Source organism: Arachis hypogaea, chromosome 12 (assembly GCF_003086295.3).
Source record: "Arachis hypogaea cultivar Tifrunner chromosome 12, arahy.Tifrunner.gnm2.J5K5, whole genome shotgun sequence".
Classification (NCBI taxonomy): Eukaryota; Viridiplantae; Streptophyta; class Magnoliopsida; order Fabales; family Fabaceae; genus Arachis; species Arachis hypogaea.
The window spans coordinates 107130116-107274294 of NC_092047.1; the positions used below are offsets into that span (position 1 = coordinate 107130116).

A 144179-nucleotide genomic window follows, 5' to 3' on the forward strand; every position below is an offset into this window, starting at 1 on the left:
CAGCATGGTGGTCAGATCTTGTCTGCAATTGGACAAGATGCAAACAATCACATATATGTGATTGCATATGCAATTGTCCCTGTTGAAAATACTGAAAACTGGAGGTGGTTCTTGGAATTACTTCATCAAGACTTGGGAGATTATAAGCAAAACAAACTCTGTTTCATTTCAGATATGCAGAAGGTACGTTTTATCCATGTTTTTGTTGTTTTGTTGTTGTATAATTTGTATAGGCTGCTCTGATATTAGCATGAGTAATTGCATAATTTGTATAATTTGTATAGGCTACTCTGATATTTATTGTTTTGTTATTGTATAATTTCGTTTTATATATGCTGAATTGCTGAACTGCTGTGTATATAATGAACAACTGCTTTGCCTAAATAGATGGACTACTGCTCGATGAACTGGTATATATATATTGAACTGATATGTAATGCAACGAACAAGGACTAATTTGATGTCACTTATAAAACTGAAGGGACTAAGTTGATGTCACTTATAAAACTTAAGGGACTAAATTGACGTCACTTATATAACTAAATGGATCAGTTTGATGCTCGATAACTTGTATGTCACTGTTTTCTTTTTTAAATTCAGGGCCTAATCCATGCTGTTAAGGAGGTTTTTCCAGGTGTCCATCACATATTCTATGTGTGGCACTTATGGAAGAACTTCAATAAGCAGTGGAAAGATCTCTAGCTGAGAGGGTTGCTATGGGAGTGTGTAAGGTGCACCAGCCAAGATGGGTTCCTAGAGAGTATAAAAAAGATTGAGAAGGTTAACAAGGAAACTTGGGAGTATTTGAACAAGTGGCCTAGAGACTCTTGGAGCCGGGCTTTCTTCAGCAACGCACCTAAAATAGACAATATCTGCAACAATGCTTGTGAAGTCTTCAACTCAAGGATCAAAGAAGCTAGAGCTAAACCTATCATTACACTGTTAGAGGAAGTCAGACTGTATGCAATGAGGTCAATCGCTAGGAACAAAGTGAAGCTTAGTTCGAACACTGGTATTCTACCACTTATACAGCGCAGCAGATTGGAAAAATAAGGAAGGAGTCAAAGAGTTGGGTCCCGATGTGGTCTGGTGACTCTGAGTACGAGAAATTTGAGGTTCACAGGTGGCCGACTAACATGGTTGTTGATCTGGGAAAGAGGCTCTGCACATGTGGTTTTTGGCAATTGAGTGGTGATATACTTTTACTTGTTTCTTGCTTTGTTTTTTTTTCTTGACTGTTGGCTTAATATTGGTAATCTTTGGACTTGTGATAATGTTATTTAGGGATGCCGTGTGTGCATGCTTGTGCTGCATTGGCAAGGGTTGGTAGAAGACCAGATGAGTTTTGTCACCAGTGGTTGACAATGGAAGCATATAATAACACATATGCCTTCCATATCAACCCAATTCCAGGTCAAGTCCTATGGGAAAAGTCACCACATAACAGACCACAAGTACCTAAATTTAAAAAGAAACCAGGTCCACTTACAAAAAAAAGAAGAAATGATGCAGATGAGGAGCCAAGTGGGGGTAAAAAGCAGAGGAAGAAGATGAAAAGAATCTATCAAAAAGGTCACTGTCGTTATTGTGGTGAATCGGGATACACGAAGAGAAACTGTGGGAAGAGAGCTGCTGATGAGGTGGCTGCTGCTGCTGCAGAGGCTACTGCTGTCCAACCTCCAGCTGCTAATGGTGGTGAAGCCACCGTTGTCCCAGAACCCCCCACCAAAATTCAACTTGAAGCCAGTCAACCACCATTGTCACAAACCAATGACTCTCAAGAGGTTCACAAAATTAAATAACATGTCTTCTTATTTTGTGCATGTTCTTCTCCACTTTTAGTAACTATTATACATGTCTTCACTAATAGATCTTGCCTCCTCCTGTGAGGCCACCAAAAATGCCTCCCAAAAGGAAGTCATCCAAACAAGAAAAGGCAACTCCAGGAAGCAGCTTTCAAGCAGCAACCACCCCACCTGCTGCCACCCCACCAGCAACCAGTCAACCCACAACTCTTCCTCCGTCTCATCCTATGCAAGGTGCATCACAGGGGACCGTAACAAGACTTTTTAACTTCATGAAGTTTATTCCGAATCCTGGATTCAGACCACCAAGAAACAAAAAATGAAGACTAGGTTTATTATATTTAGGAGAACATTATTTTGTTTAACTATTTTGATGAAGCAGTGTGCTTTTTGCATTTAGAACCCAAGTGTTAGGGATTTTTTTTGTTCAAAACTTGTGTTCCCAATATGTTGAGAACTTCTGATATACTTGCAGAATATTGCCCTGGCTCTTCCTTGCCTATTTTGTATATGTTTTCTGCATTAATATATGATTATGGATTATGACCTCATTGAACTTGAGCTGTGCCATATTTTCTTTTTGTTGTTCTCTGATATGCCATTACGATTAAAAAAATTAGAGGATTCCATTAGTACTGCAGGAACAATTATTTACATATAACCTCTACTTTATTCAGATTCCAAATTACTCTTAGACAGTCATGTGAAACAGTTTAATCTGCATTCCTTTCAACCAAAATGACAAGTGCAATTACATGAACAGAACAACATATGCATATCACATGTCACTTAGTTTTTGGCTAAATACAATTGACTCTGCTGCCTATCCAACCTTAAGACAAGCACAACAACTGTAACCAGCAGCAGCAGCATACATGTAAACAAGAAAATCCCCCCCCCCATTTTCAGAACTCTAACTTCAGACTCTAGTCTTCCAAGTTTTCAAGCAATCTTCATCTTCCATTCTTCGTTGTCGTTTGAAGAGCTTGTTCTACCATCACATGTCACTGCATCTTCTTCCAGAATTTTATCCACCCAAATAAACAACCCACACCACCTCTTACCTGCAGTCTAAACCTAGAAAAGTGAATCAACCAACTTTACCTCCAGATATACAACAAAGAACAACATCAAGCACTTACATTGTAGTTTGGGCAACCCACGAACGGTCTCCCTGGATTAGAATTCGTCGCTGACCATCGCAGCACTGGTCTCGACCCACATGCACACCATTCTGGCAGACGCGCATCTCTGTTTCTATTCATTCTCCTCATGATACTTCCAAACGATCTTGGGTTGTTGGAGCTCCTAGCTGCGTTGCTTGCACTAGCCATAACGTCTGGTGTTCGAATATGAAGACAATGCTGAAGACTCACCTCTGGTGCGATGGAGATGAACGAATAGTAGACAAGAATAGCGTGTGCGATGGAGAAGAAAGGAGAACAGAGTTAAATTGGGAGTTAGGGTTTTTAAACTAAAATTAGGGACCAAATTGACTCTAAAGCGTTTACTAGGCTACGTCAGCTAGCCGTTGGGCTGCTAACGTGTCACCAACGACGCCAGGTCAGCTTTCCGGTTGCGCCAGCTGGACGAAATTCACCGAAAGGACCACTATGAGTACCGGAGATCAACTTTAGGGACGATCTAGACAAATTTTTAAGTTCAGAGATTACTTTGAGCCTCGAGGATAACTTCAGGGACCACTTTGATGCTTACCTCGACATTGTCATTTGTCGAGCAAAAAGAAAAAAGAAAAAAGAAAAGGAAAAGATACATTATATGCATAATAATCGAAAATATGGTGATTCACCAGCAATGTTTTTACAATCCACATGCTACTGTGCTAGACACCATTTTGTAACGAATATTAATGTCGTGGTTCAATTAATTAGATATGCTGGCAATGAACTGCAGTAGTATAGTCCTGCATATGTTAATTTGGAAAAATATTGCTTTCTTATAGATCACTGCAAAGTACTCCCAACGAACATTTGGGGACGTTTGTGAAGAGCACTCATTTTTATCAAATTAGAATATTATTATAACCTTAATTAATTGAAAAAGTTTTTTCTCTTTTTTTTTTCAAAATATATTGACAATTTTTATTTGATCATCTATAAGACTGTAATGGTGTCTATATGATCCTATGTGGTTGTGTCCGTGTTTTAACATAAAGAATGGTATGAGAAAAATAATAATGATTTGTTTATCAGTTGTACAAGCTCGATTGATAAAGGAGAGAAAATCCACTTATTCGTAATCTATCTCCTTTAGTATTGTCATAAAAAATAGAACACAAATCACAAATTTTTACCAATACAACATTCACTTTTTATATGACAAAAAAAAACATTAATTAATAATTATGTCGAATTTATCGGTAGAATAACAAAAATAATTCGACAATAATATGATTGTTATCGGATTTTGCGTCAGATTATATCCGATAGTATAAATTTTGTCGGTAATTAGTTATCGTCAGATTTTCTGTTCCAACAGTAATTTGTAACAGAATTAGTAGCGTGATATAATGGTTTAGAGACGAAAATTTGATGCACATGACTGTCAGAAAAATCTCACAGTTAACGTTGGCACCCCCAGAAAAACCTTCAAAAAATTTCTTAGCATCTTCATAATTAGCAAAAGATGCGATACTATCAAATCCAACCTTTGTTATCTCCCTCTCATCATGAAATTCCACCATATCCTTGTCAGTATCGCCAACATCATCATGAAAAGCCTCTTCTTCTTCTTCTTCTCCGTCATTGTCATTGGAACAAGAGCAGGTAGAATCATTGTCGATGTTGATGTCTTCAGGGGACAGTGTCTGATGAGTGTTCCATGCATGAAAGGCTTTCTCTAAGGAGGCAAGTCTCTCGGAAATGTGGTGCAGATGGTGGGGACTTGATGACAATGGTGATTGAGAATTGGAAGCAACTTTAGCAGATAACAATTTCCGAATGAAAGGAATCTTGTTCTTTATGTCTTTGGAGAGAGATTCATGGGACTGTGTCTGATCAGGGGCATGCAGCAACAGATCATCCAGTATGGATGAGAGTTTCTGGAGTTTTGAATGCAGCACTTAGGGATGGCAATACCACCCGAATCCGCGGGTATCCACCCCGCCCCTACCCGCTTGAGGCAGATTTTTAGCGGGGCAGGGCGGGGTCGGGTTTAGGTAATACCTGCCCCGCTATATATATAATATATATAATTTTAATATATAATATGTATAATATATGTAAAATAGTTAGTAAATGATTAATAATATTGTATCATATTTAAATTTTTATTTTAATTTATGTTATGTATGTGATGATAGTTATATAAATTTTGAAATTTAATTTTATTTATTGGATTTTAATAATTATAGGGGCGGGACGGGTAGGGGTGGAGCGGGTTAGGGGTCAACGTTTTACTACTCGCGGGTAGAAGCGGGGCGGATTCTATGCGAGTTGTTGTACGGCGGGACGGGGTCGGATAGAACAAAAACCCGCCCCTACCCGCCCTATTGCCACCCCTAGTAGCATTGAGCTTTTCTTTGTCATCCTTTCTCTCTTTTTTCTCTGATGTGTGCAGTTGAAAATAGTGGGTGTTTTGAGGTTGCAGTTACTAACTCTTGAGAAATGGAAACTGTGGGATTAGAAAGGAGGTACGTGGCATTTGTAATTGGACCCATCAAACCTGAATAATAAAAACAAGGAAGGCCCAATCTAATGCTAATTAACAAGAAGTTACAACATTTCATAAAAACCAATTCACATTGTAATTAAAAATGTTACATGTTTGTCAATTCACATACTCTCTCAGTTTTGATTAATTTATAAATAGTCCAAAGTTTATAAGAACAATACGACTATTACTATTCCAAATTAAAATATACTCTTCTTTTATTCTTAAGTTTTCTACATGCAAGTTTTAATTTATTTTTCAAACCAATTTTAGCCTGCATCAGTCACTAAAAAAATCGGCGGCATTTGAGAAGTGGCTGCGGGTTATTGAAAATGGTGTTGGAGAAGAAAATGAATAATGCAACATATTTTTTTTTTTGAAAAGATAAGAGAATGCATTCATTTAGGGAAGTAAATAAGTACAGAGGTCCTTATTAAGGAAAAAAAAGGGAGAAAACCCAAAGAAAACACTAAACAACAACATAAAGAAAAAATAAGAGAGAAATTAGGTCGCATTATATTTGGTAAGGAACTCTTCATTAAAGAATGTTGCATCATTCCAAATCATTCCAATGCAACATTTGTTTTTGTTTGATGTTTTGTGGAGATGAATTATTCCGGTGATGTGGGCTAATTCTTGATCTTTTGTTGGATTGAATTTGTTTGATACGGTGCTTGAAATAAATAAATAATTAATAAACCTATTTTTGAAATTAATTTTTATTATTCAAAATAGTAAAAAAATAATTGCAATAAAAGATTCAACAAAATTACTTATTAGCACGTAATAAGCAATCATCAAATATTCAAATGAGTGATGCCACATTTTTCTTTTTAATGGGCTCTTCTGTTATTCTTAGACAGAATGTGTCAATTGTTGTATGGAAATCTCAATACAAATTGTGACTTCAATCACATTGGACATTGGGTATGGTTAGAGTGCTTTGGTGTTCCTTTGCATACGTGGTCAGCAGAAACGTTCAAGATAATAGAAAGCTAATGGAGAGAAGTTATCGTGAGTGACAAAGCCACGGAATCATACCTCTCATTCAGTGTGGAACGGGTGTAAATTGATACCTGTATCATGGACATCATCAACGAGTGGATTCACGTCACAATTGGGACTAGCGAATTTGATGTCCTGGTTAAAGAGGTTGGTCATAAGAGTTATGGAATGGAGTGCAAGCTTGCAGAGGTAGGCTATATTTGTATCCCAAAAGCATGCGAGATGGTTGAAAGCAATTCAAGCACCATTGTACCGGTGGAAAGCAGAGATCCGGTGGTTGAGTTGGTGATGGCGATGCCAAGAGAGGAAGAAACAGAGAAGGGCAGAGTAGTAATTCCAGAGAATATTTTGAATGAATGGAGTAATTGCAATTCAATTCAAATTCGTGCAGCAAGAGAAACTGATGATTCTAATTTAGAGAAAAATGATAATTTTATGGGATATAATGATTTGATTATTAATGATACTAAATCAGAAAAAATAATTAGCTGTGATTATGAGAACGGTGGGTTGAAGAAAAGGCATTCTTGAAGAAAAAAAGAAACCCAAAACATGCTTCTTAGTAGGCCCAATAATGATTTTTGTAACAGTTGTGCCAAAGGAGAGAGCTTGGGCCTCATTTCCTTACTTGGAAGCCCAGCTCACGATGATGCTGCTGGAGGAGGTGGGCTGGTGAGTTCGGGTCAGGCAAGGGTGGACCGGGTTGTAGCCGCTCCAAATCATGTGTCATGCACTGCGGTTCAACAACAGTTTGAAGGGGAGATCTCTCTTCTGGACGGCGCACCTGATCCACGCAGCATGGGAAAGCTGAAGGCAGAGCTCCAAGCCGGCGAGCAGCGACGGGTTAGTGAAGGTGAGGATGCCGTCGGGCCTGCAATGGTGAATGCTTCTCACGAGTGACAACCGTTGGGACGCCCCTTATGGAACCAGTATCATCGCCTGGGTACCGCTCATCGCTGGCAATGACGGGGCTACGCTCTTCAATGGATGGTGGGCTTGACGAGGAAGCGGCGGTGAGGTGCTTCGTGCGTCGGAAAAGTGCCGCGAGCTCCCAAGATGGTCTGATTAGAGGTGGAGAAGACGCACTTGGAGGCTGCCCGACCTTGAATGATGCAGGGATTGATGGAGGCAGAATCGTGACTGGGATTGCAGTGGACATTGGTGTTGGAATGCCGGGAAATAGTGATGGAAACACGTTGGAATAAGAGGAGCAGATGCTGGAAAAAGGAGGACTTGGGAGTTGGCTATTGAATTAGGAGCCGTGCAGTACAACGACGAAGATGATATCATGGCAATTCTTCAAGAATAGAATGAAACATTTGCTCAAAAGAGGAGATTAGCGAAGCAGAAAGAAAAGGCACGAAGATGCAGACCCAAGAATCTCAAAAAGGTGTGTAAAATAATATTAAAATGATTTTTAGCTCTTAGAATATTAGGGAGTTACGGGGTGTTAGAAAATTAAGTATGGTGAAAGAATTAAAAAAGAAGCAAAAAGTGAATATGTTAGGTTTGGTTGAAACTAAGATGCAAGTTGTAACTAAGTTTGATATAGTACGTATTTGGGGGAGTGATACTGTGGGGTGGGAGTGAGTAGGGTCGGAAGGCACATCTGGGGGTCTGTTATTAATGTAGGATGACATCATGTTTAAAATGAATTAGTGTTACAAAAGGGACAGATGGTTATGTATTGAAGGAGTGCTTTTAAAAAATGAGTTCAATTGTGCATTTTGTTTAGTATATGATGCTCTTATTAGGATTGAGAAACTGGCTATGTGGGATGAATTGAGCTTTATAGCTGGGTTATGTCAAGGTCTGATGTGCTTCATAGGAGACTTTAATTAGGTTATACAGGTTGAAGAGAGGAAAAGTCAGGACAGGATAACAGTGTTGGCAGAAGAGTTCAAGGATTGGATTCAAGATATGTAGTTAGTAGACTTACCGTTGAATGATAAAAAATATACATGGTTTAGAGGCCGCTCCTGCAGTCGTATTGATAGAGTGGTCTATTGAGTGTAGATTGGCTTGAGAAGTTTCCGAAAACTCGATTAAAAGGTGGAATGAGAGGTTTGTCAGATCACTATCTGGTTAAAGTTGAGGACTCAAAATTCAGCGGTGGTGTGAATGATTATCCGACTTTGGGAGGCTTTGGTCTATTCCGAGTTCATTGAAATAACATTTTGAGAGTTTGACATGAGTCGTCAGGAGGAAGGAGGAGCGAAACAAGTGGCTCATATGTTTCTTTGCAGCTATTTGAAATGTTTAGCTAGAGAAGAACGGGCGGATCTTTAATAACAAGTAACTCGGAGTAGAAGAGGTGTTTCACAAAATCTTGACCAATTACAGAGAATGGTGTAGTTTGGATCCCTTTTGTTGTTGATGGCAATGCCAGAGATAACACTTGGGATTGTTTTCAGGTTTTTTTTGTTGGATATTAGTGTTTTAAACTCTGTTTGAGACTTTGTCGCTCCACTTTATTGTGTTGAGCTCGCAAATTCAAAAAAAAAAAAAGAAAAAAAAGATATCAAAACATTGATGTAGAGAAAGGAACAATTAATTATTTATTTTAGTTTAAAAATTTGAAAAACCAGCAAGTAATGCAAATCTACAAACCTCAATAGTTATTGTTTTTATTGACAAAGTGACCGTGTTTACATGCAAAAAACGAAAAAGGAAAAAAAAAAGAAAAAAATTGAGAGAGGAAGTCCAAAACTTTTTCTCTCATTCGTATAATCCAATTCCTCTTCCTCCTTTGCAGTTTGCAATCTGAGTCTGCATTTCTGCATTCAACTTCTTCAGAAGAGAAGAGGATGGTTCTGTCTCAGAAGATTCATGAAGCTTTCAAGGGCACAGTAGAGAGGATCACGAGCGCTCGAACCGTCTCAGCCTTCAAAGAGAAAGGAGTTCTCAGTGTCTCCGAGTTCGTCATCGCCGGCGACAATCTCGTTGCCAAATGCCCCACTTGGTCCTGGTAAATTTTTCCCCTTTCTTTTTTTTTTCATCCCAAAGATTTCATCTTTCTTAATTAGGGTCCATGTTACACGATGTTTTCGTTCCTCTAATGGCTATTCGTTATTTCCAAAATATATATTTTTTTAAATCTGCTTTCAAGCCTCAAAATTTTACCTCTCAGAAGGATTTCGATCAAGTTATATAGGTTCGGTTCCTGTAACAAAGGGTTTGGGGTCATATGGGACTTTCGGGGATGATTTGAATCATGTACATATATTAAGTACAAGCAAGCATTGAAAATTTTCATTCATTTGTGTTATGGCAATTGCTAAAGCTCAAAATTAAGAGGTCCTTCTTTTTGTGCCCTCATTAATTATTAATGTTCTATTTTTCCATTGCGTAATAGGAATCAAATGAGCCAAGCAAAAGGAAGCCATATTTGCCAGCGGATAAACAATTCTTAATTACTAGGAATGGTAAGAGTCGAGCTTGAGATGTATTTGTATGTCATACATCTTCTTTGTTCTTGTTATCTTCAATCTAGTTTGAACTGTGTTATGTTGTTCTTTCTGTCCTTAAAGTTAGAAAGTTATGATACCTGTATTTCCCTGAGGTTCTCCTGAATTTGTTATTGTGGTCTAAACAAGTAAACTATGGATGTCCTCATTAATGCTAGTTTATGAAGTTGCTTAACACTTGACAGTGCCTTGTTTGCGGAGAGTTGCATCTGTTGAAGAAGAATATGAAGTGGTTGGAGGAGAAGTTCTACTTGATGATGAAGAAAATGATGGATGGCTAGCAACTCATGGAAAACCTAAAGGTATGTATGTTGCTGGAGGCGTTATTCTAGGGTTGTGTTACATCGCCTTACACAAGCTTGGGGTTAGGTTAGTCCACTACTTAAAATAACCCCCACAATCTTAGTGCAATAATGGTTTTGTAGTATTTGCTTTTTACAAATATAGGCTTTTTCCAAATTTAGTTAGTATTATGTTCATTAAATGCAAGTGGTGAGGCAACAGCATTGTAGATCGGTGCCAACGTCAGACTCTCATGTCGAGCTTTTAGGCGTGCCACAACCCCCATCTAATCATAAACTCCCACCTTTCTTTCCCTAAAACAGACTCTTACCAATTTTGTCCACCCTCTCATCATCTATGCTTCGATCTGTGCTCATTGTTGTGACCAGATGTCGATTCTGTGTTCCGTTGAATTTCCTAATTCTGCTCCTCCTTTTGATGAAAAAGAGAATGAATGATTAAGTTGCTCCATTGGCATACTCACATAAGTATATTTGGTTGGCCAATCAAATCCTTTAATAATATGTTTTCCACTTTGGAACTGCTCCCCTCCCCCGCCCACCTTCCACCCACCCACCATAACCACAAAAAAAAAACCCCTTGACGGGCTTTCCATATTTAAATTAAGTTCTTACCACTTGTGAGCGAGATACAAGCAAATGTCCTGGTAGACAGGTATTAAGGTCTCGGCAACTGTTTTTCCCTTGAGTCCAATGTGGCTAGCTCACCTCCAGGGCTCTATCCCACAAAGACCTAAGGATTTATCTGCAAAATATTAAAATCTCCAAAATTTCAAATAAATTTTCAAGCTACTAACCAGAATTGAAATAATTACCATTGAAATTGAAATAAAATCCATCCTATGGTTGTGAGCATGAATTATGCATCTATTTATAATACTTTATACAGGACTAGCATAACTCCCAAACTTGTGAGAGTAACAAAACAAGAGCTTCTATTCTATATCAGTATATTGTGATTTGGTTCTAATCCCATTCCCTGATGCTCATACCTTACACCTTATACCTTACACCGCCCAATTAAGACTTAACAGTTCTCTGATCTTCATTGCCAAATCACCGTCCTAACAAAATGGCTGCTGAGAATCAAATTAAAACAACAAAGAAATATCTATGGAGTCGATTTTAATAATGACTGACTTGCATATACTCTCTCAAACAAGAACAAATCCCCTTCAAATAATAAAGAATTCATTCTAAAAAATATTCCAAATTAAAAGAGGGTCAAAACGATCCTTTATCCAAGAATCATTTTTTCGTTCAAAACACACGACCAAAACCGGTAAAATTATGGTTCTAGAAGATGATAGCGTCGCAATTAACTTTTACCATGTCCGTAAAAAAAGTAGTCTAAACAAGATCAACGTTTTGAGTATGATGAAGATGTCTAAACTTGTAAAAATCATGCACAAGTTTTATAGAATTAAAAGCAACCTTATAATCTGATCGAACATTTTGAATGTTAAAAATTTGTTAGTTACGGTGACGCCAAATTCATCAAAGCTCAATAAAAGAAAATGAAGTTTTCTTTCACTAATTTTGACCGAAGATAGTTAAAGATGATTATTAGTCCACTAGTAAAAACATCATTATCTAACCTTATTATTCTCAAGATAGCTATTAGCTCAAACACTTTGAGCCTTATCACAATTTAAAAAAGAATGGAAAATAGACTCTGTTCTCACTTCTCACATTAGAGTGTGGATACTGATTCTCTACTTTTAATTACAGGAAAGAGTCACATATAATTATTTTAATATAAAATTAAAATAAAAAAATTATTGCATAATTTTTAATTATTCATATAACGATTTTTAATTATTAACATATCACGTGAAGAATTTCCCCGTTTAGTTATACAATATGTGCTGCTACTGTTGTTCTATTTCTGCCACTGCCATTCGGATCCTGAGAAGTAGCTTCTGCACAAGTCAACACCAACGAAAATATTTTTCCACATGAGAAATAATTCGAAAAAAGAAGAATAAATTAAAAACAAAAAACAACAATTCTATACAAGTTCAACTTACTTTTCGTGCAGACCCCATCAATGGGAACCCACACAAGATCATTGATGCAAAAGCACCCCTTGATTCCACTCCCAGAGCTAGGATCTAGTCCACATGCCGACGTGGCAGAATCACAATCCTTCTGCAATGCGCAAACCGTTTCCCTGGGCAACAACCACTGGATCTCCAAACCGGGTTAGGGCCACCGGTTCACCGGAAGATCCGGGTTTAAGTTCACAAAACTCGAATAGGCACTGCAACCAACATCCCTAACCCGAATCTGGTAGGAGGTACTGGACCCGCCGGTATGGAACGTGCAACAAAGTAGTCCGTTATTACAAACGGAGGCGGAGGCGGTGGCATTGATGTAGCTATGGCAGAGGCAGGAGGAGGAGCAGTTAAGTGGCGACATAAGAAGCGCTTGGGTGCAATTGAGGTAAACAATGGTGTTGGAGCTTGTGATGTTAAAAGGGAGAGTGTTGTTGAGTTGGATCCCTTGGCATTAAATATCATTCATGAAAGTAAGGATCTTGAGCTAAGAATAATAGAAGAATGTCGACAAAGAAATGATTGGCCAAAATGGGAAGAAGCTTTGAAGGTTGAGTTAGGCTCACTTGTAAAATGTGAAGTCTTTGGACTTGTAGTCCGTACACCAGAAGATGTAAAACCTGTTGGATACAGATGGGTATTTGTGAGAAAACAAAATGAGAATAATGAAGTTGTACGCTACAAAGCTCGACTTGTGGCACAAGGTTTTTCACAAAGGCCCGGTATAGATTATGAAGAAACATATTCCCCTGTAGTGGATGCAATAAGTCAATAACATTGCGTTATTTGGTCAGTTTATCTGTATACCATAAACTACATATGCATTTAATGGATGTGGTAACAGCCTATGTATACGGATTAATAGATCGTGATATTTATATGAAAGTCCCTGAAGGACTAAAGATGTCTAAACCATCCAATGAATATTCGCAAGGGTTATACTCAGTTAAATTGCAAAGATCTTTATATGGTCTAAAGCAATCTGGACGAATGTGGTATAATCGTCTTACTGAGTATATGGCCAAAAACGGATTCAAGAATGATGACATCTGTCCATGTGTTTTCATAAAGAAATATGCATCTGGATTCATTATAATTGTTGTGTACGTTGATGATTTAAATATCATTGGAACCCCTGAAGAGATTCCAACAATTATAAAAGCTCTAAAAGAAGAGTTTGAGATGAAAGATCTTGGAAAGACTAAATTTTGTTTCGGCTTGCAGATCGAGCATACAAAAAATAGGATCTTTATTCGTCAAACAACATACACAGAAAAGATTTTGAAGAGATTTTATATGGATAAGTCATATGCATTAAGTACTCCAATAATCGTAAGGTCTTTGGATGTGGAGAATGATCAATTCCATCCTAAAGAAGAAAATAAAGATATCCTTGGTCCTAAAGCACCATATCTTAGTGCCATTGGAGCGCTAATGTATCTTGTTAATAACACACGACCCGATATATCATTTGTTGTGAACTTACTAACAAGGTATAGTTCCTCTCCAACCAGAAGACATTGGAGTGGAATCAAACAAATCTTTCGATATCTTCATGGAACAGTTGACATGGGATTGTTTTATCCATGTGGATCAAAGTCACAACTAGTTGGCTATGCAGATGCAGGATATTTGTCTGATCCACACAAAGAGAAATCTTAAACAGGATACCTGTTTACATATGGTGGTACATCTATATCATAGAGGTCCACGAAACAGATGATTGCAGCAACATCTTCTAATCATGCTGAAATACTAGCGATACATGAAGCTAGTCGCGAGTGTTTTTACAACAGATACAGATGTAATGAAAGAAGAAATGCAGATTAGTTCTGAAAAAAAAAGGAAGAAGACGAACTACAACTTATGTAGTAATGCCAGACAACACTACTGTCACAGATCCTACTACAAATCAACAAGCCAAAGACTATTACAAAGATAGGCTGATAGGTGATGGATTGGAGAAGCTCAATCCCAAGGAAATTGTTGAAATGGTGGCAGAGGATTACGTTTTGGATAACGAATTAATGGAAGCGGACTAGGAGATACAGGCTCTCTTCAATCCAAACCCAGTGATCGAAATCACGCTTGAAGAATACGATGAGTGGTGTAGACTAGGGGTGGCAAACGGGAAAAAACCAACCGAGCCGGCCCGCGTAACCCGCCAAAAAGGCGGGTTGGACTGAAATTTTGAGACTGTCAAACTTAAAAAGCCCACCTAACCCGCATCGCCAAATCTGTGGGATTTGGCGGGCTTCAGCAGGGCAGGGCGGGCTTCCCCAGTGGGCCATGCATTTTTTGTCAGAGCTTTTTTTACCAATTTATATAGTGTTATTGATTTACAAGAGGATGAAGATGATAATTGAAGACGTTCTAAGTTATATTTTGGATTCTATTTTATGTTTGATTGATTATAAACTTGAAGATGTTTAATTATATATTTTAGACAATGTTTGTTTTGCTTTGGACAATGTTGGTGTTATTATTTTGTTTCAAAAAACTTGGTTTATAATTATGTTTATTACATATTTATGATTATAAAGACTTTAATATTCGTGAATTTAGAAATTATAACTTTTTTATGTCTTTAAAAATTATAAATTTATTAAAATAGTTGTGAAATTATATATATTGTTTAATATTTAATGGTTTATAAAAAAAATTGACGGGCTGTTAGGCGGGGCGAGGCAGGACAGGCTTCCCCGTTTGCCACCCCTAGTGTAGACCATGGAAACAAACGTTGATTGTGAAGTCTATGGGAAAAAGAATCTCCTTATAGATAATGGAGAGGTGAATCAATAGAAGGTGGAAGAAAAAAGAGAGCATTCGGGTTATGGATTTGAAAGAAGAATTTTTCTTTGTCCATTTTTTCAGTTATGAAGAATATGCTTATGTCCTGTTTGAAGGTTCTTGGATGATTTCAGACCATTATCTCCTCATCTAATGATGGAAGCCTTTGTTTATACCTCAAGAGCTACAAGTCAAGAAAGTTGCTGTGTGGGTTAGAATTCCCAACCTGCTAGCAGAGCTCTATAATAAATATTTCTTATGGAAGGTTGGTGGAACTCTTAGTACTAAGCTAAGGGTAGATAAGTTAACATCAATCTAAAGAGGCAAGTTTGCATGCATATCCGTTGAGATTGATTTGAGGAACCAACTTATTCTGTCCTTCACAGCCTTGAAAAAGGAATTTAGGTGAGAGTATGTGGGCTTGCATCAAATTTGCTTTAGATGTAATAGGTATGGCCATAAGTTTGATTTGTGTCTGGAGATTTTTAGAGAAGGAGTTGAAGGAAGTGAGAAGATGTCTCCAACTAAAGATAACCAATGCCAGGAAGGGGATGGTAGCTCCTCCACCCACGGCTAGCAACAACCGAAAGAAAGGGAAAGGTCGAAAAGGGAAGATATGGTGATGGCGAAAAAGCAGAAAATCATCATTAATGATCAACAATTGTCTCATAATGTGGAAAATCAACATCACATTAATGCACCTACCAACAAAGAAGTCGTTACTACAAAAGAGAAAATCCCATTTGAGCCTTGGATAGTGGTTAAAAAATCCCAAAGAAGAAACAAGCAAAAATTTTTGGGGGAATAATCAAGCTAAAAAAATATGCTAACTACCATATATGAGATTCTGAATTAACAGGAATTAATTGAGGAGTAGCAAATCATTAATACGGATAAGACCAAATCGGGTAGGAGAATGGAAAGGGAAACTAGCTAGAACGGTTACTCTTAGCAAAACAAAAATGCAAACCAAGGACGAAATCAGAAGTGGGGCTAACCAAGAATTCCACCAGCAATACCACAATGAGGGAAACCCATAAAATAATAGAAAAAGGAATACAAAACAACCTCATACAAATAATGCAAGACAGAATAATGTTGAACACATATTAACTCCAAATAAGAATATGAAGATTGCAGCATCTACTAAGGAAAAAAAAGTTGCTCTTCAGAAATATTGGGATCAATTTAAAAGGGTTGGAAATCAGGTTTACCAAAGCCATCAAAATGAATATCTCATCTCTACTAATGCCGCCTTTGACCCCCCTCCCCCCATCTTGTTCTCTAATTTCTAAAATCATGGGAGACAGAACTAGAGATCAAAGTTCAGAACATGTCAAAGATAAACCTCCTGAATCAAGAACTAATAGTCAAAAAGTTGTCATGATGGAAAAAGTCAATTGTTTATTAGGAGAAACTCTTCCTAATGGGAGTGAGGGAGCTGCTGCTCCAAAAAACAACTCTATGAAAGCTTGAGGACTTTTCTTTCGAGTTTAGGGAGTTATTCTTACTCTTGCTAGTTACTTTACTTTTAAAAATAATTTTTATGATGAATATTATCATTTGGAACTATAGAGGAGCTGCTTTAAATGGGTTCAATTCTATTATTTCTGATTTAAGATACAAATATAATTTCAAGTTTTGTATCTTACTTGAAACTCACGTCTCAGGAACTAAGGTCGAAGGCATTGTTAAGCATTTGGGCTTTGACTCGTGATGCTTCAATGAAGTGGAAGGATTCTCTGGTGGTATTTGGTGTCTGTGGATAAAAGAGTTTTGGAACATTAAACTTATCAGTTGTCACAAACAATTTATCCATATGAAAAGTCAATTGAGAGAACACTCGCTGGTGGAATCTTACTACAATTTATGGCATCCCTCATGTGAGAAGTAGGAGTGCGTTATGGACAAATTTGAAAAATATTTCTTCTTCTATTACTGGTCCCTAGTGCTTAGGCGATGATTTTAACTCCATCATCTCCCTCAATAATACAGAGAATTCTTCTAATCTCTCTAATGATACTAATAGATTCATTTCTTGTATGAATAACTGCGGATTTCATGACCTAGGCTTTAAAGGGTCCCCTTTTACTTGGCAAAGAAATAATACTAAAAGACGTCTTAATCGGTTTATTAGTAATTATGCATTTGTCAATACTTTTTCGGATGTAGGAGTTAATCATTTACCTAAACTTAAATATAATCATTTGCCCATTCTTCTTGATTATCATATTCATGCCAGAGAGGATAGGGAAAGGCCTTTCTGATTTTTAGCACCTTAGATCCTACATAAAGAATATGATAATATGGTAAAAAGGTGTTGGAGCAATGATGTCAGTCTGGCTAGCAACATTAAAAGCTTTACTGACACTGTCAAACTTTAGAATAAGGATGTTTTTAGTTATATTTTCAGGAAAAAACAGTGCCTTATATCTAGACCTGAAGGAATCAGCAACAAAATGTCCTTTGCCAATAACCCTTTTCTAAGTTTCAAAAAGACCTCTGAAAAAAATATGAAAAAATAGCGATTCAAAAAGAGAGCTATTGGCAACAAATGTCAAGGTGCAACATCATCAGATTCGGTGACAAAAATACCAAGTATTCCATCAAAGAGCTAATGGCAAAAGGTGCAAAAATAAGGTTGCTGCTCTCAAGAATGATGTTGGGAATTGGATAGATGATGTGGAACAACTTAAAAAATGGGGTGTTAATTTTTTTAAAAGTCTTTATTCTTTGGAAGGTAGTCCGACTCCTTTTTCTCTCACTAGGAACTTAACTAGACTTCTTGACCAACAATATGCAAATATGGGTAGAGATATTTCTCCAAAAAAAAAAAAAAGATGCAGTTTTTTATATGGAAAGTTGGAGGCGCTAGGGAGTGATAGTCTCCCAGCAAAATTTCTCCAACATTCTTGGATGTCATTGCTTATTCCCTTATTGATTCGGTGAAATCTATTTTTAGAGATCCTAGTAATATTGTTATGGTAAACTAGACTCTAATAGTTATAATTCCTAAAGTTCACTCCCTAGAAAAATTTTAGAAATTCTAGACCTATTAGTTTATGTAATATTTGTTATGAAATTGTCACTAAGATTATTACTACTAGATTAAAAATTTATATGCCTAAGCTTATTTTTAACACACAAGCAAGCTCTGTTCTTGGTAGAATTTGTACAGAAAATATTTTAATAGCTCAAGAAGTGGTCTATACAATGCGCAATAAGTCCATAGCAAGGGCTTATAACTATCAAAATAAATCTTGAAAAGGCTTATGACATATTAAATTGGGTCTTTATTATGGATATGCTAAGAGACATCGGAGCCCCTGAGAATATTATTGAAGTGATAGGATATCTCTCTACTCCTATTATGAATCTTTAAGATGCATTTTCCATGATGATTTTGAGATTCCTCCTCTAGTAAATCCTCCATTAATCATGTGTATGTGTCGTTTAGGAGTTTGAGGTGGACATTCTTGCCATTCTCCTTCTTCATCTCTTTTTCTTTTTGTTTGGTCGTCCGACCTCTTTGCTAAGTATCTGTCTAACCGACCTTCTCTAGCTAGCTTTTCTATGACACTCTTTAAACCATAACAATCGTTGATAGAATGTCAATAAAGCTTGTGATATTCGCAGTATTCTGTCCGACTTCTTGCTTTTTTGTGTTTGATTGGGCGAGGAGGTGGAAGCTTCTCAATGTAGCATATCTCCTTGTAAACATCTACAAGAGAGACTCGAAGTGGAGTATAATTATGATATATTCGAGATTTTTTCGAGTTGTATTCTTCTTTTTTCTTGGCTTCTTTCTCCTTTTTCTGAGATAGATAGGGCAGCTGGGCCTCGAAAGAGGCTCTCTTAGTCGGAAATTTTCTTCCATATTGATGAATTTTTTCGTCTATTCTTGTACTTCGTACAAGGAAGCCGGGTGTCGCTTGGATATGGATTGAGAGAATGGCCCTTTTTTAAGGCCGTTAACTAACCCCATTATCACTGCTTCAGTAGGTAAGTTTTGTATTTCCAAGTATGCTGTGTTGAATCTTTCCATGTAATCCCGGAGTGGCTCTCTGACTTCTTGTTTAACCCCTAGCAAGCTTGGAGCTGCTTCACTTTATCCTTCTGAACTGAGAATCTAGTAAAAAAATTCCTTGTCAGGTCATCAAAACAAGTTACCGACTTGGGAGGTAAATTATCGAACCACTTCATCACGGCTTTGGTCAAAGTTGTCAGGAATTTTTTGCAACGAGCTGAGTCGGAGGCATCAGCTAGGTACATCCAACTTTTGAAGTTGTTGAGATGGTGTCTCGAGTCGGTCGTTTCGTCATAAAGATTCATGTCGAGTGTTTTAAAATTTCTTAGTACTCTGGCCCGCATGATCTCCTCAACAAACGGATCTTCACCTCCCAGAGGGCTTTCCTCTCGATCTGCTCGATTGTTCCGTCTTTGGAGGTCAGCCTCCAATCTTAAGAGCTTTCCTTCCAACTCTTTTCGTCGTCGTACCTCCTTTCGCAGTTCTCGTTCTTCTTTCCATTGTCGTTCTGCTTCCAGCTCGAGTTGCTCTAATCGTCCACGATGGCCATGGACTAAGCCTAATATCTCTGATGGATGAGGAGGTTCTTCATCTTCAGGCAGATGGACCTCTGATTGGATCCATCATGGCTGGGGATTCCCCGATGTTCCTTCTTCGTGGGGAACGTGCGTTCTTTCCTGAGGTGGAGGTATTGCGAGCGTGAGGTTATCATGGTGGGGCTCCGGTTCTGACTCAGATGCCGTATGACCATCATTGTATTGATTGTCCGCCATTATCAAAGGTTGAGCTCCAGGTCCCTGGCAACGACGCCAATGTTCCAAGGGTTACCTGAAATGGTGATTTGGGCCCGAACGTGAGGTCCAGACTTCTTGTGAGGTAGCGTCCAATTTGTTTTTGTACCGAGGTGCTGCTGTCCTAGTTCCTCATGAGGAGGTGGGGGGTGGTACCTGCAAGAGATTCTGATGCTTAAGTTAGTAAGGGTTTTAGGTAGATTTTTAGTAGATTAGAACTTGAATATACCTGAGGGGTGTCAGTGTATTTATAGTAGAGTCGATAACCACCTTTTGGAGTAGTTCTATCTTTGTTGGTGGATAATCGTTCCCTTTATCTTGGAAGTTTGTTAAAATCTATCTTTTAGCGGATATAGAAATAGTTGGAGAGATTTGCGGAGGCAGTTACTTATTTGGATAAGTAAAACTGAACCTTTTGTCGTGTCCGACCTCTTGAGAGGTTGGGTAAGTTGGGAGAGGCCATATTTTTGGATGAGCCTTTTTTTTATTGGGTCTGATCTGGAATAGGGTATGAACAACACCTTACATATTTAACTAGACGCTGAATAAATATGTTTATGAAAATCTACTAATTTAGTCGATTTTCTCAATTATATAAACCATAACCGTAATATAATCTAATGACACTAAATTGATAAATTTTTATAAATATATTTGTTCAGCGTCTAATTAAATATACTAGCTAAGTGTCATGTATGATGTGAGTTAACGTTTCATATCACCAATCGTTTACGAAAACTACTAATTAAGTAATTGAAGAACGAAAATGATTAATTTATAATTTTTTTAAGGACCAATTTGATTGAAAAGATATTTCAAAGACGGATTTGAAGAATAAGTCATCTTTTAAAAACTAATTTGACTATTAACTTTTAACATATTTCACTAAGAAGTGGTTCAATGAATCAATGAAGCTCGATCTTTTAGTAAAAAATAATAAGCAAATATTTCAATTAAGATTTTATAATTATTTTTATGAAAAGTATTTTATTTTAACTATTGAATAATAGATTATAAAATATAATTTTTATATATTATAAAAATATTATTTTTATTTAAAGTGTGATTATTTAAATAAAGATTATCACAAACATTTTTTTTTAGAGTAGTTGCCAAATAAATAATAGTAAAAATTAAGGTCCAATGAATTTTAACTTTACATGAAAGGAAAAGTATATGGAACCAAGAGGTTACCAACCAAAAACTAAACAAAACCACATTAATTTATATTAATAATTAATTTTAAATTTTTAAAATTCAAAATTTTAAAAATTTAAAATTAATTAAGTAAATCTAATTAAAACCTATAAAAACAACATTTCTCTTCTTTCTCACATTAACCTACCCACCTCCAACAATCTCACACACAGATCTCTCTTTTTCCGTCAGACCCTCTCCGCCTCCTCACCGCGACCCACTCCTCTTCTATCACCGCGACCCACACCCTCCTCTCCTCCCTTTCCTCCGCCCTCTACAACTTCGTCACCCTCCGCTACCTCTCCCTCGCCCCTGACTTCCACACCTTCCCTTTTGCGTTCAAGGCATGTTCCCTCCTCCCTTCTTCTTCTTCCATCTCCATCGCCCTCTCGCTACACTCCCAGGCCTTCAAATTCGGCTTTCTTGCCGATCCTTTCTCCCTCAACGCCTTCATATGCGTTTACTCCCTCCATCGCCGCATCCACGATGCCCACAAGCTGTTCAACGAGAGTTCTCATAGGGATGTTGTCTCTTATAATGCCATGGTTCATGGGTTCGTTAAAATTGGTGAGACTACGCGCCCGCAGAAACTGTTCGACGAAATGCCAGAACGAGATTCTGTGTCTTGGGGCACTATGATTGCCGATTATAGCAACGCGAAGCTGTGTTATGAAGCCATTGATTTGTTTAATGAAATGATTGGATTGAGGATTAGGCTAGATAATATAGCTCTGGCAAATGTTCTCTCAGCTTGTGCTCAAACGGGAGAGTTGGAACAGGGTAGGATAGTGCATGATTACATTACAAGGAATGGGATTCGGATTGATTCGTATTTGGCTACTGGGTTGGTGGACCTGTATGCAAAGTGCGACTGTCTTGAGAACGCAAGGGATGCACAATTAAAAGAGACTACAAACTACACAATTACAGAAATATAAAAAAAAAACATTCATTTAATATGAAAAAAAAAATCCTAATACTTAACAAAAGAAATATTCAGTTATATTTTAGCAAAAATAATTAAATATCTATAAAATTTAAAAAAAATATGAAATTCTTAAAGAAATAGAGACATTCACATTTGCAATACAAAAAAATTCGAAAAATATATAAAAGAACATCCATTTAGTATGAAAAAAAAAACATTCTGATACTTAGTAGAAGAAACATCCATATATATTAACTCGTAGAGATTTTGGATTCACCCAAAGGTATTTTGGCTGATTTTTTACTAATACTCTTTTGTTCTCTAGCATTGCTCTACATGAAATTAAGGATTTTCACCATAAATAATTCCTCATTACAACGCCAATAACCAAGAAGAATATCCTTTCAATTAACAATTTTCACCATGCATATGCATAAAGCATCATCACATACCACTTCCTACAGCATGCACGAAATAGAAAACAACTAAAAGAGATCAAACATCAACTACCACAAAAGGAAATAAATAAAAAGAAGGAAAAAGAAAGAACGATGAATCAATGAATTGAATCATGCATCTCATCAAGCCGACGAGCGTATTGTGCACGGTGGCATCCGTCGAGGACGGCGCTGAGATTGTAGGGGCTGACATCATCAGCGAGCCACTGGTCAATGTAGAAGAATGTCTGAGAGCATGATTTATGGGGGCCAGTGGTAGTAACCTCAACATAGTCGCAATACCAACCATGGTGGGAGCCAGAGCCGTCAGAGGTGAGGTTGAGGCGGCAGACCGGGGTGTCTATGCATGGGCCTCGGCCGGTGAAGGCATCAAGATTGCCGCGCTCCAGGTAGTTATAGCCTTGGCCCATGATCCCCCAGGCCCGGAGGTTCGGGACCCGAACCTCGCGGGCCTTTACGTCACTGAGAGTGACAGTTATGTTTGCGTCTGGTCCTCGCTTTATGATGGATCCGGTTTTCACTTACATCGTGTACCCACACTCCTGCTTATACGTACGTACATACATACATGTTGATTAGATGGATCGGAACATCAATAAGATTGTTCATGAAGAGAGTAAAATTAAATTAAAGTATATGAATAGATAAATTTAGAAGAGAGGCGTGTATGTGTGAAATTGAATACTTATATTGGAATCGCCACGGGCATCTGCAGAAAGGAAGAGAGATAGAAGAAGAAAAGAGAGGTATTGTTTCCTCATGGTCTTGTGTTAATTAGCTGTATTCAGCGACTGATCACTCTGCTGTTATGTTATTTTCTTTTTGATAGATTCAGATTGGAGAAGATGGACCATTTATAGCAATTATATACAGGGGAGACTCGTTTACCATTCTACACAATAAGCACTATATATGTCTATATCAATTTATCAATCATATATTTTCCTTTTTTCTTTTTAATATTATTGTTATATATCTTTTAGAAGCTACCATTTATATTCTAAAAAAATATATTTTTTAAGTTAAAAAAAAAACATTTTTCATATAATAAATAAATAAAATAGTATTTTTATATTATTGTATCCAAACATAAGGTAGAGATATTTTTACGTGAAAGATCTAAAATATAAAATTATTTTACTTTTTTAAATAATTTAAAAAAAAGATAATTCAAAAAAAAATATTTTATTATAAACTCACCTAAACAATTCTTTAATAATAGTTGTTATTTATGGCATATTTTTTGGTAAGGGATATTAGCAATTTCTACAGAATTTAATTTTGATTTAGTGTGAGTATAAGATAATTTTATTTTTATTTTTTACATGTACATTCAATTACGTAACGTTAGTAAATATAACAACCTTTTACATTATCCGCGTAAATGATTTAAAAATACTAATGTAATTAGATGACAGTATAAAGTGTAAAACTTAGTATAAAACTTTTTACACTGTAAGTGCATCAAAATTAAACTCTAAAATTCGTTAGTCCTATATTTGAAGATGATCTTTCACATAACTCAACTTGAATGTCATATAACTATCAAGCTATAAGTCCAAATCTAATCAACATTTCACTACAAAAACGTACATAATAGCTTAACAAGCTCAACATTAAAGAGGTAACTCGCTTTTAAAAACCATGTAAAGTGACACATTTTGATCTTCATTTAACACTCAATTTCCTATGCATAAAGTGCACAAGCAACTAAGCAAAATCATCTACAAGTTTCGCCGCACATTTTAAGTGTGATTTACACACAAGTAAGTAGTGACTTCTATTTGATTATCATTCTCTCTAAGTTAGTTTTTGTTGAAAAATCTCAATTCTTCTATTACTGTCAACTCAAGTGGTCCTAATTGTAACTCTTGTTATCTTAATGAAATCTATGATTTTTTTAAAATAGAAGTTAGGGGAAACGTAAAGATAAGCATTTGCTGCTATATATTTCATTATAGAGTGACATAGAGTTAGCTATATATGTACAAAGACAGTAACCAAACCACACTAACGTGGCTGTAATTTACATGACATGTACACTTGGCAACAACAGCAAGGTTTATTCGCAATTTGAATACATGCGCAACAAACCAACAAAACAAGATAAAAGGACGGAGTGTTTATGCATCGGATCCAATGGGAAATCAACAATGGAGTATGTTCCCCAGTTATACTTGAATATGCTGCTACCATTTGAAAAAAAAAAAATATAAGAATGAAAGAAAAAAACCATGGTATGATACTAAGGAAAATAAATAAAAATCACTTACCTTAGTCAGTTGTTGCTGGAGCTACCAAGATCAAAGTCCATTGTGTAATCATACTCAATAGTTGGAATTACAGAGGCCATAAACTTCAAGAATAAGAACAGGTACCTACACAAATACATTACTTATATTTAGTTATGCCACTCCAAGGAATAAAATGTGATTATACTAAGTCAGGCATTGCTAAGAGGGACCAAATCCAGAAGCGCCGTACCAAGTTCCAGTTGAAAGCTTACATAACTCACGAATTTGAATAAAAACAAGTCATTATTTATAGGAATTCAAATCGTACGGAGTGGTTGAAGTAAAATAAACAAGCATAAACATACATGTTAGAATTCAATATGGCATCTCAAGCATATACAGTTGCCCCTCTCTCGAGGAACATAATATAATTAACCACGGAAACTAAGAAAGGGATGAATGACTATTGAACAAAAAACAGATGCATGCTTGACTATATGCTACAAACAATCTTTAGGCAGATTGCATAATCAAATATTCCATCACCTGAAAGCCAGTAATTACATAAACAATAAATAAAAAATTGTGAAGCTAATGAGAAAACAATATTTGTATGGATGTTGTAAACAATTACAGACAATGTTGATTTAGATTTATTAAAAGAAAAATCCAATTTATATCACCATGTGGAAGATTTTATGAAAGTAATAATAATTACGTTTCTATGAAAGTAATAATATCTTGGACAGAAAGGGTTTACTTGTCAACTTCTGGCTCAACCCCACGTGACATCAAAACATCAATGATTTTCTTCATCACTGCTCCATGTCGACATGGATGAATAGATGCATGCTTACCAGGCAAGTGAGGGTGGTCCTCAATTGTTACCTGTAAATATTTCATGTTAGAACAATAACGTATTAACATAAGTTTAGCAAACTATAAATTGATAAATAGCGGGGTTAAAAACATAGGAAGTATTAAGCTTAATAATTTTACCCTTTAAGCATGTAACTATGATCTATACCTCAAAATGATTCATCCAACAATAAACATCGTATTGAATTCTGATAAAATATCTTTCACATAAACAATTCATGTCATATCTCACCGTTTTGCGAGCATGGTCCTGACTAACATCTTCAAGGACAAGTTCTTGTTGCAAAAGCATCCTTGACTGCAAGATGGAAAGATGAGATCATAAACCAGTAAACTAAGTTTCCAAGGTATAAAAATGAAAAAAGAATAAGGAACTGTTATCAACCCACCCACTAAGCCCCAGTTCGGGATATTCACATCATTTATATCCACTACTTAAAATAAGCAAACATTAGTTGTCCTAGTAGGTTCATCGTAGGCTTATAGACCGACAAAAGTGAATGAATATATATATTTAAAAAAAGATCTTGTGGAAAACAAACCTCATCATACCCGGTAAGCCATACTCGAGGTGTTTGATAATATTTATCATACCTGCAAACAAGTCAAATAGAACTATTCAAATTATTGTCTAAAGACCGTTTGTTTCAAATACAAAATAAGTAGTCCTTTCTATTTGACAGAAAGAACAAGATACAACAAAAAAAATAGGAGAAGTACAAATATGTCAGGAATAAATATCCTCCAACAGTTTGTTCAGGAAAATCTTAGCACTTGTGTGATATGTCAGAAAAAGATACACAGTCTTCTCTGATATCACAAGTAGCAGTTTGTTCAGGAACAAAATGGCAATCAAGAAAAGTTACACTGCAAGTTTGAAACTCATCTTACGTGATACTGATGTCGTAAGTTCGGGTTCGTAGAATATTATCATCATCAGGTTCATGAGCCACTAGATATGTAGACTGAAGAGTAAACAATGACAAAATCACATTTCTTAAATCAGTACTAAACAAGTAAACAATGAAAGTATAGTTAATAAAAAATAAGTAAACTAGTGGAGAATTATTTAAAATAATATATTACTATTATAAATTATGCAAATAAAAAATAAAAAGTATTAAAATGAAAAATTGAGTTAAAGCTCACATTCAGGTTGTAATTGCCTACAGCCTACCTATCATTTTAATTCCAACAAATATTGCAAGGACAGACCAGCTTGAAAAGACTCTTACAACAAGCATAGTATGAGAATACAGCAGTCGATACATATTTCTGTTCTCTTTCATGTGATTCAATAAAACTTCACTTTTCAGTCCAAATACAGATGTATAACAGTTAGGAAACAACAATCTAGCCTAGAAAGTGATACCCAACTTACAGGATCTGTAACAATGTTATCAGTTTCTTCAAACTCAGCCATATCCGGAATATCGTCTTCCTCATCACCTCCCATGTAGGATGAAATTTGCTTAACAGGTTCCTTTTTGCTGATTTCTAGGCTTTCCATGGAAGGTAAATCCTCTTCCTCGTCGGATTTGGTTTCTTGAAAAAAATAAATAAAAAGTAATAAAGGTGTAAGGTATGAGCATCAGAGAATGGGATTAGAACCAAATCACAATATACTGATATAGAATAGAAGCTCTTGTTTTGTTACTCCCACAAGTTTGGGAGTTATGCTAGTCCTGTATAAAAATGTATTATAAACAGATGCATAACTCATGCTCACAACCATAGGACGGATTTTATTTCAATTTCAGTGGTAATTATTTCAATTCTGGTTAGTAGCTTGAAAATTTATTTGAAATTTTGGAGATTTCAATATTTTGCAGAAAAATCCTTAGGTCTTTGTAGGTTGGAGGTGAGCTAGCTACACTGGACTCAAGGGAAAAAAAGTTACCTGTCTACCAGGACATTTGCTGGTATGCCACTCACAAGTGGGAAGAACTTAATTCAAGTATGGAAAGCCCGTCAAGGTTTTTTTTTTTTTAATTGTGGTTGTGGTGGGTGGGAGGAAGGGGAGCAGTTCCAAGGTAGAAAACAGATTATTAAAGGATTTGATTGGCCAACCCAATATGCTTATGTGAGTATGTCAATGGAGCAACTTGATCATTCATTCTCTTTTTCGTCAAAAGGAGGAGCAAAATTGGGGAATTTAACGAAACACAGAAACGACATCTGGTCACAACAATGAGCACAGATCGAAACATAGATGACGAGGGTGGAAAAAATTGGTAAGAGTTTATTTTAGGGAAAGAAAGGTGGAATTTTATGATTAGATGGGGGTTGTGGCACACCCAGAAGCTCGACATGAGAGTCTGACGTTGACAGCGATCTGCAATGTTGTTGCCTCACCGCTTGCATTTAATGAACATAATACTAACTAACTTTGGATAAAGCCTATATTTGTAAAAAGCCAATACTACAAAACCATTGTTGCACTAAGATTGTGGGGGTTATTTTAAGTAGTGGACTAACCTAACCCCAAGCTTGTGTAAGGCAATTTAACACAACCCTAGAATAATGCCTCCAGCAACATACATACCTTTAGGTTTTCCATGAGTTGCTAGCCATCCATCATTTTCTTCATCATCAAGTAGAACTTCTCCTCCAGCCGCTTCATATTCTTCTTCTACAGATACAGCTCTCCGCAAACACGGCACTGTCAAGTGTTAAGCAACTTCATAAACCAGCATTAATGAGGACAGCCATAGATAACAAATTCAGGAGAAACCTCAGGGAAATTCAGGTATTATAACTTTCTAGCTTTAAGGACAGAAAGAGCAACTTAATACAATTCAAACTAGACTGAAGATAACAAGTACAAAGAAGATGTATGACATACAAATACATCCCAAGCTCGACTCTTACCATTCCTAGTAATTAATAATTGTTTATCCGCTGGCAAATATGGCTTCCTTTTGCTTGGCTCACCTGATTCCCTATTATGCAATGGGAAAACAGAACATTAACAATTAATAAGGGCACAAAAAGAATGACCTCTTAATTTTGAGCTTTAGCAATTGCCATAACACAAATGAATGAAAATTTCCAATGCTTGCTATTAGTTAATATACGTACATGATTCAAATCATCCCAGAAAGTCCCATATGACCCCAAACCCTTTGTTACAGGGACCGAAGCTATATAACTTGATTGAAACCCTTCTGAGAAGTAAAATTTTGAGGCTTGAAAGCAGATTTAAAAAATATATATATTTTGGAAATAACGAATAGCCATTAGAGGAACAGAAACATCGTGTAACAGGGAGCCTACTTAAGAAAGATGAAATCTTTGAGATGGAAAAAAAAAGGGGGGGAAATTTACCAGGACCAAGTGGGGCATTTGGCAACGAGATTGTCGCCGGCAGTGACGAACTCAGAGACACTGAGAACTCCTTTCTCTTTGAAGGCTGAGACGGTTCGAGCGCTCGTGATCCTCTCTACTGTGCCCTTGAAAGCTTCGTGAATCTTCTGAGACAGAACCATCCTCTTCTCTTCTGAAGAAGTTGAATGCAGAAATGCAGACTCAGATTGCAAACTACAGAGGAGGAAGATGAATTGGATTATACAAATGAGAGAAAAAGTTTTGGACTTCCTCTCTCGTTTTTTTTCTTTTTTTTTCCTTTTTCGTTTTTTGCTTGTAAACACGGTCACCTTGTCTATAAAAACAATAACTATTGGGGTTTGTGGATTTGCATTACTTGGTTTTTCACATTTTTAAACTAAAATAAATACTTAATTATTCCTTTCTCTAAATCAATGTTTTCATATGTTTTTTCTAAATTATTACTTTATTAGTAAATAAAGCGAACGTAAGTTTTTTCCAACTGAGAGTGAGCTTTTTTTTGAAAGATTACGAGTAAATTGCAGTGATAATTTTATTTTACCCAAATCACACATTTTCACATGTTTTATTCATATTATTATGTGTAAATCATCACTTTAACATTAAGGCTTAATGCAGAGGGAAACAAGTCCAGATTTAAACTCCAATTTTTATCTTTTGTATAAATACATATTAATATGAAATTAATAATTTAATTAGTTAATCATATATAAATAATATTTAATATTATAAAATATGAAAAGATTATATGTCGTATTTAAGTAAAATAAATTTATTTTTACAAATCGGATTAGATAGAATGGAATTGATAAATTTATAATATGGATAGAATTCTAGTCAAAAGATCTAATAAATTTATATTTTATATTAAAATTTATTATTACTTTTTAAATCAACTAAATAATATATATATATACATATATATATATAAGGTTGTGAGAATCGAATTTGTCAATAAATCGATAAGGTGATTGGTTCAATAATTCAATGGTCCAATCAGAGTTGAACCGTGATTAAACTAATTTAATTAAATATACAATAAAATTATTAAAAATTTAATATACAATTTTAAATATTCAAATTCAATAATTTTTAAATTTTATAATTTTACATAATAACTTGTTTATATTTTATCACTAAAAATTCACAAAATAATTTCTAAATTCTAATCTAATAATTAGCAACAATACTCATGGTTTTTTTTATTTTAATAAATAAATTAATCAGCTTAGGTTCTATTTCAATTTGGTTCATCCTTTTGTTCGATATTTTGTCTATATCTAATTAAATATGAGGAATTTGAAGTCAACATTTCTTGGAAGTTCTATTACACCATCAAACTGGTGGTGGTTAAATGAAGAAAAGTAATAGATGGTTAAAGATCGTTTTGAAGATGAAGGTAGCATATTGAGGCTCTATGAAGAAACAAATTAATTTTAGATTTATTCATGTCTTGTTCTTCTGTGCAAATGTTGAGACTTGAATTTTGCTATGCTATCTGAGGCTAGATATATAGATTAAAGTCTTTAGTTGTTGCAAACTTGATACAATATATGCTAATATGTTAATCAACATTCATGTGAGGTTTAAGATAAAATTAGTAAAACTTTTGTTGCTTATGAGTAAATACAACATAACAAGTTGAACTTATTTTATAAATATTTTGGACAGCTCCATCAAATGGAATTTTCGTAGAGAGCTCCATCAAATATTTTGCCTAGTTTGTATGATTATTGATTAATTGTTCTGTTGTGTTTTGTGATTTTATAGTGATATGATGCTGTTTTATCCTTTTGTGATTCAATTGTGCTGTCTATCATTATGTTGTAAGGTGTTTATTTATAATTTATTTATTATTTTATTATAAAACGATTTTTCAGGTTGAACCGATTAGACCAGTAAACCAGTGAACTAGTAGTTAGATCGGTTCGATAATCGGTCCGATTTTCAGAACCTTAATTTTTTGTTGAGTGAATTTGTCTGAGCTAATTTTGCTGTGGGATTCTGAGTTAGAGTTGATGGTTGATTTGAATTATTGTTAATTTTGTATTCTGAGTTGGCTTGTTGCTGAAGTGATTCTGAATTTAGTTTGGATGTTGAGTTTGGATTTTTTGTTTAGTTTTTCTGATTTTGGATTTTTCAATTTTGGATATGTTTTTGGATTATGAATTTTCGTTGTTGAATACATGATGAGAAGTCTTTGTTGAAATGTTTTATGATTTTGAATTCTATTCTCAATAGTTTGAGTTTGTGTAATTTTGTGTATTCTATTGTTGTTGATTTTATATTTTTGTTACTAATGTAATGAGTATTGGGATTTTTTTATTTTAATAAATAAATTAATTATAATAATTATTGAAATAAATAATTTAAAAAATATTTACCAACATAAATACTTCTCTCTTATCTCGTTTACAGTGTAAACGAGATAATTTTACATATATCTCGTTTACAAATAAGACAGGTGGACACAACACGTGTATATCTCGTTTACAAATAAGACAGTGTAAACGAGATATAAATATAATACATTTTTATGTACTAATTGCATGCTAAAAGTTTGGATTATTGATATTAATAATATTTTTTATTATTTCAAATTTTTTTTAAAAAATGCATGTAATATTTATCTCGTTTATAGATATACACGTATCACATCCACCTGTTTTATCTCGTTTACATACGTACAAAATTATCTCGTTTACCAGAGATAAGAGAGAAGTATTTATTTTGGTAAATATTTTTTAAATTATTTATTTCAATAATTATTATAATTAATTTATTTATTAAAATAAAAAACCATGAGTATTGTTGCTAATTATTAGATTAGAACTTAGAAATTATTTAAAAAAAATTTATTTTGTGAATTTTTAGTAATAAAATATAAACAAGTTATTATGTAAAATTATAAAATTTTAAAAATTATTGAATTTGAATATTTAAAATTGTATATTAAATTTTTAATAATTTTATTGTATATTTATTTATCACATATTCTCGCACACACATACAAAGCCTTAACTCAAAGAACAACCACAGCAAGTGACTTGGAAAGAAAATGTAAACACTGAAACAATCACAAGCATAGAGAACATGTGAATATTATTATAGCAAACATAATAATAAAATAGCTCTTCTAATGCGTCTCCGAAAATATCCCAAATCAAGAAAACTACATAATCTGATCCACTTGATTCAGAAAGCTACATATATTAGAAAACTTAAGAATCAACTAAAATAAAAAGAAAAGGAAGGCCTGGTTGATTCGATTCAATTGCCTGAGATGAAGAATCAAACAGGGCCGAGAAGCTGAGAGTTTAAATGTTAAACATAGGCAGTGCAAATTTTAACAAAGCTCATCACAATGATTAACAACAACAAAAAGAACTGAAAAAACAGTGAATCAGTAACATGGTCAGTGCAAATTTAACATTTAAAAGTTATCAATTTAAAATTTATCATCAAATACAATCAGTGAGCAAAGCCAATCAATCAAGCACTGACTGAGCATTCTGTTCTAGTTATGTGACTGGGAAGCAACAAATTCAAGTTACAGCAACAAATTTAACAAATCCTAGTAAAGCCCCGATTTACAGCAAAGGGGCAAATTTATTGATTACCAATTCAGCAACATGCAGAAATACAGGAAAAGGGAAATCTGGAAAAGAGAGAACACTAAACCAAAACATTAACCAATAATCACAAAACACTAAACCTTCACCCAGCAATTACAAACAAAGCCAGCAATTACAAACATTAGCACATTATAAAACATTCCAAAACACTGAACCTTCACCCAGCAAAACCAGCAACTACAAACAAAGCCATCAGTAAATTTGAACAAAAAAAATTAAGAGCCATCAGCAACTAACAGAGCCATCCAGCCATCAGTAAATTTGAAAAAAAAAATTACAGCCATCAGCAACCAGCAAATACAAGACAGATCCATCAGCAGCAGACAATTACAATTTACAAAACATTACAAGAAAAATGGAACAAAAATTGAACAACAATTTCAGAACTTCAAACGAAGGAGAAGACCGAACATTCAGAAATTAAAAGGAAGATGCGGAGGCGAAGAATTGAAAGCAGGGCCACTAACCTGGGTTCCGTGCCGAGAAGGCAGCGAAGATGAAAACGATGTGCCGAGCTACCTGGGGAAGAGGAAGATGAAAACGACGTGCCAGCGAAGATGAAAACGACACGGGGAAGAGGAAGCAGCGGCGGCGCTGAGGACCTGGGGACGGCGGCGGCGATGAAGGGCTAGGGTTTTCCTTGGCTTCAGAGGTCTCCAGGGAGAGCACAAATGATTGGGGGAAGAAGAGGGGGGGGAGGGTTTGGTTCACGAATGGTTCTGCTTTTGTTTTTTTTTTTTTTTTTCAAATAAACAAAACGGCGTCGTTTTATTACTCACACACATTCCTCCACGTGGATTTTTAAATATTTTTTTATTTTTCTAAAACAGTAATGGCTCTCCTCTCTTTCTCTTATTTTCCTTCTCATTTTCCGTCACTTTCCTTCTCCAGTTCTCCCCAAACACTCGGCGCTGCTCTCCTTCCTTTAAAATGAGTGCGCAGCAAACTGCTAATACGGCCATTGTGTGGTTCAAGCACGACCTCTGAATCCACGATCACCCAGCCCTCACCGTTGCTTCTAGCTTCCAATCACTCTTTCCTCTTTACGTCTTCGATCGCCGTATCCTCTCTCGTCAGTTTTCGCCGAATGCCCGAAACACTCTTTCAGATCTTAACTCCCTTCGGAGAATGAAATCTCACCATGTTGAATTGCTGATTGCAGGTTTCTCTGACGAAATGCTGGAACTGCTCCTGTTCGCGCTGCAAGATTTGAGGAACTCCTTGAAGGAACGCGGCTCCAATCTCATGATTAGATTCGGGAACGCAGAGCACGTCATACAACAGCTTGCATCTGAGGTTGTTACTCTTCAGTTAGTAAGTTACTTCTTTAGTTGATTAGTTACACAGTTAGTTAACTTTTATTGTGAGTTACTTATTAGTTGATTAGTTACTGATGATGCCCCAATACATGTCCGTGCATAATGAGAACTTTTTTTCCGCCAAAGTGCATGATGAGATCTTGAATTAAGCATTATCAATTGCTTTTGTTGAACAAATTCATCGCCCAGGGTGGAACAGGTGAATGCCAGTTGTGTATTTGCAGAACAAGAGGTGGAGTATGAATTGTACTTGCTTTTGGATGTTGTGAAGGAGTGTATGAAACCTGTCACGGTTCGAGAATGTGCTCCTAGGATTGAATTATGGAACACTCCATTTTATGATGTAAATGTAGGTATCCGATTGATTCTTGGCTTCTTTGGCTATCTAAATTGTTCAAGAGTTGAAGAATTTATATGTGGTAATTGGTGATTACTTTTATTAACTTGTCGATAATTGATTTGGTCGTTTCTATCACTATCCAATAGGTTCTGCAAAATCTTCCTGCATCGTACGATGACTTTAAGAAACTTCGACTACCCATACTGAACCACTTCAGCTGTCAAAATTACCTGCTGCAGACATGGAACTGGACTGGGGTGAGTTCTGTGGTGGTTGACTTTTCTTGTCACTTGGCATGAATCTTCTTTTGGAAGAGTATTTGATATTATATTTTCCATTTTTGTAATCCATTTAACATCTTGCACTTGTAAAGTGGCCAAAGTCATATGATAGATTTTCATTGAAATAGGTACTCTTCCTGTATATGATGATGTAAAGAATTTCATTACCAGCAACCAAGGGAGATTGAGAGAGAGGTGGAACTCAATCAAGTTGACATCAGCTGAAACCTTATTACGGAATAAAATAATGAAGTCTAGTGAGAGCAGTGAAGGAAGTTATGACTCTAGGCAACTGCAGTCAAAGAAATCAAATGAATCTGTTTTCCTGTCACAAAAAGGTAATGCTGTAGGAGGTGGAACAAACAATGTATTAAATGCCTTGGCTGCATATTTGAGATATTTCGAGGGAACAGCTCATGATGACTGGCAAGAGTATGTAGTAAAAACCTGCCATTTGTGATTATTTGTTGGCTAATATCTTCTAGGGTCTTGAGTATGGAGTCTAGAGGTCAGTTTAAAAACACGAACAGTGAAATGTCTTTTCACCTTTAAATCTGTGCAGGATACATGAAAAAGTACGTTCTTCTGAAAGTCGGAATGGAGCATCATTTATTGCACTCTTTGGTCCTGCTCTATCTCTTGGCATTATATCTAGAAGTGTACACTATGAAGCTATCAAATATGAGAGAGAACGAAATGCAGGATTTATATCTCCCTTTGGATATTCAGCTACCACAATTGCAGGAGCAGTTGATGCTGTGTGCTCAAAGGAGGTGCTAGTTTTAGCAATTTTGCTATATTAGAATACAATTTTTTTTCTGCCTTATTGATTTGGTTATTTCTTATTAGTTGCAACAGAAAACTTGCCTTTACCTTTCTTATCAAATGATCTATTCATTTAATTTTTTGGAACATAGTGGTACTGGCTTATGGCTTTGAGAAATCAAACAAACAATGATGGGATACACTCAACACGTATGTGGAAATGGAATGGTTTTCTTATTCAGGTATTCAACTGATTTCTCATACTCAACGATTGATTCATTTCCAAATGGCCAGTCAACTCTCTTTTGTCAATTTAATGAATTAAGAACCCAAAAACTGGTTTTGTTAGTATACAGTTGCTGGCAATGATGGTCCTGCTGTTGTTCTTGTGCATGGATTTGGCGCTTTCGCAGAGCATTACCGTGACAACATAAATGGTTTAGCTGGAGCTGGAAATCGTGTTTGGGCTATTACATTGTTAGGATTTGACAATTCAGAAAAGCCAAATATTGTGTATACTGAACTCTTGTGGGCCGAACTATTGAGAGATTTTATTGTTGATGTTGTGGGTGAACCTGTCCACCTTGTCGGGAACTCAATTGGTGGTATGATTACATAAATTGGGTGTACTTCCTCTAAAAAAATCTGTCCTTTTCACACTTATACACCAAAAAATCTGTCCTTTTCACACTTACATGCTTTCCTATTCAGGATAGAAAAACCTCCGGCGCCTCCTGGTTGGACTCTCGTGTTCTTCTACTATATTTGAGGTTACTTAGTTAAGAAATGTTATCCAACTGTAAGTGTTTCAAAGGTATAATTATGTCTCACATTTTTGGTGTGGATATTGCTTGGTTCTGAGGCTTTTAACTTCGCATGCAGCGGACAGAAAGAGCAGATGATTGGCTCATAAATAAAATGCTAAGAGCAGTATCCTCTTCTTGGCTTTTACTTTTTAGTAATTTGCTTCACTTTTTTGAGTTTTGCATTATTCTGATGTGTATACATGGCTCATTTTGCCATCTCCTTACATATGTAAAAGTCTTATCATCCTGGCTCTCCTGTGGTCGTGGAAAGCATCTTCTGTTTTAATCTTTCCATACCTCTTAATTTTCTTATTGAAGAATTCAGGGAAAAGGTTCTGATTATACAGGTACTCTAACGCTAATGGCAAGAAAATTTGAAGTTGATATGATATATGTATGTGAATTAATCTCTGGTATAGCTTCGTATCTTGTTATTGATTTCTTTGTTATCAGGGGATGAAAGATCCAATTTCTGACTGCAGTTCCAGGGTGGCTACACTGAAAGAACATTGCGATGGACTTGTAATTAAAGAATTGGATGCTGGTAACTATAACTTTTTATACTTGTTCATCTATTTTTAACTTTTAATTTTTTAATGATATCCAAAATTTTTAAACTTCTAACATTACAGGCCATTGTCCGCACGATGAGGTGCCAGAACAAGTGAATGATATCCTTTATGAGTGGATACCTAGGATTGAAAGCCAAATTTTGACAGGGTCCCCAGCTTAAAGTCTATTGATGTATATAGCAAAATGTAAATGTATATAATCATTAATCATTATTACTAGAACATTTTATAATTTAATTTTCTTTCTTACTTATTCATATAAATTGTTAGTTTGAATTAAATTGGTCCATTTCTAAAAAGGGAAGTTCTATGGTGCTGTCACAGAAAACATGCATGTCATGCTATCCCTGCGTGTTGTGCTGAGAAAAAGACACGTGTAGTTTTTTCAAAGTTGAATCCCGTTCTCCATTTTTGCTTAGGAGAGGGATTAGTTGTGATTTTTGAGATTTGTTATGTGAATAGTGGGCTTGGTGGTATGGGCCAAAGTAGTAAATTTGAGGCTAAACAAAAAACGGTAGGGAAAAATTGCAGTGGGTAAAAAAAAGCCAACCCAAAATTAAAAAAAAATCTACTATGTATTTTACTTTTCCTTGATGTAGCTAAATACTAACGAATGATTGTCCTCTAATATTCTATTAAGAAGTTTGTGTTTAGGAAAAAAATTTTCTTTCAAGTAAAAAACAAAATAAAAATATTTTAAATCATGGAAATATAAATTAATTTAATATTTGTCAAAAATTAAATTAAGTTAGTAAAATTATATAGATATCCAATAAAAATATTTATTAAATCATTTTAATAATTTTATCAAATTAATTTAATTTCAATAAGTATAAAATTAATTTATATTTTTTTATGAATTAAAATATCTATTATATAAACTTTTATTAATTATAGTGGAGTGCTTTTTTGTATAATGTGATACATGCATCTGTCTTTGATGATAAACTATTATTTTAATAAATTTTTTTAAGAATTTATATTTTTATGATTAAATTTTTCTTTTACTTAAATAAAAATCATTGTGTTATAAACTTATAATACTCCATAATAGAATCATGCATGTAACAATATCAAACTTAAAATTTATGTATGGATTGGACATGTCTTTTCACCAACACATAACAGATAGGGTATTGATTGAAGTTACACCGAATTAAACCCAAAAACAAAAAATTCCAAATATAATCGATAAATGTAATACACGAAGTACACATAAGAAGGCAATCTAATACAATAACTACATCCAACACAAGGAAATTAAAACATTGTCATGCTTATACCAAGAAAATTAAATTCAGTAAGTATACTTAGGCAAGACATTGTTTTCATGCTGTCTTTTTTTTTTGTCAATAGTTTTCATGTTTATAGATTTTTTTATCATAATGGACATCCACATCCGGTTAGACTAGACCCATGTCACGAATCTAACACCGCAGTCAATTACATGACCAATTTGGCTAGTTAAAAAGATGAGTCTTAGCTCACACGGCATTCCGCCCCCTCCTTATTTCAAAGGTCTCGGGCTCAACTCCTACCAACGGCAACCGAGGAAGAAAAAATGGTAAGTATGTGAGGAGCGTGTGGGTGTGTGTTATACCTAGGATCAAAGGTTGTCCAATTCATATGAGATACTTAGAATTGGGGTTATCCAATTCACTGACCAACAAAAAAAAAAGACACAAACAAAATATTTATGAAGTCAACTGAAAATGATGAAAAATTAGATGGATTACACTGCCTAGTACATTTTTCCAATTGATTGACACTTTTATTAACTTTGTTTTTAATTACCAAAAAAAAAAGTTAATTTTTTGGTCATTCTTTATTAACTTTGTTGAAATAGCCATATTAAAACAATACATGTAACTCAAAGGATTTTTTTTCCTCTTTTGGGTTGGCTTGTTTTATCCATTGCAATTTTCTTTCAACCTTTTTTGTTTGATCTCAAATTCACTATTTTGGCCCATACCACCAAGCCCGCTATCCACATAACAAATCTCAAAAATCACAACTAATCCCTCTCCTAAGCGAAAACGGAGAACGGAATTCAACTTTAAAAAAACTACACGTGTCTTTATCTCAGCACAACACGCAGGGATAACATCACATACATGTTTTCTGTGACGGCACCATAGAACTTTCCTTCTAAAAATAGATCCAACATTTTATCCAATTCCTAAGATTTGCTAAAACTTAGGGTGCCTAAGAGAGTACTTGGATTGGACTTTGATAAGCATGGATATAGCCATATAGGTGATGGAGAGTTTGAGAAAAAGTTTTCTCGTCAAGACGTCGAGGTATGTGTACGGTGTTCCTAAGACAAGGGACTCCAATGCCACTAATGAACGTGAGGATTGGGGTGTTTGTTTGTTAAAGGAACTAGAGCGTCACGGTTTGAATCTCATTTTGAATATGTAACAACTCTGCCGCTGCATATATCCCCTCTTTGGCAGTGTAAGTGTGTAACCCTTCGACCTGGCGTTCCAAATTCAGTTTGAATGGGAGCTAACTTGCCACAAAAGATTAATATGGAGAATCAACTCTTCCACGATCAGATAAAGGAGTTGCAAGTCTACTATAATTCCTGCCTTTTGTAAACCATCTTTATATTTTACCATCTGATTGTGATAAAATACAGAAGATGATAACGATGAAGAAGAGGAGGAGAATGAAAAGGAGTTTTGAGTTATGTAAAAATTATCAGAAAATAGTATCAAAATTTTTTAATTGTGATATAGAAGTTTGTTAATTTAGATACCAAAATTTTTTAACCTTGATATAAGCTAAGAGGATAAAACAAGAATTATGAAAATGTAAAACAAGAAAGAGAAAAAAATGATGATGATGAGAATGAGGAAAGAGAATTTTGAATTATGCATAATGTATCAGAAAAATAACACCGCAATATTTTAACCTTAATACAAAAATATCTTTTTTAATGTTGCATTTTTTCTTTTTTTTTTTTTGTTGCTCTTACTTATTTTCTTAGAAGTATTGCTTCTCATATTAAATTTGAATAAACATGTATCTACTATATTCCAATCTTATTTAGTTAAATGAATGTAAGTTCATATTTATTGGATTAAATTCTTGCCATAAACAAAACTAGCACCAAAATTTGTTTAAATTGACACCGAAATTCAAATACAATGATACAGAATGTAAAAAGTAAATTGCAAACTAAAATATCACATTAACTCTATAAAATGAAATAAGAGAGCACCGAATTATTTAAAATTGACATCAGAAGTTCAGTAACATAACACAAAAACATCACTTAAAATTGAATAATTGAATGCTTATCTCAAATATAAAAAACTGAAAAATAACACCGAAATATCTTCACTATAATACTGAAATTTTTAATTAAATGATGTGATAGAACTAAGAGCTTATTTCATGAAGACTTGAATTGTAGATTTACAAATTTTAATAGAAAGGATAATAAGTGGAAACATATGTGTACAACACAACGAAATTAAGTAGAACAAGTACAAAAATTCGAAAGAGAGTGAATAGTGGCATTACTTATAAGAAGAATAAGACGTATTTAATATATAAAACAACAAAAAAATTTCTAAAGAATAACGCCGAAATATCTTTACTCTAACACCAAAATCTTCAACTAAATAATGTAATGGAACTAAGAATTTATTTCATGAAGACTTGAGTTACAGATTTACAAATTTTGATAAAAAAAATAAGTGAAAAGTCTTTAGATAACACAACGAAATTAACTAAAACAAGTGCAAAAATTAAAAAGAAAATGAACAATATTATTTATGTATAAGAAGAAAACGACAATGGGGACAATAACAATAACGATAATGACAATGATGATAATAATGATGATGGAGGAGGAGAATGAGGAGGAGGAGGAGGAGGAGGAGGAATGAGAAGAAGAAATTCAATTGAGAAAATGAAGAGAAAGAGCTGGTGGTGGCACGAAAGAGAACGAAGAGGAAAAAAGAAGTGAAGAATAATAAGCATCAGCAGCAGCCGAGGTGTATGGAAGAGACAGAAGAAGACGACACTAACGATAACATAAGAGAGTGCACGTTGATGTGAAATAACTTGGTTTGACTTTGTTAAGTACTTTATTTGGTTATAGACCTTTATTGTATATTTTATAAGATTAAAAAAAATATTGAAGGTTTTTTTTGCTTTCTACGGTATCTCCTAACGACTAAAGACTAATTTATGGCATATTTGAGTTCTATTTAAAAATTTGCTGCTGCCCAATAGATTGTTACATATATTAGGTGAGATTCGAATCTCCAACACTTGTTTAAAGCTAACAACTAAACTAACCTAACCTAAGTTGGTTAAAAAAGATTGAAGAGTTATAGAATGTATTTTAGGCTTTCAATTGAAAAATAAAATTGAGAAGGTCTATTTTTGTTTGAATAGCAAAGCATTACAAAATTCAGTTCGATCTAATAAAGAAACGGTAAAAACTGAATACATGTGAAGTTCATAATTAAAAATTGTTTGATGATAATTTAGTCAAATATAGCAAATAATCTAACTACTTTTAACTATCAATTATTTTATAAAAACAACTTTATGCGAGCCTCTGCTTTGCCAAAATTACGAGTTAAAAAATCACCACAAGACCTAGAACCGATGGGTTGGATGGAACCGGAATTGAATTTGAATTCTTTAAATTTTAAATTTTTATTTTGAAAGATAAAGTGTGATCTCTCATCTTTGAATAATTTTTCTTTCATATTTTTTTGGTCCTACTTGTGAAATAAATAATGAGAAATCACACCTTATCTTCTAAGAAAAATGCTACTTGTATAACACAAATAAATTTTTGGTCAGCCTTTAATATTATTTAATTATTTTAAAACAAAACAAATTCCTATTTTTTAGATACATATTTATAATTAAACTTAATTTAAAGTTTAAAAACTTAAATTTCTCTAATTTTCTATCCACTTCATAGTTAGTTATTGTTTCATTCCTTCTTTTACATTACTTCATATAAAAAATACAGTTTCTTTTACTTTCTTTTATGTTACATTCTTAAATGTGATAACACTACTCTCTCTTTCGTCTTGGAGCTCAACCAGAAAATCCTCATCGGTAAAGTCATGTAGCACCCTTTTCTTCTTTTTTTATTATTATTATTATTATTATTATTATTATTTGCCCCCTTGTTTATGTGATTGTACCTGTTTACAGTTTCGAAACGAAATGAATAATGAGCACACTTTAAATCTTTAAAATCTTATGGGTTGTCATTGTTAAGGCTATTTCTTGTGGTTCCATTCTACTATATTTGTGTTCATAAAATATTTCCTTTTCCAATCCCAGCACACACTGGTAACAAACATAAAAAATATGATGTGGAAGACAAATCTAAATAGGTACATAGTCATCTTCTGCAAGTGGAGCGTCAGATAAATCACAAATAAACATAATTGTTATTTAAAAATAAACATAATAATCTATTTTTATTTAATTGTAACATTAGTTGATCTTATTTGGTTTTAATAATAGAGTTATTACTAATAAAATAATGTGTACTTAATTTGTTTGAGTGAAAAAGTACAAAAGATAAAAAATTGAAGTAAAAAGATGTAGATGGTATATTCATAATTTTTTTTAAAATTATAACACATCTAATAATATGATGTTATATACAAAATATTTTTAAAACACATCCAAAATCATAAAATTATAGAATTTAAATATAAACGTTAATAATACAATTAATCTTTTAATTTTTGATTCGATAAAATGCAATTAATATTTATTATTTAATTATTAGTTGAATTTTTTTCATTACTTATTGAACATTATCGTTTTCAAATAAAGTAATTCATACTTAATTAATTTGATTAAAAATGCACAAAAAATTAAAAATTTAAGTAAGAAAATGTAGATGGTATGTTCATAATTTTTTTTTTTAAATTATAAAAAAACATCTAAAAATATGATGTTATATATCAATTATTTTTGAAACCCATCCAAAATTTAAAAATTTAAGTAAGAATATGTAGATGGTATGTTCATAAAAATTATTTTTTTTTCAATTATAACACATCTAAAAATATGATGTTATATATAAATTATTTTTGAAACACATCCAAAATTATAAATTCTAGCATCTAAATATAAACATTAAAAATACAATTAATCTTTTGATATTTGATTTAATAAAATGCATCTAATATTTATTATTTTATCATTAGTTAGATTTATTCGTTACTTATTTTGAACATTAACGTTTTCAAAATTATTAAAATCAATAATTAATTTAAAATTTGTATATCTTATGAATAAAAATATATCAAACATGTATTATCGTAGTATTAGTTAGAATTTTTATTATTTATTTGAGCATTAGTATTTATTCATTTTAATTTTTTTTACTGATGTTATTGTTTGGTGTTTTAGCTAATGTTTAAAATTAGTTTATTTCGGAAGTTTATTACACATACAAAATAATACAATTATATTTAAAATATTTTTAGAATACATCCAAAAATCTATCAAATAAATATAATTAGATGGTTTAAGATTTATTTTAGAATTTTAAAATCAAAAATTTAAATCTTGAATAATTTGATTTTTAGATGTGTATTTAAATTATAATATATTAATAATTAAATATATTAAATCTGAAACAAAAATTCAGTTTTATCCGTTCCATCTCTTAGAACTTAGAAGCACTGTCCTTCTAACACTATTTTTACGTAATGATTCATCTATTGAAAGTATTGACCATTCACCACCATTTTAAAACAAACTACCTACTGCATATATTTTTTTCAGTTATTTTTTTATCATTTTACCACTCTATTTTTATTATTAAATTTGTATTTAATTACGTGTAATATGAAATCTCAATTTTAATTTTTTTTTTCACATGTGATTTTATTTTTATATAGCTTGTTATTATTTTTATAGTTAGTTATAACAAATTAACAAGTTCTTGACCCCAATAAAGGAGGAGGCTAATAGGAGTAAAAATAAAATAAAAAAAAATAACAACAAAATATACATTGACACACATTTTATATTTATTTTTTATGTTCACTTATCATATTATACACAATAAAACAGCAAATACTAACTACATAATAATTTCGTTGGCATTGTCATTAAGATTATTGTGAATTAAAATTTTATTACTATTCACCACATACAAGAACACCGTTATGGGTAAAAGTGAAGTAGAAGAACCAATTTCTAATGATATTACGTGGTAAAAACCAATTGTCTAAAAAATGGAACTGTTCATACTCTGGTCCAACGCTAAGGCCCAAGTCTAAATAAAAGGCTCAATCCAAAAGATTGACCCTCATTCGACACCGACCTTCTCTCAAGAAGTTGGATCCAATGACGACTTACTCTAAGGAAGTCAGGAACAAAGATTAGCTGACAAATAATCTTTATTCAAATAAATAACTGCCCCTAAAATCTCTCAACCCACTTTCAGGAGCCATATCTCAACTACCCTAGGATAAAGAGATGGTGATCCTCCTTAAAAGGTGGAACTACTCCAAGGGTGGTTATTGGTTCACTACTATAAATACACTAACACTCTTCAGGTATCTCTAAGTTCCAATACTCTCAAAACTTGCTTAGACCCTTGCTGACTCAAGCATCTGAGTGTCTTTGCAGGTACCACCCCCATTCCTTCCAGACGCAAACAACAAATAAAGAATCAATCAATTGCCTAAACGATTATAATCTTAGTAATTAGGTTATGTAAACATTCAATATTGAAAAGTACTTGTTATCATCGTTATTTTAAATTTTATTTTCTTGTGTAAAAAAATTATATTTTTTGAGTTATTTATCCAAACGTTACAACTTTAAAATAAGTACTTCTATAAAAAATATTAACATTAGTTTTAATGTTTAACTTTTAGGATAAATAAAAAGATGAGATCTTTTTTATAAATTTGATGATTAAAAAATTATTTATTATAGAACAACTTAAGTCTATTTCTTGACTATAGGAATATGTATAATTCACTCTTTAATGTAATCAAAATAAATATATATTTATTTAATTTTTTAAATTTTACATTAATTATTAAAATCATAATATAATGGATGTACTCCTATTAAAAAATGAAAATGACTTTATAATTATTCTTTTGTTGGAAAAAAATATGACTCAATAACTATAGAGTATAATTTAAACAACTATAAATAAGTAACATAAGTAATAAAAATGGACATAAAAATTAATTTTTTTGTTATTTGGTATAAAAATAAATATAATAAAATAAATCATTGTTCTCATACATAATGACATAAAATTTAACATTATCCTTTTCTAGAGTGATCTATTTTTTTAGTTTTTATCCTTATTTTTGTACTTTATTTTAATTTTATTAAACCAAAAAATACTAATGTCATTTAACTTTAATTTTTAATTTTTATTATAAATAAAAATATGTGACATTGAATGTATTAGATAATAAAAAAAAACTCATAATAAAAAAAATTAAATTTACTCCTTCGTTACCTTTACAGGAATGTAGATGATTCACATATGAGTTACGAGATTTTTTTTTCAACTTTTATTTTTAAAGTAATATTCACTTCTCAGTGTAAAAATTATGAATTAATATATATGTTGGTAACTAATTGCGATTGAAGAGAAGATAGAAAGAGAATAAAGATAGAGGAAAGAAGAGAGAACAAGCTAATACAAGAGGTAGGGGTGTTCATGGATTGGATCCGATCTGCATATCCGCAGTGTTTATCCAAATTCGATCCGAAAATTGCGGATATAGATCCGATCCGCAAGGCTTTCGGATCGGATCGGATCGAATCCGCACACTAATCGGATCGGATTGCGAATTTTGTATTGGTATCCGCATATCCGTGTATCCGCAAAAATAAAGAAATAAATAATTAAATATTTTTTTTATGTTTTATTTCAACTAATAATTATCATATATGTTGTATTATTTTAATTTATTATTTAAAAAAAGTATGTTTAATATTATTTTTAAGAGTAAACATGTTTAAAAGAATAGAAAAAATGATTTTATTGATATTTTTTTAATAAAAATAAGCATTTAAAAATATTTTTGTGTTTTGCGGATATATCCGATATCCGATATCCGATTCGATCCGTAAATGTGCAGATCGGATCCAACCTTAAAAACTGCGGATATTGGATCCGATGATTTTAGTGCGGATCGGATCGAAATTTTGGCCATATTCGATCCGATCCGCGTTCACCCCTAACAAGAGTGGTGGTGAGGCATATGTAAATAGATAAATGATAAGAAAAAAGAATAATAAAAATAAAAATTAAAAATTCTAAAAGAATAATAAGACTAAAGATAATTTAATTAAAATATTGAATATAAAATTATAAGAAATAAAATTTTGTTAGCTATTAAAATTATGTGAGAGAAAGAGTGATTTAAATATAAATTTTTATATCTGCTTCAAATTAAATATAGGGCAATTTACGAAAATAAAACATTTGAGTTACAAAATTACTGAAATACAACTTTTGCAGTTTGGATACGAAAATACAACTTTTTACAAAATTATGTAAACCGTGGAAGGGTCCCACGGATTCAAAATACACGTAAACTGCTGGAGATGTTTCACGATTTACGTTGATCACGCATTTAGGAAAAAATCGTGGTAGGGTTCCACAGTTTCTGTGAGGATGCAAAATATGCATAAATCGTGGAAGGGATCCAACGGTTTATGCATGCACCAAGTTCTAAATGTATTCGTTGTTATGGAAGAAGTTTTCAGTAATTGAAGTTAATTTTTACACACAAGTAATGTTTTAGTGTGTGTTTGAATTATAGTTTACAAACTAGAGTTTGTATAAAATTAAGGGTAAAGTATATTTTATAATTATGAAATTGTTGTTGAATCGGTTTTAAATAGATCTTATTAGTTAATTTTATAATAAAATTAATATTTACTTACTAAAATAAAAATAACATATAAAAATAGACAAAATATATTTTTAAAAGAATATTTAATCAAATATGTTACATTATTTAAGTATTAATGTAAGAATGTTACTTTAGTATTTTTTACATCGTACTTTTATTTTAGTACTCTCAATAATCTTATTCTTAATATTAATTTGGAATCCAACGTTTATGATTTTATTATTATCTATAATTAATTTTTTATTTAATTTATCTTTTTTAATGGAATCATAATTTATATTATAAAAAATTATACTAAAACATAGTATACGAAAATTATAATTATAAAAGAAAATACTAAAAATAATAAAAAAATTAAATATTTATTTTGTAATGATTAAAACAAATTTAAAAATTTTTGATGATCTTTTTTATATAATATATTTTTAATATTTTTAATATTCTTTTTTAATATGCTATAATTTTTTATCATTATTATTATTATTATTATTATTATTATTATTATTATTATTATTATTATTATTATTATTATTTACAGTTAATTTTCTAGCCTAGTTGCTAAGAAGAAGAAAAAGCAAAATTGGCTTGACTATTACCAACTTAAATATTATAGAAATCAGACCAAAAGGCCAACTAAAAAGGTATGCCTTCAAGTCTTCAACAATCCAATTATGCACTCTGAATTATTTGTCCATTTTGAATTTGGTTTCAGCATAAGTTTTCTCATACTATTTTTCAATGCATCCATTTCTTTTCTTTCTTTAGGTAGCGTTTGTTTGTAAAGACACGACAGAACAAGACACTGAGACAAAGACAACAGGACAGAGACATTAAAAATTATGTTTTGTATATCGTATTTGGATACGATGGATAGGACACTAATGTAATGTCCAGTATTATGTTTGGATACACATGGATAGGACTAAAATATTATATAAAATGACTAAAATAGTCATGTGATTCCAAATTTTTGAGTATAAACTAATTTAATAAATAATAAGAGTACGTAGGAGTACAGACAGTGGAAACTTGAAAAAAATATTTAAAACAGTCAAAAATTTTAATAAAAAATTATATAATAATATTTATATTAAAATAAAATTTATAAATATAATTATTTTTTTAAAATTTATTATTAATATGTAGGAATACATATAGTTAATATTAACAAAAAAAAATTGAGTTTGATTAATAAAAAATTTCATTTAGGTTAATAAGCCAAATTAATTTTAAATACAAAATCAGTTTTAAAAAAAGAATCCATTTTTAAATGGAAAAAAATTAATTTTTGCACATAAAAATCTATTTTTATTTAGAAAATTAATTTTTTTTATCTAAAATTTTATTTTTCTTTCAAAAAATTAATTTTTCTTTAAATTATATAAAATCAATTATAATTTATAAATTATTTTTTAGCATTTTAAAATATCAATTTTACCTTTATAATATTTATCTTTTAAAAGTTTCCAGACTAATTATTTTTGTTATTATTTTTATTACAAATCAAATAATATAATATAAAGTTAAAATGATGTTGAAGTAAGAATGATAAGAAAAAAGAAATTATTCAGTCTAATAAAAATTTTTATAAAAAAGAGAGAGTACCTGAGAAAAAAAGAGAAAGAAAAAGAACGTAGAAATAAAAAAAGAGCATGGAGTAAAAAAAAGTACTTTCTAAGAACAACGCAAAATAGAAAAAATAAGAAGGGGTAACAGTGGAATAATAAAAAATAGCACCATGGACAAAAAAGAAAAAAAATTCATAAAAACGTCCGTGTCTCTCTTCCAAATCCGTGTCCATCATTGTCCTCCGTAAAAAAGTGGACACAAAAGGATTAAAAACTGTCCCAGAGACAATATGTTCAGTGTTCATGTCTTTGCTTCCAAACGCTTTTTAAGAATGTGCTGTCCATGTCTCCGTGTCGTGTCTCCGAAAACAAACACTACCTTACATATGGCTAACATTGTGTCAGCAATCTGGATTTTTAGGACTTTGCAACAATAGGGTGAATGCAATTGATTTTTACACGGACGAAATCGATAAACTTTCAAAAGAAGCTAATATTACCAAACCTTCTTGTACAATTTCATGTACTTCATAATTTCTTGTTTACTTGGTGGATCACATAATCTTATGCCATTATTATAAACATTTAATAATATTTTTTCATTTCATAATTTGATTGTGTTACAGCCCGGCCCAGGATTCCCGCGGGTCAACCCGACCCGAGCTCCACCCGACCCGGCTACGCACCTTTCAATCGACCCAGACACGCGTCCCGTACGGCTCACCTGCAGTTGTGGGACAGCGTTCTTGGGAATATGGGCCTGCCCTCCAGAGGGGCCCACTACTGACATGTATATAAGGGGAAGACTGGCTCTTCCCCCGAGGTACGTCACATTCCTACATCACCCTCTTTCCGCCTGCACATATTTTGACAAAGGCGTCGGAGTGTCTTTGCAGGTGGCACCCCCTTCCTTTCCACACGAAGTACCCAGGACCTCGCACCTCTTGGACCGGAAGACCGTGACCAGACGAGCCCCTTCCATCACTTCGAATCCTGACCCGAACCGTCCGGTAACCGACCTACCGAACATTGGCGCCGTCTGTGGAGAGACTCGTCCATGGACTTCGTGCTAGTCCAAACTGGGACAGGCTGCGAGGCAGCGCCTCCCGTGCCCGGAAAAGGCGTCGCTGCGGCGGAAACTCGGCAACAACAGAGGTCGCCCCCAAGGGACGCGACGCAAACTCACGAGAGACGCCTCTTCGGGGGGACAGGCGACAACCACGCCAGGATAATGCAAGAGCTGCGCCATAGGATGCAAGACTTAGAACGCCGGCTAGCAGAAAGAGAACGCGACCAACGCACCCCGGAGCAGAGCCCCACCCGCTCCCGTTCAAGGAGCCGCTCGAGGCGCACACCCAGCCCTCAATACGAGTCGGAGAGCACTGGGGGACGGGGGCGAGCCAGAAGAAGAAGTCGGGACCCCATCATTTACGCCCGACACGAGAGGCGGCGTGCGTCGAACAGGGGCGAAGAGGACGCCCGTCGGGAGAATGACGAGCCGAGGAGAACTACCTGGGGACCAGTGATAATAGGAGCGACCCCTTTCCACCGTTCCGTACTCGAGGTCCGGCTGCCGAAACACTTTGACAAGCCAACGGACATGAAGTATGATGGAACACAAGATTCCCTGGAACACTTAACGGCCTTTGAGGCCAGAATGAACCTGGAAGGGGTGGGAGACGAGGTCAGATGTCGCGCCTTCCCGGTCACCTTGGCGGGCCCAGCGATACGGTGGTTCAACAACCCCCCGCAGGGCTCGGTGACCCAATTCTCTGACATCAGCCACGCCTTCTTGGCTCAATTCACGACCAGGATTGTCAAAGCCAAACACCCAATCAATTTGCTAGGGGTGACACAGAGACCCGGGGAGCCGACCAGGAAATACCTGGACCGTTTCAATGACGAGTGCCTGGAAATTGACGGTCTAACGGACTCGGTGGCAAGTCTGTGCTTGACGAACGGGCTCTCGAATGAGGACTTCAGGAAACACCTTACCACAAAGCCCGTTTGGACAATGCAAGAGATCCAGTGCGTGGCCAATGAGTACATCAATGACGAAGAAGTCAGCCGGGTCGTGGCTGCCAATAAACGGCAGCCCGCCTACAACCAAGCCCGGCACTATGAAGGCAGAGAAAGACCAAAGGAACACGCCAGGGATGGCGGTCCGAGTAAAACACCCAAACCGTTCCCCCGAGTTGGGAAGTTCACCAACTATACCCCCCTCACGGCATCAATCACCGAAGTTTACCAACAGATAGCGGAAAAGGAGATACTGTCAAAGCCCCAACCTCTGAATGACAGGACGGGAGGAAACAAGAACCTCTACTGCGAGTATCACAAGGGTTACGGGCACAAGACCCAAGACTGCTTCGACCTAAAAGACGCCCTGGAGCAAGCTATCAGGGATGGAAAACTTGTCGACTTCTCCCACCTTATACGGGAGCCAAGGAGACGCAACCGGGACCACGATAGCGAAGACAGATTCCGGTCAACAAGGCGACGACAGGAACCAGAGGGTGACGACCACGGCCTTACGGTGGTAAACGTGGTAACGGCCAGGAATACCGCCCCAAGGTCAAAGTCAACGCAGAAAAAAGACGCCAAGGTCCTAGCGGTCTCCACCTCGACTGTTAGAAGTTTCCGAGGTATCCCACCCATCTCCTTCGGCCCAGAGGACCAATGGTTTGACGAGGCACCGGAAAGTCTGCCCATGGTCATCACGACCAGGGTCGAAACGGGCCTCGTCAAACGAATCCTGGTAGATATGGGGGCAGACTCAAACATCATGTTTTGAAATGTTTTCGATGCCCTGGGACTAAGGGACGCCGACCTGACGACCCACCAGCACGGTGTGGTAGGGTTGGGGGATCACTTCATCAAGCCGGATGGAATCATCTCACTCCCGACCTCTGTGGGACAGCGGCAGAAGCGACGAACAGTTATGGCAGACTTTGTAATATTACGAGATTCCACGGCTTATAACATCATCCTGGGGAGAAAAACCATCAACGACCTGGGGGCGGCCATTAGTACAAAGCTACTGGTGATGAAGTTTGTCACCGATGACGGATCCGTAGGATCCATCAAAGGCGACTTGGAAACGGCAGTCGCTTGCGACCACGCCAGCCTTTCTCTCAGGAAAAAGTCCAAAGAAGCATCCGGGGTCTTCCTTACTGACCTGAACGCCAGGATAGACGACAAACCTAGACCAGAGCCAGAAGGAGACTTGGAAAAGTTCAGGGTCGACGAGGAGGACGATAAATTCACATTCATAAACAGAAACCTCCCCCATGAAATGAAGGGGCCTTTGATGGAAATGATCAGGGCTAATGCCGACCTCTTTGCCTGGACGCCTGTCGATATGCCCGGGATAGATCCCCAGCTCATATCGCATCATCTGGCCGTCAAGGCGGGAACCAAGCCAGTGGCCCAGAAGAGGAGAAAAATGTCGCAGGAAAGGGCAGAAGAGGTAGCCAGGCACACGGCCAGCCTCCTAGAAGCAGGATTCATCCGGGAACTGGACTACTCGACCTGGTTGTCGAACGTGGTCCTGGTTAAAAAGCACAATGGGAGATGGAGAATGTGCGTGGACTACTCTGACCTCAACAAGGCGTGTCCCAAGGACTGCTACCCCCTGCCTAACATTGACGCACTCGTCGACGCAGTGGCGGGGTACCGGTATCTGAGCTTCATGGATGCCTACTCAGGATACAATCAGATCCCGATGCACCGACCCGACGAGGAAAAAACGGCGTTCATAACGCCAGGGGGAATCTATTGTTACAGGGTAATGCCTTTTGGTTTGAAAAACGCTGGGGCCACGTACCAAAGGCTGATGAATAAGATATTCAGTGAACTTATAGGCAAAACAGTAGAAGTCTACGTGGATGACATACTCGCGAAGACCGCACGACCCGACGACCTCCTGAGCGACCTTGATGGCGTTTTTTCGTCCCTCCGGCAGCACGGCATGAGGCTTAATCCGCTCAAGTGCGCGTTTGCCATGGAGGCCGGAAAGTTCCTGGGATTCATGATCACTCAAAGAGGAGTGGAAGCCAACCCCGAAAAGTGCCAAGCAGTTCTCCAGATGAAGAGCCCGGGTTGTATCAAAGACGTCCAACGACTTGCTGGGAGGTTAACGGCTTTATCCCGATTCCTCGGCGCGTCGGCAGCAAGAGCCCTGCCTTTCTTCAATCTAATGAGAAAAGGAATGACGTTCGAATGGACCCCAGCGTGCGAAGAGGCATTCAACCACTTCAAGGAGATCTTAGCGGCACCACCAGTTCTCGGGAAACCCAGGGCCAAAGAACCGCTCTATCTATACCTATCAGTAACCGAGGAAGCACTTGCCACAGTGCTCGTTAGAGAAGAGGGGAAGACCCAACAACCCGTTTACTTCGTGAGCAGGGTCCTCCAAGGACCAGAACTTAGGTACAGCAAGCTGAAAAAACTGGCGCTGGCGCTCCTAGTCTCCTCCCGAAGGTTAAGACAATACTTCCAGAGCCATCGTATAATCGTGAGGACGGATCAGGCGATTCGCCAAGTACTGCAAAAACCTGACTTGGCCGATAGGATGATGACCTGGGCCATCGAGCTCTCCCAATATGACCTACAGTATGAACCCCGACATGCAATCAAAGCCCAGGCAATGGCAGACTTTCTGGTAGAGGTGACGGGAGACCCCCCCAAGGAAACGGGCACACGGTGGAGGCTCCACGTGGACGGGGCCTCCAACCAAACGTCCGGGGGAGCAGGGGTCATCTTAGAAAGCCCAGCAGGGATCATCTATGAGCAATCGACTAAGTTCGAGTTCCCAGTGTCAAACAACCAAGCAGAATATGAGGCTCTCTTGGGTGGACTAATACTAGCTCGGGAAGTCGGGGCGACAAAGGTCGAAGTTTGCAGCGACTCACAAGTTGTCACCTCGCAGGTAAACGGAAGCTACCAGGCCCGGGACCCCCTCCTGCAAAAATACCTGGAAAAGGTTAAAGAAATAACAAGTCAGTTCCAGGAGGTCATCGTCCAACACATCCCAAGAGAAAGGAACACACGGGCGGACCTCCTGTCTAAGCTGGCGAGCACAAAGCCAGGATCGGGTAACCGGTCTCTTATCCAAGGCATGGTGAAGGAACCAACGGTCACCCTCCATTTGACGAAGTCAAGCCCCTCGTGGCTAGACCCCATCACCAACTTCCTGGAACTCGGCAAGTTGCCTGAAGATGAGAAAGCAGCCAAAGCTTTAAGAAGGGAGGCGGCCAGATACGCAATCATACATGGACAACTATTCAAAAAGGGACTCAGCCAGCCCCTATTAAAGTGTTTGCACCCCGACCAGACGGACTACGTGCTTAGAGAAGTCCATGAGGGGTGTTGCGGGCACCACATCGGGGGCAAAGCCCTAGCAAGGAAGCTCATCCGAGCCGGGTACTATTGGCCAACAATGATGAAAGACTCAAAGGAATTTGTCAAAAGGTGCATAAAGTGTCAACAAAACGCCAACTTCCACAAGGCACCGGCCTCTGAGCTAAGCTCTCTGACTACTACTCGACCTTTCGCACAATGGGGAGTTGACCTCCTGGGGCCTTTCCCGGTCGGCCCAGGACAAGTCAAATACCTCATTGTCGCCATTGACTACTACACCAAATGGGTGGAGGCTGAACCGCTAGCTACGATATCATTCTCCAACTGCCGAAAGTTCATGTGGAGGCAGGTGATAACCCGTTTCGGTATCCCGGAGGTAGTTATCTCGGATAATGGGACCCAGTTCACGGACAAGAAGTTCATGGAGTTCCTCTCTGGCCTAGGGATAAAACAGAGGTTCTCCTCGGTAGAACATCCCCAAACAAATGGGCAGGTAGAGGCTGCAAACAAAGTCGTCCTTCTTGGTCTAAAGAAACGCTTAGGCGACAAGAAAGGAACATGGGCTGACGAGCTCGCTTCCGTCCTATGGTCCTACCGGACAACTGTGCAAAGCGCCACGGGGGAAACTCCCTTTCGCCTAACATACGGGGTCGATGCTGTGATACCCGTCGAAATTGGCGAACCGAGCCCCCGACTACTACTCACGGGCATGAGCGAAGTGGTCGAAAAGGACCTGATCGAGGAGACAAGGGAGATGGCTCACTTATCAGAAACGGCGTTGAAACAAATAATAGCCCTGCGTTACAACGCTAAAGTCCTCAAACGAGATTTCGAGGAAAGGGACCTCGTCCTGCGACGCAACGACGTCGGCGCACCGACCCCAGGGGAAGGAAAGCTGGCGGTGAACTGGGAAGGTCCCTACAGGGTAAGGGAGGTGCTCGGCAAAGGTGCTTACAAGCTCGAAAGACTCGACGGCAAGGAAGTACCCAGAACATGGAACACAGGTAACCTAAAGAGCTTCTACTCATGACCTAACGGCTCGCTAACCAGGGAGCCTAACCAGATAGTTGATACTTGCCCTGTCCACATGTTAATTTACCTTCTCTATTCGCTTTATCAAATACTTGACCAGCTGACGATTAATTTTCACTTGTTAAATTTTTTACCTACCTATTGCTCCCCAATATGTGCTTCACACGATTGATCTCTAAAACGGCATCCCGGGACTGATCACCCCGGGAGCCAGACGGATCACAGCCATAATTAACTTGGCAACAACACGACCAAACCGGTCCGAACCGTTACCAACGTAAAAACGGCAAGACGGGCACAAGCAATAAGCCCGCCCCGGAAACGCGGTAACAAAAATAATCCAACGAACAAGGCAAAAAGACAACGACGGCAACACGACCAGACAACGAAACGAGCGTAAATTATAAAGCAACCAAATAAGCATAACTTATAAAGTGTCAAAACATGGAACGGACAAGCAAATTGTTCAAAACAAACAAACGACAAATACACAAAGTTACAAGGTATCACTTCCTCGGCATATCTACAATCTTGCCATCTTGAATCATTTTGAAGACCCCGATAGCAGAGGTATCGAAGTCGGGAGCCACAATCTTCACTTGAGCCTTCAGCTTCTTTTTGAGCCCTTCGACTTCCGACTTAGCGACCTCGGGCAACGAGACGGCTTCATCACGCTCTTTTTCCAAGGCCGCCACCCGACCCTGAGCAGAGTTCAGCTGGCCCTCCAAGGTCATCTCCCGCTCGGTTAGGCGGGCCATCGACTCGTCCGAAACTTTCAACTTCTCGGCAGCGGACATCGCCTTCTCCTCCGAAACTTTGAGCTTCTCCGCCGTCTCAGACAACTGGCCCTGGAGCTGCTCAACTTGGACTTTGAAATCATTATTGGCTTTGACAGAGGACTCGAGCTTCCTCCGGAGGGTCTGCATCCCCGACAACTCGAACTCGGCCTTTCGAGCTATCACGGCCCCCCGGAGCAAAGTCCGATACATCCATCTAGCCTGCCCAGCCAGTTCAGTGCCAAGGAAATGTTCCTCCGTCCCAGGGATCAATTGGGAGTCAATAAACCTTGTAGCATCAAAATTCCTCTCCATGATACTAAGGGCCCCCTCCGGGCTGGCTGACGACCTCCGCCTTTTGGGAGTATGGATAAGCTCCACGTCATCGTCTTCTTGATGGGAAGCGGTTGAGTGCCCACCAGTTGCCTCCTCGGGAATAGGGGAACCCTGATCCACGATAGGCCTTTTCCCCGCCGCAACGGCCTCCCGTGAAGAAGCCTCGCCCTGATCCCCAACCTCCACGGCTGGACCCTCCGACTTCCCGGCCTGATCCTCCGCCTCCCCGGCATCTTTCTCAGCTTTCTCGTCGTCACTATCTTCGAAAAAGGTCTTCATCAAATTTTCAAGCCCGACCACAGTGGCAGACATTTCCACTACAGCAAACAACAGACGCATTAGTCGTTAAATCGAATAAAGAAAACAACAATAAACGCAAAGGCAAGCAAATAAGACAACTCACAGATATAGCTCCTGCCAGCCTCCCGTTCACCCATAAGAAGATGAGGGTTCACGGGGTTCTTTTCAAACATGGCAAAAAGTACGTCAGCTATTTGCTTATCTACAGGCGACAACCTCTTGTACGTCACCTTGATGAAGGGATTCAACCCCGCCCCAAAACTCCAGTAAGTCGGGATAAGGCGCTCCCCCTCTAACGACAACCAAAAGGGGTGACGACCCTTGACGGGACGAACTTTGAAATACTTGTCTTTGAAACCATGGTAGGAGTCCTCAAAGAGGCCAAATATTCTCCTACCGTGGCCAGAACGAAAAGAGAGAAATCCTTTCCTCGCCTTCCCCTGCTTGGAAGGGTTGGTAAGGTTGAAGTAAAAAAGGAAGACGTCCACTGACACCGGCAGCTCTAGGTACTCGCAAACCATCTCGAAATAGCGGATCGAGGCCCAACTGTTCGGATGGAGCTGAGAGGGGAGACTGATATCCGGTTTAGGAGCGCCATTTGAAAATCAGAGAACGGTATCCGGACGCCAACTTGTGTGAACATGGACTTGTAAAACCAAATCCAATCGGGGACACGAGGAGAATGGAAGTTGAGCTCATAAATACGCTCGTTGGGGGCAGGAACAACGGTCTCATAGTTGGCCTCCTCGTCCGTCCCCCCACACAAGTGGCCGGCTCGCCGGAACTCGGTCAACTCCTCTAAATCCATTTGGTTGGGCGATTCCTTTATATCGTCAGTCACCCAGGCGTACGGGTCATAGGCCGCGCCAGATCCAGAAGACCGGGAGACGATGCGAGGCATACCTACAGCGGAGTACCACTCCGTTAGTCTATGAGGTCGGGAGTCCATAGAAACCCAGAAACTACACCCTTTCAACTTTATCATGACCAAATACGGTTAAAGCCTAAGCCTATCACACAAGTCACCTAAAAACCTACCCCGGAATGGTACCCCTCCCATAATTCATCTACCCCAGCGTTGGAAAGCCATCAGGCAAAAGTAAACATAAACAGCAACTACACAAGGCATAGTATAAACACAAGAGAATAAAAATCAAGAAATTACCTAAAATGGTTGTAGGAACTGGAGTGTGAAAGAGAAGCACGAGATGGCTCGAGCAAGAAAATTCGGATGTCAGGGAGAAAAGAGGATGAAAATAGCAAGAGTGGGAGAAAAAGAAAAAGGAAACTGTTTAAAAACCACCACGAGAAGCGCGAAAGAAGGCAGGGGCAAAACGGTCTTTACGCACGGGATTTTTTCAAACCATTATGAGCATTTAATGCTCAGCGCGAAGAACGAAGCGACGAACGAACGCCTCAGCAGACCAAGAGACACGCGCACAAGAGACGCGCCTCTCCCACGGTCAACCGACTCGACGACAACGCACGAACAAGGACATCACGCGCCACCGATCGCCCCCACGACCATCACTGGCACGTCGGGGGCACTGTTACGGCCCGGCCCAGGACTCCCACGGGTCAACCCGACCCGAGCTCCACCCGGCCCGGTTACGCACCTTTCAATCGACCCGGACACGCGTCCCGTACGGCTCACCTGCAGCTGTGGGACAGCGTTCTTGAGAATATGGGCCTGCCCTCCAGAGGGGCCCACTACTGACATGTATATAAGGGGAAGACTGGCTCTTCCCCCGAGGTACGTCACATTCCTACATCACCCTCTTTCCGCCTGCACATATTCTGACAAAGGCGTCGGAATGTCTTTGCAGGTGGCACCCCCCTTCCTTTCCACACGAAGTACCCGGGACCTCGCACCTCTTGGACCGGAAGACCGTGACCAGACGAGCCCCTTCCATCACTTCGAATCCTGACCCGAACCGTCCGGTAATCGACCTACCGAACAGATTGTAAACTTACTCTAAATTGGTATATGTAGTGGAATTCGGTACATGTATAAATTGTGAAAAGGTTTCAACGGTTTATGTATATTTTGTATCTTCATAGAAACTGTGAAATCTCTACCACAGTTTCTTCTTAAATACATGATCAACGTAAATCGTGGAACCCTTCAGCGATTTATGTATATTTTGAATATGTGGGACTCCTTCCACGATTTCAATAATTTTGTAAAAAGTTGTATTTTCGTATCTAAATTGCAAAATTGTATTTTAATAATTTTAAAACTCAAATGTTTTATTTTCGTAAATTGCCCTTAAATATAATTGAGAAATAAATAAATTTACAAATATTTATAAATTTTATCTTCATTGTTACACATAGTAACAACATAATGATTTTAGTATTATATCTAAATTAATTTAAATTCAATTATTCTATATATTAAAGAAATTAAATAACTAATAAATTTTTTATTTTTATTTAATTATTCTATACAAAATTTTTGAATGCTTGATATCTTAATTTTTGTTTAAATGATAAAATATGACTTAACAAGTAAGTATGAAAAATAAGTATTTTTATAATATTTATACATCTAGATATCTAAATCAAACAAAAAAATAATTCTTTTAATAAATCTTTAACAACTCAAAAGTTAACACAATGGATATGTATGGATCAAAGTGATAAACAAAAATGAGAGCTACGATAATAGTAATATGATATGGTGGTAATTGATTGCGGTCGGGGTTAATAAAAGAAGAAAACAAAAAAGGAGAATAAAATAAGACAATATAATAGTGACGACGAGACAATAATAATTATACATGTAAAAAAATAATAAGAGAAAATAATAGTGTATAATATGATGAGATGATATAATCAAAATAAAATTAATAATTTTAAAATAATAATAAAATTAAAGATAATTAAAAATCTTCAATATAAGATTAAAGAAATAATTTTTTATTTATTAGAATTATGTATAAAAAAAATGTTTTGAATATGAATATAACTTTTTAAATTTATTTTAAATTAAATAGGATTAAAAAAATAAATAAATTTAATATATAAATAACTAATTTGTAAATAATGGTAATAAATTTTTATCTTGACTTTGTTACATATAATAACAACAAAATTATTTTTTTAATTTAAATTTATTTATTTTATACTTTTTATATATATTAAATAACTCAAAATATTTTATTTTTTTATAATTTATTTTTTAATTATTAATATTAAACTTATAATTTTAGAAATAAAAATATAAAAATATTTTTTTAACTCAATAGAAAAGCGCTGAACAGGTATCGCAATTGAGCCACTAATTGTAATAAAAGGTTGAACATTGTCCCATTTTTAAAGAATACCTAATTGAATCGATCTTCTAAAATAAAATTCAAAATTTAGAGCATTTAAATTCATTAGGTTTTTTAAACCAGCGCCAATACAACGTCGTTTTGGATTAAAAAGAAAAAAAAAATTAACGAACAATTTCTTGACTCTGAAATCTTCTTCTTCTCCCAGCCGTGCTCTCCTCTTCGTCGCTGTTCCCTGCCGCCTCAGTCACCGTCGTCTCCTCTCTCCCAGAAGCCTTGTAATCGCCGACGTCGCCTCCCAGTCCTCTGCTAAGCCTCTCCTCGGCTTCTCAGTTCAGGACTTTCCTCAGGTAATATGTTTTTTAATTTTTCAGTCCTCAATCCGCTGTGTTAGTTTGTTTCCAGTTTTTCAATTTGTTGTAGTTGTTACTGCTGTGTTTTTGCCTCTCCTTCCTTCTCCCTCTTCGGATCTTCCTCCATCTCTGCTCATAACTTAGCCGCACTTTGAATTTCTCTCGTCTCCTTCCTTTGCGTACTCTCTCTCTCTCTTCAAGGCAACAACCAGCTACCACACACCTCTTTCAGCCTAATCGATTGGAGAAGCTCACATTATCCTTTTCTTTTCTTTTTTTTTTTCACTGTTTTTGCAGTTTCGAGTTCGATTATGTCGAAGGACAAGGACTCTACCAATTTGTCACGCACCTTCAAATACCTCTTAGGTTTCGATTTAAATTATTGTTTCTTTTTTCAGTAATGACAATTTAGCAATGTGATTTTAGTTTAACTGGAAAACATACATCAGATTTTAGTTTAACTGTTTCAGATTTTCGTTAAAATAGTATTGCATTCGTTCTTTCTTTTTCTGGTGCTACCTTACATAAGAAGGCTTGCTGATCTTCTTTTCTCGACGTGTTGAATGTGGATATCATGATTCCAGCTACTCAATTCTTGTCAAGAGGAATTCCATTTATATTCAATACATGGATTGTAACTTGTAAGGCATCTTACACAAGAGGACTATGCGGTAAATCAATTTCTATTGCTGTTTACATCTTCTCTGTGCAACTGAGTATATGTATGTTTGATTGTGTTCATCTTTAAACTTAGAAGCGGATTCTCTTTCTGTTGTGATGTAGACATGTGCTTGATAAAATTTGCCATCGGCAGTGTTCTCTATCATTTATTCAGATTAGATAGCTTTAGCAAATGATTTACATTGCTTATCTGCTTCTTGTACTTATGTTTTGGATGATCAGTTGTTTTGTTTCTGTGTTTCTTTGATGCAGCTATATGCAGTGCAGTTTCATCTGTTTGTCACATGTGTTTTATTTCTTAGTCGGGAAGGCTTCCGGCAAGCATGCGTGCGCATGGAAATGCAAAGGTGATCCATCATGCATTGCTATTTCTGTTATGTAGGAAATTTTGCTAGAAACTTTTTTCTCTATTGAGTTAATTTGGGTTCCTTGCTTCAGTTAGGGATAGTACAGGTTCCATCCCTATGGTGAGAGATTTGCCAGTTCTTTTAGTTCTCTTTGATTAGGTTGATCTGATCTATGTTTTTCAACTAAGTGGGTTTAAGGATGAGTCTTAGGTTTAGACCTGCAAATGCAATGTTAGTTTAGAGCTGATTTTTATGATGCTATGTATGAACTATATTGTTAGTCAAAGGAAGTGTTTGTGATCAAAGTTGGTTTTGCATAAGGTGAAAGAACTATGGAAAAGTCAAATTGATTCAATTAACCCTAGGTTATATCTATCTCTTTGATTGTATAGAACATAGTATTCCAAAAATGTAGTTCTTAATTTAATTTCCGAACGCTCCTGATCAAATCCTTTTATCTTATACATTTTTTCATTTTATAGTGATTGCAATACAAAAGATGTTGTGAAGCTAATGAAAGTAGTGTGGATGAGTTTCCCGCTTGGAATATTTATTACAATAGTGGCATGCTCTTTTGTTCTATGGTTGCAAGGCCTAAGTTATTCTAGTTCACTTGGGCAAGCTGTCTTGATCAATGGTAATCTACTTGAGCTTTATGCAATTTATACTCATTTTTTCTTTTGTCTTTGTGTGACTATTTAAGGCTTTGCTAAAAAAAACGTAGTTAGAAAGCCCTAAAGATAAAGCCTAACTTTACTGGAGACATTGATTATTCATGATGAGAAAAAGAATTCCATAATCTTATTTTTGTTCAATCCACATGTAATCAAGCAGCCTGGAATAACTCTTCAAGCTATCACACAATGTAATCTTTCAAATTTAATCAATTTGACTTGTTATGTCAGGTCTTGCATGCATTTTGGAGCTTTTAGCTGAGCCTTTGTATATTCTTTCACAGAACTTGGTCTTGCTTGAATTAAGATTGATGGTTGAGACAGTAGCTACTATTTCACGATGCTTGACAATGTACTTTCTACTTGTCAAGAAATCTCAAATGGTAAGAGCTTATTTGTATTGTGCTACAGACTTGTCCAATTTCCTTATCATAAGCATAAATAGTCAGTGCTTGACAATGTGCTTGCATCCAGTTTGAATTAAAAATGCATACACGAAGTCTATTATTAAGATGTCATTGGTTTTATTCCAAAAATGCTTGCTGTTGTTTTATGACTCAAATGTTAGTAACAGATTGCGAGCACAAAAATAGATCCTACATGCATATATAATAACTAGCTAGCCAGTATTGAGCTTGTTCTTCCAAGTTGGATATATAGGGTTGCAGATTTATTGGTAATAGTTTCTTGTTTAAGTATATGCATATATGATTAGTATATATATTTGTGTGTGTGTGTGATGTGTGTATGCAAATATTGTGGAATTGTCTTTTCATTTTTTATTTCTGTTAACATAAAAATATATCCGATTTTATTTTATACTATTTAGTTTTGTAATATATAAATAAATAAAAGATGATACGATCATTATCTCTTCAATACCCCATGTCAAGTTTGGCATATTAATAATAAGGATAAATTAAAATTTCATGTATAAAATTGGCATATCTAATATTGTGTATCACATAAAAAGAGATGAGCTTAACTTTAAGTTTGATATATTAAGATAACCAATTAAAATATCAACTAATTTAAACTTTTTTAAAATTATTAAAAAATAAAATTTTTAATTTTTAAAATTAGAATTTATATACCCATTTTGGTCCTCAAAAAATTTTAAATCAGACATTTTAGTCCCCAACTAAAATTAATTACTCGATTGTCCTTAACAATTAATTCCGTCAGTCATTTAGGTCCTTGGCTCCGTCAACTCTAACGGAAGACAAAATGGTCCCTGAAAACTCTAATATGGGACAAAATGATCCCCGACAACTCTAACAAGGGACAAAATGATCCCTGACCCCTTTATTCAAAAACGACACTGTTCTTCCTTAATTTTTATCATATCTCGCATAACCCTAACATTCATACTCTCCTTCTTCACCTTCATAGTCTTCTTTTTCATATTTTCCTTCCTCCTCTTTAGCTCCAAGATTAAGTCATGGTGTAATTGTCACACGTGTCGCACCTACCTCAACATGTCATGGACTACACACTTTCTAAATCTTTGTGACTGATACATCCACCTCCTCTGCATTTCACCCACCAAAAGCATCTACTTCCACGTCTTTGATAACATCACCTCCAACCCCGACAACGTCCACGACATCCTCAAGACCAAGTTCCACAACTGCTCCAAGGGCACACCTTTCTCCACTCTCCAGCAAGCAATATAGATTGTTGGACATTAGGATATCATGAGAAGATTCTCCTTCGACATCATATGCAAATTCTCATTTGAAATAGACATTGAGTGCTTCATTCCTTCTTTTCCGGAGTCCAAGTTGGGAGACAGTTTCGACCTCGCATCCAAGCTATTACAACGAGCAATGTTGCCGTTGCCGCTCATATGGAAACTGAAGCGATTATTGAACATTGGTTCGGAGAAGAAGCTGAAGAAACCGATCGTAGTGGTGGACAATGTGGTCATGGAGATGTTAGGGCAGAGGAGGAGGGAGATGGCAACGACGACGACGAGTCTTAACAAATCAGACTTGCTGTCTAGATTTATGGGATCCATCGAAGACGACAATTAGTTGGGAGACACAAGCATTAGTTTCCTGAGTATGAATTGGTTGAGAGCAAATTGAGGATTTTTTTTTCTTGTGAACATTAAATTTATAGAGTGTGCATTGTGTAGTTTGAAGTTACAGTGTTAGACTGTTAGTGTTATGCAAGATATGATGGAAATTGGGAGAGAACAGTGTCGTTTCCAAACAGAAGTGATCAGGGATCATTTTGTCCCCTGTTAGAGTTGTCAGGGACTATTTTGTCTTCCGTTAGAATTAACGGAGTAAAGGACCTAAGTGAGTGACGGAGTTAATTGTTAGGGACCAATCGAGCAATTAATTTTAGTTGGGGACTAAAGTGTCCAGTCTGAAATTTTTTAAGGACCAAAATGGGTATATACTCTTAAACTTATAACTGAAACATGACGTCGACAATCCGATCTCATCATAGAATATGTGCGTGGAGATTGGCACGTTGCAATGATAGTTGTTGGAGCTTCAGAAAATGTATGATGTGCAAATGGGTTAAATACGGATACAATTGAAAGATTATGATAATGAGAATGAAAATAATGCTGTTAAAGAAAGTGAACACGTGACTAATGCCCCTGAACATGTGACTAGTGCCCCTGAAATTGTGACAACAAAAAAGAGCAAAAGGAGCAAAAAAATACCTACAAAACTAAAGGATTACATCTTATAGAAGGGGAGAGAGTGTGCCACTTGCTTCCATGTGACTTCTGTGGATTATTATTAAGCTTCCACCACAACAATTGTTATTACCATTTAATTTCTTCAAACACTTGTCCTCCATCATTGGTGCTTTCATTGCTTATCGCTATGTCTAATAATTCAGCAGCTCGCTTGACTGATCTTGAAAATAGAATGGAAGTGCTCTTAGCAAGGTCAGAGTGCATTGAACACATAGAAACCTTACTCTCTAATCTACAAGTTCAACTTGAGCATTCTCCTACCTCTGTGCACGGTGCAGTCCCGCAACCTCGCACCCCATTTCAGGTGTGTAATGTGAAGTTGGATTTTCCACGTTTTGATGGTCGCGATGTTTTGGGATGGATTTTTCGTGCAGAGCAATTTTTTTATTATTACAACACGCCTGATGAGGATCGCATTACAATTGCTGCGATTCATATGGATGGCGATGCCGTTTCTTGGTACCAAATGATGCAGTGCGCCAACCCATTCCATTCGTGGCCTTCTTTGGCTCGTGTCTTGGAATCTGAATTTGGTCCATCCCCTTTTGATTGCCCTCGAGCTACATTATTCAAGCTATCTCAAACAACAAAAGTAAATTCACTTCTCTTGTCAATCGTATTTTTGGTCTGGCTCCAGATGCTATCCTTGATTGTTTCATCAGTGGTCTTCAACAAGAGATTAAACGGGATGTCTTTGCATTTCACCCTATGACTTTACAACGTGCAGTGTCTCTTGCTCGTCTATTTGAGGAGAAATATGTGCTTGCAAAATCAACTCAGCAACATTCTGGTGTCTATAATAGAGATTCTTCATCATCTAAACCAAACCAAAGCTCAACAACACCGTTTAGACAAAATATGCCCCCTTTGTTACCAGCTCCAACAGTTAAAAGCCCCACTAATGCACCTAGACAACAACCATTCAGACGCTTAACTCCAGCGGAAATTCAACAAAAGAAGGAGAAGGGTCTTTGTTTTAATTGTGATGAACACTTCACTTTAAATCATCGTTGTCCTAACAAACATTTTATGATTTTGCAAGTAGAGGAAGATAAAGAGGGAAATCCTTTAACTGACTTTGTTCTAGATGGACAACCTGCTGTGGATGAACAACCAATGATTCACCATTTATCCTTACATGCCTTTAAAGGAGGCGATGGATGTGGTACAATCCGTTTTCAGGGATTTGTGAAAGGTGTTCCAGTACAAGTTCTTATAGATGGAGGTAGTGATGATACATTTATTCAACCTAGAATTGCTAAGTTTCTTGAATTGCCAATCGAGCCAGCTGAGATGCAAATCATGGTGGGTGATGGTGTTTGTCTTCATGTAGAGGGTTTAGTCAACAAAGTGATTCTCAATGCTCAGTGCCATACATTGACATTTTCAGCTTTCTTGTTACCAGCAGCAGGTGCAGACCTAATATTGGGGACAACTTGGTTAGGAACTCTTGATGACCATATTCATAATTATCGCACCAAGACCCTCAAATTTTACCATGAAGGTGAATTGATTACATTGCAAGGGGATCCACAGCAGCTACCTTCTGAGGTTCAGTTTCACCAATTCAAAAGAATGTCTCATACGGGATCGATTGTAGAATTTTATACCTTGCAAAATATTGATATGATGGTGCAAAATGAGGAATTCCACCAATTGCCAGAGAACTTACCTCCAGAACTAGTAGTGCTTCTCAAATTTTATTGGCAAAATTTTCAAACATCGGTGGGCTTACCTCCTAATTGAAGCCATGACCATAGTATTCCCTTGTTGGAAGGGGCAAACCCGGTAAAAGTGAGGCCTTATAGATATCCACATAGCCAAAAGGAGCAGATTGAAACAATGGTTAAAGATATGCTACAAGAAGGAATCATTCGGCCAAGTAAGAGCCCCTTTTCTTCTCTCCTGTACTCCTAGTTAGAAAGAAAGATGGTTCGTGGCGTTTTTGTACTGATTATAAAGCACTAAATTCTATTACTATTAAGGACTCTTTTCCCATTCCTACTGTTGATGAATTAATTGATGAATTGCATGGTGCATCTTATTTTTCAAAGTTGGATCTTCGGGCTGGTTATCATCAAATCTTGCTCAACCCGGCTGACACTTATAAAACTGCTTTTAGAACTCATCATGGCCATTATGAGTGGTTAGTCATGCCCTTTGGCTTAACCAATTCCCCTGCGACCTTCCAAAGCTTGATGAACACTGTTTTCCAGGATGTGTTGAGGAAATTTGTCTTGGTTTTCTTTGATGATATATTGGTTTACAGTCCTACTTGGTCTGCACATTTATCTCATTTGGAGACTGTATTGCAAATTCTTCTTAAGGAAAAATTATTTGCTAAGTATTCCAAATGTTCCTTTGGTGAAAGGCAAGTTGATTACTTAGGTCACACAATTAATGCAGTTGGTGTTGCTATGGATAGTTCCAAGGTAGAAGTCGTTCTTTCTTGGCCAATTCCGATGAACTTGAAACAATTGAGGGGTTTTCTTGGGCTTACTGGATATTACCGCCGGTTTATCAAGTCGTATGCTACAATTGTAGCTCCACTTACCGAATTAACAAAGAAGGACAAATTTCTTTGGTCACAGGTTGCTGAGTCTGCATTTAAACAGTTGCAACATGCTCTTACCACTGCTCCTGTACTAGCCTTGCCAGATTTTCAAAAGCCCTTTTGTTTGGAAACGGATGCATCAGGCACTGCTATTGGTGCTGTTTTAACTCAAGATGGTCATCCCATTACCTATTTTTCAAAAAAATTGTCCTCTCGAATGCAGAAACAATCTGCATATATTAGGGAGTTGCATGCAATTACAGAGGCATTATCTAAGTTTCGACATTACCTACTGGGCCACCGTTTCACTATCAAAACTGATCAACGTAGTCTAAAAGAGTTAATGGAGCAAACACTCCAAACCCCGGAGCAGCAAGCATGGCTTCCAAAATTTTTGGGGTATGACTTCACAATTCAGAATAAACCAGGGTGTGAAAATGTCGCTGCTGATTCTCTTTCTCGGTCATTCAACATGGCATGGTCAGAACCGGTTCATACTTGGCTAAATGATCTCCGCAAAGCACTTTATGAGGATGCAACGACCACCGAGTTGATGCAGAAATATGCGACACAGCCACACAAACAAGATCCAATTGTTGTAAGAAATGGACTGCTGTTTTGGAGAGAACGATTATATATTCTTACTCCTTTGGCTCCTCGAATTTTACATGAGTTTCATAACTCACCAACAGGTGGTCACTCTGGAATTGCTAAGACAACAAGTCGCATCACTTCTCACTTTTATTGGCTCCACATGCATAAAGATATTAAGGACTTTGTGCGACATTGCGTGATTTGTCAACAAGCAAAGAGCGAAAATACTCTTCCGGGTGGGCTATTGCAACCCCTGCCGATACCACAACAGGTTTGGGAGGATATTTCAATGGATTTTATTACAGCCCTTCCACCTTCCAATGGCTTTACTGTGATATTAGTTGTAGTTGATCGTTTGACAAAATATGCTCATTTTATGACGTTAAAGGCTGATTTCTCTAGTAAAAGTGTGGCTGATTGCTTTGTTGCTAATATTGTTAAATTACATGGTATGCCTAAGTCCATTGTTTCAGATCGAGACAAAGTATTCATTAGTGCCTTTTGGCAACAGCTATTCAAGTTGTAAGGTACTGTTCTGGCCATGAGTTCAACTTATCATCCTGCCACAGATGGCCAAAGTGAAGTGGTGAATAGATGTGTGGAAATGTATCTTTGGCTGTTTCTCTTTTGATCATCCTAAAACCTGGAGCAAACACTTGCCATGGGCTGAATTTTGGTATAACACCAATCATCATAGGAGCATTGGCATGTCACCTTTTAAGGCATTGTATGGTCGTGAACCACCGTGAGTTGCTCGGTATGAACGCTCACCTATTGATCCTCCACAGTTGCAGCAATTATTGTCTGAAAGAGACTCACTTTTGGATAGACTTAAGACTTCGTTGCAGAAATCACAGGCTTACATGAAGTCTCAGGCAGATAAAAGACGTCGAAATGTTAATTTCGAGCCCAGGGAGGAAGTGTTGGTTAAGTTGCAACCATATCGATAACACTCAACTGGATTGAGGAAGAACCAGAAATTAGGCCTCCGATATTTTGGTCTCTTTACAGTGCTTGAAAAGGTGGGACACGTTGCCTATAAGCTGGAATTACTTGAGCATTCGCGGATTCATCCTGTTTTTCATGTTTTGGTCCTCAAGAAGTTTCATGATGATTTAAACTGTCGATATCTGCCATTTCCTCAAGAAACTTTTGAAGCTGGTCCAATTTTGCATCCTCTAGAGGTATTGGCAAAACACACTATAATAAAGGGTTAGGAATCTATTCCTCAACTCTTGATCCAATGGCAAAATACCCATAGTTCAGAAGCTAATTGGGAAGATGCTTCATATATCAGGAATGCCTTTTTAACCTTCAACTTTGCAGACAAAGTCGATTTTTATGGGGAGGGTAATAATGTGCAAATGGGTCAAATACGGGTACAATTGGAAGATTATGATAATGAGAATAAAAATAATACTGTTAAAAAAAGTGAACACGTGACTAATGCTCCTGACCATGTGACTAGTGCCCCTGAAATTGTGACAACAAGAAAGAGCAAAATGAGCAAAAAAATACCTACAAAATTAAAGAATTACATCTTATAAAAAGGAAGAGAGTGTGCCACTTGCTTCCATGTGACTTCCATGGATTATTATTAAGCTTCCACCACAACAATTGTTATTACCATTTAATTTCTTCAAACACTTGTCCTCCATCAATGTAATGTAAGGAGATGGCGTTCACGTTGCAGAAATTACTATGCAAAAAATTTGCGTTAAACTTATATGACGCATTTTTAATATTCTAATTCTATTTTTTTAAATCCTAATTTTTAAAAAGTTGTTCAAAATTAGTTTATAGTAAAGTTTTTACTAATCATAATTTAATTTAGATCGGAATAAGCTAGGAATGGTATGTGGTCTCTTAAACATGTTTGGTTTTGTACTTGTATCTCTTTTGCTGAACAAAAGTATTAATGTTGTTGCAATCCCATGCTGATAGCAATATATGATTAATCTGGAAATAGATTTCCTCCATTTTTTTTACTGGACAGAATAAAGTGTGATCTCTCACCTTTAATTCTATAAGTGGAACTAGAAATTAATAAGAGAGAACAATAAATGGTGAAATCAAACACTGGACACTATTCAATTTTTTTTCCACCGGAGAGGATCCACTCTCGATTAATCTCTCCACTATTGCGGCAATATTAACCTTTTCTGGCTTTTCATTGTTTCATACCATTGTAATCAGCATTTCCTTGTCCCTTTTGCCACAAATATTCATGCGCATCCCCAGTTGTTATCTTCATGCTTATTATGGCCTCAAATTACCCTTCTTTATATATATGTATATTATATATGTTAGATTTTGCTCACGCAGTTTCAAGTTGAAGGTCTTCTTCCCTCTTTTCTCGGCCGAGGTGATAAATAATTGTAGTCTTGCAAAAGTGACAATTATAAGATCTGGACCACTAAATTGCAAATAAATAAAGTTTACTTATTCATCCCTATACTAAAAGGTGTTTGCTTTAGTACGATAATAAATACGTATAGAGATATTTAAAATATAGACAAATAATAATTAATCATATAGAATTTATTTTTCACATCAGCATTTATTTTTTTTTAAAAGATATATATTATATCACTATTTTTATTATAATATTTTTTTAATTAAATAAAAATTAAAAAATATTTTTTATTTAATTTTATAAAAAAATCTAAATATTCTTTTTTTATATTAGACAAAATATATTTTTTTAAATTAATTAAATTTTAAAATTAAACTAACTTATATTTATAAATTTAAATAATTTAAAAATAAAACAACATTGATTGATTATTCATGTACAATCAATAATATTTATACTCTTCCATAAATTTCTGATGATCATTTATACAAAAAAAAAGAGCACATCTAAAGAACAAAAAAAAATTCAGAAGAACTGTTCTAGTGTTCTTATCTTTTCTGAGTTTTTTTACATCTCTCTCAAAGAATGTTTCTCTCTCAATTGTCAGACTAAAACTCTCTCTTCTTTCTCACACTAGCCCACTACAGTCTCTTTCAGTCTCATTCGAATCTCGTCTCAGTCACACTCGCCGACGTCTCCACGTGTCGCGGCCTTCCCTGGGATCCTCGTCGCCGGCGACAGAAGCAACTCGTCGGGTCGTCGTCGCTCGTCGTCTTCTGCTTTCGCGACCTCGCCGTCGCCGAGTCGCCGTAGACCGTAGTCAGTTGGTGAGTCCCTGCATCGTCGCTTCCCCTATTCCATCTTTTCCAGATTTTCCTTCTCCTTGTATTTTGAGATGATGTTGAATTGCTAACCAATTAATTTACTTTGTTTCTGATCTAAATGTTGCTGTAAATCATTGTCGGTAAAATCATTGTAATAATTCTCTTAAAATTGTTCATTTTATAATAATTGATTCAAAGAAGTTGTACCAACTTGATCTTGAAGAAGAAACAAATTATCTTTTGGAAAAGAGGAAGAAGAAGAAGAAGCCCTTTCCCAGTGGAGCTTCCACGGCACCTGCCAAATTTTTTGATGCTTTCACAGAATTCAATTGCAATACCGTATCTAATGCGTTTGTTTGTTTGTTGTGTTTCAGGTATTTCTAGAAATTCTTTGCACAAGAGGCGCACCACTGGTGGAAAGAAGAAGGTTTGTAGTTTGGAGGAAGAAGAGAAAGTATGCTTTCACTCTCTTTTTCAATTCTCTGTTTTTCTTAATTTTTTTTCCGAAGTGCCTTAGTTTCTCTTAGTTTCAAAACCAAATCCTTCCGAATTTCAACCCTCGTCTGAATTTCAACCCAAATCCTCTGTCCATATCCAATACCAAGATGATGGCACAGAACTTTGTAGTTGATTTGAATAATCCCCTTGTTGATCGATGATTCTAATATTTACTTGGATCACTGATTTCATGTTATTGCTTTTGGATCATATTTACAGCTGTAGTAATTTTTGGAGACTGATTCTGAATATTTTTCCCAAATTGACGTTATTGCTTGAGATCTTATGTGTGTGGACATGCAGATGGCCTTCTATTTCCGTTGTGGTCAATGAGACTAAAGGCTATAACAAACTCTCTAACTTTCATTGGACCTGTTGGGTGAATTCTCAGTGTTTCTTTGAGTATTGCTTGAAGATAAGGAAGGTTGACAATGTCTGATTCTTCTGCTATCCTATTATTTCCAACCACAGTTTTAATCTCTTGTCTTGCCCTCTCCATCACTTGAGGATGATTTATCAACTCAGCTAGACCCCATTCTATAGTTAATGCTGAAGTGTCTGTTCCTGCTATAAATATGTCCTGCAATATTGATGAAAATGAAATTGTTAAGTTTAAAAATTAATGCTTCTAGATATATATATATATATATATATATATACGAATCTGAAACTTACCAAGATGAAGGCCTTGATGTTCTCTTTAGTCAAATGTATCTCAGAGTTATCATCTTCATGTATGTCCAATAATATATCAAGTAGGTCTTTGATTTCACCATCTTCTCCTTCCTTCTTCCTCTTCATCCTTTCCTCTTGATGTTCCTTGATCACTCTCTCCATCAAGGAATCAAACCTGTTCCGAATCTCCTCAACCCTTTTTCTGATACCTTGCAAGTCCCAGTTCTTGAGGAACCAAATGAAATCCGAAGCATTAAACTTCCCGGTAAGTTCTGCCGTGTCCTGCACCAGCTTCCGTACCTCCTCAGCCTCACCATCATTTTCCATATGGGTCTTGCTCATGATCATCCTCGAGATAACGTTATTCGAAAGCTTCAAGAGTTCTCCTCCAACATCAACAGCCTCACCAGCCATCCCTCTCTTAAGCAATAACCTCAAGAATCTCTCTGTCTCTTGCCTCCTCAATGGTAAAAGCTGGTTTAGCGTGTCGCCTCCGAGAAGTTCAGACATGCAAATCTTCTTCATGAATGGATGACTGTTGTTTTGTGGATAATGGTGCTTGTTCATGCTGTAAACTGCCAAGTGCTAACACATTCAAATTCTTTGCAGGTTAAACTTCTCTTGGGAATGCTTGTCACAAAGTGTGGACAGGGTGCTGTTAAAGATGTCATACCCGAAGAACATATGAAACTTCTTACCAACATACGCAAGGTAATTTGGACAAGCATTATAGTGTATTTTTTTCCTTCCTTTGGAAGAGTTTTTCTGAGATTTTCAATCAATTTCCTAACAGATCCAGGAACGGAAAGAGAGAAAATGGGGTGCTAAATCTGAGGAAACTAAATCACATTTCTCCAAAGCAACCAAGTCCGGGTAACGGTCAAAGTATTTGGTTGCATTATTAGGGACAGAGAAAATAGTTTCAGCACCAGAAATCTATGTTTGTGACTCTTGAATTTCTACCCAATTTCACATTTGATGTAGTATTGTTTTGCAAGTGTATATGATTGTTGCATATATGAAAGCAAAGTGAATGTTACTTTAGTGACTAGCTAGAAAAGCTACATCCAGTATGGTGCACCAAATGCCATTTTAAAACATGTTTGTGCATTAATATGGCATTGAAGCTGTGATTTTTGTTATTATGCACGATTCTTTTATGCACTGACAAATATATGTAAGCTTATTTTCAGGCAAAGTATGTAGAATCATACAAAAATCTTTTCAGATTTTGATGAAGAAAGTGGTGGGAGTGATGTGGACTATCTAAATGCCAAGACAATCTCTGGAAGGGGCAGATCCGAAGCAACTTCAGTGAGGTAAGATGTATCTTCTGACTTGCCCATTCTTATTACTGGCTGGATTCTTTTGCTGATTTTGTTATTATTTTTAATATGTAATGAGTAAATTGGCATAGATCAAACATTTTGTAAGAGATAACTTCAATACTGCAAAATGTACTTTGGTTTGTATTGGAACTTAAAAATGGAGTGTTCCCAATTGTTGGTTGTTTCTGTAGGTCCAACATCAGGCCAAAAAAGAATTTGTCTGAGCACTTGTCTGACGAATCAGATGATGAACCGCTTGATCTGCTTGATCGCAGGAAAACATGGTCTGCTCTGAGATCATCTGAGCATCTCAAGAAAATCAAGGTCCGAAGATGATGAGATGGAGCTAGATCCCCATGGACGTTTAATTATCCGCGAGGAAGGGAAACAGAGGAAGGAAAAGCCTGCCGAACCTGAGTACGATGCTAGGAGCAAGCCTTATAGTCACTTGTCTGGGAAGTCTGGGACTAAAGCCCAGAAGCGAAGGAAAACATCAGACTCCGGGTGGGCTTACACGGGGAAGGAATATGCTAGCAAGAAAGCCAGGGGAGATGTGAAGAGGAAAGACAAGCTCGAACCATACGCATACTGGCCACTTGATAGAAAAATGATGAGTCGCCGACCACAGCAGCGTGCTGCAGCGAGAAAGGGTATGTCAAGTGTTGTAAAGATGACCAAAAGGTATGAAGGTAAGAGCGCTTCTGGTGTGTTGTCCATGAAGAGCTTGAAACTAAAGAAGAAAGGCAGCAAAAAGAAAATGTGAATTGGGTCAATGTATATTGGTATATCATTGATGAAGTAGATAACCATTTGGCAGTTTCCTTTATTTATGAAATCGATTTTAGTGTTCTCTTTTGTTTTGTCCGCCGCCAAATGTGTACATCACAAAAATTGATTCTGCAGTAGGTCAGAGCCAGTTTGAGTAGGCTTCTTGTGTTTGTTCTCCAGCAAATGGAAAAACTTTCGGATGTACATTTACTCATACTCGATTTTGTTTTGCATTTACTGCAATTCGAAGAAAAAGTACCTTTGCATCAAGGATGGATTGCTTTTGGTTAATTACTCGCATTAAACATGAACAATATCTCGAGGTTTTTCTGATTCTGATGAGCAATTGTCAAGTTTTGAAACTGACCTTTAATAGAAAAGCGAGAAATAAATCTTAATTTGATGCTGCTAAGAAGAAACCAAAGAAATTGTATGATGGAAGATAATATTTAACATCAATTGGAATAAAAATTGAGATCTATTTTCAAGAAAACGTTATTTGTCTTTGATATTTAGAGCACAAGACAAAAGAATAAGAGTATTATTTTCCAATACGCGCCATGCTTGTCTGAACGATAATATAAATAATAATTAATAATAAAGACTAAAGAGGCATTTCCTGAGAGATTAAAATCATCCCCTTCTCCCTAAATGGTCTGGTTTAAGGGCAATATAACAAGGCAGCGAAAAAATAAATTGTAATTTGTTATTGCACAAACTATTTGGGTACATATGGAATAAATAAAACAGAAGAGCTTATACATACCGCTAAGTGGGTTTGTTTAAGAGTCACATCAAAGTGGGTCAAGTCCTACTCTATAAAGGCAATAGCAGCCATTCATGTTCTTCATCGGTGGATAGAACCAGCTCCACCATGTATCTCGGCCAGACAATCTAAACCACAAAACCATCTCTCAACAATGTCCTCAAGAGTTACTGCTCTCATCCACCTCTGCAAGTTCTTTAGTAATTCACCTTGAGAAGCTATCAACCTTCTTCAGGTTCTCCTCTCCATCCAGTAATGCATGCTTTGCAGTCAAGGAATAGCCAGCACTATCCTCCCGAGGAAGTTCACATTCAGTGTCGGATCTTGGTGCATGCTGAGATTGTGCATCTGTAGACTGCTTTGAGATCTTCTGTTACTTTTGCCAGCCTAAGATTGACAGAATGATATATCTTGATGATACAATACAACGACCTTAACAACTAAACCATGTCTCACTCGGTGGAGTTTGCTACATGAACTAAACAGCACCATAGTGTTCTACAATATAACAATGTATCATGTTTATTGGGGTGATATTCTCTCTCAAATCAGTTTATCATCTTATTTGGGATAATCAAACACTTCAAAACTACAAAATTTTAATGCCATGATCATGATTTAGATATTGTACCTCTAGAACTGCAAAAGACTCGATAGTAGAATTGAGCTCCTCTTTAAGTGTACTCATGAAAAGAAGTGCTTCCATTCGCTTAAAAGCAAATGGCATGTCAACCATTGCTTTCAAGAACTGATCAGCAGGGCCAAGTTGAGATAGCTCACCAGTAAAAAGTCTAAGCTTAAGTTGTTCATCAGTCGTCGGTGCCATCTTCAGCAAGGTTTGGAGGAACTCAGCAGGCAACTCATTTCCTAACAAACCAAAGACAAATTTCAAAGCTATTATACAAGTGGAAGCAGAGACAAGTGAACATTTCTATATGATAAACAGATTTCATCATGATTTACCAAGCAAGCTTCAAAAAGTGATCAATTAACTTGTTCAGAAAACAGTTGTCTGTACACTAACAAAGACTACCACAATCTATGCTCCTCCATACTCAACCATGATAGCATAAATCAAATAATTTCAGAACAATAATCAAACCTAACAACAGCACTACCACAATCCATGGTCCCCACGTGCAGCAAAATGGTGCTAGATTCAAATAATCAACATGATACTGGTTGTCTATAATGTTTTAGGGCAGCAGTGTGACCATGCAAAGTTTTGTGTAACTTGTGTTCCCTACAAAATCTAATATTACTATCACAATTATCAACAGTTTCTTACAAAAAATTGAAGGACCAAGAAAATCACCTTCATAAAGTGCATCACATACTTCTTCCATTGTCACGTTCAATGCTCGCATTACATATTTTTGTTATTCTTTATGTCTACAGTTTCCAAATGTGAGAGTAAGCCTTTTATGCTTAGCAATAAATTATGATGTCAAAATAAAATAGCTATATTGATATTCCTATTCCTTCATGAACATTCAGACACCTGATTTAAAGGATCTTATAAAATAAGTTAAAAGCTTCACCCTTTAACCTTTTATGTCAAAGAAAAGTTAGTTACCTTTTTTAAATTCCAAAAGTATAGGAGTCTCAATGTGGAAAAGACACTGATAATGAGTCACACTAATTTATGCCAAACACAATAGAATTGCTAAAATGAGAACATAGACAATAATTAACAACTGATAAATGCTAAAAAAGAAACAAGTTAACTGCACGGCACCCAAATTGCTTAATTCAGCCAATAAACTTGAAAACTATCTCTTCTTACCTTCAAATCAAGGCTTCAAACCTTCACTATCGAAATTGAAGGTAATAGAATATAATCAAAATTGAACGACATTTTCAGCTTCAAAATCATAGAATCAAAATCTCAAACATGTAATCTACATAAACCAGGCACGACAAAGGAACAAAAAAAAACAATCACATTTGGAATCAGAACAAATCACACACACCTGAATCCCAATTGAGTTTGAATCATAAACCAAAGATCCGAATGACTGGGATTTCTTCAATCCCAACCCAGCTACGTGCATGTTCCATTGTGTGGTCTGAGAGTTCAATCCCAAACGTGAAAAAGAGAGACACTTGGGACAAGGGATGGTGAAAGATGCCATTTTGAACAAACCCCACAAATCAAAAACCGATTTTTTTTAGCTGCTGAGCTCAAATGACAGTGTGATCTAGCGAAGTGGGAGAGCGAGAATATAAGGATTCTTTGTGGCGATGAGGTCGAAGAAGGAATGGAGAATGGTGTGCGAGGAAATGGAGAAAAGCTTGCAATGAATGATGGAAACTACGAAGGAGGAACACTGGTTTTAACAGTGTGTGGCTTTGGTTTCGATGATTCCAATGGAAAGGGGAGAAAACATCAGCGTCACGGTTTCAAGTTTCAACTAGCTTGGAACAATAAAATCCTACCTTTGTTAGAACTCACCAAATCATGAAACAGCTTCTGATTGCGCGAAGGAGGCTGACGGCGAGACTCGAAGCAAGAAGACGACGAGTCCCAAGACCTGCTGCTTCTGCCGCCGGCGACGAAGAGCGCAACGAAGGCGCCCGACTATGTGCAAGACGATGACGAGACAGAGAGCAACGGCGACGCCACGGTGAGAAAGATGAGAGAGCCCGAGCTCCAGGGGGAGAGAGAGATACGAACAGGAGGGAGGAACTTGAGAAGATGAAGTGGGTTTCTGTCTTTCTGAAACCAGATTTCAGAAGGAATTTTTTATTTTTTTTTTTGTTTTTTAGATATATTTTTGTTTTGTTATTTAAATTATTTGAAAATATAATTTTTTTTTTTTAATCAAAGATAGGAGAAAATATAAATTATTCGAACCCGCAACCTCTTAATTGAGTATGGGGAGATTATGCCATTTGAGCTATTACTCATTGGCTTGAAAATATAAAATTAGGATGAGTTAAATTTTAAAATTTGATTAATTTAAAAGAATATTTTTATCTAATCGAATAAAGAGAAAATGTTTAAGATTTTTATTAAAATTAAATAAAATAAATATTTTTTTTTATTTAATTAAAAGGGTGTTATAATAAAAGTGCTGATATTAATATATATTTTAAAAAATAAATAAATATTAATGTAAAAAATAAATTTTACATAGCTAATTATTATTTGTCTATATTTTAAATGTATCAGTACAATACTATCATAATTTGTCGTTGTAGGAAAAATAGGCTCAATAACTTTAATAATAATTACCATACTTTTATAAATAGTGATAAATGACAGTGACAATGAAAAATAAAAATGTGAATTAATGTATTAATTAAGTTCTTTCAATTTTTTTAATTCATAATATTTGTGTCAATTTTAATTAATGTTAAAATATTTTATTACACTATTTAATCAAGATTAAACCATAAATAGAATTGGATGCAAATGCAATACTGACTTAAAATGATAAGTATAATTTTGTCAAATCTTAAATATAACTTATGCTATTTATATTCCAAAAAAAATATTATTAACAGATATTCTAAAAATACTTGATAAAGTTTTAACATATATATAATATATTTATACAAAAAAATCTATTATATTATTTACAGGCATGTGCTAACAAAATTTCTTAAAAAAAAATCTCAAAACAAGGAACAAAAATTAAATTGAGTTACATGCTTTATTTAAAGGATTTGTTTTTGAATTTTGAGTTTTCGTTGTTGAATACTTGATGAGAATTCTTTATTAAAATATTTTAAGCCCTAATGTTAAGGTGATAATTTACACATAATAATATGAATACAACATGTGAAAACGTGTGATTTGGGTTTCTTTTAAAAAGTAAAATGATCACTGCAATTTACCCGTAATTTTTTAGAAAAAAGCTGACTCTCGGTTGAAAAAAACTCACTCTCGCTTTGTTTACTAATAAAGTAATAATTTAGAAAAAAAAATATGAAGAACAAGGGTGAGAGCGACTATGGTGAGAGAGCGAGAGGAGTGGAAAACACCGGGAGGGGTAGAACTAGACAATTTAGTAGAGATACGAGGGTTTGAAATCGAGAAGAGTATTGTCGTTTGAAAAAGGAATCATTCTCTATTTTTGTAGATCATCTTCCTGAAGATATATCAAAGAGGGAGTTATACCACTTGTTCAACTGGACTAGACGTATAAATGACATCTATCTCTCACGAAAACAAAAAATGGAAATACATACGTTTTTGCGTTCGTTCGGTCTACAACGAAGGGTGGCGATATGAAGGCTATTGCGGAGATGAATAGAATGAGATTACGAGAGAAGGTTGTTTCAGTAGGAGAAGTTAGGTATCAACGTACGAATGAAGTAAAGAGCAGGAAGAGAGATCATGAGGCGGGTGACGCTCAGAATATTGTTAAGCTTCAACCTCAACAAGAGGAAAGCCGAAGGGTTCCAGAGAAAAATGTGAAAGAGAAGAGGGACAATGGAAAAAAAGAAGATCCACATGGTAATGGGTGGACGAAGAAGAGGAAAATTTCGGTGGCAAAAGTGAATCCAGACTGGTTACAGAGGAGTCTAATAGCGGACGACAAAGGCTATTGAATTTACTTCTTTAAAGTGCATGATTGCGAAGAATTTGCCTCAAGTTGTGCAAGTGCGAGAACTAGGAGCGTACAAAGCACTCTTGACTTTTGATAGTGTCTTGAATGCAAAAGAAGCTGACACGTTCAAAATGAACAACCTGTTGCAATTTTTTCAAAGTGTATGGAGATGGGATGAGGAGGAGCGCAGTGAAACTCGAAGGCTATGGTTAGAGTGCTTTGGTGTTCCTTTGCAAATGTGGTCAGCAGAAACATTCAAGATAATAGGAAGCTAATGGAGATAAGTTGTCGGGTGTGACAAAGCCACGGAATCATACCTCTCATTCAGCATGAAACGGGTGCAACTTGATACCTGTATCATGGACATCATCAACGAGTGGATTCACGTCACAATTGGGACTAGCGGATTTGATGTCCTGGTTAAAGAGGTTGATCATGAGAGTTATGGAATAGAGTGCAAGCTTGCAGAGGTGGTTGAAAGCAATTCAAGCGCCATAGTACCGGTGGAAAGCAGAGATCCAGTGGTTGAGTTGGTGATGGCGGTGCCAAGAGAGGAAGAAACGGAGAAAGACAGAGTAGTAATTCCAGAGAATATTTTGAATGAATGGAGTAATTGCAATTCAATTCAAATTCGTGCAGCAAGAGACACTGATGATTCTAATTTAGAGAAAAGTGATGATTTTATGGGATATAATGATTTGATTATTAATGATGCTGAATCAGAAAAAACAGTTAGTTGTAATTATGAGAACGGTAGGTTGAAGAAAAGGCATTTTTGGAGGAAAAAAGAAACCCAAAACAGGCTTCTTAGAAGGCCCAATAATGATTTTTGTAATACTTGTGCCAAAGGAGAGAGCTTGGGCCTCATTTCCTTACTTGGAAGCCCAGCTCACGATGATGCTGCTGGAGGAGGTGGGCTCGTGAGTTCGGGTCAGGCAAGGGTGGACCGTGTTGTAGCCGCTCCAAATCATGTGTCATGCGCTGCGGTTCAACAACATTTTGAAGGGGAGATCTCTCTTCTGGACGGTGCACCTGATCCACGCAGCATGGGAAAGCTGAAGGCAGAGCTCCAAGCCGGCGAGCAGCGACGGGTTAGTGAAGGTGAGGATGCCGTCGGGCCTGCAGCGGTGAATGCTTCTCGCGAGTGACAACCGTTGGGACGCCCCCTATGGAACCAGTATCATCGCCTGGGTACCACTCATCGCTGGCAATGACGGGGCTACGCTCTTCAATGGATGGTGGGCTTGACGAGGAAACGGTGGTGAGGTATTTCGTTCGTGGAAAAAGTGTCGCGAGCTCCCAAGATGGTCTGATTAGAGGTGGAGAAGACGCACTTGGAGGCTGCCCGATCTTGAATGATGCAGGGATTGATGGAGGCAGAATCGAGACTGGGATTGTGGTGGACATTGGCGTTGGAATGCCGGGAAATAGTGATGGAAACGCGTTGGAACGGGAGGAACAGATGCTGGAAAAAGGAGGACTTGGGAGTTGGCTATTGAATCAGGAGCCGTGCAGTACAACGACAAATATGATATCATGGCAATTCTTCAAGAACAGAATGAAACATTAGCTCAAAAGAGGAGATTAATGAAGCAGAAAGAAAAGGCACGAAGATGCAGACCCAAGAATCTCAAAAAGGTGTATAAAATAGTATTAAAATGATTTTTAGCTTTTAGAATATTAGGGGGTTACGGGGTGTTAGAGAATTAAGTATGGTGAAAGAATTAAAAAAGAAACAAAAAGTGAATATGCTAGGTTTGGTTGAAACTAAGATGCAATTTGTAACTAAGTTTGATATAGTACGTATTTGGGGAGTGATACTGTAGGGTGGGAGTGAGTAGGGTCGGAAGGCACATCTGGGAGTCTGTTATCAATGTAGGATGACATCATGTTTAAAATGAATTAGTGTTACAAAAGGGAGAGATGGTTATGTGTTGAAGGAGTGCTTTTAAAAAATGAGTTCAATTGTGCGTTTTGTTTAGTATATGGTGCTCTTATTAGGATTGAGAAAATGGTTGTGTGGGATGAACTGAGCTTTATAGCTGGGTTATGTCAAGGTCTGATGTGCTTCATGGGAGACTTTAATGAGGTTATACAGGTTGAAGAGAGAAAAGGTCAGGACAGGTTAATAGTGTCGGCAGAAGAGTTCAAGGATTGGATTCAAGATATGTAGTTAGTGGACTTACCGTTGAATGATCGAAAATATACATGGTTTAGAGGTTGCTCCTGCAGTCGTATTAATAGAGTGATCTATTGAGTGTAGATTGGCTTGAGAAGTTTCCAGAAACTCGATTAAAAGGTGGAATGAGAGGTTTGTCAGATCACTGCCTAATTATAGTTGAGGACTCAAAATTCAGCAGTGGTGTGAATGGCTATCTGACTTTGGGAGGCTGTGGTCTATTCCATGTTCACTGAAATAACATTTCGAGAGTTGGACAGGAGTCGTCAGGAGGAAGGAGGAGCGAAACAAGTGGCTCATATGTTTCTTTGCAATTATTTGAAATGTTTAGCTAGAGAAGAACGAGCGGATCTTTAATAACAAGGAAGTCGAAATGGAAGAGGTGTTTCACAAAATCTTGACCAGTTACAGAGAATGTAGTTTGGATCCCTTTTGTTGTTAATGACAATGCCAGAGATAACACTAGGGATTGTTGTTAAAATCCATCCTATGGTTATGAGCATGAGTTATGCATGTGTTTATAATACCTTTTTATACACGACTAGCATAACTCCCAAACTTGTGGGAGTAACAAAACAAGAGCTTCTATTCTATATCAGTATATTGTGATTTTGTTCTAATCCCATTCCCTGAAGCTTATACCTTACACCTTTATTACTTTTTATTTCTTTCTTTCAAGAAACCAAATCCAACGAGAAAGAGGATTTACCTTCCATGGAAAGCTAGAAATCAGCAAAAAGGAACCTATTAAGCAAATTTCATCCTACATGAGAGGTGATGAGGAAGACGATATTTCGGATATAGCTGAGTTTGAAGAAACTGATAACATTGTTACAGACCCTGTAAGTTGGGTATCACTTTCTAGGAAGCTAGATTGTTGTTTCTTAACTGTTATACAACTGTATTTGGACTAAAAAGTGAAGTTTTATTGAATCACATGAAAGAGAACAGAAATGTGTATCGACTGTCATATGCAGATGTATTCTCATACTATGCTTGTTGTAAGAGTCTTTTCAGGCTGGTCTGTCTTTGCAATATTTGTTGGAATTAAAATGATAGGTAGGATGTAGGCAATTACAACCTGAATGTGAGCTCTAACTCAATTTTTTATTTTAATACTTTTTATTTTTTATTTGCATAATTTGTAATAGTAATATATTGTTTCAAATAATTCTCCACTAGTTTACTTATTTTTTATTAACTATATATTTTCGTTGTTTACTTGTTTAGTACTGATTTAAGAAATGTGATTTTGTCATTGTTTACTCTTTAGTCTACATATCTAGTGGCTCATGAATCTGATGATGATAATATTCTACGAACCCGAACTTACGACATCAGTATCACGTAAGATGAGTTTCAAACTTACAGTGTAACTTTTCTTGATTGCCATTTGTTCCTGAACAAACTGCTACTTGTGATATTAGAGAAGATTGGGTATCTTTTCCTGACATATCACACAAGTGTTAAGATTTTCCTGAACAAATTGTTGGAGGATATTTATTTCTAACATATTTGTATTTCTCCTATTTTCCTTGTATCTTGTTCTTTCTGTCAGATAGAAAGGACTACCTATTTTGTATTTGAAACAAACAGTCTTTAGACAATAATTTGAATAGTTCTATTTGACTTATTTGTAGGTATGATAAATATTATCAAACACCTCGAGTATGGCTTACCGGGTATGATGAGGTTTGTTTTTCACAAGATCTTTTAACTATATATATTCATTCACTTTTGTCGGTCTATAAGCCTACGATGAACCTACCAGGACAACTACTGTTTGCTTATTTTAAGTAGTGGATATAAATGATGTTAATATCCCGAACTGGGGGCTCAGGGGGTGGGTTGATAACAGTTCCTTATTCTTTTTTCATTTTTATACCTTGGAAACTTAGTTCACTGGTTTATGATCCCATCTTTCCATCTTGCAGTCAAGGATGATTTTACGACAAGAACTTGTCGTTGAAGATGTTAGTCAGAACCATGCTCACAAAACGGTGAGATATGACATGAATTGTTTATGTGAAGGATATTTTATCAAAATTCAATACGATATTTATTTTTGGATGAATCATTTTGAGGTATAGATCATAGTTACATGCTTAAAGGCTAAAACTATTAAGCTTAATACTTCCTATGTTTTTAACCCCTCTATTTATCAATTTATAAACTTGTGTTAATACGTTATTGTTCTAAAATGAAATATATATAGGTAACAATTGAGGACCGCCCTCACTTGCCTGGTAAGCATGCATCTATTCATCCATGTCGACATGGAGCAGTGATGAAGAAAATCATTGATGTTTTGATGTCACGTGGGGTTGAGCCAGAAGTTGACAAGTAAGCCATTTCTTTCCAAGATATTATTGCTTTCAAGAAATGTAATTAAGATCTTCCACATGGTGATATAAACTGGATTTTTCTTTTAATAAATCTAAAGCAACATTGTCTATAATTGTTTACAACATCCATACAAATATTGTTTCCTCATTAGCTTCACAATTTTTTATTTATTACTTATGTAATTACTGGCTTTCAGGTGATGGAATATTTGATTATGGAATCTGCCTAAAGATTGTTTGTAGCATATAGTCAAGCATGCATCTATTTTTTGTTCAACAGTCATTCACCCCTTTCCTAGTTTCTGTGGTTAATTATATTATGTTCCTTGAGATAGGGGCAACTTTATATGCTTGAGATGCCATATTGAATTCCAACATGTATGCTTATGCCTGTTAATTTTACTTCAACCACTCCGTACGACTTGAATTCCCATAAATAATGACTTGTTTTTATTCATATTCGTGAGTTGTGTAAGCTTTCAACTGGAACTTGGTACGACGCTTCTGGATCTGGTCCCTCTTAGCAATGCTTGACTTAGTATAATCACATTTTATTTCTTGGAGTAGCATAACTAAATATAAGTAATGTATTTGTGTAGGTACCTGTTCTTATTCTTGAAGTCTATGGCCTTTGTAATTCCAACTATTGAGTATGATTACACATTGGACTTTGATTTTGGTAGCTCCATCAACAACTGACTAAGGTAACTAATTTTTATTTATTTTCCTTAGTATCATAACATGGTTTTTTTCTTTCATTCTTATATTCTTTTTTTTAGATGGTAGCAGCATATTCAAGTATAACAGGGGAATATACTCCATTGTTAATTTTTCATTGGATCCAATGCAGAAACACTCAGTCCTTTTATCTTGTTTTGTTGCACATGTATTCAGATTGCGAATCAACCTTGCTGTTGTTGCCAAGTGTACATGTCATGTAAATTACGGCCACATTAGTGTGGTTTGGTTATTGTTTTTGTACATATATAGCTAACTCTATGTCACTCTATAATGAAATATATGGCAGCCAATGTTTATCGTTACGTACCCCCTAACTTCTATTTTAAAAAAAAAAATCATAGATTTCATTAAGATAACAAGAGTTACAATTATGACCACTTGAGTCGGTAATAATAGAAGAAATGAGATTTTCCAACAAAAATTAACCTAAAGAGAATGATAATCAAATAGAAGTCACTACTCACTTGTGTGTAATCTCACTTAAAATGTGCGGTGAAACTTATAGATGATTTTGCTTAGTCGCTTGTGCTCTTTATGCATAGGAAATTGAGTGTTAAATGAAGATCAAAATGTGTCACCTTACATGGTTTTTAAAAGCGAATCACTTCCTTAATGTTGAGCTTGTTAAGCTATTATGTACGCTTTTGTAGTGAAATGTTGATTAGATTTGGACTTATAGCTTGATAATTATATGACATTTAAGTTGAGTTATGTGAAAGATCACCCTCAAATATAGGACTAGCGAATTTTAGAGTTTAATTTTGATGTACTTACAGTGTAAAAAGTTTTATACTAAGTTTTACACTTTATACTGTCATCTAATCACATTAGTATTTTTGTATCATTTACGCGGATAAAGTAAAAGGTTGTTATATTTACTAATATAACGTTACGTAATTGGATGTACGTGTAAAAGATAAAAATAAAACTGTCTTATACTCACATTAAATCAAAATTGATTTCTTAAGAAATTGCTAATATCCCTTACCAATTACATAACGTTATTTTTTGGTAAGGGATATTAGCAATTTCTAAAGAATTTAATTTTGATTTAGTGTGAGTATAAGATAGTTTTTTTTTTACATATACATCCAATTACGTAACGTTATATTAGTAAATATAACAACCTTTTACATTATCCGCGTAAATGATTCAAAAATACTAATGTGATTAGATGATAGTATAAAGTGTAAAACTTAGTATAAAACTTTTTATACTGTAAGTACATCAAAATTAAACTCTAAAATTCGCTAGTCCTATATTTGAGGGTGATCTTTCACATAACTCAACTTGAATGTCATATAACTATCAAGCTATAAGTCCAAATCTAATCAACATTTCACTACAAAAACGTACATAATAGCTTAACAAGCTCAACATTAAGGAAGTGACTCGCTTTTAAAAACCGTTTAACACTCAAGTTCCTATGCATAAAGAGCACAAGCGACTAAGCAAAATCATCTACAAGTTTTGCCGCACATTTTAAGAGTAATTTACACACAAGTGAGTAGTGACTTCTATTTCATTATCATTCTCTCTAGGTTAATTTTTGTTGGAAAATCTTATTTCTTCTATTACTGCCGACTCAAGTGGTCCTAATTGTAACTCTTGTTATCTTAATGAAATCTATAATTTTTTTAAAATAGAAGTTAGGGAGAACGTAACGATAAGCATTGGCTGCCATATATTTCATTATAGAGTGATATAGAGTTAGCTATATATATACAAAAACAGTAACCAAACCACACTAATGTGGCTGTAATTTACATGACATGTACACTTGGCAACAATAGCAACATTTATTCGCAATATGAATACATGTGCAACAAACCAACAAAACAAGATAAAAGGACTAAGTGTTTCAATGTTGGATCCAATGAGAAATCAACAATGGAGTATATTCCCCAGTTATACTTGAATATGCTGCTTCCATCTAAAAAAAATATAAGAATGAAAGAAAAAAATTCATGTTATGATACTAAGAAAAATAAAAAAAAAATCAGTTACCTTAGTCAGTTGTTCCTGGAGCTACCAAGATCAAAGTCCATTGTGTAATCATACTCAATAGTTGGAATTACAGATGCCATAAACTTCAAGAATAAGAACATGTACCTACACAAATACATTACTTATATTTAGTTATGCCACTCCAAGGAATAAAATGTGATTATACTAAGTCAGGCATTGCTAAGAGGGACCATATCTAGAAGTACCATATCAAGTTCTAGTTGAAAGCTTACATAACTCACGAATTTGAATAAAAACAAGTCATTATATATGGGAATTCAAGTCGTACGGAGCGGTTGAAGTAAAATTAACAGGCATAAGCATACATGTTGGAATTCAATATGGCATCTCAAGCATATAAAATTGCCCCTATCTCGAGGAACATAATATAATTAACCACAGAAACTAGGAAAGGGGTGAATGACTGTTGAACAAAAAACAGATGCATGCTTGACTATATGCTACAAACAATCTTTAGGCAGATTCCATAATCAAATATTCCACCATCTGAAAGCCAGTAATTACATAAGCAATAAATAAAAAATTGTGAAGCTAATGAGAAAACAATATTTGTATGGATGTTGTAAACAATTACAGACAATGTTGCTTTAGATTTATTAAAAGAAAAATCCAGTTTATATCACCATGGGAAAGATTTTAATTACGTTTCTATGAAAGCAATAATATCTTGGACAGAAAGGGCTTACTTGTCAACTTTTGGCTCAACCCCACGTGACATCAAAACAACAATGATTTTCTTCATCATTGCTCCATGTCGACATGGATGAATAGATGCATGCTTACAAGGCAAGTGAGGGTGGTCCTCAATTGTTACCTGTATATATTTCATTTTAGAATAATAACGTATTAACATAAGTTTATAAATTGATAAATAGAGGGGTTAAAAACATAGGAAGTATTAAGCTTAATAGTTTTAGCCTTTAAGCATGTAATTATGATCTATACCTCAAAATGATTCATCCAAAAATAAACATCGTATTGAATTTTGATAAAATATCCTTCACATAAACAATTCATGTCATATCTCACCGTTTTGCGAGCATGGTCCTGACTAACATCTTCAACGACAAGTTCTTGTTGTAAAATCATCATTGACTGCAAGATGGAAATATGGGATCATAAACCAGTGAACTAAGTTTCCAAGGTATAAAAATAAAAAAAAGATTAAGGAACTGTTATCAACCCACCCCCTGAGCCCCCAGTTCGGGATATTCAAATCATTTATATCCACTACTTAAAATAAGCAAACAGTAGTTGTCCTGGTAGGTTCATCGTAGGCTTATAGATCGACAAAAGTGAATGAATATATATAGTTAAAAGAAGATCTTGTGGAAAACAAACCTCATCATACCCGGTAAGCTATACTCGAGGTGTTTGATAATATTTATCATACCTGCAAACAAGTCAAATAGAACTATTCAAATTATTGTCTAAAGACTGTTTGTTTCAAATACAAAATAGGTTGTCCTTTCTATCTGACAGAAAGAACAATATACAACAAAGAAAATAGGAGAAGTACAAATATGTCAGGAATAAATATCCTCCAACAGTTTGTTCAGAAAAATCTTAGCACTTGTGTGATATGTCAGGAAAAGATACCCAGTCTTCTCTGATATTACAAGTAGCAGTTTGTTCAGGAACAAAATGGCAATCAAGAAAAGTTACACTGTAAGTTTGAAACTCATCTTACGTGATACTGACGTCGTAAGTTCGGGTTCGTAGAATATTATCATCATCAGATTCATGAGCCACTAGATATGTAGACTGAAGAGTAAACAATGACAAAATCACATTTCTTAAATCAGTATTAAACAAGTAAACAACGAAAGTATATAGTTAATAAAAAAAATAAGTAAACTAGTGGAGAATTATTTGAAATAATATATTACTATTGCAAATTATGCAAATAAAAAATAAAAAGTATTAAAATAAAAAATTGAGTTAGAGCTCACATTCAGGTTGTAATTGCCTACATCCTACCTATCATTTTAATTCCAACAAATATTGCAAGGATAGACCAACCTGAAAAGACTCTTACAACAAGCATAGTATGAGAATACATCTGCATATGACAGTCGATACATATTTTGTTCTCTTTCATGTGATTCAATAAAATTTCACTTTTTAGTCCAAATACAATTATATAACAGTTAAGAAACAACAATCTAGCTTTCCTAGAAAGTGATACCCAACTTACAGGATCTGTAACAATGTTATCAGTTTCTTCAAACTCAACCATATCCGGAATATCGTCTTCCTCATCACCTCCCATGTAGAATGAAATTTGCTTAATAGGTTCCTTTTTGCTGATTTCTAGGCTTTCCATAGAAGGTAAATCCTCTTTCTCGTCGGATTTGGTTTCTTGAAAGAAAGAAATAAAAAGTAATAAAGGTGTAAGGTATGAGCATTAGGGAATGGGATTAGAACCAAATCACAATATATTGATATAGAATAGAAGCTCTTGTTTTGTTACTCCCACAAGTTTGGGAGTTATGCTAGTCGTGTATAAAAAAGTATTATAAACACATGCATAACTCATGCTCACAACCATAGGACGGATTTTATTTCAATTTCAATGATAATTATTTCAATTCTGGTTATTAGCTTGAAAATTTATTTGAAATTTTGGAGATTTCAATATTTTGCAGATAAATCCTTAGGTCTTTGTAGACTGGAGGTGAGCTAGCCACACTGGATTCAAGGGAAAAAAGGTTACTTGTCTACCATAACATTTGCTAGTATGCCACTCACAAGTGGAAAGAACTTAATTCAAGTATGGAAAGCCCGTCAAGGGTTTTTTTTTTATTGTGGTTCTGGTGGGTGGAGGGTGGGGGGCAGGGGAGCAGTTCCAAGGTAGAAAACGAATTATTAAAGGAATTGATTGGCCAACCCAATATGCTTATGTGAGTATGTCAATGGAGCAACTTGATCATTCATTCTCTTTTTCGTCAAAAGGAGTAGTAGAATTAGGGAATTCAACGAAACACAGAAACGACATCTGGTCTCAACAATGAGCACAGATCGAAACATAGATGACGAGGGTGGAAAAAATTGGTAAGAGTTTGTTTTAGGAAAAGAAAAGTGGAAGTTTATGATTAGATGGGGGTTGTGGCACGCCCAGAAGCTCGACATGAGAGTCTGACGTTGACACCGATCTACGATGTTGTTGCCTCACCTCTTGCATTTAATGAACATAATACTAACTAACTTTGGAAAAGCCTATATTTGTAAAAAGCCAATACTACAAAACCATTATTGCACTAAGATTGTGGGGGTTATTTTAAGTAGTGGACTAACCTAACCCCAAGCTTGTGTAAGGCAATGTAACACAACCCTAGAATAATGCCTCCAACAACATACATACCTTTAGGTTATTCACGAGTTGCTAGCCATCCATCATTTTCTTCATTATCAAGTAGAACTTCTCCTCCAGCCGCTTCATATTCTTCTTCAACAAATGTAGCTCTCCGCAAATACGGCACTATCAAGTGTTAAGCAACTTCATAAACCAGCATTAATGAGGACAGCCATTGATAACAAATTCAGGAGAAACCTCAGGAAAATACAGGTATCATAACTTTCTAGCTTTAAGGACAGAAAGAGCAACATAATACAGTTCAAACTAGACTGAAGATAACAAGAACAAAGAAGATGTATGACATACAAATACATCCCAAGCTCGACTCTTACCATTCCTAGTAATTAAGAATTGTTTATCCGCTGGCAAATATGGCTTCCTTTTGCTTGGCTCACCTGATTCCCAATTATGCAATGGAAAAACAGAACATTAACAATTAATGAGGACACAAAAAGAAAGACCTCTTAATTTTGAGCTTTAGCAATTGTCATAACACAAATGAATGAAAATTTCGAATGCTTGCTATTAGTTAATATACGTATCCCGGAAAGTCCCATATGACCCCAAACCCTTTTTTACAAGGACCAAAGCTATATAACATGATCAAAACCCTTCTGAGAGGTAAAATTTTGAGGCTTGAAAGCAGATTGAAAATATATATATATATATATATATATATATATGGAAATAACGAATAGCCATTAGAGGAACGGAAATATCGTGTAACAGGGACCCTAATTAAGAAAGATGAAATCTTTGGGATGAAAAAAAAAAAGAAAGGGGAAAAATTTACCAGAACCAAGTGGGGCATTTGGCAACGAGATTGTCGCCGGCGGTGACGAAGTCAGAGACACTGAGAACTCCTTTCTATTTGAAGGCTGAGACGGTTCGAGCGCTCGTGATCCTCTCAACTGTGCCCTTGAAAGCTTCGTGAATCTTCTGAGACAGAAGCATCCTCTTCTCTTTTGAAGAAGTTGAATGCAGAAATGCAGACTCAGATTGTAGACTGCAAAGGAGGAAGAGAAATTGGATTATACGAATGAGAGAAAAAGTTTTGGACTTCCTTTCTCAGTTTTTTTCTTTTTTTTTCCTTTTTCGTTTTTTGCTTGTAAACATGGTCACCTTGTCAATAAAAACAATAACTATTGGGGTTTGTGGATTTGTATTACTTGCTAGTTTTTCACATTTTTAAACTAAAATAAATAATTAATTGTTCCTTTCTCTACATCAATGTTTTCATATATTTTTTTCTTTTTTTATAATTAGCGAGCTCAACACAATAAAGTGGAGCGACAAAGTCTCAAACAGAGTTTAAAACACTAATATCCAACGAAAAAATCTGAAAACAATCTCTAGTGTTATCTCTGGCATTGCCATCAATAACAATAGAGATCCAAACTACACTATTCTCTGTAACTGGTCAAGATTTTGTGAAACACCTCTTCCACTCCGGCTTCCTTGTTATTAAAGATCTGCCCATTCTTCTCTAGCTAAACATTTCAAATAACTGCAAAGAAACATATGAGCCACTTGTTTCGCTCCTCCTTCCTCCTGATGACTCCTGTCCAGCTCTAGAAATATTATTTCAGTGAACTCGGAATAGACCACAGCCTCCCAAAGTCGGATAGCCATTCACACCACCGCTGAATTTTGAGTCCTCAACTATAATCAGGCAGTGATCTGACAAACCTCTCATTCCACCTTTTAATCGAGTTTTCGGAAACTTCTCAAGCCAATCTACACTCAATAGACCACTCTATCAATACAACTGCAGGAGCGGCCTCTAAATCATGTATATTTTCGATCGTTCGACGGTAAGTCCACTAACTGCATATCTTGAATCCAATCCTTGAACTGTTCTGTCGACGCTGTTAACCTGTCCTGACCTTTCCTCTCTTCAACTTGTATAACCTCATTAAAGTCTCCCATGAAGTACATCAGACCTTGACATAACCCAGCTATAAAGCTCAGTTCATCCCACACAGCCAGTTTCTCAATCCTAATAAGAGTACCATATACTAAACAAAACGCACAATTGAACTCATTTTTTAAAAGCACTCCTTCAACACATAACTATCTCTCCCTTTTGTAACACTAATTCATTTTAAACATGATGTCATCCTACATTAATAACAGACTCCCAGATGTGCCTTCCGACCTTACTCACTCCCACCCCCCCAGTATCACTCTCCCAAATACGTACTATATCAAACTTAGTTACAACTTCATCTTAGTTTCAACCAAACCTAGCATATTCACTTTTTGCTTCTTTTTTAATTCTTTCACCATACTTAATTTTTAACACCCCGTAACCCCCTAATATTCTAAGAGCTAAAAATCATTTTAATACTGTTTTACACACCTTTATGAGATTCTTGGGTCTGCATCTTCGTGCCTTTACTTTCTTCTTCGTTAATCTCCCCTTTTGAGCTAATGTTTCATTCTGTTCTTGAAGAATTGCCATGATATCATATTCATCGTTGTACTGCACGGCTCCTGATTCAATAGCCAACTCCCAAGTCCTCCTTTTTCCAGCATCTGTTCCTCCCGTTCCAACGCGTTTCCATCATTGTTTCCCGGCATTCCAACGCCAATGTCCACCACAATCCCAGTCCCGATTTTGCCTCCATCAATCCCTGCATCATTCAAGATCGGGCAGCCTCCAAGTGCGTCTTCTCCACCTCTAATCAGACCATCTTGGGAGCTCGCGACACTTTTTCCACGCACGAAACACCTCAACGCCGCTTCCTCGTCAAGCCCACCATCCATTGAAGAGCGTAGCCCCGTCATTGCCAGCGATGAGCGGTACCCAGGCGATGATACTGGTTCCATAGGGGGCGTCCCAACGGTTGTCACTCGCGAGAAGCATTCACCGCTGTAGGCCCGACGGCATCCTCACCTTCACTAACCCGTCGCTGCTCGCCGGCTTGGAGCTCTGCCTTCAGCTTTCCCATGCTGCGTGAATCAGGTGCACCGTCCAGAAGAGAGATCTCCCCTTCAAAGTGTTGTTGAACCGCAGCGCATGACACATGATTTGGAGCGGCTACAACACGGTCCACCCTTGCCTGACCCGAACTCACGAGCCCACCTCCTCTAGCAGCATCATCGTGAGCTGGGCTTCCAAGTAAGGAAATGAGGCCCAAGCTCTCTCCTTTGGCACAAGTATTACAAAAATCATTATTGGGCCTTCTAAGAAGCATGTTTTGGGTTTCTTTTTTCCTCCAAAAATGCCTTTTCTTCAACCTACCGTTCTCATAATCACAACTAATTATTTTTTCTGATTTAGCATCATTAATAATCAAATCATTATATCCCATAAAATCATCACTTTTCTCTAAATTAGAATCATCAGTGTCTCTTGCTGCACGAATTTAAATTGAATTGCAATTACTCCATTCATTCAAAATATTCTCTGGAATTACTACTCTGTCTTTCTCCGTTTCTTCCTCTCTTGGCACCGCCATCACCAACTCAACCACTGGATCTCTGCTTTCCACCGGTACTATGGCGCTTGAATTGCTTTCAACCACCTCTGCAAGCTTGCACTCCATTTCATAACTCTCATGATCAACCTCTTTAACCAGGACATCAAATCCGCTAGTCCCAATTGTGACGTGAATCCACTCGTTGATGATGTCCATGATACAGGTATCAAGTTGCACCCGTTTCATGCTGAATGAGAGGTATGATTCCGTGGCTTTGTCACACCCGACAACTTATCTCCATTAGCTTCCTATTATCTTGAATGTTTCTGCTGACCACATTTGCAAAGGAACACCAAAGCACTCTAACCATAGCCTTCGAGTTTCACTGCGCTCCTCCTCATCCCATCTCCATACACTTTGAAAAAATTGCAACAGGTTGTTCATTTTGAACGTGTAAGCTTCTTTTGCATTCAAGACACTATCAAAAGTCAGGAGTGCTTTGTACGCTCCTAGTTCTCGCACTTGCACAACTTGAGGCAAATTCTTCGCAATCATGCACTTTAAAGAAGTAAATTCAATAGCCTTTGTCGTCCGCTATTAGACTCCTCTGTAACCAGTCTGGATTCACTTTTGCCACCGAAATTTTCCTCTTCTTCGTCCACCCATTACCATGTGGATCTTCTTTTTTTCCATTGTCCCTCTTCTCTTTCACATTTTTCTCTGGAACCCTTCGGCTTTCCTCTTGTTGAGGTTGAAGCTTAACAATATTCTGAGCGTCACCCGCCTCATGATCTCTCTTCCTGCTCTTTACTTCATTCGTACGTTGATACCTAACTTCTCCTACTGAAACAACCTTCTCTCGTAATCTCATTCTATTCATCTCCGCAATAGCCTTCATATCGCCACCCTTCGTTGTAGACCGAACGAACGCAAAAACGTATGTATTTCCATTTTTTGTTTTCGTGAGAGATAGATGTCATTTATACGTCTAGTCCAGTTGAACAAGTGGTATAACTCCCTCTTTGATATATCTTCAGGAAGATGATCTACAAAAATAGAGAATGATTCCTTTTTCAAACGACAATACTCTTCTCGATTTCAAACCCTCGGATCTCTACTAAATTGTCTAGTTCTACCCCCTCCCGGTGTTTTCCACTCCTCTCGCTCTCTCACCATAGTCGCTCTCACCCTTGTTCTTCATATTTTTTTTTTCTAAATTATTACTTTATTAGTAAACAAAGCGAGAGTGAGTTTTTTTCAACCGAGAGTCAGCTTTTTTTTAAAAGATTACGGGTAAATTGCAGTGATCATTTTACTTTTTAAAAGAAACCCAAATCACACGTTTTCACATGTTGTATTCATATTATTATGTGTAAATTATCACCTTAACATTAGGGCTTAAAATATTTTAATAAAGAATTCTCATCAAGTATTCAACAACGAAAACTCAAAATTCAAAAACAAATCCTTTAAATAAAGCATGTAACTCAATTTAATTTTTGTTCCTTGTTTTGAGATTTTTTTTTAAGAAATTTTGTTAGCACATGCCTGTAAATAATATAATAGATTTTTTTGTATAAATATATTATATATATGTTAAAACTTTATCAAGTATTTTTAGAATATCTGTTAATAATATTTTTTTTGGAATATAAATAGCATAAGTTATATTTAAGATTTGACAAAATTATACTTATCATTTTAAGTCAGTATTGCATTTGCATCCAATTCTATTTATGGTTTAATCTTGATTAAATAGTGTAATAAAATATTTTAACATTAATTAAAATTGACACAAATATTATGAATTAAAAAAATTGAAAGAACTTAATTAATACATTAATTCACATTTTTATTTTTCATTGTCACTGTCATTTATCACTATTTATAAAAGTATGGTAATTATTATTAAAGTTATTGAGCCTATTTTTCCTACAACGACAAATTATGATAGTATTGTACTGATACATTTAAAATATAGACAAATAATAATTAGCTATGTAAAATTTATTTTTTACATTAATATTTATTTATTTTTTAAAATATATATTAATATCAGCACTTTTATTATAACACCCTTTTAATTAAATAAAAAAAAATATTTATTTTATTTAATTTTAATAAAAATCTTAAACATTTTCTCTTTATTCGATTAGATAAAAATATTCTTTTAAATTAATCAAATTTTAAAATTTAACTCATCCTAATTTTATATTTTCAAGCCAATGAGTAATAGCTCAAATGGCATAATCTCCCCATACTCAATTAAGAGGTTGCGGGTTCGAATAATTTATATTTTCTCCTATCTTTGATTAAAAAAAAAAAATTATATTTTCAAATAATTTAAATAACAAAACAAAAATATATCTAAAAAACAAAAAAAAAAATAAAAAATTCCTTCTGAAATCTGGTTTCAGAAAGACAGAAACCCACTTCATCTTCTCAAGTTCCTCCCTCCTGTTCGTATCTCTCTCTCCCCCTGGAGCTCGGGCTCTCTCATCTTTCTCACCGTGGCGTCGCCGTTGCTCTCTGTCTCGTCATCGTCTTGCACATAGTCGGGCGCCTTCGTTGCGCTCTTCGTCGCCGGCGGCAGAAGCAGCAGGTCTTGGGACTCGTCGTCTTCTTGCTTCGAGTCTCGCCGTCAGCCTCCTTCGCGCAATCAGAAGCTGTTTCATGATTTGGTGAGTTCTAACAAAGGTAGGATTTTATTGTTCCAAGCTAGTTGAAACTTGAAACCGTGACGCTGATGTTTTCTCCCCTTTCCATTGGAATCATCGAAACCAAAGCCACACACTGTTAAAACCAGTGTTCCTCCTTCGTAGTTTCCATCATTCATTGCAAGCTTTTCTCCATTTCCTCGCACACCATTCTCCATTCCTTCTTCGACCTCATCGCCACAAAGAATCCTTATATTCTCGCTCTCCCACTTCGCTAGATCACACTGTCATTTGAGCTCAGCAGCTAAAAAAAATCGGTTTTTGATTTGTGGGGTTTGTTCAAAATGGCATCTTTCACCATCCCTTGTCCCAAGTGTCTCTCTTTTTCACGTTTGGGATTGAACTCTCAGACCACACAATGGAACATGCACGTAGCTGGGTTGGGATTGAAGAAATCCCAGTCATTCGGATCTTTGGTTTATGATTCAAACTCAATTGGGATTCAGGTGTGTGTGATTTGTTCTGATTCCAAATGTGATTGTTTTTTTTTGTTCCTTTGTCGTGCCTGGTTTATGTAGATTACATGTTTGAGATTTTGATTCTATGATTTTGAAGCTGAAAATGTCGTTCAATTTTGATTATATTCTATTACCTTCAATTTCGATAGTGAAGGTTTGAAGCCTTGATTTGAAGGTAAGAAGAGATAGTTTTCAAGTTTATTGGCTGAATTAAGCAATTTGGGTGCCGTGCAGTTAACTTGTTTCTTTTTTAGCATTTATCAGTTGTTAATTATTGTCTATGTTCTCATTTTAGCAATTCTATTGTGTTTGGCATAAATTAGTGTGACTCATTATCAGTGTCTTTTCCACATTGAGACTCCTATACTTTTGGAATTTAAAAAAGGTAACTAACTTTTCTTTGACATAAAAGGTTAAAGGGTGAAGCTTTTAACTTATTTTATAAGATCCTTTAAATCAGGTGTCTGAATGTTCATGAAGGAATAGGAATATCAATATAGCTATTTTATTTTGACATCATAATTTATTGCTAAGCATAAAAGGCTTACTCTCACATTTGGAAACTGTAGACATAAAGAATAACAAAAATATGTAATGCGAGCATTGAACGTGACAATGGAAGAAGTATGTGATGCACTTTATGAAGGTGATTTTCTTGGTCCTTCAATTTTTTGTAAGAAACTGTTGATAATTGTGATAGTAATATTAGATTTTGTAGGGAACACAAGTTACACAAAACTTTGCATGGTCACACTGCTGCCCTAAAACATTATAGACAACCAGTATCATGTTGATTATTTGAATCTAGCACCATTTTGCTGCACGTGGGGACCATGGATTGTGGTAGTGCTGTTGTTAGGTTTGATTATTGTTCTGAAATTATTTGATTTATGCTATCATGGTTGAGTATGGAGGAGCATAGATTGTGGTAGTCTTTGTTAGTGTACAGACAACTGTTTTCTGAACAAGTTAATTGATCACTTTTTGAAGCTTGCTTGGTAAATCATGATGAAATCTGTTTATCATATAGAAATGTTCACTTGTCTCTGCTTCCACTTGTATAATAGCTTTGAAATTTGTCTTTGGTTTGTTAGGAAATGAGTTGCCTGCTGAGTTCCTCCAAACCTTGCTGAAGATGGCACCGACGACTGATGAACAACTTAAGCTTAGACTTTTTACTGGTGAGCTATCTCAACTTGGCCCTGCTGATCAGTTCTTGAAAGCAATGGTTGACATGCCATTTGCTTTTAAGCGAATGGAAGCACTTCTTTTCATGAGTACACTTAAAGAGGAGCTCAATTCTACTATCGAGTCTTTTGCAGTTCTAGAGGTACAATATCTAAATCATGATCATGGCATTAAAATTTTGTAGTTTTGAAGTGTTTGATTATCCCAAATAAGATGATAAACTGATTTGAGAGAGAATATCACCCCAATAAACATGATACATTGTTATATTGTAGAACACTATGGTGCTGTTTAGTTCATGTAGCAAACTCCACCGAGTGAGACATGGTTTAGTTGTTAAGGTCGTTGTGTTGTATCATCAAGATATATCATTCTGTCAATCTTAGGCTGGCAAAAGTAACAGAAGATCTCAAAGCAGTCTACAGATGCACAATCTCAGCATGCACCAAGATCCGACACTGAATGTGAACTTCCTCGGGAGGATAGTGCTGGCTATTCCTTGACTGCAAAGCATGCATTACTGGATGGAGAGGAGAACCTGAAGAAGGTTGATAGCTTCTCAAGGTGAATTACTAAAGAACTTGCAGAGGTGGATGAGAGCAGTAACTCTTGAGGACATTGTTGAGAGATGGTTTTGTGGTTTAGATTGTCTGGCCGAGATACATGGTGGAGCTGGTTCTATCCACCGATGAAGAACATGAATGGCTGCTATTGCCTTTATAGAGTAGGACTTGACCCACTTTGATGTGACTCTTAAACAAACCCACTTAGCGGTATGTATAAGCTCTTCTGTTTTATTTATTCCATATGTACCCAAATAGTTTGTGCAATAACAAATTACAATTTATTTTTTCGCTGCCTTGTTATATTGCCCTTAAACCAGACCATTTAGGGAGAAGGGGATGATTTTAATCTCTCAGGAAATGCCTCTTTAGTCTTTATTATTAATTATTATTTATATTATCGTTCAGACAAGCATGGCGCGTATTGGAAAATAATACTCTTATTCTTTTGTCTTGTGCTCTAAATATCAAAGACAAATAACGTTTTCTTGAAAATAGATCTCAATTTTTATTCCAATTGATGTTAAATATTATCTTCCATCATACAATTTCTTTGGTTTCTTCTTAGCAGCATCAAATTAAGATTTATTTCTCGCTTTTCTATTAAAGGTCAGTTTCAAAACTTGACAATTGCTCATCAGAATCAGAAAAACCTCGAGATATTGTTCATGTTTAATGCGAGTAATTAACCAAAAGCAATCCATCCTTGATGCAAAGGTACTTTTTCTTCGAATTGCAGTAAATGCAAAACAAAATCGAGTATGAGTAAATGTACATCCGAAAGTTTTTCCATTTGCTGGAGAACAAACACAAGAAGCCTACTCAAACTGGCTCTGACCTACTGCAGAATCAATTTTTGTGATGTACACATTTGGCGGCGGACAAAACAAAAGAGAACACTAAAATCGATTTCATAAATAAAGGAAACTGCCAAATGGTTATCTACTTCATCAATGATATACCAATATACATTGACCCAATTCACATTTTCTTTTTGCTGCCTTTCTTCTTTAGTTTCAAGCTCTTCATGGACAACACACCAGAAGCGCTCTTACCTTCATACCTTTTGGTCATCTTTACAACACTTGACATACCCTTTCTCGCTGCAGCACGCTGCTGTGGTCGGCGACTCATCATTTTTCTATCAAGTGGCCAGTATGCGTATGGTTCGAGCTTGTCTTTCCTCTTCACATCTCCCCTGGCTTTCTTGCTAGCATATTCCTTCCCCGTGTAAGCCCACCCGGAGTCTGATGTTTTCCTTCGCTTCTGGGCTTTAGTCCCAGACTTCCCAGACAAGTGACTATAAGGCTTGCTCCTAGCATCGTACTCAGGTTCGGCAGGCTTTTCCTTCCTCTGTTTCCCTTCCTCGCGGATAATTAAACGTCCATGGGGATCTAGCTCCATCTCATCATCTTCGGACCTTGATTTTCTTGAGATGCTCAGATGATCTCAGAGCAGACCATGTTTTCCTGCGATCAAGCAGATCAAGCGGTTCATCATCTGATTCGTCAGACAAGTGCTCAGACAAATTCTTTTTTGGCCTGATGTTGGACCTACAGAAACAACCAACAATTGGGAACACTCCATTTTTAAGTTCCAATACAAACCAAAGTACATTTTGCAGTATTGAAGTTATCTCTTACAAAATGTTTGATCTATGCCAATTTACTCATTACATATTAAAAATAATAACAAAATCAGCAAAAGAATCCAGCCAGTAATAAGAATGGGCAAGTCAGAAGATACATCTTACCTCACTGAAGTTGCTTCGGATCTGCCCCTTCCAGAGATTGTCTTGGCATTTAGATAGTCCACATCACTCCCACCACTTTCTTCATCAAAATCTGAAAAGATTTTTGTATGATTCTACATACTTTGCCTGAAAATAAGCTTACATATATTTGTCAGTGCATAAAAGAATCGTGCATAATAACAAAAATCACAGCTTCAATGCCATATTAATGCACAAACATGTTTTAAAATGGCATTTGGTGCACCATACTGGATGTAGCTTTTCTAGCTAGTCACTAAAGTAACATTCACTTTGCTTTCATATATGCAACAATCATATACACTTGCAAAACAATACTACATCAAATGTGAAATTGGGTAGAAATTCAAGAGTCACAAACATAGATTTCTGGTGCTGAAACTATTTTCTCTGTCCCTAATAATGCAACCAAATACTTTGACCGTTACCCGGACTTGGTTGCTTTGGAGAAATGTGATTTAGTTTCCTCAGATTTAGCACCCCATTTTCTCTCTTTCCGTTCCTGGATCTGTTAGGAAATTGATTGAAAATCTCAGAAAAACTCTTCCAAAGGAAGGAAAAAAATACACTATAATGCTTGTCCAAATTACCTTGCGTATGTTGGTAAGAAGTTTCATATGTTCTTCGGGTATGACATCTTTAACAGCACCCTGTCCACACTTTGTGACAAGCATTCCCAAGAGAAGTTTAACCTGCAAAGAATTTGAATGTGTTAGCACTTGGCAGTTTACAGCATGAACAAGCACCATTATCCACAAAACAACAGTCATCCATTCATGAAGAAGATTTGCATGTCTGAACTTCTCGGAGGCGACACGCTAAACCAGCTTTTACCATTGAGGAGGCAAGAGACAGAGAGATTCTTGAGGTTATTGCTTAAGAGAGGGATGGCTGGTGAGGCTGTTGATGTTGGAGGAGAACTCTTGAAGCTTTCGAATAACGTTATCTCGAGGATGATCATGAGCAAGACCCATATGGAAAATGATGGTGAGGCTGAGGAGGTACGGAAGCTGGTGCAGGACACGGCAGAACTTACCGGGAAGTTTAATGCTTCGGATTTCATTTGGTTCCTCAAGAACTGGGACTTGCAAGGTATCAGAAAAAGGGTTGAGGAGATTCGGAACAGGTTTGATTCCTTGATGGAGAGAGTGATCAAGGAACATCAAGAGGAAAGGATGAAGAGGAAGAAGGAAGGAGAAGATGGTGAAATCAAAGACCTACTTGATATATTATTGGACATACATGAAGATGATAACTCTGAGATACATTTGACTAAAGAGAACATCAAGGCCTTCATCTTGGTAAGTTTCAGATTCGTATATATATATATATATATATATCTAGAAGCATTAATTTTTAAACTTAACAATTTCATTTTCATCAATATTGCAGGACATATTTATAGCAGGAACAGACACTTCAGCATTAACTATAGAATGGGGTCTAGCTGAGTTGATAAATCATCCTCAAGTGATGGAGAGGGCAAGACAAGAGATTAAAACTGTGGTTGGAAATAATAGGATAGCAGAAGAATCAGACATTGTCAACCTTCCTTATCTTCAAGCAATACTCAAAGAAACACTGAGAATTCACCCAACAGGTCCAATGAAAGTTAGAGAGTTTGTTATAGCCTTTAGTCTCATTGACCACAACGGAAATAGAAGGCCATCTGCATGTCCACACACATAAGATCTCAAGCAATAACGTCAATTTGGGAAAAATATTCAGAATCAGTCTCCAAAAATTACTACAGCTGTAAATATGATCCAAAAGCAATAACATGAAATCAGTGATCCAAGTAAATATTAGAATCATCGATCAACAAGGGGATTATTCAAATCAACTACAAAGTTCTGTGCCATCATCTTGGTATTGGATATAGACAGAGGATTTGGGTTGAAATTCAGACGAGGGTTGAAATTTGGAAGGATTTGGTTTTGAAACTAAGAGAAACTAAGTTACTAAGGCACTTCGGAAAAAAAATTAAGAAAAACAGAGAATTGAAAAAGAGAGTGAAAGCATACTTTCTCTTCTTCCTCCAAACTACAAACCTTCTTCTTTCCACCAGTGGTGCGCCTCTTGTGCAAAGAATTTCTAGAAATACCTGAAACACAACAAACAAACAAACGCATTAGATACGGTATTGCAATTGAATTCTGTGAAAGCATCAAAAAATTTGGCAGGTGCCGTGGAAGCTCCACTGGGAAAGGGCTTCTTCTTCTTCTTCCTCTTTTCCAAAAGATAATTTGTTTCTTCTTCAAGATCAAGTTCTTCTGAATTTTTTTTTGTTCTTTAGATGTGCTCTTTTACTTTTTTTATATGAATGAACATCAGAAATTAGGATTTATGGAGGAGTATAAATATGATTGATAGTACATAAATATGGTTGATTTTTGAAGGTTCTACTTTTATGCCGTCTGTCATTTTAGCAAGCTCTGTGAAGTTGCTCCGTGAAATCCAAAGAACTCCCAGTTTAGGTCGTCATTTCCACTAGGCAAGTTCTTAGTTGCATGCAATTGGATTTATCCTTCTTTCTTCTTTAAGATTTTTCTTCATTTTTCGACCACGCACCGTTGAATGAATACCTTCAGTGTAGTGTTTTTGAGAAATCTCCACCTTTTATTATGCTGTCCTGTTTTTGGACATCTTTGTATTTCATTTTTTAATAATTAATGAAATATAACCTATTATCTTTGAAAAAAAATTAATCAGATGTTATTTTATTTTTAAATTATTTAAATTTATAAATATAAATTGACTCAATTTTTAAATTTAATTAATTTAAAAAGATATATTTTATCCAACATAAAAAAAGATATTTAGATTTTTTAATAAAATTAAATAAAAATTATTTTTTAATTTTTATTTAATTAAAAAAATATTATAATAAAAATAATAATTTAATATATATTTTAAAAAAATAAATATTAATATATAAAAAATAAATTTCATATAATTAATTATTATTTATCTATATTTTGAATATATCAGTTGGTATAAATTTATCGTCGTATCGAAACAAACACACTTTCTTTAATGCATGATACTAAGCAAAATCATCAATTTGGAAACTTTAGTTTTGCATAATCAAAAATTCAAAAAGAACATTAAAATCCTGTTCTGGTCAAAGGATTTTGCTTTCCTCTCTTGTTTTTTTTTTTTTTTTCTTTTTGGTACATGGTTTTAGTTTACTTTTAGGATATTGAGGAGAAGTAATATTTACCTAAAAGCCCATATTTTTCAGTCTCAGTTACACATGTTTATTATAGGCCTAACCTAACTCACTGCATTAAACGATGTTGTGACTTGTGTCGGAAAAAAATAGTGTTGCGACTCATTTAAAAAAAAAACAGATGTTGTGATTTAGGCTTAGTACACTTTTTATCCAAAACATTATGGGCCAAATTAATATTTGTGACTGCTTATAAAAAATTTTGGGCCAAAGAGACATCTTAGACCCAAATAAATATTTTTTACCAGTTCACGTCAAAAGTTATTTTTTAAGAAATTATTTTTCAATTTAACCGAAAAAACAATAAAATTATTTTCCTATTGTGGCAAAAGATAAATTTCCCATGCACCTTTCTTTTCTTTTTTTCATCTTTTGTATTTTTTAAAATATGAAGTATTGGATATATGAAGATAGTTTCAATGCACAATTAAAATATTTTTTTAGAGAGATATTTGTCTTCACACTTAATTATTGTAAAGTTTGATGACAATACTCTTTTAAAATATAATAAAACTAATAAATTTATTAATTAACAATAATAAAAATTTTTAACTTTCTTAAACAAAAAAATTAAAAGTACACTTTTTATTTATTTATTTTTTGCTAGATTCACCAATAGAAGATTAGTATCTGAACTCTATCCACTCAACCCGTGGTGAAACTTGAAACAAAATTTTGGGGGGACCAGATAGAGGATAATTGTCAAGATGCTTTTAATATAGATCCCATTTAAATTCGTCTAATTTTATCTCTCTGGTTTAGGTGATATTGTCAAATTTAAAGCCGTTTTTCAGGGTCTCGTTCCAAAAAATTAAGGTCAAACTCATCAGATGTAACTTTTTGAACTTTTAAAGGTTGTATTTCACTTTTTTCGTGATTCATTAAAGTGGAAGAACTATCTACAGGTGTTGATATTATAAAAGTTATATGTTTTCCTTCTTAAATATTAACCTTCCTCTTAAAAAATGTATCAATTCTTTAATTTTTCATTATTATTTTATATAAAATTTGAATATATATCTTATAAAATATGTAAAGAAGAAGTTAGAAGGACAAATATTAAAATTTATAATTTTTATTGAATTTTTTTTAGCAATTTATACAAATACAATAATATTAATACTTATTGATTCTATTATTTTTTATCATATAAAAAATTAAATTAAATAAACAGTAAAATATAAAATAATATTAAATTAATTAAATAAAAAATATCTAATTTTTTATATTTAAACTTAAAGATAGAGGGAGTGTTGCTTATTGAATTTATTGGATACTTTAAGTCATAGTAAAATATTTAAGTCAATTGAACTATTTTTTATCTTTTAAAAAAGTACCACTAATTTTTTTATAAAAAATTTGGGGGGTCATAGCCCCCCTTGTCTGAACTAAGCTCTGTCCCTTATTGGGATTCCCGTTCTAAGGAGCTACCGAACAACTTCGCTGGAGTACAGCTTCAGGGTGTTATGTGTGATTTAGGCTGGGTTTTGGTAAAATTTTTTGAATTTTATTTTGTGTTGGTTAAATTAAAAAACTCAAGTGTTTAAGTTTGTGGCTCTTAAAATTTAGGGATGCTTTTTAAAGTATTTAAGAAAAAACTTTTTAAAGTTGGCTTATGCTTATTAAAATTAAAAAAAAAATCTAATACAATAAATATTCAAAATTACCATTATTAATTATTAACACCAGATTTTATTTATTTTCTCACACATATTTTTTACCATTATAGTGCCATTAAAATCCTCATATATTTCTAATTTTTTAACCTAATCTTCACAAATTCTAACACAATCTTCATATATTTTTTATTTTTTAACCTAATCTTCACAATTTCAACACAAATACATCTCTATCACGTATTAGGTATGAACTTCTATCTATTTATATTATTTTTGTGTGTTGTTTTTGTATTTTTTAGTAAATTTTGTTTTTTTTTTTGTTCTTTAAAATGTGAAGAAGGAGACCTAGTTTATTAAAACCAATCATAAAATTTTTCTATACCAACTTTATAAACATCAGTCAAAATTATAATAACAATATGTATGTGTAAATGTAGATATGTAATTTTATTTATATAAAAAATTTATTTATTATGTCTATGTTTATTATGAATTGTTTATTTTATAATTATTTTATTTTAAAATATTATATAAAATTTTAAAAAATTAAAAAAAAAGATTATTCTTCGTTATAAATATGTTTATTATAGTTTTTTTAATTTTTAAGAGTTAATTTTATTAAATACAATTATAGTATTTATATTTATTAAAAATTATTTTTAACGTGAAAATAAAGTATTATAACTTTTAAAAAACTGACATAAGCTATTTTCGAAAAGTAACCGATCGAAAAGAATTGGAGCATCAATCACTGTTATATAGTAATGTTCTTTATGTTTTGTGGTTTATTTTGAAATCCCGAGGAAGGGTTCCTTACAATTTGAATTTCTCCAAAGAAATTGGATATTACAGAATAGTTAAAAAAAAAAAAGCTTCATGAGAATTCGAAAGATTATCCGAACGGGTACGTGGGTTGGATTATAGGATGGGGGCATAACTCAAGACCCAAAATAAAAATAATGGAGTGTACAAGAAAGGAGAAAAAAAAAATTACTCTTCAGTATTTCACAGTTTCAACAAATTTATCCTCGAGTTACTTGACTTGTCTTTATTAGGGAGTCAAATGACAATTCCTTCCGTCAACTCCTGTCATGGGTGAAATTCACATTAGTTTCTCAGCTTGTGAATAGTTGTGACTTTTTCAATGAATTTTAAATTTAAATCTTATCAATATACATATTGTTTTCTTGAGGAAACGTACTCAAAAAACATCCTTTTGTCAAATAATATAATGATTTAATACAAAAAGTATTATCATTATTATTTGTACTATGCTAAATGGTTAATAACAGTTAATTATTTTATTATTATTAATATTAATAATATTAATAATAATATTATAAATTTGTAAATATCTTTTAATATTCTACTATTTACAAAATTTAAATGTCATATAAATATGTACATAAAGAATGTGTCATTAAAATTAAACATTATTTTAGTATAAATTTTAAAATTCTAACGAAGTAATAGGTACCTAATTGATTAAACATATATTTCATATGTTAGTACTAAAAATCACACACATTACTTATATACCTCCAAATTCAAAAATTTATAATTTTAAGCAGCTATATGACCTTGTGTTCATCCTGATTTCATGAATATTTACAAAAATAAAACCTCTAGAATTCTCGATTAGAGCAGCATCACTCCTACATTCATATAGGTAAAATCCTTTAATATTATCATTTCATTAACAGTTTTAACTCACTCTCCTAATTTATTATAAATATCACTAACTTCTATACCTTAGTACTCCAATTGCTAAAAAACTTGTTATTACCCATTAAACCTTGAAACTAGTGGTCTACTAGAATAAGGTTAGGTTCCCATCATTTAACAACAATAGTTTTTAATCCCATTTTAGCAGTAATCTCTTTGAATTTATTCCTTGACAAACCTTTAGTCGAAGGGTCAGCTAAATTTCTTTGAGATCTTACATAAGTGATGATAATTAGACCATCATCTATTAGTTGCTTCACAAACTCATGTCTCAAACTTATATGTCTAGATTTTTTATTACAAACCTTATTATATGCTTGAGACATGATTGAATCACTATCACAAAAGATTGAAATGGCTGTCGTCTGTTGTGGCCACAACTTTATATCATATAACAAATTTCTTAATCATTCCGCTTATTTACCTGTAGCTGATAAAACTACAAACTCAACCTCCATAGTATAATGTGTAATACATGTTTGTTTATTTGAGACCCAACTTATACCTCCACCACCAAGGGTGAAAATCCATTCTAAACTGGATTTGTCATCACTAAAATTTGTAATTCAGCTGTCGGAATAACCTTTTAAACCTGCGGATAATCACTATAATGTAATCCCAAGTTTATGATTTTTTTGAGATAACCAAGAACTCTTGTTATACCTTTTCAATGTTGATTGCTAGGTTATCCTATAAACCTTGATAATTTATACACAGCAAATGCTATATCAGGTTTGGTACAATAATGCATTATATACATTAGACTTCCTATAGCACTAGCATATTCTAATTGTGCTATAGGTCTTTCTATGTTTCCTTCTAATTTAAAATTAGGATCAGAGTGTATTGGATTCTTCAATTGTGAGATGATTAAACTTTTTTAATATCTTTTTGATATAATGAGATTGACTAACTTCATTCTTATGCACCTTTATGCCTAATATTGTATCAATTTTATTCAAATCCTTCATCTTGAATTTAGAAATTAGATACTCCTTCGTTACATGAATTTTTTCTAAATTTGTTTTGATGATTAACATATCATCAATATATAAACACATGATTACTCAATAATCTTTAGTAAATTTTGAGTAAATACATTTATTCGCACTATTAGGTGAGAAGCCATTTGATAACACTACTGAATCAAACTTCTCATGTCCTTGTTTAGACGCTTGTTTTAGGCCATACAAAGATTTAATTAATTTACAAACTTTTTTTTTTTCATTTTCGGGTAGCACATAGCCTTTTCAGTTGCTCCATGTATACTTCTTCATTAAAATCTCCATTTAGAAAAGCCGTCTTAACATCCATTTGATGTATATGAAACTTGTGAATGGATGCTCATACTATAAAAGTCCTAATAGAAGTAATTTTTGTCACAGGTGCATAAGTATCAAAATAGTCTAAACCTTCTTGTTGTGTAAATTCTCTGGCCACTAACTATGTTTTAAAGGTTTGTAATAAACTATCAGTATTATACTTTTTTTTTAATACTCACTTACATTCTATAAGCTTTGATCCTGGAAGCAAATCAACAAAGATTTAAGTATTGTTTGATAATATTGAGTCCATTTCATTATTTGTTGTTTCTTTTCAAAAAGCAGAATTCCTTAAACTCATAACCTTTTTGAACGTTTGAGGATCACCCTCTGTGTTCATCACAATAAGAATATTGTTTGTCACTGAATCCCTAGTTCTTTCTACCAAAAAAGTGATAACCTGAGAAAAAAAATACCTGTCCTGTTAAATTTTCATATAATTGTATCCTCTCTATTAGATACTAGTCTAACTAGCCGTAATCTCTCATGAAATTGATTGAGTAACTCTAGCTCCCATTAGAATAATTCTCTCCTACACTGAAAGTTCCATATTCACTCTAACCCATCCCATAATCCACAGTCCCCTATGACAGATCCTTGTTGATTTGAAATAGAGAAGAGTCTCGGAAAACTATCTTTCAAAGAGCCACTTTGTAACCAATCATCCTGCCAGAATCTAATACTTCTGCCATTTCTCAACTCCATAGACAAACCACTGATCATCATATCTCTTACCTCTTGTTCTCTAATATTAAGTTGGCAAATATCTTTCCACGGGCCACCTCTTGATGGTAAAGGCTGTTTTGACAACATTACAGATGGGTTCAGCTGATTATAAGAACAAACAACCTTCTTCCACAACGGGCAATCTTCCTTCGAAAAGCGACACCACCACTTGAACAGAAGCGACACATTTCTGATTAAAGCATCTCCTACCCCTAAACCGCCCAACCTTTTCGGAGCTTGCACCAATTCCTATTTCACAAGAGGTATACCATTATTCCCATCTTCTATACTCCATAAAAACCGTCTTTGTAGCCCTATAATCCTTTCTGCAACTGCCTTTGGCATTTTATACAAGCTTAAGTAGTACACTGGCAAGCTATTAAGAACAGATTTTATGAGAACCAACTTATCAGCTTTGTTGAGAGACTTTGCTTTCCATAGGCTGAGCTTATCTTCCACCTTGTCAATGATTGGTTTCCAGATTTTCACCAACCGAGAATTTGCACCTAGAAGAATTTTCAAGTATCTGATAGGTAGAGTAGCTTCAACACATCCCAACAAACCACACATATTTGCCACTCATTCCTTCTCACAGTTAACCGAAATCAAGCTTGACTTATCAAAGTTAATGCTCAGGCCAGACATCAACTCGAAGCAACGCAGAAGTCTCTTATAGTTCACTAGTGTCTCCATTTTCTGTGGGCAGAATAGGATGGTGTCATCTGCAAATTGGAGATGCGACAACTCTATGTTGTCACTCCCCACCAACAATGGAGAAATGCGACCATTCCTGACTGCCTCACCCACCATCCTGTGCAAGACGTCAACTACAAGAACAAACAGAAAGGGAGAGAGAGGATTTCCTTGTCTAAGACCTCTCTCCATCTTAAATGGCTTGGATGGTGACCCATTAATCAACATTGATATAGACGATGTAGTCACACATTTCTTCACCTATGTCCTCCATCTAAGACCAAAACCCATCTTCTGTAGCACAATATCCACAAAGTACCATCTCACCCTGTCGTACGCGTTCTGAAAGTCCAATTTGATTATTGCCGCTTGCTTCTTGCGCAATTTCAGCCAATGGACCATCTCACAAGCAATGAGAGCACCATCGTGTATTTTGCGACCTTTTACAAACGCAGACTGAGTCTCTCCCACTAAGCCTGGCATCACTGAATGCATCTGTCTCACCAGTACTTTGGATATCACCTTATAGACACACCCAACCATGCTAATCGGCCTTAGGTCTTTGATTTCCTTTGCTCCCACAAATTTTGGAGCTAACGCTACCCATGTTACATTAGCGTCCGTGGGTAGCTTTGCACTTTGGAAGAATCCCAGCACAGCTGTAATAAATTCTTGACCAATCTCATCCCAACATTTCTTTATGAAGTTCATATTGTATCCATCACTACCCGGCGCTTTGTTGGACTCACAATTCCAAATTTCCTCTCGGATCTCCTCCGGCGATGGCATCACCTCTAACAATGTTGCATCTTCGTCATCAATCTGTTTTACTAACCCATCCCGGATCCTAATCATAAGAGCAAATTCCTACCAATACAGATCTTTATAAAATACTGTAATAGCAAGCTTTATTCTGGCCTGGTTCCTCACTAATCTGCCATTAATTACCAGAGAATCGATTCTGTTGTTCCTCCTTCTAGCCGACGCCAGGTTATGGAAGTATCTAGTGTTCTTGTCCATGTCTCTAGCATGTTGAAAGCGAGACATCTGCTTCCAATGGATCTCCTTTATGGCATACCACTTCGTAGAACAAGTCACAAGTGCCTTCCATCTGGCCTCCACTGTTCCGTCATAGCTACCAGCACTAACCATATCATCAATCTTCTTAATCTCCTCCTCAAACCTCTTTATCCTGTCATCCATGCCGCCAAAATTGTCCTTATGCCATCTCCTCAGCGGTATCGTCAAGGCCTGCAGCTTATTAGTGAACTGAGCCTCACCCAAATTTTGCCACTCATCCTTCACCATCCTCAAAAATCCTTCATGTGTAAACCAGGAATCCAAGCTTCGAAAAGGTCTTGGACCTGCACTCACTGTTGTATCTTCTGGAATCAACGGGCAGTGATCTGATAGACCTCTTGGTCGAGTATTTGGAAACTCCTCAAGCCACTCTACACTGACAAGAATCCTATTAATGTGGCTACAAGAACGACCTCGAAACCACGTGAACTGCCGATCAGTTAACGGTAAATCCACTAACTGTAAATCTTGCACCCATTCTTTAAAATCTTCCGCCGTAGCCGGCAGAGTAGCAGAGCCTTTCCTTTCCTGCAACCTTAGTATCTCGTTAAAGTCCCCCATGAAACAAAACGGAACTTGACATAAGCCCACAATGTAGCTCAACTCCTCCCACATCATCAGTTTCTCCCTCCGCGTATGTGCTCCATACACCAAGCAAAATGCACAGTTCAAGTTATTTTTTGTCAACAAACCGTCAACACATAGCCACCCATCCCCTTTATAGCAGTTCGACCGTTTAAACAATAAATCTTCCCACATTAACAATAAGCCGCTAGACGCACCTACTGATTCTACATAGTCCCAACCCACTGTGTCACATCCCCACAAACGTACTACATCAAACTTAGTCATTACCTCCCTCTTGGTTTCAATCAAACCTAGCATATTTAATCTATACTTTTTCTTCAACTCTTTCACCATACTTAACTTCCCATCCCCTCTTAGTCCTCTAACATTCCAGCAACTATAAATCATTTAATTGAATTTTTACACACCTTGCTATGTTGTTTGGGCCTGCTTTTCCTAGCTTTCTCTTTCTGTTTTGCCATCCTTCTCTTTCCCGCAAGTTCTTCATTTTGGCTTTGTAAAATCGCCATAATGTCTTCTTCTTCATCATAAAAAACCGCACCAGATTCCACGGCTAACTTCCATGTTTCCTTATTTTCAGCCAACTGTTCTTCCTCCGTAAACCTCTGGTCAGCAATTTGATTTGTAACTTCTGCTCCTGTTCCGAATCCAACATCCTCAGTAGCCCATTCTTTGACGTTCTCATGTTCCACCGCTTTGTCTTCACCTGCTTCTACTACCACATCGTTCTCCCTCTCTTCCAATTGCAATATTTGGTCCGTCTGATTTGCCCGGTCCATTCTTCCTTCAGCTAACTCCTCCGCGTCCAGCCCGTGGTTGTACCCGTGCACCATGATCGACGCTACCAAGCTCTCCTCAGTTATACCACCACCGCCCCATGCTTGGCTTCCGTCCAGCACTTCCAATCTGCGCAAGCCTTGAGCACGCAAGATGCCACCTTGTAGCGCAAAGGAACGTGACTCATAGTCCTTGGCAGCAGCGTGAACTGGAGCGTGTGAGAGTTGTAGCGCTCTGCTCGTGCAGCCTTGCGCAGCAGTCACAAGGGAAGGCTCTGCCTGCAACAAACCAGGATCCGTGATCATCCTTCCACCCGGCCCAGCTTCCTTGGATCTATCTTGTTGAATGGGCAAATATATTTGGTCATGATACGGCAGCCCACCAAATTGATGGCCCAGGAGTAGCGTTGTCTTATAACATTCTTTTTGGGCCTTCTTATTTGTAAAACCCACACCCTTTTCCTCTCGTCCTTTGTTCCTGCCTTCAAAATTCTTGGACCTACTTCCTTTGTCAACCCAAACCTGTGTAACTGTTCTTTCCGACTCAATCTCCGCTGAATCATCAAAATTCTCACAATCAACCTCCCCATTAATTTCTTTAATTCTAAACGAATTCGTTTTCCATTGCAGTTGATACAAATTTAAATGCTCTTGATTGCATTCGTTTAAAAAAATATCTGATGTTACCATTCTACCCTTATCTTCACCACTTTCGTTAGCCCGTGTCATGATCAGCTCAGCCACCGGATCCCACACTGTCGCCATGGCCACCATTCCACCACCCTGTGAACTAGAGCTTCCACACATTGGCCTAACGATTTCCTCTTCCGTCAAGCATTTTTCTCCATATGTCTCGCAACCCACCTCCTTTACAAAGACATCAAAGCTACTAGTGCCCACAGTGATATGCACCCATTCCTTAATTATGTCAAACACACAAGTGTCAATTAATACTCGGCCAACACTGAAAGATAAGGCGGACTTTGTCATTTCATCACATTTTACTACTTTCTCCCATAGATCGCCTATCGAGTTGAATGTATCCACAGACCAAACATGTAAGGGCACTCCATAACATTCTAACCAGACTCTTCTAGTCTCGCTGCATTCTGATTCCTCCCATCGCCAAACGCTATGAAAGAATTGCAAAAAGCTATTCATTTTGAAGGTATAGGCTTCCTCTGCGTTCTTCACAGAATCAAAAACTAATAAGGCTTTATATGCTCCAAGTTCTCTGACTTCAACAATCTGAGAAAAGTTCTTGCTGATTGCTCTCTCTAACGATTTGAAATCAATAGCCGTAGTCGTTCCTCCGACCAAGCTTTTCAGTAGCCAATCGAAGTTCTCTTTTGCTATTGGGACTTCAATCTTCTTCGTCCAACCATTCTCATGTGGGTCCTTGATAGAAAGATCCTTCTTCGTTGCTTCCACTCTTGTAAGACCTTTTTCTCTCTGAGGTTGCCTACTTCCTTCAACAGATCTTGCAATGCCTCCCTTACGTAGCCCAGTGTTCTTCCCTTCCATATGCCTTCTATACTTAGCCTCACCTACGTAGATTGTCTTCCCCCTTATGCACGTTTGATACATTTCTGATATAGCCTTCACAGCCCCCCTTTCGTTGTATAGTGAACAAACGCAAACAAAAGAACCTTCTCATTTTTTACCTTCCAAGCAAGATAAATGTCATTGATTCGTCCTGTCCAATGGAACAAGTGATAAAGTTCTTCCTTCGAGATATCTTGTGGCAGATTGTTGACAAAAACGGTGAAAGAATCGTTTTCCAAGCGTTGATACTCTTCTCGATTCCAAATCCTAGGATCCTTTATCTGTAAATTCCTAGCTCTACTCCACTCAGTGTTTCCCACTCTCACTCTCTCTCTCTCATTTCTCATGTATTATCTAATAATGTAAAATGAGTATAAACAATTTTTAAAAATAAAATATTATAGATACTCACATCGTCTACGGAATTGGATCTCTTTTGTAAAGATCATAAAGCATGAAACAAGGAACATCATGAGACATGGTTGCTGGTTTAAAACGTATGGTCTACATTTAGTTTCTTTCATTTTAGTTTTATGAACACATATTTTAGGGAGCTGAAGCGCAATAGTAGCTGAGAATTGGGAGCATTTCATTAACATGTCTTATGAATGTAACTTTCCTTCAAACTTTAATTATTGATTAACAATTGTAATCAGGATTATCATTTTAATTATTTTTAGAATTCTTAAAAAAAATCTATTTTTTTCAAGAGATGAGTCAGAATCAGAACTTTTAATCATTTTTCATATAAAGGAGATAAGTAGATATTTTATCTTGACGTATAGGAAATAACTATTGAACTTTATATAATTAATAATTTAATATTGATTTTCTTATTTTGGGGTCTAGCAAAAAAAAAAAGAAAAAGAAAAGTATCAATTGATGTATATTTTTAATATAAAATATTATAGCATGGCCCTCCTGCACCAATGTATGAATACGAATAGGCGAATACCATGACTTTGAAAAAGTTTAAAAAAGTCAAAGGGTCAAAGAAAAAGGAAAAACCCGCAAATGTAAGCAAATTATCATCAACCAAAAAAGGAATAAAGTCTACCAAAAACCACCATTTATCAAGTATATTATATGGTAAAAATTTATATTCAATTATTTAATATGAAATTAATAATTAAAAATTATTAAAAATAATTTAATTTAACATATTAAATTTTTAACTATTAATTCTATAAACATAGATCTTTTAAAATGAAAAGACTAATAAAATAATAAATAAAATTTTAATCATCATTAAATTTATATTTTTTATTACATATAAATTTTATTATTTTTGTCAATGAACTATAGCTCAAATGACATAGTCTCTTTATATTCATTTAAAAATTATAGGTTCGAATCTCATTCCTAACTTTAGAAGAAAAAAAATTTATTATTTTAATTTATAATATTTTTAAATTTATTATTTTATTAATATTCTTATTTTAAAAATGTTTCATTCCAACTTTACATTAAAATAACTGTCGCTGAGTCGTCTTCATCATTTTATATTCACTAAGGATGACATATATTGATATATATTTGGTTCATTCATAGCAATTCTGAAATGCAAAATTATGGGAATGAAAAGTTCTAACAATTGTGCTACAAAAATTATAACAGCTAGCTATTTATCACATAATAATAATAATAATAATAATAATAATAATAATAATAATAATAATAATAATAATAATAATAATAATAATAATTGTCAAAATGTTGGAAAACCAGTCAAAAGTCAAAACCGCAGGGCGTGTGAATTAATGGTCAAAGAGGCCAAAGAAAACAAAACCAAGAGAAAGCATGCATGGCAAATACAGCAACTAAAGTATTATATACCAGGATATGAAAACTTTTTTGTGTCCATATCTGCTATTAAATTTTGTCTTAAGAACTGACCCAATCTTAATTTATTATCTTTAGTTAATGTTTATTGGTTTATGAAAAAAGCTATTTTTTTTCGCCGGGATAACTCATCATGTCATGTTTCAAATTGAATTTTAATTTCTACACTTTTCTCTTAATTAAGGGTTGGTCATATATTTACACTTGGTGCAAATACACCAAACTCAACAATTTTTTTAAATAAATTTTTTGACCGAAACATCAGCTCATTCAGATGCTTGTACGAAAATTCATAAAATGAGAAAATGAGGGGAAAAGTATTTTAATTTTTCAGTGATAATTTTTATTGTATGTGATATTGTTAAGATAAGAGGATATTCTAAAAGTAATTAATTTTTCACTTTTTAAAAAAAAAAAAATTTACAAGAACCATCATTATTTTAAGAATATCTAAATCTGCTTATTATGTACTAGCTAGTATTTTTTTATTTGATTATTAACTCAAGTACTTGCAAATAGTTGTTTTGAACATATTACCAATTTACCATTATTCTTTATCTTAAGCATAGAAGAATATCATTTTTTTTTCTGTTACATCAATGACAATGAAAGATATAAATCAATCTTATAAAAGTAAAACATACTGTATATATATATATATATATATATATATATATATTAGTCTGACTCGATTAATTAAAAACTAGTATAAGATCGGTTAGTCTGACTTGATTAATTAAAAAGTAAAAACTAGTATAAGATCGGTTTGATTTAAGATATAATTTATTGGATAATAAATCAATTAAAAATCAAAAAATAGGTAAAAAATTAGTTAATTAGTCAAATCAGTATCTTTTTTTAGTTATTAATAAATAATAAATCATAAAATATTAAATTTTAAATTTTAAAAAATATATTTTAAATATAAATATATTATTTTATTATTTTCAATTCAATTCTAATTAAATTTTTAAATATTTAAATTTCTAACCATACTAATTTGATAATCGGTTTGGTTTTCTAAACCTTACTCTATACTATTATGTTTAACGGAAAAGAATTTTTTTTGGTGACAAATGGAAGAGAATTTGGTAACCGCTACATAATTTCTATAGATTCTACTAAAATTATTTTTATATTCATGTGATTTAAGTTTATTTAATTAATTTCCAGTTCTTGCATTAAGATGTAATTATACATCACCATGAGGAATTAGCGTTAAGAATTAAGTTGTGTTTTTAATAAAATTTCAAATTCAATTCATAGTTCTCTGATTTCTCTCTAGTCTGCATATGCTAGTCATCCTTTGAATTATTTCTCTTGAAGCCGTACACGTATCAACCCAAACCCTATTATTCTTTTGGGTGCATATACACGTATTCATTTTTTTTTAGTAGCAGCAACTGATTTAGGGAAAAAAAAATACTAATAATAACGATCCTATATCTCTGGAAATAATTCCAGACAAACAGCGGTTATACGAAAGGAAACACCTATAATCTAGGAAAAAGATACTTAAAAAAAAATATCAAGAACAAAAAGAGAAAAGGGAAAAACTAAACAGAATATTAAAAATTAAATATTTTTATACTTGTCTTATTTTAAATATTAAATTAATTAATTTTACTATCTATATGTTAAAAATTAATTACTAAATTAATTATTTACATAAAATATATTAAAATAAATAATATATATTAAAAATATATAAAATAATATATATGAATATAGATAAATATATAGCGAGTGATTTTTAGTATTTATGTATTATTTTTGCAAATGAATACACAAAATTAATTATCAAAAATATTATTTGTATACTAAAACTTAGTTATTAAAATCAGTCACTAATGTAGTTGTGTATAAATATATGTGTGATTAATTTATTTTTAATATGTATTTATATTTTAATATATATTTTATACTGATGACTGATTTTAGTATACACGTAGCATAGTTGATTAATTATTATTATTATTATTATTATTATTAGATTAGATGAGGCCATGGCCCATGAGGGTGTAAGTTGTATTTTATATAGATCGTACAGTTTTAGTATATAAAATAATATATTTTATTTTGGAATGACCATAGTTTAGGAGATCAATGGCTATACTATAGTCCTATATAAGTAGTTTATGTTTACCATTCTAATTGCATTTTCTCTGTAATCCTCTGCTTCCTCTGTTTCTTATTTCTCTCTCTCTCTCTCTCTCTCTCTCTCTCTCTCTCTCTCTCTCATATTAGAGGCTATACCCTAAAGCCACAGCCATGGCTACAGCTACTGAAGTATTTACTGAGAAACCACTTCAAGGTGTTCCAATCCTTGCAAGAGAGCCTAGTTTCTCATCTTCACCAAGAAGGTACTAATCTCAAATTTTTCAATATCAAAAAAGTTACCAAGCTATCTTTAATTTCTCATTTCTCTCGCCCTTAATAAAAAACATTCATTTGCACTTTTGAACATGATTTTGGATCTCAATAAGCTATAATGTAATTTTATGTTTATGAAAATGTGGTATGCTCCATGAATTCATATTTCAAAAGCTTCAGTCTTTTTCCATTCTTCTCTATATTGAACTCTTTCAATGCTCTTCTCTTCTCTAAAAATGGTTATCACATTTTTTCAATTAAACACCTATAAACCATGGTTTATAAACTATAAATATTTGGTTGAAAATTCTGAAAATGCCGTACACCCCATGAATTCATAATCCAAAAGCTTCAATCTTTTCCTATTCTTCTTCTCTAGAATGAACTTTTTCTTAATGCTATTGGCTTCTCAAAAAAAAGGCTATTTATTACTTTTCAAGGAAACGGTTATAGACCACAGTTCATAAAAAATGAGTACAACCCCATGAATTAATAGTCCAAAAGCTTCAATATTTCCTTATTCTTCTTCTCTAAAGTAATCTTTTTTTATGCTAATATTTGATAGGTTGGAAGGAAAAGTTGCTATTGTGACCGGTGGTGCTAAAGGGATAGGAGAAGCAACAGTGAGAATCTTTGTGAAGCATGGTGCAAAAGTTGTAATTGGTGATGTGGAAGATGAACTTGGAAAGTTGCTAGCTGAGGCATTATCCCCTTCAGTAAGCTATGTACATTGTGATGTTAGCAATGAAGAAGAAGTTGAGAATTTGGTGAATTACACAATCTCAATGTATGGTCAACTTGACATAATGTTTAACAATGCTGGGATCTTAGGGAACCAATCAAAGAACAAGAAGAGCATAGTCAACTTTGACCCTAATGAGTTTGACCAAGTTATGAGTGTTAATGTTAAGGGTATGGCCTTGGGGATTAAGCATGCAGCTAGGGCTATGATCCCAAGAGGAATTAAGGGTTGCATTATTTCAACTTCTAGTGTGGCTGGTGTTATGGGGGGTTTAGGGCCACATGCATATACAGCTTCTAAGCATGCCATTGTTGGACTCACTAAGAACACTGCTTGTGAGTTAGGGAGGTATGGAATTAGGGTTAATTGTATTTCACCATTTGGGGTTGCCACATCCATGCTTGTTAATGCATGGAGAAATTGTGATGATAATGATGATGATGGAATTAATTTTGGGTTGCCTTCAATTGAGGAAGTTGAGAAAATGGAAGGGTTTGTGAGAGGTTTGGCTAATTTGCAATGTACAAATTTAAGGCCTAGGGATATTGCTGAGGCAGCACTTTATCTTGCTAGTGATGAATCTAAGTATGTTAGTGGTCATAATCTTGTTGTGGATGGTGGTGTCACCTCCTCAAGAAATTGCATTGGTTTGTAATGATTTATTTTAATTTTTATGTCATTTATTTATTTATTATTGTTATTATTATTTTGGAGGTATTTGATGATTTTTTTTTTCAAGCTAAGATGAATATCATGTCTTATAAAATCATTTATATTAATTCCTACTATAGATTTTGATCAATTATAATAAGGTAGATTCTAGACGTTTATTATTATTATTATGATAATGATTATGTAATTTTTGTAATACTTAAAAAGAGAGCTAAAATTATGATCATATTTTTTATTATTTAAAAATATTTTAAATTTAGAAAAAAAGATGAATTTAATAAAAAATATTATTAAAATTGTATAATTATAATACGGTCAATAAATTGTTACATTAATTTAAACTTCTAATATTTGTTTAAGTGGATGAATGAGTTAATAATTAATTAGACTAATTTAATATTTAGTAAATTACAGCAAAAACTGCACTCAGAAGTCATATGTAGCAAGAACAATATTTGACAATTTCTCATATCATATATATATCTATCACACTTTGTTACGTATGAATATTCTTAAGTTTATGTAAATTTGTATCAGTTTTTTTATATATTAAATTTTTTTTATAATAAAAATTTTAATAAGATGTTATCAACTAATAGGAAGAAATATATATATTTACAGGTGCTTTAATATAACGGGATAGGATAAGATAGGACCATAAGGAATAATGTGTAGCATTGTCGTTTGGAGGCAGGGCATTAGAAGTTTCATAATTTGATTATTTTTTAAAAAAGTCAAAGGTCCGTACCTCATGTGAGACACACTACTGCATTTGGTTGGATTACTTGGTTAGAACGGAGACATTGTCATTTGTCGCGTAAAAAGAAAAAAGAAAAGGAAAAGATACATTATATGCATAATAATCGAAGATATGGTGATTCACCAGCAATGTTTTTACAATCCACATGCTAGACACCATTTTGTAACGAATATTAATGTCGTGGTTCAATTAATTAGATATGCTGGCAATGAACTGCAATAGTATAGTCCTGCATATGTTAATTTGGAAAAATATTGCTTTCTTATAGATCACTGCAAAGTACCCCCAATGAACATTTGGGGACGTTTGTGAAGAGCACTCGTTTTTATCAAATTAGAATATTATTATAACCTTAATTAATTGAAAAAGTTTTTTTCTCTTTTTTTTTTTAAATATATTGACAATTTTTATTTGATCATCTATAAGACTGTAATGGTGTCTATATTATGTTCGATCCTATGTGGTTGTGTCCGCGTTTTAACATAAAGAATGGTATGAGAAAAATAATAATGATTTGTTTATCAGTTGTACAAGCTCGATTGATAAAGGAGAGAAAATCCACTTATTCGTAATCTATCTCCTTTAGTATTATCATAAAAAATGATCATAAATCACAATTTTTTACCAACACAACATTCACTTCTTATACGATAAAAAAACATTAATTATCGTCAAATTTATCAGTAGAATAACAAAAATCATTCGATAATAATATGATTATTATCGAATTTTGCGTCAGATTATATCCGATAATATAAATTTTGTCAGTAATTAATTACCGTCAGATTTTTTATTCCAACGGTAATTTGTAGTAGAATTAGCGGCGTGATATAATGGTTCAGAGACGAAAATTTGATGCACGTTATTGTCAGAAAAATCTCACAGTAACGTTGGCATCATAAATTGAGACTTCACGCCACTATACCGTCAGAAAAATTCAATAATAAATCCGATGAAAATGTGATTTTTTATTTTTTTTTAAATTAACCTGGATAATTACTACTGTCGAAAAATTTTGTCGACAGTAGCGTCAATTTTTCTTAATTTTTTTCGATCTATAATGGACTCTAATAATTTATAATTGATAATCAACTCTTAATTAGTAAAGAATAAATTAGTATTTTATCTAAAAATAGTGATTTATATATAATGTAAAATTTTAAATAAACAGAAAAATTGTAAAAAAAACTTAAAAAATATTTATAATTAAAAATCGGTCACTTATTTTAAAGATTTTGACCCAAAATTAGGTCAAACAAATCTAAATATAAATCGGTTGGACCGGATCTAAGTTGACCTCAAGGCCCAATATATATAAGTTCATTATGAGGCCATCTCAGCCTCAAAGAGAGAAAGAGTGCAGCCGAGATAGTGAAGGAGAGAAGAGAAGAGTTTACTATTCACCTTCATCTTCCTTAACTCATATCTTGAGCTATGGAGCTCCGATTTACGTGTCATTTGTGGTCATGCGAAACTCGACAAGGTGTCTCCTATAATTAGAATCTCCCACCAAATCCGATTATCATTTTTCTCACAAACCAAACATGTTTTAAATAATTTAAACGAAATTTCGGCAACACTTCTTTTTAATTTAGAGACATCCACCAAATAAATTTAACAGTTTTCAGTTTTCACAAAGAAAACAGCTGCAGGCATAAATTAGAGCAAATACGCATTCAATAACACATCAAATTCTAACCGTGTTAGTGCGCAATCTCTTATAACTTCACAATTTTTCAACAAATAAGGGTTTTGAGAAGGCGCCTCTACGCGACCTTCTTCCACTTCTGTCCTAAAATGCTATCCTACAAAAAGTAAGTCCGGCATAAAATTTAAACAATTGATATATTTAGAGATAGAAAACCAACATAGAACATGGATGTGCAGACTACGAAAGAAGCAAACTCCAATTGATCTCATAGAAAATAGCATTGTCCTAATAAAAAAAAATAACTTATTAAATTCACAAGGTGAAACTAATTCAACAAACTAAATAAAATCTTTCAATAACTAAAGCACTCGTAATCTCAACTTACTTAACCTACCATAACTTAATTTAATTTTTATTTACATTAAATTAACATAACAAATCCTAATCACAAACTTCATTATATTAATTTAATCAATAATTTAATAAAATATCTAACAAAATTCTAAACTCACAAAAAATAAAAAAATAAAAAAATTATAGCAAAATTACCTTTTATGGTGGCTGTAGGATGGTGGAAGCGTGGTGGTAACAGGAAGCGACAGTAATGGCAACAATGTGACCACTACCAACGGCCACAAACACCAACAGCGGTGGTGGGGGCGACATCTCCAGCAGTAGTGAGGACAACGTGCAATGACGGTGACATCGGAAGTGTCTAATCGCTACGTTTCACTAAACCGTTATACGAGTGGAATATATTGACGAAAATCTATTGATAAATTTGGCGCTAGTAAAATAAAATTTTGCGCCACTAATTACTGTCGGATTTAATGACAGAATAATAAATCTGACGATAATCAATTCTAAAAATGAAATTTGCTCGTATTTGAACTAAAACTATTGCTGAATCAGCTAGTAATAGTCGTCATTAAATTCAATGGTACTTAATATTTTTTTATAGTATTAAAAATATAACAACTAAATCACACAAATGACACAATTACAAAGCATAAAAACCCCATTCATAAATCTATACTACTATAAAATAAAGACTCTTGTTGCTTTGATGGTGTGCTCTGCTACTTTGATGGTACGGTGCATAAAGTTTTCAAATTAAACATTGATTTCATAAATTTTAAAGATTTAGAGAAGATAGTTATATGAGTGCTGATCCGGTTATGAAAATTTCTGTAGTAGCATAAATAGAAAAAAGAGGCACCTAAATAGATATAACTTCAATGAACATCAAAACAACATTTTTATAACTGTGCAGCGGTCTATTTGTCCCATCAAATTGTGCTGTAACGTTGAAAAATAACTGTAGACATAAAATTTTAATTTCGACAATTTAGAGAATTCAATTTGTCTAACAGAAGTGAAAAACAGAGATCGCGCGTTATCACTTTGTAATCATTTGAAGCAGGTTCTTTAAGTAAATGATTAAAAAGTGGGTTAGAGTTTTACTCTTTAATCTTTATCTTTAGACAATAATAAAATATTTCATGTTCTTAAATTTAGAGTTAATAAGGTAATTGAATTTTATAATTACTAATATTTTTATCCGTGAAAATATAATAAACGGGCCTGCTACACATACAAGTATCCAAACATCTAAGTTGGCCCAGCCCAAATCGAAGACACGCGCATAAGGAAGCATAACATGGCGCGTCAAAATCACGCGCTCAACACAAACGGTTACGTATGGCAGACTCTTCCACTTCCTCCACTTCTTCCACTTCTCAAAACGCTTCGAAACCAAGGAAACGCTCCCATTTTCGAGCAAAAATCAAAGTTCAAAATATATAAATCGTTGTTCGAAACCTCCATCAAAACAACATCAAACTCTCCGTGAAGAATCTGAAGAGAAAACGAAGCAAATACACTCAACGTAAGTTCATCAAGATTACTGTATATTTTAGTTTTCTTCTACGTCGTTCTTCTAGGGTTTACTGTGCTATTATTCTTGCTTCTTTGTCACACTGTTCTAAGTTCTACGTCATTCTTCTAAGTTCTACGTCGTTCTACATTCTTGTTCTAAGTTCTCTTGCTACTGTTGTTGATTTTTGGGGCTTTATTCCGTAGATTGGGGGTTGTATACTATTTGAACTTGTAATGTGACTTGATATTGATGCATGTTTGAGTGATATCTCACTGATATATATGAATGTATCTGAATAATATCTATCTCACTGTTATCAATGGGTGTATCTGATTCTTACATATGGGTGTATCTTACTCTTATCAGTGGGTGTATCTGACTCATATATGCGTGTATCTTACTGATATCTGAATTAATTTGATATTGAAGCATGTTTGAGTGATAACTGACTGATATATATGGATTTATCTGAATAATATCTATGGGTGTATCTCCCTGTTAACAATGAGTGTATCGGATTCTTACATATGGGTGTATCTTACTGTTATTAGACCTTGTAATGTTGCTTGATATTGAAACATGTTTGACTGATATCTGACTGATATATATGAATGTATCTGAATAATTTCAATGGGTGTATCTGATTCTTACATATGGGTGTATCTTACTGTTACTAATGGGAGTATATTTGTGTGTATTTTTTGTTTCAGACAAAATGGTAGCAAGAAACCAAACGAAAGACCTTAAGTGTGCCACACATCTCCTGAGTGATAAGTTCAGAAACATGGCTGAGGAGAAGAAGGCAATTGTCAGGGATCTCGGATTTGGTGGGTTGATGCACGTCCCACCTCTAAGGGTGGATCACCAACTCTTAAGGGAACTGGCAAACAACTTCAAACTTGGGGAGAACAGACTGAAGACAGGATATGGTTCTTTCCAAATAACACCAAAGACAATAGGTGATGCGCTTGGCATCAATGCAACAGGTAACTAGCTCAAAATTATAGGTGTATATTAAGTTCATGCTTGGGTATATTTAAGGTTGATACTTGGGTGTTTTTGAACCGATTTTGATACTTTGTTGTTTTCTTTTTTGTAGGAAATCTGTTTCCTGAGAAAGTTGAGTATAAGCAACTTTATAAGCAACTTTCTGATGATGACAAAATAATTTATAGAAGATTCCAGGGTAAGACCCTCAAAAGTCTTACCGATGAAATGATGGAAATCGGCGTTGGCAGCGAAGAGGAACGCCTGATGTTCAAGAGGATATTCATCCTCTACATACAGATGGCGTTCCTTTTGCCAACGACGATAAACAAAATATCGCCCGTGCACCTCGCCCCAATTTTTAAGATGGACGGCATATCGGAGAGAAACTGGGGGGCGCATGTTTTGACCTTCTTGATCAAAGGCATCACAGACTACCAGGAGAAGAAGAAGAAGGCAATTGATGGCTGCCTCTTTGCCCTCATGATAATATACTTTCATCTTTCTGAAAACAAAGGCAAGAAGAGGGCTGAAAGACCACCAAAGCCTTGGATTGCCAACTGGACTAAGGAGAAGTTGGTGGAAAGAATGACTGCAGAAAAAGAAGAAATTTTGGTAAGTAAACATAATATGTTGCTTGTATTTTATTTACCTGAATGCTGCTAGCTAAAATATCTCATGTTTCAGGGGATTGTGAAGATGGCGGAGACAAGAGCAAGAGAAAAAATGAAAGAAAAAGAAAAAAAAGAAAAAAAACAAGAAATAAAAAAAACAAAAAAAAGGAAGGCGAGTCCAACATCGTCTTCGGAGACAGAAACAGCTACTGACAGTGACACTTCTACCTCTGAGTCTGAGACTCAACAAGACTCGGAGGATTCAGCAAGAAAACACCCCATCAAAAAGGGGAAAAAGTAAGTACCATACTTGGGTGTAATTTCTTTTTCGAGTTGGGTGTATCTTGTTGATCACGTTGGGTGTATTTTTAGTATGTTCTAAATAATCACTGTTTGCCTTCCAGAATGGACTCCAGAAAAAGAAAGCAGAGGCAAGAGGAGCCAGATTCTGATTCAGAATCTGAATCTGAACAAAGTGATGAGTAATGTCCTGAAATTATTACTCCTTTCTTTTGGCTTCATTATAAAGATTTCGTGTATTAACTGAAGTGTCTGTTATTAACTTATAGGAGTGAAGAATCATCACCTGCAGAGAAGGAGAAGGAGAAGAAAAAAACAAAAACAACACCAAAAAAGTAAGCACTTCTTTGCATAATATTCTGTGATAAAATTAATTTTTTATTTCTGATTGGTACTCTTTTTTTTCCACCCAGAGCACAACCAAAAAAGAAAAAAGTTCTCGTGGAGGATTCACCTCCTAAAGAAGACCAATACTTTGACGGGTACAGTACCTCGTAAGCTATATTACCGTCTATCGTCGTAATTATTTTTGTTAACATCTTCCTTTATGAATGTAGTGAGACATATGAAATATCAAGTGACGAACTGGATGAATGGCTAGGGCAAAACGTTGATAAATCTGCTGCAGAGGGGTATGTCTTGATGGGCTGTCTATTTCATATTTTGTTGTGTTTTGCATGCTAATAATTGTTTCTTGTTTCGCAGGGAGAACCAACCTGACCTGCGATCGACAGAAGGTCGCTATGTGTCGTCTGAAACGTAAGAAGCTTTATTATTTAATAAAATCTTGTTATCATGAATTGGGTGTGTCTTGTGGTACCATTTGGGTGTATTGAGTGGATCAAGTTGGGTGTATGTTGTCTAATAAGTTGGAATATTAACTTTGTTGTGTTGCTTGGATCAAATCTGTCTTAGAATACCGGCTGTGAACTTGGGAACTGATGCTCCTTCCTCTCAAGGAAACACAGAACAGAGTAGTGTAAACCAGCCGTCACAGAGCATGTAATTTCTCTTTCAAATAACCGTTACTTTTGTTCTTCTATTACCCTTCTACTTCTAATTTTGTATATATTTTTTTTTAGAAAAAAAGCCCTTTATTATTTTATTCAAGAAAAAAAAGGCAGGAAAAAAAAGCAAAAACTGCAAGTATGTAAGTTCTCAAAAAAACAAAGCCTGTCTTCTTTTTGAATTGTTCGGGTGTATTTCTTGAATTTCTTTGGGTGTATTTTAGGTTGAGTCCGTCTGATTCGAATATGATGGTTGTGAGGGAACAGACACCGTCCGAAGCGCTTGCAATGTGAGTTTTACAATAATATTCAACCTTATAACCTTATTATTTTCAAAGGCGTTGTTAACCTTTCATTTTTCTTCTTGTTTAGAGTCCCAATTCAGGTTTTTGTGCCGGCATCCCAAACAACCACTGAGACAGATTTTGAACCAACCCCTATGCTACAGATTGAAGGGACTACAGAAACGTAAGAAATAGTATTGAGTGTATATTTGTTTGGAGTTTGGGTGTATATTAGCTAACAGTTTGGGTGTATATTGTTCCTGATTAGTTTCTTTTACGCCGTGATTAATTTTTTGTAACTGTGCAGCACTCCTGAAACCCCCAAACAACTTCAAGAGACCACACCCACGGTTCCCCCAGCTCCAACTAAAGTGTAAGTTCATCAGACTAAAATCAATCTTTGCTTATCATCTGTATATTCTTATTCTTATTCTTATTCTTATACATGATGACGCAGTCATCCAGACGCAGAAGACGCTGCTGCCCTGTTGATGATGGCACGAACAGCTTCCTATGTTCCTAAAACAGATCCAGGGGTGCCATCATTCAGCCTTGGATTGACTGATTCAAGCTAGGAGGGGGCGTCAACGCAGGAGACAGAAAGGGAAAAATCTCCAGAAGCTGCGAATTTGATAGAACAATTGGACAGTTTGGTCCAAAGAATAGCAAGCAGCGCGACGAAGGGAAAAAACACAAGTCCACAAATTCAGAGGGAGACTGGGGGAGAAAGTTCTGCAAAGTTTGAAACTCCTCGGGGATTATATCAGATTACGGATGATATGAAACAAAAGTGCTACATCTGGGGGACAAGACTGAAGGAAGATGCAGATGGCAATACTAACGAGTATGAGGAAATGTACACTCTGATTGGCCAAGGAAAATACATTTTGATGAGAATGCACCTTGCTTCCCTCCAGGCAAAAAGTGATATAGAATCTCAGGTAATATTATAATAAGATTAATGTTTTTACACCAAAGTCAATTACAATGCTTATTAATGTAAAATTGATTTCGGCATATATTTCTAGATTGTATCTGCCATCTGCCTCATCCTCAACAACAAAAATGAAAAGAGATTTCAAGAACAAATATACTGTCTCCCCCCCGATATTGTGGTAAGTATTACTTCTACAAACTTCGGGTGTATTTTCTGTATTAATTTGGGTGTATTTGTCACGTTCGATTGGGTGTAAGTTTAGTATTTCATTTCTCGTTTCCCATTCTTGCAGTGCATGGCACTTTCGGATCACCCAAACGGGGAATTCGTATCACCGAAAACGAAAAAGGAATTCAGGGTGGAAGTCTACCCAAGTTTCATTCCCTTCATAGATAGAAAAAAATTGACTTCGCACCCATATGTAAGTTTTCGTTTGCTAAATTTGTTAGTACGCTTATTTACTTATTTGCAAAATAAAATAACACACTATTCATGTGTGGCGATCCTTCAGATTTTTGCCCCTGTCTGCTACGCCGGGCATTGGTGGTTATGGCTGATAAATACAAGAAAGCGGAAATGTCAAATACTTGACCCGCTACACAAAAAGGCTCCCACCGATGAGAGAAAGGCCATTAATAAATTCACTGTAAGTTGCCTCTGTCTTCTTTACTTTAATAGATAGGTCTATTTCGTTAGTTGTGATGGGTGTATATTGTCCATTCAGTTGGATGTATCTTGTCCATTCATTCGGGTGTATTACTGATTTGTTTTCGTATTTAAGGGATACGTATTTTCAAGATTGATAACATATGCCGGCGGGGAACCTCTTCAGAAAGGGGAGAGGGAGAAGGAAATTAAATCACCATATGTTAAAATATCAGGCCAAAAAACAAGGTATAAATTTGTGAGTCTGAACATTAAACTTTTGTAAATGAGATTTGTAATTTATTTTCTTCGTTTTCAGCTATGACTGCGCTGTGTACGTTATGAAGTGGATGGAGATAATTGAGCCAGAAAACATCAAAAAGGGGAAGTATCAATGGGATAATTGGCCACAGGTAACTGTCTTTAAAACCATATAACTCTGTATTACTTTACTGAATTAATATTGCTGTTTAAACAGAATATACTTTTTTATTGTAGGAGGAGGTGGACCACTATAGAGTGGAGTACGCATCCCGGATACTATTCAGTGAGATGAATACACAGAGAGATCAGGCAATTAGAGAGAGTAGTGCTATAAGGCTGTCGAAGCCATCCTCTATATTATTAAGTCCATTTTGTTAGATTAATTCTGCTGATATAGAAACTGGGTAATCCAACTGCTTGGTAGTTTGTAAATTGAACAAATGATGTAAATATTTGCCATTTATCAACAACTTCTATTCCATGTATATTTTTTCCCATAGTTAAACTATCTGTGCTGGTAAACTGTCTGTGATGTATTCAAAAGCTGTATTACAGGTGGTAAAATATGAAGGAAAAAATCAAGGCATATATAAACACAAATTATAAACTGCTACACCCAACGCAAGTCTAATAATACACCCAAGGTTGTATAAAATATACACCCAAACTGTCTGCGCTGTATTCAAAATGTATGAATTACATGTACTAAAATATGAAGAAAAACATCAAATCAAATATAAACCCATAACCTGAGAATTTTTACAGCTTTTGTTTTATATATATCTATATATGTGTCTATATCTAAATTGTGAATTAACGAAAATACACCCAAAATAACGGTGCTTTTACACCCATATTCTGTAAAACTATACACCCAACGAGTTATCCCCTGCTGCTGGTACCCTGAACTGATAACTCATAACGTGTCCTTGATATTGGCTGCAATTTGAATGCGCCGCTGATGCAGCATCAAACAGGTTTATCTGAAATATAACACACACACATTACCTAAACTATTAACGAGAAAAATAAACTTAATCGCCACAAATTTAAAGAACATTACTTTTACCTCGCTTAAAACTTTCGTCTTCTTCTTCTTTGTGGCATTTGCGATCTGTTTCTCCAGCTTTGAACCTAGCCTGTTTTTTGGACGTCCTCTTGTTTGAATCCTTGGCGGGCTTTGAAGCTCGTTAACGGATTCCAAGTTGGCGTCTTCGTGGGATAAAGAAGATGTCCCCTTCCTTTTGGCTTTTAATGCTTCCATCTCGGCCATGACGTTATCGTACGCACGGTGCAGAATTGCAGTCAGCTCCTCCGATTCGGAGGCAAATTCGCATATATTTTGCGAACGAAAAATCAATTGGTCGAACCTCTTGCTTCTTGGCTCCATTAGTGGCTCGTCGTGGCTGCTCTTGATGTGTGTGTGTCGCCTCTTTACCTTCTTGCTCCATCGTTCCAGTATGTATCTCGGTGACACTTGGCTTACTTGTTCGAAGCTTAACACGCTTAGTGCGTGACGGCATAGTATCCCTCTCGACTCGAATAATAAGCAATGGCATTTTACCTCGGCTGCAACCGAGTCGTAAGTAACCACGAACTTGTTGAATATTGAGCTGGAAACTTGTTCTCCGACTTCGTATACTGAATAGCCTAGAGCGGAATTCTTTAGTCTGGTGATGCAATTCGCCTTTCCTCTGAATTGCGCTTGGACTTCCCTAAACTTTGCGTGAGTGTACGCATCTTGAAACTGAGCTTCAATGCAGGATTTCGTTGCACACGGTATGACCGTATGAAAATCTGCAGCATCTGATTCTCTCTCTGCTTGCTCCCTGCTTCCGAGGCAATTATCGTATTGTTTGACGAACTGAATAAGCGAGCTGTTCCGGGTGATATACTTGTTAAAAAATGAATGCATGCTCTCGCTCCTTTGTGTGCTTCTCATCCCTGCCCAGAAATGGTGATCCAGATAGATAGGAACCCATATGTGACGGTCTTCGTACAGATCTGCATAATACACCCAAAGACAGTCTATAAATACACCCGAAAAAACATGCAATTTACACCTCTGATGCAGATTTTAAAAAGACATTACCTGAAAGCCACTTGTTGTCCCCAAGACCAAAATTCAGCAGAAAATCGTTCCAATTCCTATCGAATGAGTCTTTGCTGTGAGAGTTCCAAACAACTTGGCTCATTTCTTGTTCGATATCGGCATGTCCCTTGTACCCGTTTAATTTGCTTGGAATATTCTTCATGATGTGCCAAATGCACCAGCGGTGAACTGTTGTTGGCATACAGGCCTCTAAAGCCCTTTTCATGGATGCGCACTGATCGGTGAGAAACCCTTTCGGAGCGTTTCCTCCCATGCAACGAAGCCAGCTTTGAAATAACCATTTGAATGATTCAATTTCTTCGTTCTTCATCAAAGAGCATCCGAGAAGTGTTGATTGACCGTGGTGATTCACCCCGACAAAAGAACCACAGACCAAATTATACCTGAAACAAATTACCATGGTCCAGAATGCAAAATCATTAGCTACACCCTAACAAATGCTTCGCATACACCCAATGAAACAGCCAATATACACCTCTACTGCGGATTCGTAAAAATAAATTAATTTGGCATCATAAACAGGGACAGTTTGTTACCTGTTTGTATTGTAGGTGGTGTCGAATGAAATGACGTCTCCGAAATACTCAAAGGCGGCTCTGCTTCTTGCATCGGCCCAAAAAGCCAGCTTAATCGATTGATCCTCTTCGAGTTGGAGCTCAAAAAAGAAATTCGGATTCTTCTCTTTCATTCTTAAGAAATATTTCCCGAATTCCTTTGCATCTTCTTGTTCGGAAACATTCCGCACTTCCCTGGTAATGTAATTCCTCACGTCCTTTTCGATAAAATTTAACTCGCGGTGACCCCCGGCAGCCGCAACAAATGATTGGTAGGTTTTGCTTGGTCTGATACCGGCCTCCTCGTTATTCTCTATCGTACGACGAATGGACATGCTTAGTTCCCTGTGCTGTTTGAGCATCTCTGCTTTGCTTGGACAGCAGGGGTGTGAATGATCCAGCACAACCTTTGAAATGATCCAAGCACCGACATCCTTCAATGTGTGTATATAAATTCTTGCAGGACAGTTTAGACCGGCTGTCGGATTGGTCTTCTCGGTCGGAGATATTTTAGATTTCCATTTTCCCTCTCTGCTACATGTAATCAGTTGGTTCTTAATCTCGTTTCCCTTCCTATTTGTGCACCGAACTCTTGTAGAGAAACCTGCAGCCTTGGCGTAGTTCCTGTAAAATTTTCCAGCATCTTCAAGGGTGGTAAAGGTCATTCCGACCTTTGGAACAAGCTCGTCATCAACAACTGAGAGAGGCTGCAAAATACACCGTGTCAAAACTGTAAATACACCCATAGATATGATTCAAATACACCCAATCATGTCTAATACGATACACCCTAACCGCAACAACTCAACTACAGAATGACTTTTAAAGCCATAAACTGTAAATACACAGCATGCAGATATAATACAGTTCTAAAAACACACCTAATCATGTCTGTTATAATACAGCTGAACAACAACAAGTAAATTAAAATAACAAAAAACCAGTAAAGTGTAGATACACCCACACTTCTAGCTAAAATACACCCAAACAAGAATTGATCTACACCCGAGCGTCTGCTACAAATTCCAGGTAATTAATCACAACTAATACATTGAATCGACAGATTCAGGTAAACGTGTTACTTTCACAGTCAATGTTCAGCAATTTTTCAACTACACAATGCTATACAAATTACTGAAAGAAATTTCATACTAATCCTATGTAAATCAAACCTCAGGGACTTCGTTAGATTCTGACTCATAATCCACTTCGCCTGCATTCAGATGACAATCTGAGGTTGAATGATCCATTATCTTCAAAACGAGATCAAACTTTGATTTCAAAAAACAACAAATCAAAAATAGAAAACGAAGATCGAGTTGCAGAGAGAGACAAAGGTAACCTAAACGAAGAAGATGCTAGTGAGAAAAGGAGAAGAAAAGAACAATGGAGAAGAAGGAGGGTAAACGCGGGAGAAGAAGAAGAACGAAATCTCAAAATAACGAAAACAAAAAGGGAAAGAAATATTTTAAATCTGGTAGTTAGATATACGCGCGATGTTATATAGCGCGTGTAATCAACGTACCTGAAGCAGCGCGTATTTTGATCTTATTGTTTAATGAACTTGTAAGGCATACAAGCCCTAATGGCTTGTATGCAGAGCTTTTCCGTATAATAAAAATACTTAAAATGTTTAATTATAATGTAGAATAAAAATAATAAAAGAAAAAATAACAAATAGTAGTAATAAAAAAATGAATTTTTTATATAAAAAAGTGATGCAATTCACTTATTATTAAGTTTTACTACCTAATATTTATAATACAAAGCAATTCATCAAATATGTAATATGCAAGGAAACAATGTTTCAAAAAAATCAACAACTAAGTTTAGGCCTAGCAATTCAACAAACATGTAATGTACAAGAAAAAAGAAGTAAAGTAATTCACCGATTATTAAGTTCAAATCCATCAAACATATACTATGGAGTGAAAGAAAGTAAAGCAATTGACCAATTTCTTGCTTGAATATAAGCATAGTGTTATGAACAAACCCACTCTTCAATCATATTAGGATCAAGGTAAGAGTAAAAAGAATGACACAGTTGCTCACATGAAACTGAAGTAGCTGATGCAGTGGTAAAGTGGTGAATTGAATTGTCAATAGTGGTAGATAGTAGATGATTGAGCGATTCAGTTGGTGGTAGAGGGCTTCATTGCAATGGAAATCGAAGAAGAAAACCCAGTGAAGTGACTTGTGAGGCAGCGTTCTCTCAAGGTTGCAGAAACTATTGGAAACGAAGGGGCAGGCGAAGCAGCGCATAAGAATTTCGAAGGTGAAAAAGGGTTAAAATTAGAAAAAGATTTTTGTTAAGTACTTAATCTCAATTTGCAATTGGGGATTGTAATTGGAGTAAAGAAGGGGGAAACATTTTTCAAAAAATTTGCAGTTGGAGTAAAAAAACGGAAAAGATTTCTAATTTAAGTGTAATGAGAAGATGCTATCCGATAATTTTTGGCTTTAAAATTATATATATATATATATATATATATAATAGATATAATAAATTTATAGAAAAAAGGATATGTATGTTAATAGTTAAATAAGTTTTAAGTTATTAAAACGTATTTAATCCATATAAAATATTTGTTCTTTGTTTTAATCCATATAAAATATTTGATTTTACTTTTTAATTTTAAAACCATTACAAGTCTCAAATTTCTTAAGAATAAAATCTCTCAAAAATTTATAAATATAAAATATTTTTTATTGAATAATTTATGAATTAATTTTTAAAATTAAATTAAAATTTTTATTCTTAAAAGATGTAAAATTTATAATACATTCTATTTATGTTTAGTAAAGACTATGTGAGTCTTAATTTTAAGTGAGTGATAAGTAACATTAGATTAGATAGACTCTAATCCTACTATATTAAAATTGAGATTAAGTGAGTTTAATTCAACTACAAAAATTAATTTAGAGAATAAAAAATACTTCACATTTATAAATTCTTAAAAAAAAATTTCCTTTCAAGATTATGGTATAGGAAAAAAATTAAATAATATCGTATATAATATTTTTTGTTTATGGCAGCATTCTTGGGATCCGAAAAGTCTAAACATTGTCTGTGGTATTTTGAGTAGGATCTGGAAGGGATGACTGTAACGAGCTTCAAACTCGCAAATGTTGGGCGCAGTGACAGTGTGCAAAAGGATAATGGTCATATTCCGATGCTAGTGAGAACCGACAGATGATTAGCCGTGCGGTGACAGCGCTTGGTATTTTTTATCCGAGAGGATCATACAACCTGCTATGGAAGGAGGTCATGCGTGTTTAGAGAAGAAGACAGTAGGAAAGCAGAGATTCAGATGACAAAGCATCTCCGGACCTCAGCCTGTTTCTCATTACTAAATTACAAGTACTATTTATTTTATGTTATTTATTTTTCATAAATATAATCACTCTTATCATTAATCTCCTGACTAAGATTTACAAAATAACTATAGTTTGCTTCAAGCCGACAATCTCCGTTGGATCGACCCTTACTCACGTAAGGTATTACTTGGACGACCCAGTACACTTGCTGATTAGTTGTGCGGAGTTGTGAAAAGTGTAATCACAATTTCGTGCACCAAGTTGGTGTGGGAAATTGTGATTACACTTTTCACAACTCCGCACAACTAACCAGCAAGTGCATTGGGTCGTCAAAGTAATACATTACCCTTACGTGAGTAAGGGTCGATCCCACAGAGATTGTCGACTTGAAGCAAGATATGGTTATTTTGTAAATCTTAGTCAGGAGATTAATGATAATAGTGGTTATATTTATGAAAATAAATAACATGAAATAAACAGTACTTGTGATTCAGTAATGGGGAACAGGTTGAGGTTTTGGAGATGCTCTCTCATCTAAATCTCTTCTTTCTTACTGTCTTCTTCTCCAAACTCGCGAATGTTGGGCGCAATGATAGTACGCAAAAGAAATAATTAAAAATATACTCTAATAATATTGATTAGTATTAAAAGTTATACACAGATGAATTATTCAAAAATCATGGTCTTCGATGTCCACCTCGATGATGCCTTCGGTAGTTTCTGAAAGGTCAAATAATCTGACACTTATTTTAAGGGGTCACTTTCCACATGGGGCTGCTTTTGAACTGAAGTCGAATAATGAAAATATATGAAGATATTCAAATTAGGAAAGTTTAATGTAACTCCGTACACTTAAAAATGTATAAATAATTTTTAATTAGACCTTTCAACTGATTCTTTCATTAGTATATCCTTAATTAAAAACATTAATTAATTAACTCGGTAAAAACTACATAATTATTCTACTACTTGGGTTGTCATCATCTCAGCTGGAGGATCACAAATGGAACATCATCAGCAATATAATTGGTCAGATTAACTGTTCTTCTCTGTTTTTTTTTTTTAATATGTATCATTAAGTGGGTTATCAGTGTCATCAGCTTAATTTTCTTTTCCTTTTTTTTTAATTAATAAGCCATTTGAACAGAAAGCATGAATTGGCTAGCCACCCACTGATTTTGAATAAATATAAAAGAAATGGTCCCAAGATTTGGACAAAGCAATTATATGAATCAATCTTGACTGGAATATTCTTGGTGCAACATCCATGGATACACTGAGACAATAGGGTACATTAAATTAATTATAAGCACTAGTTAATTCTCCTTAAAATTTTAGTTAGATCTTGTGAATAAAAAAATCCACTAAAAATTGTATAATCTCACCATATATAATTGATCCGTTATTCTATATAAATTATAACTCGACCTTAATTATTATTTATTCTTTGTTTATAATTGATATTTTTATTATTAATTTAATGACCATTATTTTTATTTTAATGACTAAACGGTCATAATATAAATATTATTAATTAATTCTATACCTATAAAATGAATCTTCTATATCTAAAGATCAAAGGTACATATATGATAAATTCTAGTATCTAATTTATTTTATTATTCTCACATACTTAATTCTTATACTAGCTTGAATATCGAAATGCCTTTTGCAAGTATTTATCTTATGTGTTCTCTTTCTTACCAAAATTTACATCTTCTAAAGATAAAAAGACAAGCTCAATTCTTTTTAAAAAGACAAAACTTATATGGGCGCCTATAATTTTTTATATGATTTGAGCTTCCCTTTGTAGGTATACATCCCATTAGTTTGGAAATTTTTTGTTAAAAAAAAAATCATTCATATTTTAAGATTTCCAACTCTATAATTAAAGCTAAAATTATGCAAGAGATAATAACCTCAAATAACATTTAGGTACTTAAGACAAAATATGAGATGATCCAAAGTTTTGCCAAAACTAACACCACTAATTTTTTCCCCTCAATGATTAAGGTACAATCATGTTATCCATGTACACCAATAACCAATTATGTATTAAATCAACCATTCGCATAGAATATATCTTAAAATATAAAATATACAATAAAATAAAATTAATATATATATATTTATATATAAATATATAATGATTGATTTGATTATTGATTTTTTATGTGCACATAATATTTTTTTAATAAGTTATATATTGACCTAACTGATCTCATGCAATGCAAATCAAGGTCATTAGGACTTGAGAAGTGGTTAGTAACTTAATATCAATGTTTAATTTGATTGATTTAGTAAGTTGTTTGGTGCTTATAAATCAAATATTTGAGAATATAAAATAAAAAATAATGTTGGTCAAGTGTCATCATTATATATTTGATTCATTGGGCTAAAGCTTGAGTTAGCTAGATTAACTAAATAATAATAATAATAATAATAATAATAATAATAATATCCCGCTTTATACAGGCAGCAACTCATTAGTCAGCAACAAATCTTTAAATGGATCGAAACTCAGTACCGTAGCGAATTAGTCTTTGGTCTGTCGAGTTGAGAGATACCATAAAAAAAATAATAATAATATAAACTTCAATATGAAATAAAAAATAGAATAATTGGTGGTAGAAGTATCGAAAAAAGTTGGCTAAGACAGCCGTGAATGCATGGACAAAGATGAAGAAGCAAGAGACATTATATATATATATCAAGTTCAAGATCTTGTGCAATTGAAAAACTCTGACCCGTATCTTGTTTTGGACCACTTTGTCGAGTTAAAAATACCTACTCCTACAAATATCTATATATAAACTACGAACATGCAACTACTTATATATAACAATAACAATACTTTAATTTGGTTACATTATTTATTGTAAATTTTGTATTATCTTGTAGGGTATAGTCATAAGTTTTTTTCCCTATCTAACTTATTTTATATATTGACAAAGTACTAATTAATTGATAGTTTATTATTGCATGTTGAGCGTTTAATTATTTTTAAAATTAAATGGGATCATCAGTTTAGATAAGTATAGGGAATAATGCAATAATGCACAATTTAATAATTTAGTTTGTTGGTTGATATTTAAGTAACTATTTCTGAAAATGTGTGACTTTTTTTATCTTGTTGTATAATAATAATATATATTAGACCATATTTAATAAATAAAGGACTTAAGTAGCCAAAGTAATAATAATTTTTCAACGAAGGATTTGTAATTGAGACTCTAATTTAATTAAGGCAATATTTAATATAATAGCCTCTCAAAGTTATTACACTTTGAAAAATATATAACACAATGATAAGAAATCCATCACATTGAGAAGAGACAAATCTAGCATTTCATTCACTCCATTAAAAAAAAAATACAGAAATTAAAGACTAGCTAGTACAAATCCGAATATGCATAAAACAATAGAAAATTGTTTTTTTAAAAAAATAATGTTTTGCTAATATCAAGTGGTGGAAATTAAACTTTTATTAAGTTTCAAATTTATTAATGTATTGGTAATTTTAAGATCTTATTATTTTAATTAATTAATTAAAAATTATCACTCTAAAAATTTTTAACTATGTGTTAATTGTACACTAAAATTAACTATTGAAATTAACTATCTTTATAAAACACATATTGAAATACAAAATATACATTAATTAATTAAACTACAGATATATTTATATATAAATATAAAATAATTGATTTAGCAATTAATTTTAGTGTGCACATAATAAAGAAAAAAATGTTTATGCAAAAAAATTAAACAAATCCAAAAGAGACACTTTTTAAAGAGGAGTGTTAGAGATATAACTATTAATATTATTTTTTTTATTCGTTTAAGTTTTTTAGATGAATGGTTTATTATTAGATATAGTACATTTTTTAAAAAATATTAACTAGTCGCAGCATATTAGATATAGTACAGTGAATAATAAAACCCTAAAAATTTAATAAGATCTCTATTGAACTTCGCACAAAACAACGTTGAATTTACAACTAACATTGTAGATCGTTATAAAGTTTCTTGAGACAGCTCAACAACAGAGAAAGTCCAGATCTCCAAATCCATCCAACACACATTTCGATCATATATATTTCAATACAGCGTGAAGCATGAGTTGCTTCGAGAGTTCAACGTTGTGGCTTGAAATTAGGGTCCTAATCAAATGGGATTGATTGTAATATATATGTTATTTTGTAGAATTAATATATAGCTAGCTAGCTAATAAGGACATTATTTGCAAATAAAGTAAGGGAAAAAAAATGGTACATATGCCTAAGCTTCACTACTCTCACAGTCCAAGCTGTCACCCTGTCACATATCAACCAAGTTCAACAAATTTGAATTAATAATAAATAAGTTTAATTATTTTATTTATTTTTTTAATTTTATAATTAGATTATTTTTATGTTAAAAACGCTAAAATTAATAGAATATTTTTTCTAAAAATTATGTGATCAAAGATTTAATTAGATTCTTAATTGTAAATACTTTTATAAGTTGCTGAAAAATATTGAGTTAACATTAATATTTTTTACACTATAAAAATCTAATAATTGAAGAAAAAAATATAAAAATTTAATTACAAACTTAATGAAATAACAGAAATTAACAGAATAATTAAACTTAATAAATAATAAAAAAAATTTAATAAATTTTACTTTAATGCATATTGATTGTGAATATCAATCTTGTTCCTCAAATAAAATAAAATAAAATAAAATAAATAATATTCTAAAACAATACTCAAGAAATTTTCACTTGGATTTTAATTCTTAAAAAAATTAATAACTAAATCAGTTTTTAATATTTTATTTTATTAGATAAATTAATTTTTACATTAAATTTTGGTAAAAGATTAGATAAATTAATATATATTATTATTTAATAAACATATAATAGTTTTTAAAAATTTTAAAATTCTCCAATCAATCATTCTATATGTAGGGAATAGTATGATGCAAGAATTGATTGTTTAACAAAATAAAAATTTAAAGTTGATTAAAATATTATTGATAATTATTAGGGATATAATCATTTGTGTTACCTTCTCTTATCAGTTTAACCTTTTAGAATGAATTGTTTCATTATATGATATCAGAATTTTGTGTCTAAAAGATTTAGAGTTACAGTGAATTCTAAAAAGTGAAAAAATAGCATAAGGCAAATAAAAGAGAAAAGAATGTCTATATAAAAATCAAGCAAATTCAAAAAAATCTTTTGTTTGAAAAAGAGTATTAGAGATATAACTATTAATGTTGTCTTTTTTTAATTTAAATTTTTGGGATGAATGATTTTATGACCACAATTAATTTCTCTATTTAGTTATTAAAATTTATTGAGGATTAAACAAAATATCTAACTAATAATTTTTTAATGACTGATTTATAGTATTATTATGAATAAAATAGTAATGTTTGATAAATTTGTCCATCATCATCAAACTAAAAGTATATGTATATTCCTCTAAAAGAACCTAATTTATTTTGTCATCTATTTACAAACGATAAATAATAAATTAGTTATTTTTCAAAAATTACAAGATGCGACTTTGTCTTTTATGTTTTTGGCTAAAGATGATATTAGAGTGTAATGCGTATTAACAGGGCTCTATGAATCTAATTCGAAGATGTTTTCATCAAAAACCGTCATTGGATCATCAGTATAGTCGCCATACAAAGGCCAGGGGAGGTACATAGGTACATATACTAAGGCAGCGTTTATTTTCATTGACCAAAACTAAAATTGAAAATTGAGACTTAATATTTTGTTTGATAGTGAGAGATTAAAATTAAAATTTTAGTTTTAGAATACAAAATTTTAGTTTTTTTTAATACTTTTAGAAAGTAGGACAGAGATCACTAAATTTTTAAGAAATAAAAACTAAAATTTTAATTCAATATTTATATTTATTTTATATTAAACATAATACTGACTTATCAAGATATAATTTAATTTAATATATTTTATATCAAATATAATATAAAGACTTAATTTAATCTTTATTTTTTTAGTTTCAGTCTTTCAATTTCAATCTTCTTTCTAAACGCAGCCTAATATTTTAAGGTTTGACTTTGAAAAAGAAAACTAACAAAAACTCTTCCTTTAATAATAGAATTATACTTCTAAAAAAAGAGAAAAAAAGTGTTAAACATAAAAATAAACTGTTTTATTGAATAAAATCTATTTTACAAAATTTGTGTATAAATATATATTATTTAATTTAATTTATTTAATTTAATATGTATTTTATATTTTAATATATATATAGTTGATTTAATTTAGTGATTTTTTTTTATGTATACATAGTAATAGTATAGGTAGGACTTATAAAATAAATTTCAAATTTTTGTACACAAATTGGATATCTTCAAATCAAATTGAAAATACTCCAAATTGAAAATGGAAAATAGCGATGCGAGTGACCAAGTCACCTTGTGTCTGGTGAGCCCATATATTGATGGCATCTACTTCCATTATTTCTTCTGTCCTAAGAAACAAAGAAACATCCAAAGTGTGTGTAGTGCAATATGTCAATCTAGAGAAATTATAAATTAAGAATGTAACACAAAGCATCCCAAAAGGTCAAAAACACAGAGAACTGTTCCACGCGCAGGAGTGAGAGAACTTTGAAATCAAGAACTGTTTTTGCTGCAAACTAAACAAAGATTTATAATAATTAATATAAGTCCATAGATATAGGAAGATAGATGCTGACCTTTTTACAATGAAATATTTAAATTATTATTTTTATTCACTCTTATTTTATATTTTAATTGCTATCTAGTTTTTTTAATGGGATAAATTATTTTTTATCTTTTAAAATTTGACAAAAAATTTAAAAATATTCATAAATTTTATTTTAAAAATTTTCGATTTGCATCAAATGTATTTCAGATAATTAAATTTTTTAAAAAAATTTTAATTAATTTATCAATAACTTTACAAAGACAATTTTTAATACAAGTAAGCAACGTAAAATTTTATCATTGGTTTTCAATTATCAATCATTATTATTGAATTGATCTTAAATTTCTTAAAAAATTAGCTGTCAGAATATATTTAATATAAATAAAAATTTTTAGAATAAAAATAAAATAAAACTTAAAAATATTTTTAAAATTTTATCAAATTTCATATAAAAAATATATACTTTGCCCTTTTCAATGTCATTAGATATGATATGAAATTTATTGCAAATATTGATGATAAATTGTATATTCATCAAATGTACAATAATAAAGAATGTTTATTTTTAGGTTTAAATGTACAATTTGAAAATAATGACAAAATCTACTTAATATCAAATTAATTCAACATAAAATTGATACAAAATATATCTAAATATTATATTAATTTATAATATCCTAAATATATTTTAATATTTTACCTAATTGTAATAAAGAAAAATAATGAATCGGTTTAGGGTTTGTTTAGGCTTCTAAGATAAAATGCTTTTTTGAGTTATTTTTCTAAAAATTTTATAAAAAAATAAAAATAATTTTATATTTGAATATATGATAAAAAAGATCTTTTTATTTATTAATTATATTTAAATATAATAATATAAAAAATATTTTTGTTTATTTATTATGTAAAAAATATCTTTTTTAAAAAAAATGTAAATTATAATTTTTAAAAAATATATATTTTTTATTTTTTTATTATTTTTATTTTTATTATTAAAAATTTATCTAATATATTAAAAAATAAAAAAAGTTTTTGATAATTTTTTTTATTAACTTAATGATATTCAAATAAATACTTAGTAGTTTAGTTTAATGTAGAAAATAAATTAACTAGACAAAACAATTGTCTTTTTCAGCCGAAAGTTTACTTCCATCTCACACTACACATGGTGCATCCAATTTCAACAATTAATAATCAAATCAAATAAAGGGTTTTTATTGGTGGATGTGTGCAACAACAGTGTAACATTTCTTTTCTTTATTATTTGATTTCATGTGCATAACCAATTGACCATATCCTTAGCTTCAATTCATTGAGAAATTAATTAAGGATGCAAGTTGTTGTTATTGCAAGTGGCATAATAGTGACCAAAAAAATTACTAGGGGTTTGCTTCATTCATGGACACGTTGGTGGGGACTGCATAATAATAAGTGATGGATCAGAGATAAGAAAACAAGTATAAAAGGTTGCATTGTATGTTCTTGCGCTGTTCTACATACTTAGACAGCAAATGCTTATCTGGATTCTATATTGGTATGTGTATTGCATAGATATTCTAATTTTGGGCCTAGCTACGTTTTTTTGGGTCACAGAAATTATTTTTAATATAAAAACAAAGATGATATTTTAGTTGAATATTGATATTTGAAGTGTATTATAATATTGTGGAAATCATTCAATATGCTCTCTACGTGTTTTAACACGCTCCCTACGTGTTAGCCAATATATTGCCACGTGTTGACTTATCACCAACAAAATCTATCCATTTGTAATTACACTAAATAATTTCATTTTCAAAAAAAAAAAATCCAATATTTTTTCCGTCAGCCAGGATATGACCAGTTAATATATTCCTTTTTTTTTTGTTCTATATTTTCTGTGAGAGAAATTTTTTAAATTTTTTTAGTCTTTATCTTCTAGTTTCTACTAAAATTCCTTTAATCTTTTTTTCTTTTTTTTTTATTATTTTCTTTTACTTTCTTACATTTCCACAATATAAATTATCTTCGTACTCTTCTCTCGTTTTTGTCTAAATGTCTTATAAAAAGAAAATAAAAAATTTTTAATTTTACTTTGTCTTTCTAAAATTTTTAAAGAATATAGCTGTTTTATCCTCTTGTAATATTATAAATATATAAAATAATATTTTATTTATTTAGAATACTAATATATTATCTTAATATAAGTAATATTAATAATAAAATAATAATATCATTATTGTTTTACTATTATTTAAAACTTGTTAACTAAATCTTATACTTAAATTTTTAAGAATTATATTTTTATCTTAAACTTTTACATATTTTTACTTTTAATCCAATATTTTTATAAATTTTACTAAAATAACTTTACATACTTTATAATTACCAAAAATATTCCTGTACTTTTATAAAATATTCGTTCTATCTTTGAACTCCTTACTTAATATCCAAAATACCCCTAAACTTATTATATTACTATTTTATCCTCAATCTTTTATTAAATTATCATTATATCCTCATAATTTCTCAAGTCATTGTTGATATTCTTTCTTTTTCAAGAAAATCGAACATTTACCTTATTTTTCTTTCAAGTTTTCTGTTTGACTTTTAATCCATTTTCGAACTTTTTAGTTATCGATTTTTCTTAGCTTTTAGTTTAATTTTTCAACTATCAAATCACATGAAATTTCTCAATAATAAAACTTGAAAACAGCCGCAAAATATAGCTCAACAGTTCAGTTTTGAATTGCTTCCTTGAAAATGAAACATAAAGTCATCAAATCAACAAAATTTCATCAAAATTCAAGTATAAAATTATACAATATATTTCAAGTCACAAACATCCAATCAACAATCGCACTTTAAAAACAGATTTAATTCATATTAAAATTACCAAATTCTAGTTCTTGTTGCTTTTAACAAAATAGATGCACCAAGTATGGTTTTTGACTAAGAAATTCAAGAAGAAAACGTCAAAAATTGATTACTCCACCAAGCTCCCACTTGGTCAAATCATACATTGAGGGACAGCGGCTTCGCTCTTTGTTTCTTTCCATGAACACCGGTGCCATTTTGAAGAGGAAAAAGAGATGAATACTTTAATCAGTTTTAGATTTTTTTATGCGAGTTACGGAACTCAAGAAATCAAACTCGGAAGGTTATGACTTTCGTAGGTTCTCTCAGGGTCTCACTCTCTTCTTTTCTTTCTATTTGGTTCGGTTAGAATAAAGAAGATAAGATGAGATTAATGATGATAATGATGATGTGTTAAAGAAGGAGCGTGTGTCACGTTCTGAAGCTTCTGAGTCAGCGAGTCAAGTTATAAATATTTTAAACGAATAATTAGAAAAGATAGATATATTAAAACATAAATAATATATATATATATATATATATATATATATATATATATATATATATATATATATATGGGAAGTTCTATGGTGACATTGATTTTGGTGGCTAAAAGTGGCATAAATTTGACCAATAAATAAAATATTAACACATGGCAAAAAAATTAAATCTAAAATTAAAATGATTCTCTCTT

At 34.5% G+C, this 144179-nt stretch overlaps 9 protein-coding genes, 2 long non-coding RNA genes and 3 pseudogenes across 33 annotated transcripts; 8 read left to right on the forward strand and 6 right to left on the reverse strand.

The window, feature by feature from the left end:
* The first annotated feature begins 9194 nt into the window (after nucleotides 1-9194).
* LOC114924875 (autophagy-related protein 3-like) lies at nucleotides 9195-84242 on the forward strand (annotated as a pseudogene).
* On the reverse strand, nucleotides 22268-23337 carry LOC140177110 (uncharacterized). The gene is made up of 2 exons (XR_011868858.1): nucleotides 23185-23337; nucleotides 22268-23041 (listed from the first exon to the last, which is right to left on the reverse strand). It is a non-coding gene; the product is annotated as an uncharacterized lncRNA (long non-coding RNA).
* LOC112728107 (autophagy-related protein 3) lies at nucleotides 24424-33494 on the reverse strand. 4 transcript variants are annotated; one of them, XM_025778099.3, is made up of 11 exons: nucleotides 33063-33494; nucleotides 28940-29111; nucleotides 28484-28554; nucleotides 28158-28274; nucleotides 26994-27157; nucleotides 26504-26577; nucleotides 26155-26206; nucleotides 25845-25910; nucleotides 25494-25621; nucleotides 24773-24877; nucleotides 24424-24685 (listed from the first exon to the last, which is right to left on the reverse strand). In XM_025778099.3, the coding sequence occupies exons 2-10, from the start codon at nucleotides 29098-29100 to the stop codon at nucleotides 24778-24780; spliced, it is 933 nt and encodes a 310-aa protein (XP_025633884.1). In that variant the 5' UTR covers nucleotides 29101-29111; nucleotides 33063-33494; the 3' UTR covers nucleotides 24424-24685; nucleotides 24773-24777. The 4 variants fall into 4 exon arrangements, with proteins under 4 accessions (XP_025633884.1, XP_072065750.1, XP_025633882.1 ...); XM_072209649.1 differs by having other exon boundaries at nucleotides 24424-24688; XM_025778097.3 differs by having other exon boundaries at nucleotides 28940-29152.
* On the forward strand, nucleotides 33511-36941 carry LOC112728112 (uncharacterized; annotated as a pseudogene).
* Nucleotides 59384-73878, forward strand: LOC112728109 (uncharacterized). Its single transcript, XM_029290821.2, has 10 exons — nucleotides 59384-59584; nucleotides 60521-60615; nucleotides 61098-61252; nucleotides 61521-61672; nucleotides 70714-70793; nucleotides 71141-71261; nucleotides 72122-72223; nucleotides 72306-72385; nucleotides 72706-72831; nucleotides 73032-73878. Exons 2-9 carry the CDS (start codon nucleotides 60602-60604, stop codon nucleotides 72716-72718), a joined length of 717 nt encoding a protein of 238 aa, XP_029146654.1. The 5' UTR covers nucleotides 59384-59584; nucleotides 60521-60601; the 3' UTR covers nucleotides 72719-72831; nucleotides 73032-73878.
* LOC112728111 (uncharacterized) lies at nucleotides 72783-73878 on the forward strand. Its single transcript, XM_025778112.3, is given in 3 exon segments — nucleotides 72783-72826; nucleotides 73032-73146; nucleotides 73148-73878. Coding segments are annotated over 3 exon segments (615 nt in total). The 3' UTR covers nucleotides 73604-73878.
* On the reverse strand, nucleotides 74295-77180 carry LOC112728110 (formin-like protein 5). 9 transcript variants are annotated; one of them, XM_025778110.3, is made up of 4 exons: nucleotides 76830-77180; nucleotides 75690-75766; nucleotides 75006-75241; nucleotides 74295-74761 (listed from the first exon to the last, which is right to left on the reverse strand). In XM_025778110.3, exons 2-4 carry the CDS (start codon nucleotides 75739-75741, stop codon nucleotides 74645-74647), a joined length of 405 nt encoding a protein of 134 aa, XP_025633895.1. In that variant the 5' UTR covers nucleotides 75742-75766; nucleotides 76830-77180; the 3' UTR covers nucleotides 74295-74644. The 9 variants fall into 9 exon arrangements, with proteins under 9 accessions (XP_025633895.1, XP_025633890.1, XP_025633894.1 ...); XM_025778105.3 differs by having other exon boundaries at nucleotides 74295-74729; nucleotides 76348-77134; XM_025778109.3 differs by having other exon boundaries at nucleotides 76348-77134.
* An 11095-nt stretch (nucleotides 84243-95337) lies between the features above and the next one.
* LOC112728113 (formin-like protein 5) lies at nucleotides 95338-98223 on the forward strand. 11 transcript variants are annotated; one of them, XM_025778120.3, is made up of 4 exons: nucleotides 95338-96172; nucleotides 96754-96830; nucleotides 97279-97514; nucleotides 97648-98223. In XM_025778120.3, the coding sequence occupies exons 2-4, from the start codon at nucleotides 96779-96781 to the stop codon at nucleotides 97756-97758; spliced, it is 399 nt and encodes a 132-aa protein (XP_025633905.1). In that variant the 5' UTR covers nucleotides 95338-96172; nucleotides 96754-96778; the 3' UTR covers nucleotides 97759-98223. The 11 variants fall into 11 exon arrangements, 9 of the variants coding, with proteins under 9 accessions (XP_025633905.1, XP_025633903.1, XP_072065756.1 ...); XM_025778118.3 differs by having other exon boundaries at nucleotides 95345-95690; nucleotides 97759-98223; XM_072209655.1 differs by having other exon boundaries at nucleotides 95355-95690.
* A 418-nt stretch (nucleotides 98224-98641) lies between these two features.
* LOC140172991 (uncharacterized) lies at nucleotides 98642-99737 on the reverse strand (annotated as a pseudogene).
* LOC112730472 (uncharacterized) lies at nucleotides 98642-102088 on the reverse strand. 2 transcript variants are annotated; one of them, XM_072209657.1, is made up of 5 exons: nucleotides 101731-102088; nucleotides 100297-100398; nucleotides 100135-100214; nucleotides 99689-99814; nucleotides 98642-99488 (listed from the first exon to the last, which is right to left on the reverse strand). In XM_072209657.1, exons 1-4 carry the CDS (start codon nucleotides 101872-101874, stop codon nucleotides 99802-99804), a joined length of 339 nt encoding a protein of 112 aa, XP_072065758.1. In that variant the 5' UTR covers nucleotides 101875-102088; the 3' UTR covers nucleotides 98642-99488; nucleotides 99689-99801. The 2 variants fall into 2 exon arrangements, with proteins under 2 accessions (XP_072065758.1, XP_072065759.1); XM_072209658.1 differs by having other exon boundaries at nucleotides 101758-102058.
* Nucleotides 102089-108156: 6068 nt separating this feature from the next.
* Nucleotides 108157-109251, reverse strand: LOC140176851 (uncharacterized). Its single transcript, XM_072208405.1, has 3 exons — nucleotides 108924-109251; nucleotides 108589-108836; nucleotides 108157-108477 (listed from the first exon to the last, which is right to left on the reverse strand). Exons 1-3 carry the CDS (start codon nucleotides 109249-109251, stop codon nucleotides 108157-108159), a joined length of 897 nt encoding a protein of 298 aa, XP_072064506.1.
* Nucleotides 109252-117010: 7759 nt separating this feature from the next.
* On the forward strand, nucleotides 117011-118675 carry LOC112728114 (short-chain dehydrogenase reductase 2a). Its single transcript, XM_025778121.3, has 2 exons — nucleotides 117011-117217; nucleotides 117793-118675. The coding sequence occupies exons 1-2, from the start codon at nucleotides 117126-117128 to the stop codon at nucleotides 118622-118624; spliced, it is 924 nt and encodes a 307-aa protein (XP_025633906.1). The 5' UTR covers nucleotides 117011-117125; the 3' UTR covers nucleotides 118625-118675.
* Nucleotides 118676-123646: 4971 nt separating this feature from the next.
* Nucleotides 123647-126148, forward strand: LOC112729381 (uncharacterized). Its single transcript, XM_072208406.1, has 10 exons — nucleotides 123647-123917; nucleotides 124031-124533; nucleotides 124606-124829; nucleotides 124937-125014; nucleotides 125102-125167; nucleotides 125246-125314; nucleotides 125390-125464; nucleotides 125538-125591; nucleotides 125748-125834; nucleotides 126064-126148. The coding sequence occupies exons 1-10, from the start codon at nucleotides 123647-123649 to the stop codon at nucleotides 126131-126133; spliced, it is 1497 nt and encodes a 498-aa protein (XP_072064507.1). The 3' UTR covers nucleotides 126134-126148.
* Nucleotides 126149-126313: 165 nt separating this feature from the next.
* LOC140177107 (uncharacterized) lies at nucleotides 126314-127238 on the forward strand. Its single transcript, XR_011868850.1, has 3 exons — nucleotides 126314-126496; nucleotides 126581-127064; nucleotides 127152-127238. It is a non-coding gene; the product is annotated as an uncharacterized lncRNA (long non-coding RNA).
* Nucleotides 127239-144179: the final 16941 nt, after the last annotated feature.

Bases quoted from the DNA above. Each gene is read 5' to 3' on its own strand.
- LOC112728107 (XM_025778099.3), bottom strand. From the start codon at position 29,100: ATGGTTCTGTCTCAGAAGATTCACGAAGCTTTCAAGGGCACAGTAGAG. The intron at 28,275-28,483 runs GTAAGAGTCGAG...AACACTTGACAG, and splicing joins ATTATTAATTACTAGGAATG to TGCCGTGTTTGCGGAGAGCT. The intron at 26,207-26,503 runs GTAAGATGAGTT...ACTTGTTTGCAG, and splicing joins ACTTACGACATCAGTATCAC to GTATGATAAATATTATCAAA.
- LOC112728109 (XM_029290821.2), top strand. The intron at 61,253-61,520 runs GTAATCTACTTG...TTGTTATGTCAG, and splicing joins GCAAGCTGTCTTGATCAATG to GTCTTGCATGCATTTTGGAG. The intron at 72,224-72,305 runs GTAATTTGGACA...ATTTCCTAACAG, and splicing joins TTCTTACCAACATACGCAAG to ATCCAGGAACGGAAAGAGAG.
- LOC112728110 (XM_025778105.3), bottom strand. From the start codon at position 75,741: ATGCGAGCATTGAACGTGACAATGGAAGAAGTATGTGATGCACTTTAT. The intron at 75,242-75,689 runs GTGATTTTCTTG...TTGGTTTGTTAG, and splicing joins ATGTGATGCACTTTATGAAG to GAAATGAGTTGCCTGCTGAG. The intron at 74,730-75,005 runs GTACAATATCTA...ATCTCAAAGCAG, and splicing joins AGTCTTTTGCAGTTCTAGAG to TCTACAGATGCACAATCTCA.
- LOC112728113 (XM_025778114.3), top strand. From the start codon at position 96,779: ATGCGAGCATTGAACGTGACAATGGAAGAAGTATGTGATGCACTTTAT. The intron at 96,831-97,278 runs GTGATTTTCTTG...TTGGTTTGTTAG, and splicing joins ATGTGATGCACTTTATGAAG to GAAATGAGTTGCCTGCTGAG. The intron at 97,515-97,790 runs GTACAATATCTA...ATCTCAAAGCAG, and splicing joins AGTCTTTTGCAGTTCTAGAG to TCTACAGATGCACAATCTCA.
- LOC112730472 (XM_072209657.1), bottom strand. From the start codon at position 101,874: ATGCTTTCACAGAATTCAATTGCAATACCGTATCTAATGCGTTTGTTT. The intron at 100,399-101,730 runs GTATGCTTTCAC...AATTCTTTGCAG, and splicing joins GTTTGGAGGAAGAAGAGAAA to GTTAAACTTCTCTTGGGAAT. The intron at 100,215-100,296 runs GTAATTTGGACA...ATTTCCTAACAG, and splicing joins TTCTTACCAACATACGCAAG to ATCCAGGAACGGAAAGAGAG.
- LOC140176851 (XM_072208405.1), bottom strand. From the start codon at position 109,251: ATGTTGATTAATGGGTCACCATCCAAGCCATTTAAGATGGAGAGAGGT. The intron at 108,837-108,923 runs GTGAGAAGGAAT...AAATTCTTCTAG, and splicing joins AAGCTTGATTTCGGTTAACT to GTGCAAATTCTCGGTTGGTG. The intron at 108,478-108,588 runs GTGAAATAGGAA...CGCTTTTCGAAG, and splicing joins GGAATAATGGTATACCTCTT to GAAGATTGCCCGTTGTGGAA.
- LOC112728114 (XM_025778121.3), top strand. From the start codon at position 117,126: ATGGCTACAGCTACTGAAGTATTTACTGAGAAACCACTTCAAGGTGTT. The intron at 117,218-117,792 runs GTACTAATCTCA...AATATTTGATAG, and splicing joins TTCTCATCTTCACCAAGAAG to GTTGGAAGGAAAAGTTGCTA.
- LOC112729381 (XM_072208406.1), top strand. From the start codon at position 123,647: ATGGTAGCAAGAAACCAAACGAAAGACCTTAAGTGTGCCACACATCTC. The intron at 125,465-125,537 runs GTATGTCTTGAT...CTTGTTTCGCAG, and splicing joins GATAAATCTGCTGCAGAGGG to GGAGAACCAACCTGACCTGC. The intron at 125,592-125,747 runs GTAAGAAGCTTT...AATCTGTCTTAG, and splicing joins CGCTATGTGTCGTCTGAAAC to AATACCGGCTGTGAACTTGG.